Source organism: Scomber scombrus, chromosome 5 (genome assembly GCF_963691925.1).
Source record: "Scomber scombrus chromosome 5, fScoSco1.1, whole genome shotgun sequence".
NCBI lineage: Eukaryota > Metazoa > Chordata > Actinopteri > Scombriformes > Scombridae > Scomber > Scomber scombrus.
Window position 1 is genome coordinate 19899924 of NC_084974.1, and position 108228 is coordinate 20008151.

Consider the following 108228-nt stretch of genomic DNA (forward strand, 5'->3'; position numbering starts at 1 on the left):
CAGTCCAAGATTGAGTCCTGATCCTGAGCACTCACTGTTATCACAGATGTCCCAACCAGGGTGTCTTCTGTAACATTTACCAAATAGAGAGCAGAGGTGAACATGGGTGCCTCATTTGTGTCTATCACACTGATCTGAACCAGAGCCTCGTCTACATCCATGCCAGTAATAACACCAGAGTTCTTTGACAGAACTTTTAAAATGATATGACTGTTGCCATGTTTTCTCAAACTGCCTGCTGTGTATATTTCACCGGACAGTTTGTCGATTTCAAACCCCATATATTTGTTTTGGCCAAACATCAGGTAAAATACCTGACCTTCAGAGCCTTGGTCGTAATCTGTGGCTGTTACTTTTCCAATCCTTGTTCCCTTCGGCACATTTTTAAATACCGAAAAGTTAAACTCCTTCCTCTTGAATATAGGTGTGAACTCATTGACATCTAAGATTTTGATAACAACATGTGCCAAACTAAATAAAGGATGACCACCAGTGTTTGAAGCTTTAATTGTTATATCAAAGATCTGCTCTCGTTCATAATCAAAGATGTCCAAAGTGGTGAGTGTGCCATTTCTTGAGTCCACTGCAAACTTATCCACATGACCAGTAATTAGAGAGTAGGTTATTTGGGCATTTGCACCTGTGTCAGCATCAGCAGCCTTCACATTGAGGACATTTGCTCCAATTTCTGAGTTTTCAGGTACTGAGACAATATACTCTGAGGCTGAAAAGACTGGAGGATTGTCATTGACATCCATAACTATTACTGTAACATTCAACACACCACTTCTAGAGACCCAGCCTCCATCTGTGGCTTTGATTTTGAGATGATGAATATCTTCCTTTTCAAAGTCAAGTTCCCTTATCAGTGTTAGCAGACCAGATACTTTTCCTACAGAGAGTGGTAGATATTGACTTTCTGGGACAATGTTGTACATGATGGCACCATTGGGACCATAATCTTCATCCTCTGCCTTAATTTTCCCAATAACTGATCCTACAGGCAAATCCTCGGGGACAGAGAAAGTGACATCTGTCTCTTTAAAGCTTGGAGAAAATGTATTCTTTTCAGTAACTTTAAAAGTGATTTCAGTTTGCGATGATAAAGAGGGGGGACCCTGATCTTTTGCCATAACTAATAAAGTCAGAAACGAATTTACACTCTCTGTTAAACTCTGATTTAACGTCACTCTTCCATTATCCGCTTGGATCATAAAGAAATCAGATGCATTACCTCCAATCAAAACATACTGAATGCCAGCTATACTATTATTCACATCTGAATCTATTGCTGTAATCTGGACCACCTCAGTTCCCACATACATGTCATATGGGACAGGAATCAGAGGCTGTAAAGGCAAAAACATTGGTGGGTAGTAATTATATGGCTCTAATCTTACTGTGACAGTGGCGTTACTTTGCAGGGGATCACTGCCACAGTCAAATGCAATAACTGTAAATTTGTAGATTTCATAAGCTGAACTATGTAAAGTTAATGGCTGATTTGTATAGATATCCCCAGAGGAAGCATTCATCCAAAACTCCTCATTTGAAGGTTCAATAACATACAAAATCTCACTGTTTTGCCCCATGTCTGCATCTGTAGCAAGAACCTGCGTAACAAACACCTCTTTATCTTTGGTTTCAGGAATCACAACAGTATAGAAATGATCAGAAAATACTGGTCTATTATCATTGACGTCTGTGATGATTATGGTGACGTCAGTGCTTATGCTCCATGCAGAATCATTTGCATTTACTTTTACAATGTAATGATCCTGCATTTCCCTGTCCAGAAGTTGTTCAACAGTAATGTAACCGTTGGTGAAATCAATATTAAATAGGATATCATCATTTTGGTCAATTATGGAATAATTAATCAATGCATTGACACCAGTGTCATCATCAGTTGAGGTGACTCGTATGACTGTGTGTCCAACAGGGGAATCCTCAGGTACTTCTGTTAGAAAAATCTGAGAAAAACGAGGTGCATTGTCATTTCTGTCTAAAACAACAACAATAACAGTTGCTTTGTCTTTATGAAGAGGATTGTCTAACTCTGTAGCTTCAACTGTTAAATTGAATTCAGGGACATACTCTCTGTCTAAACTTCCTGTCGTGCTCAACATACCATTTTCAGGGTCTATTATAAAAGCAGTATTTGTGTTTCCTTCTGTTATGTTGTACTGCACAGTGCCGTATGTGCCAGAATCAGCATCAATGGCAATAACATCACAAACCCAGGAGGGCGGGGAATTCTCAAAAATCTCACACCTGTACTCAACTTGAGTGAACTGCGGGAAATTATCATTTAAATCACTGATGTTTATATGAATTTCTGCAAATGATGAGAAAGGAGGCGAGCCTGAGTCTCTGGCTTCTATCAACAAAGTAAACTCCTTTTTGCTTTCATAATCCAGAGGGCTCTCCACTGTCAGCGCTCCACCTAATTGCTCCACATGAAACATGCCATCAAAGTTTCCAGAGGACAGATAAAAAGAGATGGGCTCGACTCTGAGACTTGCTGCAGAGACCACAGCCACTAATGTTCCCACCGGCTCATTCTCAGGGAGAGAATAACTCAGCACATCCACCTTTATCTCTGGAAAGTCGGAGACATTCTGAAACCTGATACTAATGGTGCTGATGTCAAATTTAGGATTTTCCCCAGCATCTTCAACATGTACATTGACAATAATATCTTCTGTTCTCTTGAGAGCAGTTGAGGTAAACACAGTGCCACTATATGGATTGATGGAAAACACATCTGAACTGTGTCCATATAAGGAATACTGAAGCTCTGCATTCATCTCAGTGTCTCCATCTGTTGCCCTTACTGCACAAACAACTGAACCTGAAGGGAAAAAAACACAAATAATGAACAAACTAAAACTCAACTCTGAGTCCTGTTTTCCCCTTTTTCCAGGGTTATGTTATCCAGAATAAAAAATATAAATGTGAAATGGCAGTAAAAACTCACCTGGGGGCATTTCAGTAGGCACATAGGCCACATAAGGGCTGTTCAGAAACTGGGGCCAGTGGTCATTAATATCCCCAATGAGCACAGTAACAAGCACAGAGCTTGACAGAGGCTGAATGGGATGCTTATCACTGCCAATCACTGTCAACCTGTAAATGGCTGTCATCTCCCTGTCCAGAACATCGGTAGTAAACAGCTCTCCAGATGTTTCCTCAATGGAAAAAGGTATTTTGAGGTTCTCCATAAAATACCTAAAACAAAGCCAAAAAAATACTGTAACCTTAAACAGTGCTATCATTAAATAAATAAACATGATGTATAAGCATCCAAAAGTGTTTTCTAATTACTATTTTGCAGCACATTTTAGCATATTTACAAAAACGACATGCTACGTTACATGATATTAAAGTAGGCCACCTTACCTTATTTCCCCATTGACACCCTCATCGATGTCAGATGCCATTATCATGGCAAACACAGTGCCTTCAGGGCTGTCCTCAGATACTATTGTGTTATAGACTTCCTCAGTAAACTCTGGACGGTTATCATTAACATCATCCACAACAACATGTATGGTCAGAGTACCTGTTAGGGGTGGTAATCCTTAAAATGAGAAAGTAAAGAAAGAACTATTAAATCATTTGACGTCACCTTGATATTTGAAGGATTACAGAGCAATACATTATAAAGTTAGAATTAGAATTACCTGAATCGACAGCAATGACAGTTAGCATGTACAATGATTCCCTCTCCCTGTCCAGGCTGTGTGAAATTTGAAATGTGCCATTGGGAGACATGTAGAATAAACCATCTCCATTTCCTGTCTGAATGAAATAAGTCAGCTGACTGTTGACACCTAAATCTTTATCCAAAGCTGAGACCTAATAAAAAAACACAGAATAATAAAAATATTAACACCCAAATAAAATCTCTGCTATTAACATTCAGTGAAATCTTCAGCTTGTGAGGCACAGTAGTACCTGATGTGTTAGCTGAGAGGGGTCCTCTTCATTCTCCAGGACATGCAGGATCAGTGTTTCTGGAGAAAAGAGGGGTGCAAAGTCATTTATGTCCAATATTGTGACACTGATAGCAGCAGTGGTAGACCTTGGCATGTCCCCCTGATCTACAGCTGCTATGATTAAGGTGTAGTCTGAATATCTCTCTCTATCCAGTTTATCCATGACTGTGATGACACCTCGAAACGTGTCCACGACAAACGGACTCGCCTGGGTCAACAGGTAGTGCACTTGTCCATTTGTCCCAATGTCGTGATCATTAGCTTGAACCTGCAACAGGCTTGTTCCTCTCGTGACATCCTCTCTCACTGTCAGGCTGTAGAAGCTTTGTAAGAACTCTGGGTCATGGTCATTTACATCCTCGACTTTTATTGTGAGATTAATAGTGGTAGCCATCCTGGGTGAGCCTTTATCAGTAGCTGTTATTGTAATAGTCAGCCTATCTAACTGTTCTCTGTCTAATGCCTCCTCCAGGTATATTGTTCCATTTCCATTATCAATGCTGAAAATGCCACCAGAAGTGTTGTTTAAATAATATAAAACCTCTCCATTGGATCCAGAGTCTGCATCCTCTGCATGTACAGTCATTACAACAGAATGAAGTGCAGTGGCTTCTGATACACTGACACTTCTGGATGACACAAACCATGGCGCATTGTCATTGACATCCTCAACCACAACATTAACATATGTTGTGCTAGTGAACTGTGACAGTAAAGGCTGGGCACAGTCATTGGCTGTCACGGTCAGATTGTAGGAGGATTGTCTCTCCCTGTCTAACTCTGTATTCAGACATAAACTACCAGTGGGAGTTATGAAGAACACTTTCTCCTCATCGCCACTGACCACTCTCAGGTTCAAGTCTCCATTGTCACCTGGCAGAGAAGAAAAGATAATGCATTACTTTTTAAATTGTCTTAAGATAGAAGTCTGGTTTACAAAAATGTAGCACATCACCGATCCTGCCATGTGTATATCCTAATAATGCACCTGGCTTAAGCATTAAAGAGCAACTAACAAAAGAAGTCCAGTGTCAAACTTCACTACATAAATCAGAGTCATCTTGATGTTCCAAATGTGGCATATGTGACCAAAAAAGTTTTTTTTTCTTCACAGCTTAGGAGTACACAAGAACACGACTGGCAGATTGAACTCGTGTGTATAATTAAATCCACTTTCAAAATGAGTCCTGCTTTTGTAGTCGTGAGCAGTAAGTACATACATATATTTTCACCAGATAATTTTGTAGTATTGCATTACTGTTGGTCAGCCTTTTAGCCAGCAATCAAATAACTGAACATTAAAATACACTGAAAGGTTTTGATGCCTACTATGTATACTGGAGTGAATTATCTTAATAGTATATGTTTTGATCAATAGTGCAAAAATGCAATTGCTGCTTTGGGTTTTTAACAGGCCCAGTAAGTGTGCCCTTTGGGGGTAACAGTTTCCATACATGCATTATTTTTTTTTTTTTTCTTTTTGGAAGAAACTCTAGCATAACATCTGAACTACAATAGCTGTATTTCCCACAACTTTACCCAGCGGGCAAAACCCCATTTGATATATGCCCAATTTGATACATGCCCTGTATTTAAATGCTATAGAAGACATAAGAAGTGGGACATTTACTGAATGCCAGAAATGTACTTTGATCACTCACCATCATCTTTATCTGACACATTTAAGAAAAAGAAACATGTGCCAACCCGAGTATCTTCCAGCAATGATGCAGAAAAATTATCCTCACTAAAAACAGGGGGGTTGTCGTTCACATCCAACACATTGAAGTACACCCTGACACTGGATACCTGCAAATCCCCCTGTTGCACCACCACTGTGAGAATTAAGAATCTTTGTGTTTCGAAATCCAGGCTGCGGGATAATAGAAACTCCCCTGAGAGGGGGCTGAGAAGGAACAGGTTTTCTCCATCATCCTCCTGCACCGAGTATGTGATAGTCGTGAGACTCTCAAACATTGTTTCCACCTTTCCCACAACTGTTCCTGCCAACACATTGAATAATGAATTATTGTGTGATCTAAATGACTCTGGAGTGAAAAGAAGTATATTAAAAATAGAAGGAGCTGAAGAAAGTATTAATCTAAAATCACAGCTTAAATAAGATTTCATTAAAAAAAAAAACTATTTTTGTTTTCATTTTCTTGATGTCAACAAACATTATACATTATTGCTTAATTGACATGGAGCTGGCCTTACTTCACAGATGACTAACCTGGCACCGTGTCCTCTTTCACTTCAAATGAATAGACAATTTTGTAGAAAGCCATCTGTGTTCGCCATCTGTTTTCAGAGTGTAAGCTGACTGTGTCATGCTTGGGCACAGCATCAACAGATGTATAAAACCAGGAGGGGAGTGTATGCTGCCCTAATACTGTATCTGCAAACTGTCTCTTGCTGCTCACATTCACTGCAATTCCAGATGAAGGTTCATAGGAGCATACAGTCTGAGGAAACACAGAAAAGGGGTCAAACATTTCAATAAACTGTAACATTATAATTTCACAAATTATTAAAACCAGCTTACCAGAAAAAGAAACATTAAAATTGTATATCTTCTCCAGTGTCCAGCAGGGTCCATTATAAATGTTACTACCTAAATGCCTCGTACTTGGTCGCAATTGCAAGTAAGAAAATTAGATCCTGTGCAAAACAAAGCAGACATGGCGATAAAAGTAAAGTCCTGGAAACTGCACCACATTACCTCCACACAACCTGACAAATGGAAAACAATAAAAGCTGTATCCATAGTGATTACTCAATCTTCTCAGTTTGTAATCCTGACTGACACGCCCCTTTGAAATCACTCTATGCAAATCCTGCAGCAGAAAAAGTACTCTGGGGGTCCAAAATGCACAGATTGAAAGATTCAAAGTTTGTTATTTCTATAGTTATACGTAATTCATAAGAAAGGATGCCGAATAACCTTGAAATAAATCAGTCCTTGCACTCTTTAGAAGGAAAAAAGTAGGAATAATAATATAACCTACTATGTTTTGCTGAATCAGTCTGTTTTATATTCTCTCCATGGATTTTGCTATTGAGGTTCCTCAATGTAGAGATGAAATAGACCCTTTGAACAGTTCCAGATCCAGTAAGGTAGCCTAGAGGGAGCCTTTTTTTTGCTGCATGTCAGATGGGGAATTCTTTCAGAGTGCAAGGCATTCAATCAATGGGTGAAAGGGGAGAAAGGGGGAAAAAAACCCTGCCGCTCTGAATCACAGGTTTCCAAAGAGCTTAGACATGACACTGTAGCACAGAATGTTAACTGAATTTGGATTAACAGCTTGTTACCATGTGTACCAACATAACAGTCTCTTGGGGCACATGCAAATAATTAATTTGAATATATGGCTTAAATTGCAATAAGATTATAAATTAATGTTTCTATTGTTATTCACAATTAAAATGCTGTCTCTTAGGTGACTGCATTTATGGTTCACTGAATTACTGCTGGTATGGTATGGTATGGTACCTGTCCTCCGTGAACTTCACTGGCTTCCAATCAAACACAGAATCAACTTTAAAATCCTCCTCACCACCTACAAGGCCCTCAACAACTTAGCACCCCCCTACCTTGCTGACCTCCTTCATCACCATGCCCCCTCCCGATCCCTCAGGTCCGTCTCTGCCAACCTGCTACAAGTCCCCCGGACTAAGTGCCGGACCTGGGGTGATCGGGCCTTCTCTGTTGCTGCCCCCACCCTATGGTATTCACTCCCCCCTCACATCAAAATCTCCCCAACCCTCTCCTCTTTCAAATCTGCACTAAAAACACACCTTTTCATACTAGCCTACAACTCCTAGCTCCCACTGGACTCGTCATGTTTTAACCTTTGTTTTTGTCTTCTTTTGTTTGTTTGTTTTTTAACCTTTTATAACTTATAAACATTTGTTTCATAGTTTTAAATAGGGAAATAGGGAAATTGTAAAGCGTCTTTGAGCACCGCATAAAGCGCTATATAAGTTTGATTTATTATTATTATTATTATTATGGGAGCAGGACCACCAACTTTATAGTGTGTTAAATAAAAACCTTTTAACCCCCTATGGTAACTACATGGAGTAGTTTCTGTGATAGACCCCACTGCAAGAAGCCCAGTGTGGCCTCATTAATATTTGCAAACACTTCTGAGAGGACAGTTCTTTGTACGGCAAAGGGCAATGTGGCTTAGAAAAGTCTGATAAATGGACACGTGAACCTCCCTTTAGTGACTTTGAGGCCATTATGACTGTGACACTGTCTCAAATTACATGCAGAGGGAACTCGGTCCAAGCTAAAGATCACAAAAGGTCCCTGCTCTCACTTACTGGTGAATCATACACACAAATCACAAAAAGTACTTTTCTCTGGACACTGGGTTGATACCAAAATAGATGTTTGACTTTATGTTTTAAATAGGATCAATCAAACTTAGCCAACAGTTGGGACAAATCCTCCTTAGGCAACAAAAAACTGACAATACATTCTTATGACCATTAAGTATGTCAGTTAAAATAATTTAATACTTTTTCAATACTGAGAAATATACTTTAAGTATACTGTATAGTAAAGTTTGCCCTTTTAGCTGCTTTACATTTTAGTTCATACAGCGCCACCATCTGGATTCAGGTCCTTCAGACTTTAATGATCAACCAGGAATACCTCATTCACTTTTCAAGCCCCTTTAAGGGGGAAATAAAGTGTGTAATTGTGGTCCCAAAGCACAACATGGGATATAAACCATGTAGTGAGATAACACACTTACTCCCAGGTAAATTACTCATGCAGTGCACTGATTCATTATTTGTTGTTGGACCTAACTGAATCTGCAAAAGCTCATCAGTTAAGCTTTAAAAAGACTATTTTTGCTGTTCTACTAACTAAACACATCTCTGATTCAACTACATTTATTTGAGGCTGTCTCACTATACAAACATTTTTTTGTGTTATTTTCTCAATTAATCATCTGATATTTAAAAAGACAAAATGGTGAAAAAGTTCAGTGACTGTTTCCAAAATCCGATGCAACCCAAAATGTAATTGTGTGTCCTGACCAACAGCCCACAAACCAGATATACAGTTCACTGTTAAAGGACCAAAGAAACCATAAAAAAATCAGTTTAGAAGCTGGAACCAGAGAATTTTACCATTTCTTCTTCAAAAAATGACTCAATTATCAAAGTACTTAATTTCCTATCAAGCAACTTTTCATTAACGCTCTAATTATTTAGCAGCAGAAAGAATAGCTTTAATCTTATACTTAGTTATTGATCAGCTACACTTGTTTAATGAGAAGCACCAAACCCCTTTCAGTATTGTAATTATTCTTATATAAACCTTGGATGTGTGGTGACTGACGGGTGGTACAAGAGGCATCAATGGTTCAAATACAAGGAATAAATGAACAAGGCAACAAACAAAACCTCTTAAAAAAACGACCTTTATTGAAGACATTCTTGAATGTCGACAGCTGCATTTGATATTAGAGTGGTATTCAAAGAACGATAAAAAGACATTGGGACAGCACATAAAAAAATATTTCTCAAAAACAAAAAAAAAGTACACTACCAACTCAGAAATCTCATTTTTGAGTTTTAAACACCTAAAGACTAGTTACTCTGTTTGGGATACTTAGTCTTCCTAAATTGTTACATAATATGGCAGGGATTAAGAACTACCACTAGAAAATCTCAAACTCAGATATGTAGTGTTAACTTTACAAAAAAAAAGGGAGAATAACACTGTACATCTTAAAAACATTAAATATACACATGTTCTTGTTCAATTTGACTTCTGTTTCAAGATGGTGAATTGATTATATAAGAGTTATATGGCATAAACAAAACTTCAGGTCCCATCCCTGTGCAAACTACTCGTCATCATCATCATCGTCATCGTCTTCGTCGTCCTCTCCCTCATCTTCCTCCTCGTCATCGTCATCATCATCTGCTGCAGCAGCAGCTGATGCTGCTGTATCCACTTTGCCTTTCGTGCGGTAAGCGACGATATCCTGGGGGGAAAGCAAGTGTTTTAGTAAAAGAGAGACCTACCTTTTCCTGTATTTCAAAGTCAATAAACCCAATTTATCCAAGGCACAAAAACAAGTTGAGCTTCAATTAAACAAAAGCTGTTCACCTTGTCGTATTTCTCCTTCAGCTTGGCGGCCTTCTTCTCATATGGCTGCTTATTTTCTGCAGATGAGCTGTTCCACATCTCTCCCAACTTCTTTGCAGTGTCCCCAATGGTGAGCCCTGGATACTCACCTTTCACCTTTGAGCGAAAGTCTGCGCAAAATAGGAAGAATGCAGACCTGCAGAGGGAAAAATAATGTGTTAGTGTTCCATGTTATTGTAAAAAAAAAAATTTTTTAATGAGTTAGTCTGCAGCAACTTGATTATAGTGCATACGGTGGTCTCTTGGGGGCATTGGGGTCCTTAAAGCGCTTCTTCTTCTGCCCCAGGGGAGGAGTGTAATTCTTCATTTCCCTCTCATAACGCACCTTGTCTAGTTTGGCCATATCTTCAAACTTGCCTTTCTCTTTCGGTGACATAGTCTATGGGGAAACAAAAGCAGATTATTACATAATCTAGGCTTCAAAAATAATTGGATTAAGAGAAATATCGTAAAAAAAAATAAATACATTTTTTTTTATTAATCTCAGTGTAATTTATTCTACCTTCCACCGCTCAGAGCATTTCTTGGAGAACTCTGCAAAGTTGACACTGGCACCGGGATGCTTCTTCTTGTGCTCCTCTCGGCATGTTTGCACAAAATATGCGTATGAGGACATTTTGCCCCTCGGCTTCTTTGGATCCTTCCCCATCTTGGCTTACTAAATGAAAAGAGGAAAGGAAAAAAAATAAAGAACATTTTTAATTAAATATGGATCAGCAAAAGCAATATCTAAATATCTCCCTGCTCAATTGTCTGCCTCTTGCTTTGTTGGGTACATCTATTGTTTCAATCGTGGGCTGGGAAGAGGGTGACTGATGATCCATTGTATGTGGAGGTCAACATGCTGCCTCTTTAACTACTAAGATACTCCCAAATGCAACTTCATATACTGTTGCTGCTTTACTTTTACTACCCACTCACATTCATATTGTATATGGCTAGTAAATATCAGCAAATGTTACAGTATCTAGTAGCCTCTTGTGTATATACAGCGTGTGGCTAGCGAACTCTTTGATTGTGAGCTAGCTGTTAGCCAGTATGGCTCCGCTTTTTGCTTTGTGTCCTCATGCTGTGAAGCTAGGCTAGCTAGTTTTTTTCTTAACAAACAGGCTCGTCATCGTGCTCGTTTTCATGATTATTAAAATGGCTGATTAGCTCACCAACAAAGGTTAGCATACTGCTTTTAGGCCTCAAAATTTAAGCGCAAGAAGGCCTGCGTGCACAATGCAGATTATTGCATTTTAAGGTTTTAATCAAAAGTGGCGATGATCTCGGATAAAGATGCTCTGCCTGTATCACCGCTGTCGGGTTGCTTCAGCACCAGTCAGCGGCGTTAACTTACATTAGCCAACAGCGAGTAATACGAGTTAGCATGTCGCTGTTAGCTGGGAACACGTTAGCGGACATTACGCTAAGTTAACCCGAGAGTGGCCTTTACTTAGCCATTGGAGGACGGGGGAGATATTATTTAACGTGCGTATAATATATGACCACAGCGTATGTCAGTGTCACACTATAAACTATACGTCGCTATGATGGCAAGAATGATGTCTACCATCAGTGTGTTAGCATCCTATTCAGCTCAGTCATGCCACTAAAAATGTACAAAACCGATGTACTCGACGGAAAATACATTACAGCCCGCTGTTTCATTCATTACAGATGATGTTACATACTAGCTGCTTGGTTAAAAGGTGAACATATATGACGCTTACCCTAAAACGCTATATGTGGCCGGCTGTACGTCGTTACGTCTCAAACAATGGGACTATATCACTATCAGTGCGCAGTCCTCTGGCTGCGAGAGTCCCTCTGTGTTTATCCTATGTGTGAGGCTCCGGCTGTCGGACATTGGCTGCCGCCAACTCCGTGGAGCCTCTTATTGGACACTGGCTGTCTCAGCGCTGCTTGTTGTGCGGTTGGTTGTCCACAACACGACGGGGCGAGGCAACACGATGGCGCTAAACATGAACAACACACAGCATCTATTATCCAGGTAATAAGAGAAAGATGCATGGAAGTACAATGAAGTTAGGATGGTAAAGAACAGCAGAACAGTGAAGTGGAAGAAATTACGCGATAAGTAAAAGTGCACACAAAACCAAACTATTCTTAAAACAGTGTACAGAGCTACATTAAACACTCACTGGCCGCTTTATTATTACACTTTTGCAATCTATTTCAATCTAATCTAACGGCTCTGCTATAAATTCTACTTTTATTAAGTTTATGGGTCTAAGACGTTTGAGGTTTTCAAAGTAGCAAAACAATAAAACAGCAAAACAGTTTCCTAAAAGGCTTTTTTTTATGTCGATAGGAGTGTCACCTCTGCCCTTATGAATTCAATTTGTGGAAGTTTTTTAACAAACATTTACTACCTTGTACTGAAAAAAATGTTTAAAAATATCTTTTACTTCATCCTTAAGATTTGTTTTTGTCTCCATGAGTCAAAAAAGACAAGTTATTGTATTATATTACACTGTATGACAGTATTTCATTACACTGAAAGACACCCAAAAATGTTGGTTAAATGTGATTTATCAAGCAACAACAATAATGATCCTATGAGCAATTATCAGCAGCAGCACCAGTCTCTCTTTTTTTTCTTTTTAAAGTTAAAAACTGTAGGCTATAAAGAACAGGATACAATGTCTACAGTATACAGCAGAACAGTGAAGTGGAAGAAATTACGCCATAAGTAAAAGTGCACACAAAACCAAACTATTCTTACAGCATCAAAACAGTGTACAGAGCTACATTATACACTCACTGGCCTCTTTATTAGGTACACTTGTGCAGTCTTATTCAATCCAATTCAACAGCTCTGCTATAAATTCTACATTTATGAAGTTTATACATTTACATTTTTTGTTAACATTGTCAGGACGTTGGTAAGTCTACTTTATGTTTATTATTGAGGTGATAGGGGGTGATGGTTATGTACTAGGGTGAATTATGTTGAATGGTGTTTCTAAAATTTTGTTCACTCCATTAACAAAATATTAGGAACACCAGTCAATATAATGCACCCCAGCATGCCACCACCACTTAGTACAACCTCAGTAATAAACATAAAGTAGAATTAACACATTTTTTGACAATGTTAACAAAAACTGAAAATGTATAAACTTGAAAAAAGTAGAATTTATAGCAGACCTGTTGTATTGGATTAAATTAGATTGAACAGGTGTACCTAATGAAGTGGCCGGTGACTTGTGGCAGGAAGAATCAAACTGCTCAAATGTTCTCATTAATTAGGCTACATCAACCTATATAACATGTTTTAATTCAACAGATATGTTATATACAAAATATAAATATAAAACAATGATTAAGGAGATTTTAGGTCATAAGATATCTTGTATCGTATGTGCTTGTACCTAAAATGTTCCTGTTTTCATTAACAATACAGCTGTACCAGCATTTTCCCTGAAATATTAGGTCTTGAGGTGGGAAATTGGTGGTACAGATTACCCTGAATATCAATCCCTGCTCCCATTAACAAATTACCCCATGCAGAAAATGTTCCTGGCAAATTCAGGGATAGATGGGTATGTGAAAGAGGCTTTATTGAACACTGGCCTGCTTGTGCTGTCTAGCTGAATGTGAGTGAGTCTGTGAGTTAGAGTGAAAATAAGACATGAAATGTTTTGGAGGATTCCTCTCTCTGTTATATAAATGTACGTATTGTTGTTGTTGTTTTTTTTCTGGCATAAAAAGTAGAGAGACAGGAAATCACAGGAGAGAGGGAGGTGTGACATGCAGCAAAGGTCCTCCGGCCGGGATTCGAACTGGGGTCAGCTGCGTATGTGGCATGTGCTCTTATCCACTCGACCACCTGCACATCAATGTACGTATTCTTAAAATATTAACATAATAAAATGTAAAACATTGACTTTCCCTAAAATAAAAGAGCAGATGGGTGCTAGAATCTGAACTAATTGACACATCTAACTAAGACTAATTGTCTATCATTTTATAAGATGATCCCACGTTTTGTCAATCTAAATCTCCCAGCTATTTAGTATTCATATAATAGCATAGGAGTTTTATAGTAAAATATTTATTTCGTAAAATGTTATGGATTTGAAGATCAGTCAGAATAAAATGAAATTACACATGTAAAGTTACTTCCCACTAATGTCAGGGACAGAGATAAATAATGTATTTCTTGAATTTTTTATGCAACATCCCTCCTGCTGAGCAGCTCACAGCCATTCAAATGTTATAGGTCTCCATAACCACAGTGCCTAGAGACATGCTGGGATGCATAAAGATATATCTCTATTTATTATAGACAGTGGCTAGGCCTACATTTACCAGTTTCCCATTTCAGCAAGAAATCTATGAAGTGAACTTTCATCTGGAATGCAAATGAAAAGGTGTTCATTACACCGGAAACAACCGTAACACCTGGTACCAAGGCAGTGGTCACCAATGGCAACAAAAGGTAATGTGAAACCAACAAGATTTGAAGATAGAAAGAAAACAACCTGATAACAATTTAATCTAAATTTTGATTAGCGTTTGATTTATTTTGCACTGTTGCAGAGTTGCATGAATTAGTATCATTTTTATTATTATTATTGGGTAATGAGTATGAGTATAGCAGGGAAAGCTGGTTGTATTAACTGCCATGTTGGATGGTGAGAGTTTTTTTTTTTTAAACAGACTGTATGTCTGCTTATATCCACAGCCCAAAATGACAAGAATATGCTGTATATCAAGAATTCTGGGTTACATTTCTAATATTTATTTTGTTTTTGCAGAGGGGAAACGTTGGTGGGATCCCTATGAAACATCTCAGAGAAAGAGAATTCATCTTTCGGCCAAATTTAGCTGCAGAAATTCTGCCATAAGTTCTGCTTATGGATCTCTAGGCTTGTGACTAAGTTAGGTATGCAACCTTTGTGTGGTGTTGTTTTTTATGTATGTGCAACAGTGTGTTTGTCTAATATAGGCCCCGACGTCAAAATCATTTATAGACTCATTCACAGGATTTTTGTTGGAAGCCCGCCTGTAAACCTGAATGAATTCGCACAGGAACATCCTCGGGTAAGAGGAGAAACAACCCACATCCAAGTCAGGTTGGTATTTAGGCTGTGCTAGCCTCAGCTGAAGATTTAACATTTAACACTGAATGCCATGTCTGACCTCTCACAGTGTATGGTAACCTTTAAATCAAGCTTTTTTCTTCAAGTCTTTCATGATGTGGAGGCTGCCTAGGGATGCCACATGAAGCTCTGAGTATGCCAGGTTCCCTTGGAAATGTCCCCCATCTCAGGGGGAGATCTGTAGGCCTTGACAGCACAATACCATGTTATATGAAAGCATGCCAGAGCAGCTGAACAATCAAGCAGTCAGGCATGTCCAAATTAAACCGTCACTACACTTATAATATTTCTCTCTATGACTTCTTTTCATTTTGGTTTTGAACTTGTTTGACAGGATATGGTAACATTTATAAAGCAGAACAAATAGCTGCACCTCTGCACAGCAAGCGTCAGGCAGTGCTCTCTACTGACAGAGATGAGGGACAATTACAATACCTGGACTGCAGGGGAATTACTCCCACCATAACTGCAACAGAGATTATAGTGTGGCCTGCTGTGGTATAGGTACGGTAAACTTAAAAACACTGACCATGCATGTAAGCAATGTCAAACAACATGAGTCATTAAGCCTCGCACTTTATGTGTTACAGTACCAACTGCTGTGCAAAGACACATCCACACTCAGCAGAAAGGATTAGATTTGACAACCTACGAGAGGTTTTGTGGAAAGAGAGTTGATGTAACATCTGTGATAAAGTCACTACAGCCCCAGGAGCTGCAGCAGATATGCAGAGTTGTACCTGAGGAGGGTTAGCATCACTTTATTCATTTAAATGTTTGAGGATTTTGACAGACTGCTGACTGATTTTGACAGACAAGTAACTGATAATATATGTCTGTCTCTGGCTTTCCAGAAAAGGAGGCTGTAAAAATAGTTTTGAGTAAAGATGCTCATTCAGTTCATGGGGAGAAAGTGAGTGAACTTCCAGCTGTGGTGCTCAATTCCTGCTCACCAGAGCGGATATCAAGTTGGCCAGGACCTCTTTAAACCTAACTGCTTATGTTTATCTGTCTTACACATTTCATTTGCGAATTGTTTCACTTTAAATCTGTTGAGATAATTAAACATCCCGCCTGATGAAAATTGTCTGCCTTCATGTTTCATTGCCCCCATATTCTGCTATCTGACATTATGCAGTCAGCCTGCAGCTTGATAACAACAAGAAAGAGAATAAAAGCAATAATTTAATGGATTCTATCGGCACAGAAAATCACCAGCATAACAGCTTTTTGTGCGGTATTAATCATTCCTCTGTTTTGAGTTCTGAAATGTTTGGAAAGAATATAGTTAATCTTTACTCATAATTATCTTTTTCTCTAATTTATTTATTCCCTCAGAAGTTGCAATTAAAAAAAAAATCAACATGAAAGCTGGCTGCAAATTGCTACAATATTAAACTGATTAAATTGCAATCTAACGGCACAATATATACTACTAGTTTGAAGATATAATAAGATTATTAAGCTGTTTTTGTCCTTGAAAGTGCAGTGTCTTGTTCTTACTTTTGCAGTCTCAGTTGTCACTCTGGGTTTCTTAGTTACCACGGCCACCTGCCCTGCTCAGGTGTAATATTAGAGTGAGTGTCAGACAGACTAATGTGAGTCTGTCTGATTAAGTTCTCTTTAAGGTGTTTCTGAGGAAATGTGCTGAACCCAACTCTGCTTTTTACAACACATAAACCTTTAAGAGACAGGAATTTACAAGGATGCCATTGGGGAAAAAGGTTCGCTCTTCCTCCGCTTCAGGAAGATTAGAAACCTTACATGTGTCCAGGTAATCTGCTGTTTTTTTGTTCGTCTTCCACCACAACAAATCACATTGTTGTTGTTAAATGCCATTCCAATTTAAATCACATTTTCACACAAGGAGTTTTAATCTCTTGGGAAGGGATTTTAAGATGATTGGATAAGGTACTGCCTTGTTTATATGTCATGTATTCGTGTTTGTCCCGTTCAGAAAATGTTTACTGTTGTCATGGAGCTGGAGTTGCCATCTGTGGCAGCACTGAGCAGTTACCTTGTAATACAGGAGGTAACCTGGGATTCAGTGTCACATTTCTAAGATTAAATAGATGAAGTTGGAAGTGTTGGCTCCATCAAATCAAGTAAAGTTTATTGTCATAGATATATGCTTTTAATAACGGGTAAAACAATTACTTGCTGAAATTTACCCATAATGACAATAATGAGAAACATGCATGTACTTAAATCGGAATAACAGACACAGTTTAAATTCTCCCAGCATCCTTTCTGAATTGGGGAGTACAGGACAAAGAACGAGAAAGAGTGCTGGGTCGGGTTGTCCAGGTGAGAAAGTCTCAGATTACTCCTCATCATCAAGACGAGCGGGTGTCAGCGAGGACAGGAAAGAGCAGCCTGAATGGTTGGTGCGGGAGCTGCTGAAACAGAACAAACGAAGACACTCTGTCACACTTGGAGACAAGGCTCAAATCATGAGACAACACCACGACCAGTCTATTGATCCAATTCAGAGCCTGGAGGTAAATTTTTCAAAAACAATTCTGTGAATGTGAGCTCAGAGAAGTCCACAAGTTTAAATGTCAACCCATCCACCCAAAAAGTCTAGATTATTTAGTGTCATCATAGATGTTTTCACCTTTCCCCAATGAGTTGATTTTTCTCAAATTGCCAGGTTTAGCCTGAAGGTGTCACTAGAGTGTTGCATTGCCATACTTGTCAGTTTACATGCACTCTCAAAAGTACTTAAACTCAACTCCAGCAGAAGCATGTCTCACCAGCAGAATGAATGTAAGGTAATGCCAAAAATGCCATTTTAAATCAAGTTGATGATCAATTTACCTGCAGCCTGACAGCACATCGGGCAGTACAATCTATCCAGGTCCAAGGGATGCCATGTTTCAGGCCAAAGTAAAACAAACACAGTTGCTGAGACAACTACTTAAAAGGACCCCAGTAGATTCAAATTCAAGCTTTAAAGCTGGCAGGAATGATAGAATGACATAGAAGGTTGATACAAATGCACTGGCTGAAGTTTGTGGGTTTTGTTTGCAGATGTCAGTCACACTCTCCTGCTTAATGTAATGAGCAATGTGCCATAACAGATTAGGCAGTGCGGACTTAAGAGTTCAAAGTTATGCAGCTCTAATAAAGGGATTTGGAAAGCGGTCGAGGTAATATGAACACTTTCAGCACTTCCTTCACCCTGACTGATTAAACAATTATCTCCTCAATTCAGGAGATACCGTTGGGAACCCACGACTCTAGTTACATCCTTGAGGAATTAGGCTGTTTATCCCTGTTATTTATTAATGATAGATCAAAGAGTGTCATGGATCAAGGACCCGTTGCTAGGAAACCATGGCAAAGTGAAGAGATGCCATTCACACAGAGAGCATGGCTTGTCATGTGGCCTTGTGCAAGCATCTCAGAGACATGTCATACTGTAGCTGGTGGCTGCTTGTAGTTACCATGACAGGCAGTCATTAATAGTCAGAGGTGGAGGCCGCATCATGTGTGTTGATAATTATATGTAACATCTCCTATCCATCTCCATTAACATCTCTAACTATCTCTATCTCTAACCTTGATTTTTAGCACTCAGACTTTTTGAACTGTCTGGTGAGTGTTTTTAGTGGATGGAGCATTTTTGCCATGCCTTTAATACTCAGGTTTTTTTTTAGCATGGTTTTCAAGCTTATCTTTCTCCAGTTGTTGTTTTATAATATTCATAATCAACCTGTGTTAAAGTTATTGGCTCATATTGGCCTGTGCCATCATGTAATGACACATTTTTTTCCCTCTCTGTAATAAGATTGATGAGAAGATATCACTTGATAACCTCCATAAACTGAAACTAGCATTTGAGGTACTGTATGAACTTTAAAAAAACAAACAAAAAACAGACAGTCTGGTGTTTAATTTTGGGAAAATTTGACTGTGTTTTTCTTTATGAAGGAATTTGAAACAGGTTGCTTGAGAACCATTGATGCAAAGAATTTTGGACGTATAGTGAAGACGTGTTTGGGTTTTCCTCAAACAGTAAGACCATGTAACTTTTCTCTTTCTCAGCTTCTCTCATCTCTCTCTGTGGCTGAAATCTTTGCAATTAAGGACAAGACTTTGCAATTACATGATTAATTATGCAATTCTTTCACACTAAGTATCATATTTGTGTCATTGTTCTTTATTCTTTTGTTCTTTGAATTTCACAGAGCAATGCACAAATTCAAGGGTTATTTAAGAAGATTGATTATTCAGGCCAGGGAAGAATTTCATGGGTGAGCTGAAATTCATATTTGTTTCTAATGGAGCCTACAGTCATTTTATTCAGTGCAAGTGAAATTGCTATAGTTATAACATTATTCCATGCATGCCAACACCAGGACTCCTAATAAAAAGTTAGGCCACCATGAAATGGGAAACAGTGATTTGGGTTAAATCAGCTTTTCTAGTGCCAATTTGACCGTACACTAACACATTTATCTTGTGCTGAGTCCCAGGTGATGCTTTCTTAAATCATAGCCTTGACTGTGATTCTTGACTTTTAAAATAATCTCAGGGTTTTTTCTGCTTGAATAGATTATAAAGATGAAAAAATATTTCTTGTATTGCACACTTGTAATGAAGAGATTAAAATGTCTATATTTCTGTATTTCTGGTGTTCCACTGGAGTGTGATTTTTTTAACACTAATGTTATGCAGGGTGAGTTCTGCACACACATGCTGCAGGAGTACAAAGAAAAAGAGGAAACAGCAAGACGCAGTAAACAGGTGGCTTTCACTCTGCCAGCCACCATGAAGACGTTGTGTCACAGCATTCCCACCATCAACATCCACTCCACCCATGATGGCACCATCATAACTGTGCGAGAAGATGGGGCTGTTTGCTATTGGAGTCCTGAGCTTAAACCTCAGAAGACCAAACACATGTTTGTATGTTTGAACTTTTGTACAATTACCTTAAATTCAACATTTTTTCTTTTTGTTAAACTCATTTGTAGAAATAATTGTACAAGTAGGAGTACATTTTCCATTTGTTGAACACTATTTTCAACGGCAGATTAATACAGATTTGGTGTTCTGGTGAATATGTGGGGTTAACTCAAAATAGAGAGTGCCTGTGTTCATGGTAACAAAAGATCCTGTCACTCAGATGTGTGGCTCTGTAATGTGTTTTTAATGGTCTTTGAACAAAATTGAGGTCTATGACATTGAGAGAGCTGTATCGGGCTTTGGCTACACAGGAAACACGTCTAAGATTGATTCATTGCTGGTTTGAATTTTTTTGGTGATATCTATTGGTCCCCAGACTTAGCCTCTTATATTGTCCATATGCACTGTAAGGTGTTCATTTTATTTGTCACTCCTCTGCATGTAGCGACAAAATATCATGAACACCTTATGCAAACATTAAATAAGATATGACATCATTAAGCAAGGTAGAACCTCAGAAAATTAGTTAAAACATCACAAATGGACACAAATTAAGTATTTGTTGCAAATATAGTCTTGTTTTCACCTCCTGTAGTTATACATAAAACTTTGAGAAACCTAACAAATGGATTTGCTCATTAATCACAGAATGAAGGACCTGCAAACAGGAAGTCAAAGTGGGCAAGTGATTTTACTCTGATGACAGAGTACAACAAGCTGATGATTGGAACAGGGTAATATGAAAAAAGGTGTAATAAAATGACAAAAGACTAGATTATTAAAGGAGCACTGATTCCTCTTGTCACCAGTCTATAAGTTTGTTTATTGTGCCTGTCGTTGTTATCTTGCAGGGACAGAGAGATCCAACTTTATGAGCTTTCCACACTGGAGCCTTATTGCCAAATCAATACACTAGACACAGTCCCTTTGACATTAGACTACGGGTGAGCAACAAAAACAGCTTTTTACAATCAAATGTCCCTCCAAAACTAAGTATCAACGTGTGATGGTTTGTGTTTTTGCCCACAGCTGCACAGGCCTTGATAAATGTTGTATTCTGTATGGAGACACTGAGGTAAGTCTTTTTTGTTGAAATCAGATCCAATTATCAGACAAAAATCAGTCATTATGTCCCACTTGATTAATGCTGTGAGAGGTTATTTTTTTTCTACTTGTGATGCAGGGATGTGTGAATATCATTTTAGTGTCCTCTGTTGGAGATACCTTCAGGTAATCTGATTTTTTTAATCATCTACCGGACATATATTCACTTTCATTCTAGTTCAGTCAATCCTCCTTTGTGCTACATTGTGCTTTAGTTACATTTGAACAGGAGTAAGATGATGCAGGGTATCATAGTTAACAGTATACACAATTTTTATAGTATACAGCAGTATGAGGAAGTTTTAGCATCTTTTCCAGCAAATCCTCTGCCAACCACTTTGTCAGTGATTAAATTCAAATTTTCTACACAGCTGGGTGACCAAAGACAACCCAGTCTGAATGTGACATCAACCATTAACAACCAATCAGAAGTGTGCTGTCTTGTTTCCCTCCTAGATCATGTTTTTGGCTGATCAAAAGGAATTAGTTAGGGAAAAAGAACCAGGAATTTTTCCTATGAGGGAGCAACATTTACTGCATGTTTGGTGATTTCTGATTGAAATAACACTTGTGTTCTTGAGTAAAAGGTTTGGGAGCCTCTACAGAGTATATTAACATGACCAATGGCAGTCTTTGCATCAAGATTTTACAATTAGTAAAATCATACTCAGAATCAGAATGATTATTAGTAATAAGAATCATAGGTTTACCTGATTTGCCAAATAAGTAAAAGCAAATCTTGCATGCAAACAATAATAGAACTATTTAACTGAATAAGACAAATAATAAATATACAACACACAATGTCTTGTAAGAATTATGTTTTTTTTCATGACTTTTATATAACAATGTAATTAGTAGTACATGTACATGTACTGAGTTATTTTGTTCAGGTTATACTGGAACATATTGCATGGACTGTGAACTCTGGGAAAAAATAGCCACATTGAGAGTCACATTAGCACAGTCACTTCAAAGATATGGTGGAGCATTATTGCTTCCTATAGGGTCATCGCCTTTCAGAGAAATTATATGCAGCATATGGATGTGATGATCTGTCTTAGAAAATGTAAGCAGGCCTGACTGTGCATTTCAACTTTTATTTTTATAGATTATGGAATAAATTACCAAAGATTGAAAATATGCCCAACATAACAATTGACAATGCAGTGCTCTCTCCAAGTGTGACATTTGTGCGATGGAAGATTCATCAGGACTGGGTGACACAGGTGACATTTTACCTTTCACCGTGTCCCTGCATTTCACTTCTGTTCATTGTTTGAAGAAATAGACTCAAGTTTAGCCAAGTGACAATTAATAACATCTTCCAAAGCAGTATAACAATCAATATTGTTCCATAGTGTGGCATTTTACTTGTATGAAGAGCAGACCATTCTTAAACACTGAGCAACTAACTCTCCTCTCTGACTTTAGGTAAAATATTTGCCAAGTTTCCAAGCTGTTATCTCGTCGTCAAATGAAGAGGCTTCATCTGTTGTTATGGGTGATTTCTTGTTTTTTGGCAAATCTTCTGCACATGCCCAACAATAGCAGATAAATGCAAGGTTTTCATTATTGTCATATGTACCTTAACACATGCTTACTTCTCTATTGTTACACATGCAGATTCTCCTCATTATGAAAGACCAAAATAGAAAATTAGGTATACTGAAGTTGATGATAAAAATAGTATTGAATTTTATGACTTTGTATGAGCAGCAATTAAAATCTGGACTAATCATGAGGCAACCTTGTAGGAGAGCTGTAAGCGATGACTCATCTGTCACAAATTCTCCAATCAGTGCCAGTGTATGTGTGCATGATCGCCCATGTACGTGGGCTTGTCCACTTGCCAGCTTGGTCATTTATTCTGATAATGACTCACCCTTGCTCAAAAAAAATGTTTTGATCGATGGTTGTGCACATGAACTTGTAATAAAATGTTTTTTTTTCTTTTTCTTTTTTAAGGTTGTGTGCTGCCTTTAACGGACGCTGAGCAGCAATTGAGCGAGATCAGAGAAGCTTGTTATGAAAGTAAGACCAAGAAGGACCAACTGAGCTGGACTCCACAGCTCAGGGCTTCATATGACCAGACAGTCTTCACCATCTGCAAAGGTGTGAAGACCTTTGATCTTTGTCAGAAGCACAGCCTGCTGGTTACTGGAGGCATGGATAGACTCATACGCATGTGGAACCCACATTTTTCGGGGTGAGGGACCCTGTTTTAATTGGATCTCTTCCTAATAACCTTAAAAAAACAAATACATACATGTTTCTATTTTTCATTCCAGGAAACCAACCGGGATTTTGAAAGGCCATTCTGCTCCTGTCATGTACCTCTGCATTTCCTCGGAAGACAGTCAAATCTTCTCAGTCTCCATAGACTGCACTGTAAAAGTGGGGCATGACTTATTATGTTTCACTTGTGATATTGTCTCTCCTAAATGACCCAAAATGAACACTATATGCATATGACTGTAGATGCTTACCTACTGAGGACATTTCAACGGCTCTCATTTCAGATCTGGGATATTCAATATCAGTGTTGCCTGTTTACAGCAGATCCAAAAGCCACTGGAATTCATGGTGACATATCTGCATGCCTATATTCCCCTGCTATGAAATCCCTTTACACTGCAGCAGACTGTATGGCTGTGCTGTCCCTGAAGATAAGGTTGGTTGTCGTGCCTTTATGTTTAACATATCATAGACTCCAAAGGCCTAAAGATATTCTGAAAATGCCGTAATGAGCTAATTTTAGGATATGTCGGGCGTCGTACTTCTAAAATAAGACAGCTGATGATTTGGAAGATTTATTGTTAAGGGATTTACCCAAATGATACAGATTCACAGTTTTTGCTCTGTCCGGAGATGAATGCAGTGACTTAATATCCAACTCACTGTTTATTATCTTGTCCCTCTGTAAGGCCGCAGCTTCACAGCCGTCTAAATGTCTCCCATAATGAGCCTGTAATGTGCTGCGGCTACAGTGAGGAGTTTCGTCAAGTTGTCAGCTGCACTGAGGGATCTGTGAGTAAATTAGTACTTTACAACATCACAGCTTCACATTTCCAATTTTATATAATCAGATGTATATGAACTGTAAAAATCAATGAAAATGTTCTTGGCTTTAGGTGGTGAAAGTTTGGGATTTTGACACTGGACGTCAGGTTTTTGAGTTTGGTGGCACACATGACCTGTCTGCCATCACATGCGTAACTTTTGACCCCAAAGGGAGGAGGTACAGTTCAAGACTCACCTTGTCATAAAATATGTTTACCTATTACCACAGCACAGGGTTTTATTGTGTTTGCAGACTCATCACAGGGGGAAGAGACGGTTGTCTAAAGATCTGGAACTTTAACAATGGGCAGTGCCTAAAAACCCTAAAGAAGGGTACGAACTGTAAATGTTCATTACTTCTTCAAAACAAAATGTTAGAAGAAAAGATTTTCATCTCCAATAATTATGAAACTATGTTTTTCATCTTGCCTGTGTAGACAGTGAATGTCACGAGGTGTGCGACTGCATCTTTCTGAAAGTTCACAGGAATTCGTAAGTAATGATTTGGTATTTGGCAAGTGTTCCAGGCTCTGTATAAATATTAATCCATGTTGAGCTTGTGCAATTTATGTTTGAAGCTATGTGATGTCTGTCGGCCGAGACCGGAAGATTGACATTTACTCAGTGAGTACAAAAGAAACGAAAAAAAGATATATCTTCTATCTTCTTTGTCAGTTGTATTCCAGGAATCCCAGTCCAATTATTTCTCCAATTCCTCAATCCCTTCAACATATCACATCCCATTTGCATTTGTTTACATTGTCATTACCAGCTGAACTCCATTCTGCAACAGCAAAAGAATACTGATAGTTTGTGCCACGTACTGTATAACCTAATTTGAATTTCATTATAAAACCAGACAATAGCAAAAGAACTCATTGTCACTGTCTTCTTTATAAGGATGTTCTACAACCTGCTATTTTTGTGATCCAAACTTAACAACATGTATTAAGTTTTGAGATGTAAAATGTCTACTGTTTCCTGACTGTACTGCTGTATTTTGTCAGGACATACCCGAGGACCCTCACCATATCCAGAGGCCACAGCCTTCATGGCAGGATGATCAGGTGATTAATGAACAGAAAACAATTTTGACAATAACTAGGCTGTTCAGGCAGCCTAAAGTAATAAGTAGTTTGATTGGCTGCGACTGAGAGTTTGTATCCCCACAGTCACATTTATTTCTGGCAGTTTTTATTATTGTATTATTATATAATTTAGATTAAGCAACACAGTAGTGTATTAAGTAGTTTACATTGGCTCCACATTGCTCACATACACCTGTAACATGCTGTTTTAAACTTATTGCATAATAATATAATATAATATATATACACAACAATATAAGACTCTATTAATGAGCCATTCTGCATAATGAGGACGTTTCATACAGATACTGACATTTTGGAGATAATACTTGTGTACTTTTACCTGAGTACATTTTTCGAATGCTGGACCTTGTAATGGACTATTTTTGAAGTGTGGTGTTGCCACTTTGACTAAAGAAAAGGATGTGAATACTTTCACCACTGGTATTTTTAGATAAAGTCACATTTCAAATGCATTATAACCTGCACTTGGTCATGTGGATTTGCATTTACTTCATGTTTGTCTGTGTATGCAGAATGCTTTTTAAGCCTGTGCATTTGCTTCCCTGACTGGCTTAACATTTTACATTATATAGTACGGGCACTCAGTCAGTTCTGCTCATGCTCTGACTCAGTCACTGTTGCACCTGCAGGGCTGTGAAGATAAGGCTTTCCTGCTGGTTCTGTGTTCATATTACACAGACACATAGAGGACACTGTAGCCTTTGGTCCTAAGAATCGTTTTTTTGCTGACTTGCAGGAAAGCTCAGAGAGAGATGGATAACAAAGCCTCCTGATCTCTGCCCTACTGTGCAGCATCGCCTGCAGAAACGTTTTTAACTTGAGCAGCAGGTTACCCCATCCCCTCTGTCTCCCTTTTTCATTCTTCTCCTTTGTTCCATTTCTCTCAGTTTTGAGATTTTCAGCTATATAATTTGGAAAATTTTTCAGTTTTTTCTTTGCTGTCTGTTTATACATATATATATATATAAGTACTAATGCATGTATTTCTTGAATATATTACAATTGTTACTCATATTTATTACATTTTACTGTTAATAATTGTTGTCATCACATCACATAATATTCCTTTGAGTCAAAGTCCAAGTGCAGCCATGTTTTCACAGGTCAGTATACTGTAGTTTATGATTGCTCCAGAGTCTGAAAACACACACTGAAATTTTGGAGGGTTTCACAACTGACTTAATTCATATGTGTACCAAATTTACCTTTGCACCCCCACCACAATGTCTCATTGGGTTATTTCAGTTTTTTGTACACATTTTTGTTTTGCATATGAAATGATTTGAGTCAGACATTTGAGTCAGATCAAACATTTAAACCTATTTCAGAAAAAAAATCTGCGTTAGAAATGCAGATGATTCCACCTACCAAAATGTCACTGTTTTGTTATTCAAGGCATGCCAAATAGATGCTAAAACCAGTGCTAGTCTTTGGGGATTTCCTTTTCTCACTATTGATCATTTTGTCTGACTAGATTTGCATTTCGGTGGATGTCTCACTGTGAATGAAACTAGTCAGTTCATATAATTACCCAACCTTTAGACCATGTATCCTACAGCTAAATTCATAGGGTCACAGCACGTAACATTTAGGACTTTGAAATTGCAAATATTAGTTTGGTCTCCCGGCTTTCCTAAAACGGGGCTATCAGGCACAATGTAACATTATTAGCCAAGCTTGTGGAGTGGCTCCAAGGATGGGAATATCAGTCTGTGAGAAGTTGTAGCGGTTTGGTATAGACTGAACTATCCCAGTAATCTTAACAACTATTGGATGCATTCTCATGGAAATCTGTACAGACATTTATTATACCCAGAGGAAGAAGTTTAGATCTGAGATTTACGTTCAAATATGCACATCTACCTCAATTGTATTTTGTATTTAGTGCAAATTTGCAAATGTTATTACATTTACCAGCTAAGCCTTGACATTTAGCTCAAAGCAAAGCTGTGTCTAAGTACTGTAGTGCATGGCTAGAGTGGCAGTACACTCTTAGTCTTGTTTAAACAGCTACAACACCATCTTAATTAAAAATACATTCTGTACTTCTGATCCACATAAAGCTTTAAACAGGACTGTAAACTTTATTAGATCACTGCAGAAAGACAAAGTATACTGTTACACACCCTGCAGTGTAATACAAATTGAAATTATTTCATATAAATCAAAACCAGCATAAACTTCACTTCATTATCAGTTAAAAATCACCTGCTGTGTTTCATTCAGTGTTTTTTCTCAACATGAAGCACTCTTTCACAATCCCCAATAAAATCATACTATAGATTACAGTTCTTTTTATTTAATTTTACCTCTATAATTTGGTCATCTTACCTGTGACAGCAGGGCACTGTCCTCTCTACATGTGCTCTAGGAGAGAAAATTGATTCTCACTAACGTTGTATGATCCACTGGAGGATGTGACGCTCAGTCCCCTCTCATGTCTTTCATAATGGCTGGTGGTTACACTCACCCCAATGAGGCCCATTAACAGAGTTGAAAGATTGGATGACAGTGGCCAGTAAGAAAAGTGACCCCCTTGATCATCTACAGGGCCCTCTCTTGAAATTGTTTTCATTACTGGCCTGCAGGAAGAAGATCGAGCATATAATTTGTATATATACACACACACACACACACACACACACACACACACACACACACACACACACACACACACACACACACACACACACACACACACACACACACACACACACACACACTTATATATACATACATATATAATGAATATATGTTTCATTAAAATTTTAAATGACATGGCCCAGTTCAGCTTCTTCTTCACTTCAGCTTGGATATGATAGCACTCACTAATCTCTGTCAAAGTGAAAAATGCCATCTGCTTTTCCTGATTTGGTTCGTATTCGTGTTTCTTTCCAATGAAACATTCTTGTAAAGTTCAGTGAGAAATAAACACATGAAGTTAAGATGAATCATTGTGTATCACTGTGAAGTACAGTGGCAGCAGTAATGTCTGACTTGTCTGCTTGCTCAGGGGTTTGACATCAAGTCAGTTGCTGCTCCAAAATGTGTAACACACTTGGCGAAAATACTGTAAGCGAAATCTGGTCTTTTGTCATTGATATTCATACATGGGTTGAAACAAGATGTATTGAAACATTTTATTTTTTATTCAGGATTTCTCTCAGCTGTTTAATGAGACTCCCTAGCTCTTCAGAGAAACATGTCCTTCATGTACTTGGTTAATAGCTCTGTGACCTTTTAGTTTTTCATTTATTCTATGAGGTTTGCAAACTCATTAAACATGTCTAAACTGATAAATATTTTTTTAAATGTTTGACATTCTGGGAAATAGTCTTATTCTTATTATTACCCCAGAAGGCTGTGCCATCAGTGTGTGAGTGAGCATTAGAGACTTTCCCTGATGAGCAGGTTGGCACCTTGCATGGCTGCCTCTCCCATCAGTGTATGAGTGTGTGAATGTTAGCATGTAGTGTAAAGAACTTTGAGTAGTTGGAAGACTAGAAAAACACCATGTAACTGAAGTTATATGAAGTTAAATGAGAAGATTAAGACCACGGTCATACTTGAGCACTAATTATGAACCTACAGCCATCAGCCACTTAGCTTAGCTTAGCATAAAAATGGAGCAGACAGGGAAGCTAGCCTGACTCCAAATGTAAGCATCATTTTTATATGTTTTTGTTTTTTTCACTGACTGAACAAATGAGATATGATGTGTTCATTACTGTGCTGGTAGGCTGTTTTGTTCCCTTTGAACAGGGCCAGGCTACATGCTCCCCTTATTTTTTCTGAGCTGCTGGCTGTAGTTTCATGTTTATTATACAGACAGAAGAGTGATATTCTCATTGAACTCTTGGCAAGAAAGCAAATAAGCCTATTTCTCAGAATGCTCCAACAGACTAATGGCCTGTACCATTAGTAATACCACACCAGGCTTTATCTGTTTGAAAGTATTATTTGGTTTTGAAAGAAGAGAAGGCAAAAACTGTTGCCTATCTTCCCCAGTGTAAGAGATAAAAAGTGAAGCTTTAATAATTTTCCATAGTTGGTTAAACACATGCTGAAGTGATGGAACAGGAGATAATATATCTTTTCATGCTAAAATACTGATAGGAATCCTTCAAATGAACTATTAATTATCACTCATGACACAATGAAAATAAAATCATGCTGGCCTATTGCACTGCAAATAAATGTACACCCTGACATCATTTTCATTATCTCTCAGTTGTTTAAAGACACTCACACTTTGTCTTTTCCTCAGAAAAATGGCCATAAGGAAGACATCCTTTGTGTGACACATTGTCCCCCATCTCTTGTGGCCACCAGCAGCTATAATGGAGAGATTATAGTGTGGAATGTGATTTCTGGACGTATACAGACACGGTTTGTCAGCCCTCTGCCAGCTGAACGCCAAAATGTTGAAGGTGAATACGGAGCTTCAAAGTGAACGATGAACATAATCGATCAAATCTCCTTTGATCGTAAAACCTGCTATGATCACAACATTTCATTGTCTCGTATTTTTCTCTTACGCAGGCCTGGATACTAGTGTTCCGAGCATGATTTTCCTGAAGAACTCCAAGTTACAGCAATTTTCTTCGGCTACAGCTCTCCTGTCGTCTGGAGCCATGGGTCAGTGTTATGAACAGAACTAATTACTGAGCATGATTGCACTTTATAATCCATTACAATGTCTTGCAATACAGTGCCAATGATGTGCTTTCTTGTTTAAAGGTTGTGTAAATATCTGGAAAGTGCTCAATGGTGGGAAGTTTGTGAGGAGCTTCAAAGCTGTGAGAAAATTCACTCAACTAAATTCTTCTGTTTCACCTTTAGAGATCAAGGGATACAACTCTAATTTTTATTTTTTTTTACTTTTCTTTCTATTCTCTCTACTTCCAAAATTGCTGATCAAAGAATAAGACAATTCATACTGCACTGTTTCTTTGCTTTGCTCTAGTTTTTAAACAACTAGCAGGTACAGTACCTTCCTTGCAGCTACACAATGCAAAACAGAGCACTTTAATATTTGGGTGAGCATGGGGGTACCTGAGGCAGCTGTGTGTTCTGAAAGCTGAAATAAAACATGTATGAAATTATCCAAGTGAAACAGAAACTGCTTACATTTAAAACATTGTTTAAAAAAACCCTTAAAAACATCTCTTTTTTCGACTTTGCTATCATACAGTTACTTAGCAACATCGGCTCTTACAAATTTTCAGGTGCTGTTTTTTTCAGGCACTTACATTTTTCAGTGATTAGTTTCTACAATTTGTTGCCGGGCACATTTTGTATTTTTTATATCATATTATTTGAAGAGGGCTATTATCTTTTGGAATGTATTATCTATCTGCAAGGAAGGTAATATTTGGTTACCACACAGGGAGAGATAACTGTTAGGTGTTAATAATTGATTCTGTCTCTCTATTCAGCTAGTTTGAATGGAGTGAAGAGAGACATTGTAAAATAATGAATACAAAGACGTGATGCTTGGTGTAATGGTTGAAAAGTAGCCTACTCATGAGAATTTATTTTTCACTTGTGTTTTGCAGTCGAAGTTCCAACAAAAGATTACAAAACTGGCTAAAACAGACAAGGACACGTTGTACGCTGCTGACAGAATTGGTTACATCTACATTTATGACATGGAGACATTTGATCTTGATGCTGAGAGAAAGCCACCAAGAGGTTAGCGTCACTTATTTTTGCAACTGCCTCTGATAGACACTGAAAAAAGCCATGAATAAATAGACGTGAATTAATAACATAATATAAATGTTTCTTTCTTTCTTTTTCCTTCTTTTTTTTTACATTCATTCAGCTAAGAAATTCTGGCGTGCCCACACCAGCAGAGTTACTGGGTATGTGAAGTAAATTTGTGACTTTTTATAGTCACAAGTCCTTCTTCTAACTGCAGTTAAATGGCAAGTAGACTTGATATTTCCTTAACTTTTAGCTTGCTGTTTATTTAAAACTCCCGGTGGGTACATCCTTAGTGGAGCCAATCATTCTCAGTATACTGCTGCAATAGACAAAGTGTAGAAGGAACTATGTGTGGGAATGTCTTAGACAGACGATCAGTATAGGTGAGATGCTGCCTGCGGTGCATCTGCCATCAGACACACCAGCACACTGGAAGATTTAGATCGTTCTGCCAGAAATGCCTTCTCCCATTTCATCGCATCTCATTCATCTGTTTATTCTGGTCCAGCCTGCAGATCGTTGACAGTGATCTAGTGGTGCTTACCTCATCCATGGACTTCACAGTGCGCCTTTGGAGTGCACATGGAGAATTCATAGGTGGGTGTCATTATGCATCTGTCAATCCTCTCATTCTGGATATTATTAATGTTCATGCAAACAGCATTAATCTTGAGCATGGCACAGTGCTAGAGGTGAAAGTGCTGTTATGTACAGTATGTTCATTTAGCGTGACTATATACATGGACATTATGGGCACTGCTGCAAAAATGAGCTGCTGGGTCCCCAACCTCCCACTCTCTGTGCATTGTGTATGTGCTGTGTTACCTTCAAGTACAAATCAAGTACAGAGCATACTGCAAACTACATGGCAGCTTAATTATGTTTTGCCTAGAGAGCCAGTGAACAACCAGCACTCCTACACCAAAGTATGACTCTAGTGCTGTGTGTCAATTACTTTTAGTTAATAGCACAAATTACTTCAGGAAATGAACTATGTAAGCACAATATTACCAAAAACAAAAACAAAAAAACTCTCTCTGCATTTTGATGAATAAGATTAGGTGGCAAAAGAATTACCTCTTCAGTTCACATTATTTTGTGCATTTTTCCAAACAACAACAAAAAAAAGACATTCAATTAAACCACTGTTGCCTACCTTGATAGTCAAGACTTGACTCTCGCTCTCGCTGTTTGCAGTGTTTTTCTGAGTCTTTCTAAGCAGCAAAAGGAAGAGTGTAATCACTCTTTGGGCCAACCACTTACTGAAAATTGCCTACATAGCTTTCACAAGATAACTGGGCATAGAGTGTAATTATTTTAATGTATGTAACGTCATACAGTGGGAAGATTTACAGAAAGCAGACAGAAAAAAATGAGAGGAAAGTTCACATTTTTCTTAGCATTTTTGCACATTATTTTGAAAAATTGTTGGCATTTCAAGAAATGTCATTGAAAGTAGTATGGAGTATGTAAACACCTTTTTCTCTGGTGTTGTTAAAAGTGTGCTGCACGGTAGGGAACTGCTGCAGAGAATTCAGTTTTGGCTTTGTCATATTCTTTCAGTACCATACTGTGCAATTTCCCAAACCATTAATAACCTGAATAAAATAAACCATTAATAATTTCTAAAGGGGCATTTGGGCAATCTGAGAGCTGGAGTGTCCACATCTCCTCTTCCTGGATGCATCCTGCCGTCCCCTATGAGGTTTTGATTGATCCTCTGAGTATGCCAGATCATGAAATCCTGAGAGTAAGAACACGTCTCCCTGATGCCATCAATCCTGACAAGACAGAGGCTGACGTGAAGGAATTCAAGGTGACCTGCATTATTTCCCAATTAATTATCTGAGCAGTGCAAGGTATATTTCTCTGTCTCTTCCTCCCTCCAAATGCTGAAATTAACTGAACTTTGCCTGCTCCTCTTGTGGCATAATTACAGTCAGAGACACACCCTACGCTGACACTTCCTCCAACATCCATCAGTGACGGAGACATTGAGGAAGATTAAAGGCATGTTTCACCCACATGAACACAGGACTGGGTGAGTTATAACCATTACAACAGCAAAGACTACAGTAGACATGCAATCCAAGTCTTAAACCAGACTTAGTTGAAAATGTGACTCAAAATATTGGGTTTTGGTTTTTTTTTTCAGGGATATTGTCAAACCAGTGAGCTCTGAAAGGCTTGGATACTGTGAAGCTACCAAGTAACAGTGTAAGACCTAATCTCTCCCATGCTGGTATTGATCCTTTCGTATGCAACACTGAGGAACTGAAGTCAAATGAACAAGATGAAACTGTATTGATTACATTTGGGAAACTGGGTCATTGCAGCATCTACTACAATAGAGACAGAGTGATGAAAAATATAATATAATGAAATAATATTGAAAATTAGGGTTGAATATATTATATCAAACTGGGTTTTCAACAATAGACCATGTGAAGTGAAACCAAAGACGAATGGAAGTATGGAACCATGTGAAAATGTGACAATAAACTGTTCCCATTAATTCAACAAAGCCTGCATAGGGGGTCCCTCGCTTGAAGTTCAGGCTGCATCACTGAGATTTAAGTGCACAAATATGTGGAGGGATTTCCTACAAAAACACTAAAGGACCATTAAAGCAACAGCAAGACTTTTCTCATGGATATTATTTCTTATAGCATTGCTAATGTTTAAAACAGACAGCAGTCAAATATAATTATTTTGACAGATATTGAAACTTGGCCCTTCATCCTTAAAGTGGCAATAATCAATATTTTTTATATATTCACATTACTAGTATGTGAAATGGGTCACTAATAATTATCACTTGACTCTGCAGTTCCCCTCAGCTCTAAGGAGCCTTTCAGCAGATTTTAACTCATTGTTTTGGCCACTACTAGATTTGATGGAAACCAAAAACAAAGCTTGAATGTGAGTAAGTTATATAGTAGATATGCACATCCGGAATATAAAAGCAGGTGCTGAACCAAATAACTATCTGTAATGGCAGAAAAAAGTCTGTACTCTAACTCAGACCCAGACTCAGTCTAAGACAGTCTGAAGAAGAGCAGAACTTGAAATGTCACTTGTGATAACCCATTAACTTATACCTGCATTTGAAGCTACAATGCACAGACTTTTTTTCTGTCCTAGTAAATATTCGTCTGAAATTTAAAGTTTGCTTCACAAGGTGATAAAAATGTAAGTGTTGAGTTTCTGGTGCCCCTAAGTGGCCAAACAATCAGCTATTGCAGGTTCACATAAGGAAAAACATTAATTTATTCATTGTTTTTCTCTCTTTTAATTTGAAAAATTACTGTTGGGGATACAGATAACATTACTGATTCTAATAATATGATAACATTAGAAGAAAAATAAATCTCATCATTCCAGTATTAATGATTCTAGTTTGCATAATACATGTATTTATCTAAAGATATGATGTCTTATGTTCTAATGAATGTATTATCCACAAACTCGTGAACAGGCTCTGGCATACATTGTATTATTAATAAAAAACAGTATACTTGCTTTCAAATTTCAGTCTTATGTTTTACAAATAAATCATGTTAAACATTGATGTAAACCCAATGCAATGTAATCTGCCTCCTTTATAACTGTCATGGATTTGATACTGGTGTTTTCCACATTAAACACCACCTCTCTGGGGTATAATAAAGAGGGACAGAGACTCTCTATAGGCATATATTAGGCACAGTAATATTTAGAGCATGTGACACTGGAAAAGACAGGCTTTTCTAGCTGTGCATTTTAGATAAAGGATCCAGCCAGAATGGGGAAAGTGAGACATACTGTATGAGTGCATTCACAATCATGTTTGTGTAAGCAAAATAAAGGTGTATCGCAGTATGTGCATACAATTGCATGTTGTGCAGTCCATCTAGTTAATTGTCACTGTGGTATTTGTATTTTGTTGGGCCACTGTTCATAGAAATCATACCCACAGAGATCCTGAAAACCAGTCATTTATCATCCTATGTGCACATACTCACCTTAACACTGCCCCTCCTCCTCTGATTGCTAAAGTACAAGGGCGTGCAATTCAATGTTAACAAACATTAACTACACAAGTAACCTGGAGGGGTTTGTACACGCCACATTTATTTTTTGATTATAGCAACTATTAGTACATGATGGCCCTACCCTGTAAGATAATTACCGGCATTCATTCCAAGCAATGAGAGCTCTGAATTATTCAAAAAAGCTCAATGACTGTAATCACCTTTTAAAGCAGAGGATACAACAGAGATTTTGAATGTGGAAGCTGGAAAAATTCAGAGTGGGAAACAACTTAATCATAGGTCACAGCTTTCCACAGACATATTTTTCTGTTATACCCAGTCTGGGTGAAAACAGTCTGAAGTTAAAGGCATTGTATATTAGAATGGTATTTGTTATAGTTTTAGGCAGATTATCAATATTTAGGACATGAGCCATCCTCCAAAAAACTACATATGCAAGGCTTTCATCAGACAAAACACGTAGCTGCCTTCAGAGACAGTGAACTACAGACAATTTTCCTCTGTTGCCAGCAGTTATGAACCAAAAGTTCTGACTGTGTCTCTGTAAAATCAAGTAAGTATCACTGTCTACAAATTTGCTCTTTCATTTACTGTCACTTGAGAATAAAGACACTGTCTTGGTTTCCTTGTGTCTTGTGTCTAGCTCTGGGAGACACTTGTTCATGTAGTCACAAGTCTGGAACAGTCTTTCAAAGTGCATCTAAATAAATGCTGCCTTCATGAGATGTTGGGAATATTGCTGCTACAGTTGAACATGAGACAAACTAATGTAACAGCTGAGAAAGATAAACTTGTTGAGGTTGCTAAAATTAGATATATATTTTGTAATATAGAAGCCATGACAACAACTAGGGGTCAGATCTATCTATATTTTTTCAATAAATTACTGTAAGTAAGGCATATTTTGACATATTCTTCTACACGTAATAAAACGAGCACAAGAAACAGGCAGGGAGCAGGATTTCTGTTTTTTAAAATCATGTCAGTGGTCATGGGTTAGATATTTCTCTCATTTCTACAGGATCAGTAAGCTCTCAACTTAATGGTATATATTTTAACTGTACTGAGAAAATGTGTAAAAGAAAGAACATTTTACTTTTATCCTGAATTTTTTCCTGCACAACTCTTGTAGCAGAAAAGGTACAGGTGTAAAAAACAATAGCTTGCTCAAAAAATGCCCACTATGATGAAAATCTACACAATGATAACACATGTAATGTATTTCATAATACAGTGGCATGTGGTAATATACAGCTATTGTTTTGGGATCACAATATGACACAAGTCAAAAATGACCATACTCTCAGTCTCCAGACAACAAAGTATTACATTTATGCAACTTGAAGTGAGTATAGTCTTGCATGCACCCATACATATGTTTTCAATTATTGTAGCTAATTAGTACAAATTTGGCAGAGCTATGTTGAGAGTTCCATGATGTCAGCAAACTGTATACATTGATATGAATGATGAAAGGTGTAAAAGTTCAACAAGACTGTATGGAAAGTGAAAAAAATGTCAGTCTGAGGCACTTTAACGTGTGTGTGTGTGTGTGTGTGTGTGTGTGTGTGTGTGTGTGTGTGTGTGTGTGTGTGTGTGTGTGTGTGTGTGTGTGTGTGTGTGTGTGTGTGTGTGTGTGAACCACGAGTGTGTAAGAGTATTCTTAAATTATATATGTGAACAATGTAAATACCGGTCATAAAAACTGGTCACATTTTTTTTCACAATAACTGAGACTGCTGGTCTTAAAATCAATAAAATATAAGTGTTGATGAGGAAGTTATTGTAAATCATACCCTCCTTGTTAGTCTGGCTTACTGACATGGCTGACTGGGACCATGAATTCTGATGGTCACCTCCCTCCATAGATCATGAGTTCTCTATCGTGTCAAGACTATCTGTCCTCCCTACATATTCAATATGTATGGGGGCTGACCCCCAAAGGAGAAGCTAACGTGCATTACTCTTGATGACATATAACCTGTTGTGACCATGCACTGATTAGAGATCCATGGTTGTATAGGCACCATATATAGGTTACATTGGCAAGCAGTCAGACGTGTGTGTATCTTGAGAGCATTTGAGTTGTGCATGTTTAAGCATGTGCGTTTTTACATCAGTGTTGTCTGCTTACTTAGTGAGTAGGAGAGCTGGTGTATGGGCCCCTTTCTAGATCACTGTGTTGTCTTTCTTTCACAGGCTGGTGAAAGTGTAGCAGCTTGCGGCATTGGCTTTGCCAGTCTGCATGCATAGCCACTGTCTCCTTTGAAATCCGACCTCGTCGGAGGAAGTGGCGGGCATGCTTCCCAGCTGATTGCTACACCACCATGGCCAAGTGTGGCTTGTGTGTTTCAGCGGCAGTACCATTTGACACACACAGCCATAGTCCCTTGTGAAATTCGACCTAGTTGGAGGATGCAAACAAGCGTATATTAGCCGTGGGTTATTCCAGAGTTATTGTTTGCAGTTACTGCACCCACCCCCACTGGCAAGGTCAGCCCCATTTTCAATGTGGGCATACTCTCAGTGCAGGGGGGTTCTGGCTGAAGATCTACATTCTCCTGGCAAAGAAGGCCATCAGGGAGGTGAAGCAGAATGATCAGCAGGCTGGGGTTTATTCACATGACTACCTAATTCCCAAAAAGATGGGAGACTCAGATTGATTTTGGATTTGAGAGGGCTCATCAAGTTTTTGAGACCCATATGATACGAGATGTTGACAATACCGAAGGTTTGACAGGCCATCCTCCAATGCAACTGCTTTGTCAGTGTTGCATTGCCAGGCGGTGTCATTTGATGATTCTTTGTTAGGCTGGAGAGCCCTCTATTAGGGCAAAGGCATCAGCTGCCAGTGGCACAGACCCTGGTTAGCACAGCATATCGGTTTTCTGGGATTGCAGGCTATCTATAAACTCTTCTGCACTTCCTGTCAGAGCTAGGGAACAGGTGAGAACAGACAGTACAGTAGCAACAGCATATGTCAGCAGGCAGGAGTGCCTGGGCTCCCTTCGCCTTTGCAGATTGGCTGAGATAATATGGGAGTGAGCTCATCCAAAGTTCAAGTCCCTGAGGGTGATGCAAGTTCCGGGTCAGGTGAACCTTGCAGTGGATCAGCTCTCCAGGGGAGGACTCCACCTGGGAGAATGGAGGTTGCATCCAGTGGTTGCAAACGACATGTGGGACTGCTTTGGTACAGCTGTAGCTGATATCCTCGCCTCCAGGGAGACAGCTCACTATCCCTTCTTTTTTTCCATAGAGAGAGAAGTTCCTCCCTTGGGCATCATCCTCCTGCAGCCACTCCTACAGAGAGTCCAGTTGGAAGAAGTGAGCCTCATCCTGACACCCCCCAATTGGCCCCAGGTGATGTGGTTCTCAGCAATTGCATCCCTCCTTCGAGGACTCTCTTGGGTGCTCCCTATTCAGTTGGACCTCCTGTTCCCAGCCCACAGGACTCTTTTCAATAATTTCCCCCAGTGGCTCAGGCTTTAGGTCTGGCCCCTGAGGACGCTAGCCATAGAGTTCTCCTAATCTGTAGTTAGAACTCTGCAATTCGAGACTCAAGGTGAATCCCCTCTCCTGCATGGCACCATTACATCCTCCAGTTCCTCCCAGAAATGTTAGAGGTGCGCCAAGTCTCCCTCAACTTTTATGGGAATGGTGGCCTGTGTTGGGCCTCAGAAACTGACAGGTAGTTGTTGTGACCTTTCTGCTTGGTTTCTTAAAGGTGTTTGTAGGGTTACTCCCTACCACAGAAAACCAGCCATGGGATTTGCAGGTGTCAGCCTTGCAGAATTTGATCCAGTGGAAACAGTTGGGCTGAAATGGCTTTCTCTTAAGTCAGTGTTCTTATTGGCATTTGTGTCAGTTCAAAGAATGGGTGGGATTCATGCCCTTTTGATGCATGGGGAATGCTGTTGCTTCTGGCCAGCTGATGCAGGGGTAGTGCTGCGCCAGAACCTTGCATTCCACTCTAATGTCTGGTCAAAGTCCTGCAACAACCAGTCTGTTGAGCTGCACCCTTCCCACCCATCTCAGGATGATGAAGCAGGGTTGAGTGGGCAGTCTCTGTTGTGCCCTGAAGGGGCCTCAATGGTGTAACGTCATCAGACACAAGCCCACAGGACAACAAACCAGTTCTTTGAGAGACTTGAAGACTAATTCATGTCAGCTTCTGTACGGTCAGTCCCTGTAAATATGTAATATAGCCTATAGGTTGGAGAAATAGTCTCCCCACTCAGAAAACTAGGGTTACAATGTAACCTTCTGTTATTAGATGCACTTGTGTATTTCCTGCAAACACAAGTTAAAATGTCTGTGATATTTTTTAAATTAACATTCAAGGCCTTAAATAATGTCCTCTTGTTCTCAATTTTTTTGTGCAAAATTAAATAAACTACACAAATAAATGAATAAATAACACAATTAATTACGGTGGCATATTCTGGTATTTTTATATATTATGTATTATATTTTATATTATATTATTATTATACATAAATGAAGTATCTTAAATGTAGCTTATTTTAGCAGTGTAGCAATGTGAAGAAACAGCATTCAGATTTAAGCATATTGATCAATTTGCTAAATAAGTAAATGAGATGTAAAAAACTTAAAATAATCTGGAAAATTAATTTTCTTTTTTGGGCGGCTGGTTAAAAAAATATTTGGGAATTTGGACTCCTTTCTTCAGCAGGCTTTTTCTAAAATCCTTGCTACAGCCCTGTTATTTTCTCTGTTTTGAACTAACTCTAGAAGGCTGATTTCTATAATGATACTTTTGTTATGCTGCATATTCTCCATTATTTTCTTCAAAAACAAGATCATACGCAGTATTCAGAAGCAGGAGTCTTATCAGTAGCACATGAAGGCAGTAGCAGTAGTGTTGTTGTCCATCTGGTCAGGCTGTCTGTCTGTCAGTGAGTCAGTGAACTCATCCCGCCAGCAGAGCGCGTCCCTGCGCCTTGTACAGAAAGTGGGGATGCCTCCTACCAGAGCTCAACACACTCCCCGTTCTCTATGAAACTGTGAAAAGGAAAAGCCCTGTTGTGTTTCTTTTTCTAACACTGTCAGAAAGCCCATGCACTGCGAGCTCTCTCCACCACCTACACTGCAAACAGGACTATTTGGAGATGCTGTCGAACAATCCTCACGTCGGGCACAAAGTGGCAGGATGTTTGCTTTTCCTCTCCTTCTGTAAGTACTCACTTTACTTTCTAATCCCCATGTCAGGAGAGGCTCGGACTAGACAGACAGCTGTGAGGGACATAATGACACCCTGAACGGTAAACAGGTTATCATGTTTGAAAAGGGTGAAGCTTGTGTTTGGAAAAAGGAGTCAGTGTGATCTGGATTCAGTGTTTCCAGCGACAAGAAGAGACGAGCTGCGAGTGTATTTCCACAACTGTTTCAAAGTGCGGAGCCATGATTCGCCTCAACTTCCTGAGGAGTTGAAAGGCGATTTAGACGTAGCCTATCGGTTTCCATGTGGCAAGACTGTAAGTTTACATTTAGAGTTAGTGACAGTGAAAGGTTTCTTATTTGGAGTCATGGTTTTCTAAACCATATTTTCCGCTCTAATCAGTTCCCGACAAGCGTCAGGCATTATGTAGCTTCCTACTGACACACAGACGTAGCTGTAGTGGGAGTCAAGCCTGAGGATGAATGCACCTCGGGCTACAGCTACTGTAAGCTTTACTAAGTCAGTCTGCATGTGCACAGGGAGGATTGCAACAAAAGTATGAGAGTTATGTGATCCATACAGTCATTTATTTATCTGTCTGTTGCTGTAAGGGGGAATAAAATGAGAGTGGCATTGTACTTTTAATTCAAATAGTTACATTTCTTGCTGAAGTATGTTAAAGTATTGAAAAATTACTTGTGCTTCCTTCTATTGACTTAATTGCTTAATTGGACAAATGTCTTTCTTAAAAGACAAATGTTTTAGGTGAAATAAAGCAGACGTCTTTAGCCAATATGATCTATCTACATACAGCATGTCCTTGCACGTGTTCTGTACATGCAAAATATATTCAGTGATGTGTCCATTGGGTGGGGTGCAGCACATAATGTGTGGCTGCAGCTGGGAGAGACCAATATTGCAGCCCAGTGCATCATGTGGATGTTCTCCTGAATAGAATGAGATAAATGCTGAGCGCAGGAGAGTCTGCCTGCCTTGCAAGGATAGTAAATTGTAATAATGAAATGAAAAAGCCGGGAATACACAAGAGTCTGCAAATATTTTAGAAGGGCAAGAAAGGGCAACATCTTGTCTGGGTAAATCATGCAGGAAATAATGACATTTATGTCATGTATAACACGATGTAAAGACCACAGATAGGTACAATTTCAATACAGGCTGACTGTAAATATCTAGAAATCTAAATGCAGCAAGAAAATGCTACTGATGACACACATGTATTATTCATTTGATACAAACTTGGATTAATATTTTGTAACCTACACTCTTCTCTTGTTCTTCTCCTGACATTATTGTGCATTGAGCAAAAACATGCTGCAGAACAACAATTCAAGCTTGTTGACATGTCAAAAATTTCGATACAGTCTGGGCAGTATGGGGTGCCAGGGTCACTGCTCCAAGCTGCTGTTACCCTGTGCTCGAGCGAGAGCTGTGTTTGTGTATTTGGCACTGAGTCAAGCACGTTTAGTTGGGCATCAGACTCTGACAAGGCTGCTTGTCTGCTCCCCCTGTATGTAATATTCATGAACCTAACATCAAGAAGTAGCCAAGGTCTGGAGAGTGTCCATTTGGGTGACATTAGGGTGCCATCTCTGCTGTTTTTCAATGATGTTATCCACGAGGCTTCAACAGACTGTCATTTCTGATGTGCACTGGAGCAGTTTGCAGCTGAGTGTGACGCAGTCAGGATGATTAGAAGCACCTCCAAGTTTGAGGATCCAACACTCTCTCTGAGTCCACATGGGCCGCATTTCAACTGCAGCACGTGTGTCGGCATCTACAAAGTCTGCGTTAGAGTGTGGATATTTGGATACTAACATGATGTGCAGTGGCAAAATGGTGCTATACTGAATTGTGGATTTGATTAATAAAGCTAAAATCATCTGTAATAAATAAATAAATATCTAATTCTTTAGGGCTGCAACTGACAATTATTTTCATTACTGATTAATCAGTCAATTCTTTTGTAGATTTAGTAATTAATTCCATAAATTATCGATAAAATGCTAGAAGTCAATAAATGCTGTAAGAGACCTAAAACAGATTCAATCAGACTATGATCACATGATACAACAAAAAGCAGCAAATAACTACATTTGAGAGGCAGAAACTGGGACATGTTTGGCATTTATGCTAGAAAAAAGCGACTTAAAGGATTAATTAAGTAGCACGTCGTTAGTGATTAATTCTCTGTCTATTGACTCATTGTTTCAACTGTCCTGTTATTGAATGTGAGTGTGAAACACTACAATTAGTGTGTCGTTCTTCATACTCTGGCAGTAAGAAATGTTCATTGCACCTGTTGGATTGGCAATGCAACTAACTGAGTTGGTATGCAATGACATTTTCATTGCATACCAACGAGCAACTTCTCAAAGGTTATAACTCATCTGAATTCAAGTTTGAACATGCAGAAATTAACACTTTGAGTTTTAACTGAAAAAAAAGTAGTTTTCTAGTTTGAAGTGGCTGAATTCAGAGTTTGCTTGGAGGTTTTAGTAAGAAGTGACAGTAAAAAGGATTGTGAGAATGATGTGGCTGATGGTGGTGAGGAGAGAACGGAGCCACAGAGAAAAGCTCTTAAATAACTTTGTTCTGACTGTCAGCTGTGGTCAAAAGTTTTGGATAGTGGCTGGAAGAATGAAATTGAGGACACAAGCAGCCACATTGAATTTCCTCTGTAGGCTGGATGGCTTCTCTGCTGTGTGACAGTGTGAGAAGGTTTGGGAATTAAGTGGACTTCAGTGGTATATCTGCTCTGTGGTTCATCGATTTCCTCCAAAGACATCCCACCCTCTCACCTCCAAGATATGATGTATACTGTATGTCTAACTGGTCTGGGGGTGCTGTCTAACTGATCTGGGGGACAAGCTGAAATAATCTGCTGGAGGAAGGACTCTTCTGTCTCCACTGAATGAGCAGGTGTTGGCTGAGTGTTGGATGGATGGATGTCTAACTTGTATTAAAAAGATAAATCATTTAAAAATCATTTTAACACATTAATGTCACCTTAGTTACCTTAAAATGTAGGGATACTAGGAGATGGCAATATGATACATCAAGAGATGATATGAATCTGTCCACTGTTGTTGTAAATCAGTGAGTCAGGACTGAGAGTAACAATCATTTCCATTATTGACTAATCTGCAATGTTCTTGATTAATCGGTCAGTTTTAGTCCGTCAAATGTCAGAAAACCGTGAAAAATGCCTTTATAGTCTTTACTGTTTCGTTTGTCCAACAAACAATCCCAAACCCAAAGAGGTTCAGTTAACTATCATTATTAGAAAAAAGCAGCAGCATTTCTGCATATTACAGAAAATAGAGGCCGCTTTCTTTTGGCATTTTTGATAAAACATTATACACTTTTTGTAGTGTGGCGACATTGAATGTTTTTTTTTTTCAATTGGGAAGTAAGCCAGTTAACATCAGCATATGTGGGATATATTCTAAATAAGTAGGCTAAACTAATATCTTATGGTATGTATGACAAATTGTTTTTGTTTTTTTTTGTTCAGTTATTTTGTTGATATCTTATAATGGCCATATAGTAACAGTGGTAGTGAGGGTGCTGCACACTAAGCAGTAGTCAAAAAAGCACTAAAAATAATGTAACTAATGTTAAACGATATTGAATCAAGAGAGTGCTCCAGCTAGTCATTTTAAACTGGGTTAGCAGTTGTCTTTATGGATCCTCGATGGCTGCTGGCGTTGCTCGAGTTTGAATAAAAAGTTTAAATTTAACACAACACCAGATGAAGCCCGCGCCTTCTGCATGCTAACAGTTTGCAGAGCAGTTTTCAAAAATACAAATCAGATGCATTATTACAACTGTATGAGCAGCGCAAACAGCATACCATCTGTGCCAGTCCTTTGAGGAGCTGCTTTTATTATAATAGCTTTTCTTGCCTCTGTCCTGACAAAGAGTCATAATTACTCCATGAAAGGAAGAAACACAGACATCTTTTAATTAACCTGACAGTTTTTTCAACAACAATAAAGAAAAACAGGTTAAAGCTGGATGAAGTCATTTTTGATCTCCATTAACCAGAAAAGTCCAAATCTCACAGTAACAAACCTTGATAAATCAGTTCATTATCTTCTTAAATGTTTTCAGACAGAACAGAAAGCAGATTTTCTGTGCAACTGCACTCCTCGAATGCACAGAGAGAAGGATAAAGCTGAGAGTGTTCATAAAAACAAATGACTGGAGTTTTTGATCACTTTTGAGATCAGTTCTCTGTGCTTTCACACATTCACAGGCACCAGCCCCAACACCTGATACTGCAAACCCCATAACCTGTTTTTTTGGTTGCATTGTACAATTTCTACAATATATGCACTTAGCTACTAGGTATGGCTAAAGTTAGTGGAAGACTTTGATTATGGTTAAAATAAAAAAGCAAACATCTGTGCTGTGATGTGAACACCTATCTCTAAGTGAATGTTGGACTCGCTACAAGCCTGTTCACCACCCTGACCTCCACACTCTTAGTGTCTGCCTCACTACATAAAGGCCACAATACTTTCAGTGCAGAATCATCCAATATGGACAATAATGGGCTAGAGTGCTAGTTAGCTAACTTGTTATAGTGTTGGCACCTTGGCTGATTAATACAGACTGCCCCTAGTTTGCATGAAAAAAGCGAGGTGAAAATTCCTCTTAAAGACAGACAGACATGAGAATCCCATTTGAGTCTCCTTTTTCACCACCTGTGGAATGAAAACCCAATATTCACATTTCTTTCTGGTTTATTCTTCCAACTTCTGAGGAAACTATCTGAGTCTCTTTTATTAGTAAATGTTTAACTTTCTTCACCGGTCACACTCTCCCATTTTATGCTTGTGTGATGGCATTCTTGTTTGAGCTTGAGTGCTGGGAGCTGCTGTCTGTAGTTTTAAAAAGGTGGTTGGGGTGAGCCGAATCCAGCTTTAATGGCCCTCAGCTTGAGTTTGTTTGTGCACTGGTCTCAGAAGTGGTTTCTGGATGGCAACCATAAATATCAGCATTGTGATGAAACTCACTTTTTAAAATTTTTTTTTTTTTTTAGATATTATTCTCTTTTGCCTGATAAAACAACTTGTTTTTTTGGGGCCCGTGTACCTGCAGTTTGGACTCTTCAAAAATCAGCCTCTTTGGAAACCTTAAGTGGTCCCACGTTGCTTTAAACAGTCACACATGGATGTGGCGATTATCAGAGGCCAGCTTTGAAGCGAAAACAGACTGCTAATTAGCATTCAGATTAATATAATACACCTGCACTGCTGCCTCTGTTAATCTAATTTATTTAGCTCAAAAGCACTTTCATGTAATGTCTGTATTTTTTTCTGCTCTCTCTGTTGCCATTCAATCCTGGATGAAGTAGAAAGTTAAGTCAGACGCCAACTGTCAAACAAGCAAATCATTACTACATTGCCATATTAATCTGGCTTAGATTAAAACCCTTTATTTTAAGCACTAAAGAATTGTAATTTTGAAAAGTAGATATAGGGTTGGGCGATATGGACAAAATCAAATATCACAATATTTTAGACCAAATACCTCAATTTCGATATTTCAACAATATTATAGAGATGGCTGTTGATGCTTTAACAAAATATTACACTATGAAATGTTTGATAAATAATCATCAGTAATGTGGATATAATGACAAAGTGGGTAAAAAGTACATAAAAGCACAGCTACAACAATCTGTTAAGTTCAGAAAATAATATATTTTACTGTAATGCAGCTTTAAAACCAGGAAAAAACAACTCTGATGATATATTGCGATATTACGATATCCAAAATCTAAGACGATATCTAGTCTCATATCACGGTATCGATATAATTTCAATATATTGCCCAGCCCTAGTAGATACCTAATTTTACATATACCAACCTGATTTTTCTTTACCAGATTTTAAAAATGTGTGCTCGATATATCAACCTGATTCCCTCCCATTGTTATGAGAGTAATGTCTCTCAGTTACTTGCATTGGACATCTGCTTTTATCACAATGACAGTGTAAATTGAGTGGCCTGTTGAAAAGCATTCAGCTTAACCATTCAGAGCCTTCATCATGTAGAGTGATTTTTCAGGGTTTCTAAAATCAAAGCAAGCAAGTTCCCTCCAGTGCGGCTAAATTGAAAACAAGGTTGAAACAACAGGCTTGATTGTGCAGTATGCGGAGGCGATGAGATGGAGGTGTTCCCATCAGCACTCCTGACATTATGTAGGGAGTTACTTCCCCTTTCCCTCTGCCTCGCTCTGCCTCCTCCTCTCCAGGGTGAGCCATGAAAAGATGGGAGGTTTGAGCAGATGCAGCAGAATGTATTGTGAGCTCCAATGTATTCCTTTAGGAAGCTTCGTTTCACGCCAAATGTTGCATTTTTAATACCAACAGAAGCTGGGATGCCAGATGACAATGTAGTCATTCTGCTTGCTCCACAGAGCTCATGATTTGCTGGATCAGATTTTAACATCACTTGGTAATAGCATTAATGGACACAAGATGATAATGTGTTTATTTGGCTTTTTATTGCAGATTTAAAAACAGAGGCAGTATATTGGCCAAACAACTAGCAAATTGTTATCATCTTTTTCCCATTCAACAATTTAGCTGCCTCTTTTTTTCAGCAAGCTGCCACATACTTTTTTATTAGGTGCAATATGTTCTGAGAGATAAAGCACGAAACATGAATGAATGAATGTTTACATAGAGCTTGACAGATCATTCTTGACCTTGGAGACAGCTGTTGACACAACAGTATTCAGCTCAGCTCAGGTATACTTATTTACTTGTTCTGGAGCTTTTAACCATAGAACATGACTTTCATCAGCAGTTAAAATTTGCTCACTTTCCATTATTCTGAGTACCTCTCATCAATATTGGCTTAAAAGTTGCTTAAAACATGTTGCAAGCCATGATTTAGTCAGCAAACATTTTCAGCTATCTTGCATTCATCGGGGTGGTGTCCACAGATATTCCATACTTGCAATTCACTGATCAATCACAACAGATACCTAGCTTACAAAACAACATCATCATCATAATCATCTTTTTCTTAAAATACAAAAACAATTCACAAAAATCATCAGTTCAGATCAATGATTCACAATGAGACAGGATGCAACTTCCATTGGATGTCTGCTTTTACAATCCCAATCCCAAGAATTGAACCTGGGCTTTCACACCAAAGCAACACATACAGGCACATTTTACCATTTCCATAGCAACAATGCAGTGGCGTACCCTACTACGTCTGCGCTGATAAATTGTATTAAATGGATGAAGTGAGTTTCAGGTGGTTCTTTGATAGCCTACAAGCTACATCACTATCTATGAACAGGTTACCACTGTTTGACTGGTGACCGTTGTTTTGTTTGTTAACGTTAGCTTACTTAACTCACAACATTAGCTTAACATAAATGAAAAAGAACAAGAAATAACTCACTGAACGCTTACAATAGAACAAAAAGCTTGGCTAAAGAGAATTAGCTACATGTTTGCAGGTCTTTTGAGACTCCAGGCATTGAACCACTTCACACTGCTGTATCTGCATCTCATTTTGAATCATTGACTTGAACTTTAGTTGTTACAAGAACTCATCAATCTTAAGATGAATTGTATATCTGCACCTCACTGTTTGAGTGTTCTCAAAGTTAGAAATGAAAAGTTAAGCCCAGAACAGTGGTTTTTTTGAGCATTAGCCAACCGCTGAAAATGTACAGGAGTTATAGGATTTCCTGGATAAGCAGCTCTTTGGTGTTTTCTTCCCATTTGTCTAATTACTATCTCTTGTTGGAAGAACATCCTGAGGTGTCCCAAAACTGCAGGGTCTTATTGGAGCAGCAAATAAGATGTATTGTTGTGAGGAAACATACAATTGTGTGTTGAAATCAGATCTTCTCCTTTTAAAAGGTCTGTGGTAAAGACCTTAGATGTGATCCCCACTTTAGTAAGCATTATCTGCTCTTTTAAACCTGTATTTTTGAAAGAAACATATTGTTATGACTTGGCTGTAAATTTTGGTGCATTCATGACTAAAATAATTAGGTTCATTATGTTCGTTTGTTCTGAACTGGTGGCTCCACTCCAGGCTTCACACATAGAAGTGTTTTGAAGTTAACTCAGCTCTTTGAATAATTAAAGAAGAGGGCTTCCTTGCAATGGATGGAATTAATATCTGACCAAATTACTGCATATTGGGTCATAAAAGCCAGCCACAAAGATTGTACCTCTGTTATTAAATGTGTACATTTATATTGGTATTTTTTAAATTGCAAAACTGTATATCTGTGTAGTGCTTTTAACTATACAAGAAACATCAGCTGGCTTGTTCCTAGAAAACATATCTGCTGCTTTTAGGCTTTAATCAACACTCTCAGTTGCCCGTTGCAGCATGTCAGGAGCAGGAATTTAACTCTTTCTCAGCTGTATTCACCTAATTGAGGTCAGATTTAAAGCCGACTGATGTTGGAGTGCAGAGAACCTGATTTAATATAAACTGGTGTATAAATTCATTCTTGATGTATTGATTCCTGGGAATCTTTTCTGCAAAGACTTTCTTGTCTCAGACTCAATGGCAGTGTAATTGGATAGAAGCTCATAGGGGTCTAATTACAAACTTGGATAGATGAATGGTGCACTGCACTCCCAGAGATCCAACACACTCAGAACGAAGGACTTAGTCTCTGAGTGACCTTTTTCATTTTTCTTTTCCAAAATAATCACAGGAAGCAGGATGTTTTCTCTTTTCTCTGAAACTCGCTTTTGTAAGGCAGCTTCTACTCAGAAAAGTGAACCATCTGGAAGACAAATAGAGACAAATCACAGTTCAGTTCAAGGGATTCATTACTGTTTGTGCCTTTTCTTAAAATTATATCATTTTTCTCTTTGCTTTCTTACAGTTCACATTGACTTTGCTGCTGGCAGCTCAGGAAAAGGCTCACAGGTAGGAACTGCCTTGGACACAGTACTGTTTGTTTATGCTATGTACAAACTGGCCCAGAAACGTGTGCTTGATAATTACTGTCAATTATTCATTTCCTTTTTCCTCACCTCTATTAAAACTTTAATTACCTGACCAACTGGAATAAAAAAACATGCTTTTTCTTTTTAATGGATTAACTATCGCCCAACTGGATTAGAAGTTGTCTGCAATACAAATCCATTCACTCCTTCCTCACGTGCAAGATGATTTTCATGCTGTTGCATTTTCTTAGTCTGCACTTGCTGCTCGATAAATAATTAACATGTTCAGTTGCTCTACTTCTTATTGGTGTGAGAAGATGTTGACAGTAAACCTTCTGGCAGAGGTGCTTAGCATCGCAGAAATGGGAAATTACTCTTGCTTCTTATTGATGTCAACTGTTTTTCTCCACACTAAGGAAGTTTTGCCCTTTTGCTTGTCACTATTTCATTTCACATTGCTCTATGTTAAACAGAAAATAAAACAACATGAATTCGTTCTCTTGTTAGAATGCATTTATGAGAAACCCAAACAGATATTTTCCTCTCATTTGAACAAAAAAAGAGTTTTACCCTTAAATCAGTTGCTTAAATCAGTTTTTTTTTTTAAATAATTGTGTCACATTTCCAGTGGACCTTTTTAAAAGATGAAACATACTGAATCAAAGCCTGATCTCATAACAAAAGTATAAAGGACCGATTAGGGACAGCTGCCTGTCAAAGGGATGAAAGCAAAGATTTAAATGACATCCATTCAGGAGAAGAAACCCATTATAGTAATGAAAAGAGCAGTGTTTTTGCAACAATGGAAACATAATCAGGAATAAAAGTCATGTGTAGTATGTCTAATGTGCTGGGGGAAAAAAGCAAATAAAAGTTGAGAAGCTGCTTTATGGTGCACTTGTTTGTCTTAACTGTTTCAATAGATCTATTCTTAGATTAAGTTTACTCTATGTTGTACGTGCTCCATCTTCTAATGGGCTTCGCTATTGGTTTACCCTGTGAGGCACCTGAAAGGATCTTTGTGTTCACCACCTGATCAGGAAGTAGCTATCGTGCCCCCGCCCCCCCCCCCCCCCCCCCCCCCCCCCCCCCCCCCTCATAAAGCCCCAGCGCGCTCTCTGCTCATCTTTCATTTAGTTACACCATCTGGTGTCACAGAAGGTATCTACATGTCTGCTAACAAGTCTGGCATCTCGCGGTAGCTACCACCAGATTGGACGTGGAGTCCAAGATCTTCTCAGGTGCTGAGGTGGAGCCTGGTAGGGTAAACCAATAGCGAAGCACATTAGAGGCTACGCATGTACTCATAGAACTGGAGTTACATCAAGGTAACAACTATGGGGGGGGAACTAGTTGCCTAGTTACTACTGGACTGTGGCAGTAGCTCATCTTCTTTACTCTTTCAACCTACCATGTTTTTTTTGTTTGTTTTTAACATTTGAATATTCTCCAATCTCACTTAATTTTGAGAGGTGTATCCCAGACAATAGAGGCCAACATTATTTTACACTTTTTTATGAGTGGTTTGTTGAATTCAGTAATGTTTGTACTGTTCTGCTACACACAAAGTCCAACTGCAAAGTAGGCAACCAGGTTGTTTCCTACTTTTTAGGTCTTCTGAGCGGAAGAACAACATTAATTAGAAAGGAATACAGATTTGTAGGTCATGGAAGCGCTCCAGTTTAGTTATGGAAAGTCGTGGAATTTACATCAGGGTCATGGCGAGAGGCCTTGTAGTCATTTACATACACAACATTTTTGCAACACGCTTATAAATTAGTGGACTACAAAGTAAACACACTTGATATATTATTTCAAGAATAAACCAGTCCCTGAATAACACAGTTAATTATTGCTCATTACACAGAGGATTATTGACTTTCTAGCAAAGTGGCTTTATATTGTATGAGGGACATCTTTATAAATGTTACTTCAAACTGAACTAAAAGCTCTTTTACCATTCAATCCTAAAGAAATAAAAATTTTATACAGCAGAATACAATACAGATCTAAGTTTCTGGATCAAAAAAATATAATTCATGTGGTCTGAGCAATCCAAATGTAAAATAATTTAGAATTCTCTCTCCCACAGAAAAAAACCAAAAACAATATTTTCAAATTTTTTGGTGCCAAGTGTTTCTTAGATGTGGTTCTAAACCATAACTTATGGTGCTTTTCCACTACACAGTTCCAGCACGACTCGCCTCGACTCGGCTCGCCTCGCCTCGGCTCGCCTCGCCTCTGTTTTTTTGCGTTTCCACTAGGGAAAGTACCTGGTACCTCTGGTGAGCTCTGGTGAGGTTCCAAGCGAGCCAAGCCGATACTAAATGTGATGTCACCAGACTGCCGGCCACTGATTGGTCAGAAGAGTTGTCGCTGGAAGAGTCATGAGCCGTCCCACATAAGAATCAAACCCGGCATTTTTAAATTTAGAGCCATAACTCATTTCTTTAACACATCAGACATGATTAATGTTTCTCATAAGTATATAATGTTGTTCAGAGGGATTGCAGCAAGGACAAGATTGCTTGAAGACATGGGGTCTTCTGCATGTTTTTCAGTCTAATTTAAAAGTCTGCATTGTTGTTTCTGCATTCATCACATTATAGTACTTCAACCTATTTTTTAGCCACTGATTTTGGAATGAAAACCAACTCGCAGGAACTTGACAGTCTCACCATGATCTCAAAGAGCTTTTGTGATTCTAACAGCCTAAGATTATTGGCTTGGCAGTGATTTTGTTGAAAAACGACATTGGGATTTGCAGCCTTCTTGTGTTGTGCACTAAATGGCGGTAATATCGCAAGTCAATGTGGAAAATGATTGTTTAAAGAACCTATTTATTATCATGATTGCAGTATGTAACTGATCAACCAGGTGACTCCCCAGTTAGGTATAAGAATGTGTTAATGCAATTGGTGTAGGCTTTGCATTTAATGGACTGAAACCAGCATTGTGGTTTGAAACCACTGTTTTAGCAAAGCTTATTTCAGCAGATTGTAGGGCCAAATGGTCAGCAGACATGATCTGGCACTGCATAAGAGAGGATTCCCCATCTGACTTCAAACAGCTGGGCTCATCCCATTGTGATTAAAATCTTCCTAAATCTGTAGTGGCTCCTGTAGCATGTAATATGAGTGTGTGATCACAGGGGCAACAGTGTCACAACCACAACAATTTTACACAAGTGTAGAAAACTGGTAAGTTAGTGTGTTAGTGTGATTGCAAGGCCCATGCATGGCAGAAAAGGAAACTATACATTGATATTCTCTTTCAATTTTTAGACAAGAGTTGTTAAGTTACAGATTTGGCTTTGATCAGCATTGTTGCTACATTGCTACAAATGTAATAAAGTGTAATAGAGGAAATATACTGTAGCTGCAGCAGTAAACAGTGTAATATCATTTTCAGTAGTTGTCTTTGAACCCAGTCTGTGGCTTGCATATGGAAGTTTTTTTAGCATCTCCCCCTCCTTTGAAGACGGCCTCAAGCCTCTGATGAATGGCATCTGTTTGAACATAGAACGACTTGAAGAAATTGGCAAAGGCAAGCACAGGTACCTTGATTATCTGCTGCTCCAGGGCTTCATGAACCGCCTAAACAAGTATATAACAAGTTTGCTAATGTAAGCAGAAGTGCCTTGATCTCCTGCACTCAGAGGACTGTGAGAGAATGCATGTGGACTACACAGTGTGTGAAATTATTTACAAACTTCCTGTTGAGGGTGCAAGGCCAGCGAATGACTTAAACTTAATAGCTACTTTTACGCTACCTTTTTAAAGCTAGAATGATGAACTGTTATTCTGCCTCGCTATTCTGTATAAAAGATACAAACGCTGACGCTGTTGTGTTGCACGTCATGCCTCTGATTCTGAAACACTGTCCTACCCTAAAATCACTTATGGGGCTAATTTTTATGTTGCCTTGCTAACATTGGGACCTCCTAAGATCCAGGACATTCAAAAGAAATTGCTAGGCCTAAATAGGGATGAAACAGATACCAGTTTCACAATGAACCACTTTAAAATTCCTAATGGTTAGGATTACCGTTTGAAATTTTGATTATCATTAAAACCGTTTTTGATTAGTGCGCTTTGAAAAACTAACAGTAAATATTGTCCAGCATCAGCTGAACGGTTAGGGTTAGAGTCTCCGGAGCGCTCCGGAGATTTTACAGCCTTCTAAGAGAAATAATTTATGCTTTCTGCGTTCCACATCCAGAGGAAGCTGTGGTCTTTCAGATGTGAATGTGGCTCCATTCAAACTTTTTTTGGAGGTCCACGGACACAAACACATTCCACATGTGCCCACTAGAAAACTGTGGAGTAACATTAATAGTAATAAAGTATTTCATTAATTGTACAATAAAATAGGAATTAATAAACTGATTTACAAATTAATTAATTAATCAGTAATTCATTATTTTTAATGGGCAATAAAAAGTGGAATTTTAAAAAGAGTTTACAAGAATTAACAATAGTTTAACTTTAAATTGTTCAAATAAAAAAAAACAAAAAAACAGCACAAATCAGTCAATAAGTACATCATTTACCAATACATTACAGAATTCCTAAATAAATAATAATAATAAAATAATGGAATTTAAAAATCATTTTTAAAAGCAGCACGGTGGTGCAACAGTTATTACCATCACAGCAAGAGGGTTTTGGGTTCAAACCCACCAGCCAGATGGGCCCCCTTCTGTGTAGAGTGGCCATGCTGTGTGGGTTCTCTGCAGGTATTCCAGCTTCCTCCCACTGACCAAAAACATTTAGGTTAGGTTAATTGGTTACTATAAATTTCCCATAAGTGTGAATGGTTGTCTGTCTCTATATATATGTTAGCTGTGATTGATTTGCAACCTGTCCACGGTGTATCTGCTGTTCGCCCAACGTCAGCTGAGATTGGCTCGAGCTCCCCCGCAACCCTTTAGAGGATAAGTGGTAAAGAAAGTGGGGGAATTTGAAGATACAGTTGTAAAAAGAAAAATAACTGAACTCACAAACTGAATTAAGAATACAGCTTTTAATCTGGCATTTAAAAGGACAATTCCCTTTCCAATTATCATTTCCATTTCCTGGCTGCTTTTCCTTTACCTATTAGCTATTCCATTTGCTGAGTCATTTAGCTTCTCCTTTTAGCCCCTGCATTTATTTTAGCCTTTCCATGACACTGTGGTCCCTGTGCTGCTAAAACAATGCAAATGAGTCTCCCAGTGAAGGCCCCCTCCTGTGAGTGGGTCCTGGTTTTCATAAGAAAACCTCTGTTGTGTCTCGTCAGTACAGGTTGTCACATTTTATCTGTCGTTTGATTTTTAGTAGTGATACAAACAATTAATATCAGGTTTTATTCTAACAAATGTGGGCTACTCATGTTGTATAAATAACATACATCTAATTGATGCTTATAGCCAATCACTACACTCAGTATTACAAACAACTGTGCAGTGTTTCTCTCATCAAACTCAAAAATGCAATAATCTTTTACTCCAACCAGACTTTCTGGATCATATGTCATTGTCTCACCAGCACCTTGAACAGCACGCCCACACCAACACAGCCTGTTGTATTGTTTTCAGGCTGCATGCAGCTGAGGAATCCCTGTACGTTGCTGAAAAACAAGAAAAAGTTGAGAAAAGGAAAGCAACAACTTGATAAGAAAAAGAACACAGTATTTGCACTCATGTTTGCTGCAGTGCAAAGTGCAATCACCTCTTATGGCCACATGGTGCCATCATAAATGTTAATGCACATTTGATATGGTTTTTATATGCTTACATAAGATATTTGCCATGTTATTATTTTAATGTTTATGCAAACAAAAAGTGCATAATGTTAGCGCTGCTAATTTTATTTGTAGTTTTCAGTTTGTGTATCAGTACTTTTTGAATATTTTAGCGCATTTTTAACAAGCAATAATACTGATAACTGTGATCATTTTGGTCATATCGTTTCATCTCTAGGCCCAAACAGGACGCTTTACTCTTACCCTGAGGTGATGTTTCTAGATGCCAGGGAAAAAGCAACACTCAGACTTATGACAGACACAAGAACACAATCAGTACAGCAGAAGTAATTGAAAATGCTGATCTTTGTGAGTCATTTAATATGTTTTAGAGGCCGAGTGGTGTTTTTATCATTTAAACAATTTTTCTGTTAATCTTCACGTGGTGTAGGGTAAGACTTTTTACTTCCAAATTATACAAAGTAGCGTCCTTATAAACTTCTAACCCAAACAGGATCCATATGTTCTTTCTGCCACCATCACCAGGATAAGCATTGCTTAGTTCTTTTGTCCTTTTGAGTCTTCATCTTTTTGTAGACTACACTCATTCTTAAGTGCCATTCTGTTGTTGACATAATGACCGGTCTTAAAGAAAAGGGGCTATAGCATTCTCTACTGACACTCAGTTCAAGTCGTCTTGTCTAATTGGACAGTGGCATCTTCTCTGTTGTCTGGCAGCTTTCTTACAAACATCATTTTGCAGTGTTTTGTTTTTAAACTTATCTGGACAGCCTGTGTGTATATAATGACAGAGTGCCACCACATACAAAAATAGCTTCTCTTATTCTACACATTCCTTTCACCTTTGGCAGTTGTAAAGAAATCTGATGCCTGAATCATTGCCTCAGCTCCCCTGCAGTGACCTTATCTCAGCAGAAAAGACAGAGTCGTTTTCTGAGATTGTGCACATTTATGAAGGCTGCCAATGTTGACCTGATGGTCCTGCTGATGACAGACAAAAACTCATTCATTAATCCCTACATCATCTTCTCCCGGAATCTGTACCTTAAGTAAAGAAACATAATTTATTTGAACTGCAATCCTACTTTTAGGATTTTCCATAATGTAGACCTGGTAATAATGGTAGTAGGTATCTGATATGGTTTGAGACATTCGAGTGGCTGAAATATTCATGTGCAGATTATATAGTAAATCATATCCAAGCCCTTCATACCTCCTCCATTTTTCTCTTTTTTAAACAATGTGTAGCCCTTTTTTGTGTAGCCCAAAAAATGCATGGAAACAGTCCATGTTTTTAGAAGTTCTTTGATGGAGAAGAATCTGGGCTCAGCCCCTGATGGGTAACAGTCCAGCCAACGCCCATGGTGCGTGCTAATTTGTTTCATTTGAGTAAGGCTCATAACCCACATTTACAGCAGAGTCCCATTAATGAGAAACTGGGATGAGGAATCCTCAGCACTGCAATATTATCCAGAACAATGAAGCATTAGAGCTTGAATGATGTTTTTTGTGTGTGACCAATCTCTTTTTGTTAAGTGTTTCGGTGAAAATCTGGTCAAACCACCTATCAGCCAACTCATGTAGAGGCTAGGGAGCATACTGTGACCCTAAATAACTTACACAGCAGGGCTTGACAGTAATGGTTGTCCTGTTGCCCCAGGCAACCAGATTTGGACCACTGTCAACAATTTTGTGCAGTCTGGGTTCCTCTGTTGGCAACTGTTCTGTGCTTAGAAAAACTAAGCTGAATCCCTCGATGTACAGTCTTTTAACTAAGTGAAAGAGTTCCCCTCCTGACCTGTTTTAGTCTGTGGTGAATTATTGAAGAAAAATGTTCAATGATAACTCGTCAAGTTTAAGGAATTCACTGATACCAAACAAAATACACCTCCATCAGCAAACATCTCCCAAAAAAAACTGTTTCCGCATTCAGGGAGCAACAGGAGCCACAGGGCTGATGAACAATAGAGAGCAGCTAAAAATGAGGAGGATAGCAGTGCAGCAGGTTCACCTTCAGAGGAATTAACCAAAACTGTACTTAGAAATATGAGCTCAGCAAACCAGGCTCTGGGCAAAACCAATTACTATATTCAAGACGACAAAGAAGCTTTTTCAGACTTGCCTTGAGTCTCTAGATCTAAAACTGCTCTGATACAACAGAACTGTCAAGCTGCAGATTAGACTAGGCTGGCAGGAGTTAAATATTCGACCTATTGTAATTTATCCTGCTAATTATGTTACCTTGCAAATGTGAAATTTAAATGCAATGACATTCGTCTTTCATTCTCACTTTTATTTTCGGATTGTTAATGACGCGTGTATGTGTGCATACGCATTTTTGTTATCTCATTGGGACCTTTTTGTGTGTAAACACCGACCTGTGAATGTGTGGATTCAACCTAAGTTAGGGTTAGGGTTAGGGTTAGGCATGAATTGATTATGATTAAGGTTAGGGTCAAGGTTTGATTTAGGCTTTCCAAAATGAATGGAAGTCAATGCAATGTCCTAACAAAGATGTGTGTGTGTGTGTGTGTGTGTGTGTGTGTGTGTGTGTGTGTGTGTGTGTGTGTGTGTGTGTGTGTGTGTGTGTGTGTGTGTGTGTGTGTGTGTGTGTGTGTGTGTGTGTGTAGTTCAAACAAGTTCAAAAGACAAAATTAGGTAATTTAAAATAGTTAAAATGGACTCATAATAACATAATTCAGACAGGTCATTGTACCCTACTTCAGTGCTCACTACCACCCACTGTACTTCACTGGGGACATGATGATGCTTGTTGCTATGGATACCGTCCAATGCTGTAACAACCATGTCTTATGCCAGTTAATTACATATTTAAGTTACCTTGACAGGATACGTATAATTACTCAGTGTCATTTGTTTTTGTCAACTGCATAATGAAATGAGTTTCAGTAGTATACAGTGATGCATGTAGCAAATGTTAGCCTGCTCTGTACATGGTTTCCCAGGAGGCACAGGGACTTTGATGTGCAAAATGAATCCACATCAAGCAAATGTGTCACAGAGGTCTCCATTGTTTGATTTCTTCCTCTTTTTATAAAAACACAGAGGGAGAGTGCTGCTATGAATGAAGACGGCCTCAAGTTCAACTTGTTAGGTTGATTATTTAAATAGGATTTGTAATTGACCATTCACGGAATGCATCCTCTGATCATCAGTTGTCCAATCATCGCTTAGCAACCGTAACGAGGCACAGTAGACCTGTCATGCTTTATATTTCTCCACATGCAGAAGTGGCGTGCACTTCTGCATGGTTGTTCATAAGAGCAAAACTTAGCATTTAAATAGTTAGAAGCAGGGTGTTTTTGTTTTTTTGTCTTTGCCTTTCCAAAATCAAAAATACACACATGGAAGGAATGGATCAAACAGTGTGTTTATCTGCTCTAACATAAGCTGCAAACATCAGCGCGTCCAGAGAAGTAGTTACTTCTAGTAGTACTGGCCACAATAGTGAGCGAGTGTTACCCCCAAGGCCAAAAAGCATTCATTAACTAACTGTATTAGTTTGTAGGGTTACATGTTGCTACTGTAATCTTTTTAAAATGCATATAAGACCCAGGAGAATGGAAAGTGTGAAAGGCATGCCAACATTCACTAAAGTGGTGCGGGGGCTTAACAAACTGTCAATTACAGAGGCCGATTACTACTTCAAATGTAAACTAAATCCAAAAGATGATGATTAATAGTTTAAGTTGTCAGTTGGTGCTTTACTCCTTCGCTACAGACTGTTTTTTTCAATTTTCAGTTGAAGTCAACAAAATGACATTCACAGGCAGCAGACGTTTGAAGTCAATAAGTCATTACACATTAAGAGCTTTTGCTTGTGTAAGAAAAATGATTTTTGAATGAGATTTTAATCTGTCAGTTGTTTTGGCACTGTGACACAAAGGGGTGGGGTGGGCGGGGTGTAAAGTAATGGTAAATGGTAAATGGACTGTACTTAAATAGCGCCTTTTTAGTCTTTTCGACCACTCAAAGCGCTTTACACTACAACTCATTCACCCCATTCACACACATTCATACACTGATGGCAGGCAGCTACCACGCAGGGTGCCAACCTGCACATCAGGATGAAGCTAACCATTCACTCGCATTTATACACCGTTGGCACAGCAACGGGAGCAACTACGTGTCTTGCCCAAGGACACATCGACATGTAGACTGGAGGAGCCGGGAATCGAACCGCCAATATTCCAAGTGGAGGACGACCGCTCTACCTCCTGAGCCACAGCCGTCCCCAAAAATGGCAAGTTTAAGAAACACCGTTTAAGACTTAAACCGTTCGATAGATCTGAAAGCATCCTCAATTTGTGTCGTAACATCAGTCATTTTATCCCTTAGTTAATATAAATATAGATTGGAAACATTGGTAATAGTGTTTCAACGCCAAAGGTACTTCAGGTGTTTAAAGTCCACCTTGACAACATGCTTCTGTAAATATCACACATGTTCCACTCATGTCACAATTCAGGAAATACTGCAACCTTGACTCTCTCTTGCCATCATTGAACAGAAAGCTAATGAGACCTGACAGGTCACTCACATCAGTGGAGCGTCTGTGCCCTCAGGGACTGAGAAATGTGGCAGGAGCTTTGACATGAATGTATGAAGAGTGTGTGAAGAGCTTCCAAGTCAAAGGCAGGGATCAAAGGGTTGTCTTTGCAGGTGTCTTTGATTCCATAACAATCATATTAAGCAGGATGAGCATCATTCTCGAGGAGTTTACACATGTACACCTCAGCTAGCAAAATTTCACTGTGGTGCTGGCGTTGTTCTGAGGTTAAAGTACATAAGGCACAATCTTTCTGTCTGTCTGCATCAGTGCTATGGTGCCTCGGATCAAACGCGCTGAGAGCCTGCTGTCAGATGGGATTAAGGAGAGCGTCACCTGTGCGCAGAAGCATAGTAGGCCAAAAAGAGCTAAATTCTCTGAGCTGAGATTACAAATGGATGTCTAACAGTGTAAGAATATATACAGTTCAGCTAGAAATCCATATTTCTCATTAAAACATGCCATAGGTTCAACTCTGGGTCACATAAAATCCTGTAGTCAACTCACATGCAAACATAATAAACATAGTTCACATAATTGCATAGACGCAATCAATTTAATTGGTAACATTTCACAGAGCAGTTCATTTGTCACACTGTAGGTCTTGATATATTTTGTTTGGCAGTGACAGTGCAGTGATTTACTGTTTCCTCTCTGACAGTTGAGTCGTGCTGGAAGAGACGGAGCGAAATAAAATTGCACCTGTCATTCTTCCATCACTACTGCCATCTTCATCCACACAAACTCCTACACTTCTTATTTTGTTTTCTCATTGTTCGCCTCCCCTTTTTCAAAATGTCACTCCCTCTATGTTAACCGGTTACTCTATTTTTTTTTTTTTCTTCAAGTTGGAAAGATTTCATATGCGTAATTATGTGATAACGAGTCAAATTCTCCTGGCTTAAGAGATGCATTTTTTTTCCTTGAGCTGCCCTCTCTCTTCAGCTAAGGAAATGATTTCAGAGGAGTAGTGTGTGATAAGATGAGACAGAAAACCTTGTGGGCATGACTAATGCTACTGAGGCCAATTAAGCTGATGTCTTGTATCCACTGAATGAAATCACCCTGATATGATCTTTTCTGCCTGTGCATATATTTGCTTCTAACTCTGATCACCTGAAAAAATAAGAGGAGACAGAGAGCTTCACTCATGCTCAAATCTTAGCCGTGCACATATTTATAGTTTGTCTACTAGAAAATTGGCTGTATTTATAGGTTGCTCTCGGTTATGAAAATTGGTAGCCATCTAAATGTGCTGAAATAGCAGGTTACATACAGGCTGATTCAGACAACTGCCACCAAACTACTGTGATTGTCTGTAACCACTACGCCACACCTGCTGAGAGTCAATTTATGACTTAGTTAAGCTCTCTGAAGGCTGCAACAACTCGCCAGTGAATGATTGTTAGTCTAGAGGAAGTCATAAATCAAAACAGGCCTCAGTTTGTCATTATCTATTAATACCGAGCTGCTCTCGCTCTAGAGCTCTGGAAACAGCCAGAACTCACATGATCTCTCCTTCTCCCAAGACTGAAAAGATTTCCTCTGAAAGATGGAGGCATAAGACAGCCCTTCAAAGTTTGCTCGGCTTGTGATTGATTTACTCATCCCTTCATGGTCTGCCTGGTGTGCTGACAGCTCTGGAGGTGGAACAGTGTTGAATGCCTTAATTGAGCCGAATGCTCAGAGCTTTAATGCTGCAGGCACAAAACCCACACAATTATTAAGGACTAATGACATGGGGTATCGCCCATTATTTTTCCAAATAGCCCATAGGGTTTTCCATATTTAGTGTCCCTAAGTCTTAATTAGTTATTAGGAAGAGAAAATTCTGTATTTACCCCAAATCTTCTCACAGGCCATTTTTGACAGTTAGTTTTGACAGTCGAAGTCTTTAGTTGAAACAAAAATGTGGATGTATGTAGGTCGGTATTTGAAGATGTGTTTGAACAGATATTTCTTTTCGTTGCTGTAATTATTAAAAAGTCTCTCTGTCTTTTCAGAGTCAAGATGATATGTACGTCATCCACAACAGTCAACTGGGTAAGTCCGTTTTTTTCCTAATTTGTAGCGAAAGTAAGTAAAAGTAAGTCAACGAAAAAAAGCAAGAAGAAAAAAAAAAAATTGCTTCAGATTACAGCCTGAAAATTACAACATACTATCAAATAAAAACCAATAAGTACAAGAAAATATAAGGTTACGGCTGTATCATATTATGGTTTGTTGGTGTGTCTTTTTTTCTCAGTTTTCCAGTACCTGTGTTTTTTGCATGGTGGTAGAACTAGAAAATTCCTTTGCATTTGACTTTTAAGGGGACAAAAGCATATTTCCACGTCTATCTTTTTAATCTGTTGCTCTCCTGGAATATTTTTTGCATGATTTACAGATCAAAACTCCTTGTTTTTCTTATACTGACCCTTTGCACAGCCCCTCAGCTCACCCTCTGTCTGAAACAGACTGTTTTAGCTCCTGTCACTTTCAGGCCCTCCTCCCAAAGTGCCCATCCTGTTCTGATTGGTTAGTTTCTTGAAGCTGTGTCACAGTCGACTTCTCGTCACTTGGGAGGCTACATCAACAAACCATAGAACACACTAAAGTAGTAGGATTTTACTACTTTCTCTGGTTCTTTACTCAAAATGTCAACTTCTCCCATATATGAGCTGACACATTAGAGTGGACAACGCAAAAAACACATGGAAAAACCTTAGCAATAACCCTGGCCAAGGCCATGCAACAGGTGGCTGTTTATGGACTTATACTAGAAGCTGACGCTCATTGGCCAGGTAAAAAGCAAATGAATCGTGGGAGCAGGTTGAAGCCCTGTTTTTTGACTTGCAAGCAGTATTTCTAAACATGTTAACCTCAAGTTTTGGAACTTCAACCATACATACAAGGTATATAAATAGTAGAAAACCACCATAGGCCTGATATGTTCCCTTTAAACGAAATATGTCCCATTTATAGAAAACAAAAGACAAAAGACAAAAGAAGGGAGCATCTAGAAATAAATTATATTGTTGGTACTTTTTAAATATAAAAACTAGCATAAAAACTGTGTAGCTCTAAATTGTAATTTGCAGGGTGTAATTTAAAGCATGGCCAAAAACTGTTATATATCAATCTCATTGCTGTTGTCTTCCTGTGTTCAAAACTGCTGTTAATAGAATGGAGTCTTTATTATGTTTGATATTTGTTTTATTATATTTATCAGCCTGCATGAGTGGAACTCTTTTGTAATCTTGGATGACATTCAAAGTGAAAAACTATTACGAGTATTTTTCAATTTAAAGAGAACAGTATCCTCAAAGGATTCAAATAGATTGTCACTTGATATGATCAGGAACGGTATATATTGACGTGAAAAATGTTGGATTGAATGAAATTCTTTGTTTGAGTGTTTTTGTGTGATGCCTGCCTTTTAAAATGTAATCTTCAGAGTTCCTCAGACTTTTTCGTAAATATAGTCCCATCTCTTTATCGATTTGACAGCAACCAGGAATTTCATAAGTCGAGTAAATAAAAAAGATCTCATGTGTGCCTTTCATGCTTCAGGGGGCTCATACAATCACCATCTGAGAGTGATTTTGGGAGCATGTAGAGGAGTTTGGAGCCAGTTTTTCTGGACCTCAGCCTGTTTTTCATTCAACTGGGTCACTGCAGACGCAAAAGTACACAAAAGCAAGTTCATAATGCTCTCATTTGGCACCTCAGCACAGAGAGAAAAATACAAACAGACAGTTATCTGAAAAATGGAGCTACACTATCTGGCACCGCCAAAGTAATTCCCTTTGTCACAGCAGAAAAGCTACGTTGGCCTGCAGAGTATATTGTTTGCAGGCAGGAATTCAAAAGATGAAGACAGGAAAGCAGAACTCACTACGTATTGTTTTAACAGTATAGCAAACATCAAAAGGTACAATAACTTGTTTATTTTAAAGGAGCTGGTGACCTTTTTCGAAGGTATTTGAAGTAATCACTCAAACAATGTTTCTTTAGAGCGAATACCTAAATGAAATTTGAAATAGAAAGCGAAATAGGGCATTATATACAGTATGTGCATGCTGATATGTCCGCTTCATTACACACCTTTTAAAGCAAACAAAAAAGCAAGGTAATTCCTCTGGCTGCTTCGTGCTGCATGAAGTGTTTTTAAAAATGCAACAAGCTACATCACAGAGATAGCTGAAGCCTCTGAGATCATCGCCTACCAAAAAGCCTGAGGAAAAGAAATATGTACATTTTCCAACAGTGCCCAGGGCTTCTAGTCCTCACTGGATATAATAAAACCCTTCTACATCACAATAAACACGTGGAATCTGAAAAGGTGAGTTTTTTTCTTCACATATTGAATGAGCTTTCATTGTAGTTTCATGGTGCTCCTCTTCAGTTGCCTGTCAGATTTAGTCAATGAATGCAGAACAGCATCTATTCATTTTATTTCTCTTAATCAGTTTATAATGAATTATATCAAATCATTTTCTCCACCATCTCAGTAAACATCAATAATAATATCATGTACTTTAAGGCCTTTGGCAGTCTAGGCTTATCATCAACTCAATCAATTCGCTTCTTTTCCAGAATCGTTGTCCACAAAATATTAAATAGATAAATGTGTGTTTTATATGCATAGTAGAGGAGTCACAGTAATTAAAAAAAAGTATGAATATAACTTAACTTTCAATTAAACCAACTTTTTGAGTGTAAATGATGGTTTCAGTGCTCTAATGTGGTCCAGGTATAGGGCACACCTACAGTACACCTTTCCATTCTCTTGAAAAGTGTATTTAAAGAATGTGTATTCAATTTTTTGGACTGGTACTGTAGATAGCCTATGTGTACAGTATATACAGTAAATGCAAAACAGAATAACTGTTAATGACAAGGCAAGTTTGTTTGAATAGCACATTTTAGCAGCAAGGCAGTTCAAAGTGCTTTACATGAAATATAAAATGCATCCAGGCAATATGTATAAGCAACACAAGGCAATGTAAAAATACATTTCAATACAAAAAAAAGTGTTAAATTAATTGGAAATAAAAAAATGTGCTAAAATAGAAAAAAACAGGTATAAAATACAAGAATAAAAGTTACAGTGCAGTGTAAGAAATAAATAATTATTTTGCTTAAAAAAAAAAAAAAGTCTTCAGCTGTGACTTAAAAGAAGTGAGATTTTTCAGCAGTAGTCTGCCGAAGATAATTAAATTAAAAAGTTTAACCTGAACATTTTTTTCATTTCTTGCTTGCCATGCTCAGCTTTTAAAGTCAATTCAAGGAAATAATGTTCTTATCTCTTATGTGATGATTGGATGAGGCAGTTTTGACTAGAATCTAGTCGGCTATTGATTGGGACCAGAGAGTCAGTAATGTATTACTTTCTTTACTATTAGACACATTTATACTCTGCATACCTTTGAATTGAGGGAGGTAATTAATTTCAGATTTCATTGACAGTTTATATTACAGTTTTCTTTATACATTTGGAGTCCTTTTCTATCAAGATAATATTGCAACAAGTGGAGCGTGCTGGTGGTCGAGTGGTTAGAGCGCATGCCACGTACCCAGCCGACCCCGGTTCGAATCTGGTAATGAAATCACATCCTTCTTCATAAAGTCCTGATACACTTGAGTGCTGTTTTAAATGCAAAGCATGGTCACACATAGTATTACTACATTCAGTTTTTTCTTCCAGTTTTTTTTTCTATAAACTTGAAGTTAATTGATAAATAACAACTATTCATGGCATCCTTTTTAAAAGCACCCTCACTGTACTCTTAGGAACTAAACTTTTGCACACTAGCCTACTGAATTTCATGATCCCCAAGATGAGATGAACATGTTTTCACCTGTTTTAGACTTTATGTCTGTTGAAGGAATCCATTGGTATGAGAGAGATACATGGAGAAGGATTTTGTTTATAGTCAATAATTAAGTGACTTGATCTCTTAATTTAACAAGGCTAACATGTTCGGAATGACAAAGCTAACCTGCTGATGTTTATGATATACCATGTTTACAACGTTCATCTTCAGTTTAGCATCGTTACATGCTAACATTTACTAATTAGCACTAAGCATTATTATTGTTGCATCATTAGTGTTGTAGATTTTTAGCCATTAACCAAAATATTTGACAAAAAATATTTTTGACCTGTAAATTTGCACCAAAGTCATAAAAATGAATCATGAATGTCTGTACAAATTCATGAAAATCCAACCAAATGTCAAGAAATTTCATTAAGAAACATAAAAGTCAATCTCAAGGTGGCACTATAAAGTCAAGGGATCACCAAAGTTATTAGGATGCATAATCTGAGTCTAATCCATTTAATGTTTGTACATTGTGTAGAGCGATCAACATTACGGTCTCTAAATGCACACTGCTTGCACCGTCCTGTCTTTTCATCCTAGTTTTCTGGGTCATGGCCATTGACTGTGTAGAACTTGTGTAGAACTGTTTCAAAACTGTAAATGTAGAAAGAATCCTTTGCTTTATGGCTTTAAAGGAAATGCCACCAAAAGCAGATGTTTACATTCAATGTTGTAGAAAAATAGATTACCTACAGGTTTTATTCTTTATCTGGGGGAGAAAGAAAAATGTTCCAGCAAACAGCAGATGCAAGGTACATTGCCATTTTTTAAACTGTGGATTTTCATTTATTTATTTGATATTTGAGGGGATAGAGCAACACTGCACCACAAACAGTGAATGGAACTTCTTCATAGCAAAGAAAGTGTACCAGAATTTAAATCAGATTATCACTATAACAATAATTAAGCCTGCTACTGCCCCCTCTGCAGTTATATTATATTTATGCTGTGGCTTCGAGCCAGCCTCTTCAGGCTAGGGGGATATGCATTGTATCTTCAAGAATGTACAGGAAGAATGTCCATTGTCTTTGCTTTATTATTCTGAACACGGCTGATCATTTTATCTTACAAATTAATACAACAACCACACGTTCCTACTGAAGAAGGTCACAAACAGTACCAGCATATATGGCTCTTTGGGCTATGAAACCATGCATCATCCGAAATGTTAATTCACCCTTATTTCCAAGTGTGTCCCATCCATGAAAATACTATTATGGGTAATGAATGGGTTTCATAAGCAAAACCTGGAATCTGTTAAGTGTTAATTGCCTTAGGTTCCTGAATTATTGATGCTAAGTGAGGTTTAGGAGTTGAGTTCAGCACTCATTAGTCTTCAGCAGAGTTGTCCATGGAATCGTGAACTCTAGAGAACCTCTAATGAGTGTGATAATCACAGGTGGGAGATCTTTTTTCCCCCCAACCTTTACATGTTGCTGCGTGATTGTTTTGCACGTGTGTTTTTGCGTTACAGCTCTGAGATAATTGTAATGAGCTGAGATATTTACAGGAGAGTGACTTTTCACTTTTATGGCTCTCCCTTCGTGCACACACAGACACATGTGTGCACACACACAGACACTGGCTCTATTTTTTCACAGTCCCGTTGCATCTCCCTGGATCTCTTGGTTTGCCCACTCATTTGCTTCCCTTTCTGTCTACCCCCTCGCTGCTATTTTCCCCTCTCTGTTCTACTGAGAGATATTTATGACACTGACCTTTCCAGCGGTAAACTGAAAGTTAAATACACCATGCTCTCTATTGATCTTTTGCAAGGCAATTAAAAGTCTGTATTAATATGAGAAGAAAGCTGATAGGAAATCGTTTCACTTGCTGCATGACACATAGCCCTGTGCCACACTAGATGATTGCCTGTAGGGAAGGTAAATTATTTTTATATTGCTAAATCAAACTCTCAATAGCGTAAAAGTTAGCTATATTGAATCTGGGCTTCCAGATTGAATATCACCAGATGTCTGTGGATTGGCTATTAAATTCTGGTGCTGTCTGGTGTGACGGTCATGGTTAGTTTGGCCAGGCAACTGCAACCAATTCTCTTCGGTGCACTCTGTCTCTCAGATGCACCGTTTTGGACGTGAGGAAAGGAGCGATGGAGGGGAATTTTCCAGAGAAGGATGATTCTGGGCCATCTTGTCTCAGGGAGTCCAATGATGTGAATCATTGGAGTGTAGCAGGTTTTACACCAGCACAATCAGCCGCTGGATGAGAAGTCATGCCTGCCAACTATGGAAATGAGCTATTGACATCTTCTGTCATCTCTGAATATGTGCTTGCAATGAAGAGCTCTGGATCTACCATGACAGTTTCATTGTTCTCACAACAGCCTAATGGCCCTATTGCAGAATCTTATCCCTTTAGACTTTAGCAGATGTTTGTCATTGAAATTGCCCTATCGATCTGCTTTCCATCCTTCTGCCTTCTCCTTTTTCTGTAAGAATTTTTAAATCCTGCTCTCCCCTACTTATTCACACATTCACTTGTGCATGTTCACTGTCAGTTGCCTTTCAATGGACGTTTGTTTATTTAACTGTAGGGATGGAGATACTGTAGGCTGAAATGAAACGTTCCTGTGACAGTTCTGGTGACTACACACACCTGCTCTGTGACACTGATGGAAATGACAGAGCTGCAGGAGAGCCTAGAGGTCAGTGTGCTCTCAGCTCCTCTGCCAGTTGGCAACGTCTACCATCCTGCTCTAAGGAAGTGTCACTATTGATTTGTGTCAATGAGGTGACAACACTGCAGGGCCAGCCAGTATGAGAGCACACAATCTACATTCAAGTGCAGATATTTACACCCTCCTGTATGCGTACACACACACACACACAAACACACCGGGAAATCTAAACACATTTTAGTTTATCTGACATGATTCTTTAATGAGTCTGATTCTATCCCCACTTATATGCAGCGATGGCGAGGCAGTGAGAATACACAACTCTCAAAGCCTTAACTCAGAGTTTGCCATAGACCACATGGACATAGCCTTAAAAGAGTAACATCATGCATTGAGAAAAAAAGCATCAGATCAGAGAGGGAAGGAGGCAGAATTCTCCCGTGTCTCATTTCATCCAATATATTTCAAGGCCGATACAGTCTTTTTTTCTGTGGAGTAGCCTCTGTGGAATACTGAATGAGTGCAGGGAGAAAAACGAACACTAGACTCAGGCACTCTAGTTCCATTGGCCTGGCAAAATAAAATCATCTGTACAGAGGTGACCGGGGCTTTGGTTTCATCTCCCCAGAAACCTTGAGTCGCTTTCATTTGATGTGCATTATTTTCAGCTAAGAGGCATCCCTGGATAATTTAATTTAACCACTGAAAAAAGCTTTGTAACATATTTTGCACAAGGGTGTTGCTTCACATCTTTTCCTTATTATTGAAGAGATGAATTGATGACATACTTTCACCTCTGACTATATAGCTATTAATACAACTAGTGCCACTACTGCTAGTGGGAGTAGCAATACAGTATTATCTGTGACAACTAGACAACACCATAGCAAACACCTAGCAACATCTGACCATAAGATTTTAGCTGGGGTTAGCTTTTCAAAGAAATAGTTACCAAGTGCTTTAAAGGAGGAGGAAAGGAGATAAAGGGGAAAAGCACAGAGATGACATATTAACACAATTAAAGTTAACACACCTTGAAATATGAAGTTAAAAACAAAGCTATAATGTATTTGCTCTGGTCCAAATCTGTGGATGAAATGTGTTCTCACTTTGGTTTAGTTTCTTTTCACACAGAGAAAAATCCAAGTGAACCAGAATGCATCACTGCAAGCGACTTGAGAATGTTCACTCCACTCATTGGTTAGATGTGTCATGGGCGGAAGGAGGAACTTGAACAAAAGAAGATTCTGTGTCATATTTAAAATGCAATGTACTTTGTTGCAGTAGTCCAGGTTGGATCTTAATTCACGCTCTAGCTAGCTTCTAGCAACAGTTCATTTAATTCATCCCCTTACCAGCTATCTAACTACGGGAGCCATTTAACTCAAACTTGTATAGAAAGCCTTGCAGTTGGGTTGGATTAAAATTGGATCACATTTTCACTGCAAACAAATCGCTTCAAAGTTTGTTTCGGCTCAGACCGAGACCACATCCAGGCCTCAGTACAGTTGTTTTGGTCTGCACCTGACTAAGATTGCTGTGTTCAGATCTGCTCAGACAAATCACACAGAGGGGAAAATGAAATTCAACCAGCTTAAATGATTCAACTGGACTAAACAGCACTGGTCTGAAAAAACACCTTTAAATTTCCTCCCACTGCTCAGATGGCACAAAAACAAAGACTAGGCAACCACCTCCAATAGCTACACCCCAGCACAACTCAATTTACTAGTAACTGTATAGCAATCACTTAACAACTACTCACAACATCCAAGCAACCGTCTATCAACACCTATCCACACCTCCAACCTTTTTATAACACCATAGTAATGCAACTGCGTGTAAGCTGTGTTTAGACCAAGTAACTCTTTTGACTTGTTTGCACACTATTCTTGGCTCAGGAACATCCTTGGATATTTTCGCCTGTGGAAAAAATGTTTTATGGCATCTCTGGGACCAAAGCTGTTGTTTTAAATCTTTGGCTTATAATTAAATACAAGTAGATTTAGTGATTGCACATTTGCAATCTGGGATGGCCTGGCATGAGAGACAAAAGAGTGCACAATGGTGGTTTCTTACCAGAAGGGAGAAGGACACAGGAATGATGGAAATGAAGGAAGAAGGGCACTACAACAGGATATTTCCGTTTCCCCTTTTCTCCCTGTTGTTTGATGATTAATCGAAACCCATTAGTGTGGAGCCGAGGCCAGTGAATTCAGTCTTAATTAGTTTCTTTTTTTAACCATCGTTCTCCTTTGCTTTGACATCGGGTACGTATTATCTACACAATGAAGGATTGGCAAACTGCTTATCTGATTTTGCTGTTAGTCTCATGCAGCTGGTATTATTGCTGTACTGTGCAGTATCAGGAGAACGCGGGTATCTCACCTGGGGCTTTAAAATGCACTGCTTTATGTGAAACCAAATGCACACACACGTACACACAAATCGTCATTCATTTAGCAAACTCAGTAGAAGGACATTTAGAGGTGGTGTAGTGGTGTTCGCTCCCTTAGCTTAGCTCTCGGCGGAGGTTAGATCTGTTGGGAGATGGACATGCTGAGATTTAACAAGTAAACCCCCCCACCCCCCCACCCCCCCCTTGCCAGGGCTCGAGGATCAATGGGATCTTTGTTATGAGAGGCGCCAAGGAGCAACACACCCACCAACACTTAATTAAAAAGATCTGACACAGATACTGTACTGTGACATAGTGTCTTGTCCTGACCCCACTGCTAATATCTGAACCCAGGGAGGGAATAGGTTCAGGTAGTGTAATTGAAGAGGAGGCAATCCATCTAATCCTGCCATTGTCAGCAGTTGCACTTCCCCTTTTTTTCTTGTATTGCTTTTGCACAACTATTCCGAAGGGAAGATTATAGACCTGTCAGCAGTGGCTGTTACTTAGTTATGTTTTGAAACACCAGAATACACAGACGCAGCAAATTTTCAAAAGCTTCACAGGAAAGCCCCTTCTGGTACTGTAATCATAATTTATGACATAGCATACCGTTTATGACTGTATTCTGTGCAAACACTTAAATAGCTAATTAAAATGTCGAAAGCAAGTGAGAATTATTTGGCACAGAGCCCATTATGGTTTTTTGAGTTCAGATTAAGTGGCATTAATATGTTGCACCCATGAATCACATCGGACTCAGCATGAAGATTTCTTGTCTTAGAAATAAATGAACATGAATGAAGTATTTCTTTCCTATGTCTATTAACTAAAATGATGACGTGTGTGCTAAAAACCATGTATTGTAGTAATTACATTAGCCCATAGTGAATATATTGGTCAGTGACAAATAAGGGTTGGCAAGATGAACAAATCAACAATATGTTAAAACTAGTTTTAAAAGCAGCATCAGGTTTGTTAAAATGTACATTTAGTATTTTTGTTGGTTTTACATCATTTGAAATGACATTTGCACCATTTTTTACCAAAAGTAAGACTGAATGCTCCTGAAAATGTCAAATGGTGTAAAAACAAAAATACAAATAATGACTTCATTTAAAAAATGTAACTGGTTCCAGATTGACATGTAATATTTATATCTATTGTATCCATTTCCTTTATTTAATATAAAAAGTTATAATGTAAGATCATTCCAAACTTGTTAATATGGTGTTTTATTGAGAAGTTTGCATTTTTAAGCAAGTTTAATTATTTAGTACGTTTTTATGGTTATACCACATTTTTGCCATAATCCTCTGATATATTCTCTCAAAATTGATTAAATACAGTAATTTGATGCTGGCTCCACAAAACAATATGTGCAAGGTATTCATACGTTTAATTTCCAAAAAACCACATGGACACAAAAAATGTCATAGACCCATATACTGTTGCTAAGGCAACAAGTGCCAACTGACATTAACATATGTAAGCTAGTTTAACTTGATCAGCCCAACAACAATAACCAATAAAATTACCAAACCATTTTTTTTTAAAGTTCTGCAAAGTATGCAGCTACCTAATAAAAGTTTCCTCAAACATCGTAATGAAGCAAGATATAGACAAATTAACTAGTGTACACTAAAATATAGCAGCCAATAACGTAATAACAGCCAATAACATAATCATTTTGACAGTTTTAAATGTAATCAAGCCAATAAAATAATAACTTGCCAATAATGTAATAACATTCTTAATAATAACTTCTGCCATCAAGTTACATTTTTATTTACATAGCCAATAACGTAATAACTTATTTTATTATTTGCAAAACATTATTGGTTCAGAAATGTTATCACATTATCGGCTATATTAAATTACAAAACAGGCGAAATGATTACGTTATCGGCCATTATTACATTATCGGTCATAATTACGTCATTGGCTGCTACAAGGTGCTTAAGTGAAATTTACCCACTTGAGAGAATAAATGAAAACAAACAGTATTGCTTTACCGATATTCTCTGCATGTAGCTAACTAGCAATCGAAGAACACAGTGCAATCCCACATCTTACGAACAGTTGTTCATGTGCAGCTTATTCGAGTCAGAAATGCTTAAATTGAATTGGAGGTATCTGTAAAGTTAGAATATAAAGTGCATATACAGTAAATAAAATAATACACAGCTGAAAGTGAGTGGGCAAATACATATAAATAGCCTGTATGCCATATATACACAAAATGTCCTGCACATCTCATTACTGGTACGTTTTTGAGCTGCCTGTCATTGCAGGAAAACTCTGACACCTCTTCGGCTTTCTTCTTACTTCACACCTGGGTATTGGCTCCCACCTCTTAGCTCTAAATCCTCGAAAAGCCTTTTTGTTGTCACAGCCATTCCAGCCAGGTGCCGCCGACTTCATTTTGATGTGAGGGACAGCTTACAGGATTTAAGAGTTGTCAAATGTAATTGTACAGAGCCAAAGACAAAATGACAGATTTTTCCTTTTTTTTGTTTTAATAACCCCCCACCCTCCCTCCTTTGGTCTAATTTTGATTGTACTGGCCATGATAGCCATAGGGTTTATGTGGACTTGTTTGTGCAGCCAATGTCATTCTTCGCTGAGCTGTGTCACTATTACTACCCTGAAAATGGATTTCACATGAAGAGGAACAGCAGAGAGCTGGGTCAGTGACAAAGATGGTATCCAAACATGTCATGAGCCTTGAAGGAGCCTGTATTAGCAGTTTTTGAGGGTAACTGAGGGTATTGAGCTAATGGCTCCTTGTTAACCTCGGCCTTAACATGCAGTATCAATACATTTTACTGATAATGCGCTTGTGTCGCTCAGCCAGTAGTGGACAGATGGACTATGCCAGTCTTTTGGGTGTTACGGCACCTCAGAGAAAAACTCTTCTGACTGCTAATCTTTTATTAAGTAACACAGCCTGGGCTGTGACATTTACATACTATCTCCCCAAGCCAATTAAGCTCTTGATGTGCTGGTTATTATCAGCAGGCCAATAATGGCGATTAGCAAAAGTCACCTCAGTTATTCAGACCGTGACTCTTATCTTGTCTTGCTCTCGGAAGGTCATCGATTGCCGTGGTCCTTTTTCACAGTATGTGAGCAGTCTCACATCTGTCCTTTGTGTTCCTCCAGACCTGCGGGAGATAGTGTTCGTCATCCAGAGTCAAAGCAACTCCTTCCATGTGAGGCAAGCAGAGAGACGGAAAGCAGATTTACTAAGGCAAGCACACAGTCTCACAGAGGTAAGATTCAAGCTACCTTTCACTCACATGCACACATGTTCTGATTTTGGCATATGAAGACCATATCAAAGCTCACATGCTAGAAACGCTCAGTAAAATATGTCACTATCAGCCAAAGTCAGATCTGAATATTAGTTGTAGGACTTATTTTTAAAATTAGTTCAAATACTTAATTTGGTTTTAATTAAAAATCCATCTGGGAGTAGGGAAGTACACATGACATCGTTTCATGTTTGCCATGTGTGATAATTTACTATTATTCAATAGTTATAATTTTAAATATTGAATGGTGTTATGAAGAATTATTAATTAGCATCCAGATAAAACCTCTACAGTGCATCAAAGTCCAAAATATTCAAGTGTAGTTTGAAATATGCAACATTCTTGGTTCCTTGCGGCATCAAATCTTGTGCTTGCTTATAATTTTACGTATTTAGGAAATCTAAACATTTATGTAGCTTTGAAGTTCAGATATGCATCACTCTGCTCAACATTTCTGCCTGTACTGGCCATTTTTACATACATTTTTAATGAGAAGTGATGATCATCCAGTGGCTAGGAGAAGACATGTTATGTATGTAATTTCTGTTTTTTATGAAAAAAAAAGTACAGGGGCAATGACTTAATATTTCAGGTAATTTGTAAAATTTCAGTGGGCAGATCAGCATTGTGTCTTTAGAAGACAGAGAACACATTTGCAGGTCAAAATGTCCTCCATTTCTGTTCATTAAATCCCCTCAGAGCCAGATGAAATGTAGCGTAATATATGAGTTATATTCTGTTTGGTTAAATAGTGAATGCACCATCACTAATGACAATATTACACTAAACTAGATGGAGGAACTGCTCGCTGTGTTTCCTGTATCAAGAGACCAATTTAGATCTCTCATGTGGGTTCATATTTCTGCGATCGTGGATTTGTTTCTGACTTTGAAATGTTGAGTTGTCTCAGTCTCAGTCATTATTTCTCCTTCTAATTCTATTATAATGGCTTGAAAGTAATCACAAAATATCCAGTCTATCATACCATTTGCCCTGAAAGCCTACAAGTCCAAAATTAGAATTGATGCAGCAGGTGACCTTACTTCATTACTATTGAAATCTGATTTTGATTCCTGGTTGCCCACAATTTGGAAATATAGTTTCATGTTTCCTGTAATGAATAGTGGCATCAATTTCTGCATGTAGATACGATTTGTCATGAAAAGATTTGGTTACATTAATGGACATCAAATGTTATGAGATAAGACAACTTCATGAATACCCCATCATGTTGTGTTTGCATTTATGATCTCAAAGATGTCTGGCATTTAAGTATCTGTTGCATGCAATTACACAAACTCCATGAGTCCTTGGAGAATTTTAAATCAGCAAAAGTGACAGCTTTTCAAAGACACATAAAACCCTAGGCTCATGCTCAAATCATGATTCACTGAATCATAGTTAAAATAACTTTTGTTTTAAGGTATTCTTCACTCTCAAATATGCAGAAAGTGCATTCTGTACCCTCACCAAAGCTACACTCTTCTAAATGAGTTATTCATTTGTTATTAAATATGTTATGTAATAACAGACAAGTTTATTTTCCCATATCCTTCAAAATATACAGTACTTAGTGATAATAGATATTGCCAAAAACTGCAGTCGTGTGTATGAAAATACCAAAAATATTGAAATCCTTTTGAAAAAATCATGCACACAAAAAAAGTAAATAAACTCCTTCCAGAATTACAATTACTCCTTTTCTCTCATTAAAACTCCCAGCTTCTAAAAATATGCAAATATTATTCATTTCAAAGTTGACCTTCTGGACACAAGATGTCTCCTACTTCACTGTTTATGTGCACTGGAAGCATCAAGTTTCCACATCACACTGGTGTAAGTTGAATATTGGACGAGGATTGGCTTCCAAATTATATGTGATATTACAAATCATGAATGTAGGTCCATCCCTTAAAATTGAATTTTCAATAAGCACAGAGAAACTTTCCACTTTCAGTAGCTGAATGTTAAAAAAACGCCCTGTAGTGTCAAACTCTGCACATATATCATTCTGCACAGTGAAGCTGTAGGAGAAGGAGCAAGAAGAAAAACATAAACCATTCTTTTGACTGGAGAGGGACTTTAAGTTCTTTAGATATCATGCCAAATAACAAGCAAGCAGGACTGAAACTGCTTAGGCTACTTTTAGGGACACATTTCAAACTTAGGACCAGATCATTTGGGAAGGCTTGTGCAATTGGGGACAAAAGCTGTGTCCCCAGTTGGAAAAACGTTGTTGTCTCTAGTCTCCAGAAAATTAATGTAAGTTTAAGTTAGGTCCCCAAAAGTGACCCTGATCTGATGTGTGTTTGCATGTATGTCAGATCAGAATTCATCAAAAAAGTCCAAGACTTTATTCCCCTCCAGTCTTTCCTTTTTTTGCTCTCATCTCTGTACGTTTATGAAGCAGATTCATAATCACAACATTTTCGCTCAAGATGAAACATTTTCAACATTCCATTAAAGCTTTATGCGACTGCGCCACCTCTAAATTTTGCCTCATTTTCCATCTGAACACCAGCACTTTCCAGTCATTGTGAAAATCAGAATCGAAATTTGCAGAACATAAAATCTGCTTACATGGCTACATTTGAGTATATAGATAAAATTTTAAGTCTCCCATTTATCTTGTTCACCACCGCCCCCACCTTCTAAAGCCAAACATGAGTTACAACCAGCCATCCACCACTTCACTCCCACCTCTAAGGCCCAACACAGAAGCCTATAATTCTGTATTTAACAGTGTTAACGGGAGTTTCTGGGATACTGAAGTAAAAAGATCAAAGCCAAATGATATTAGAGATTTGCTTAGTTTGTAGCTGTTAAACATGTTTGATGTACTGTATTTTGTGGTTCTGAAAGATTTGCAAAAAGCCCTTAAGTGCCTTTTAAAATATCTTGAAACCAGTTTTGAGATACACAGAAAGACGGTGGAGACATTAAAGAACTGAAATTACATATATGTATATAATTTTTTTAATTTTTTTAAATTATTATTATTATTTTTATTTATTTATTTTTTTGTCATGCTCATGAAATACGCTTCATTTTTTGGATGAACTGTTGTTATCAACCCGTAGGGAAAGGAAGAAAAAGAGATCATTACTGTATTCTAGCCAGGTGGCAACAACAAAAAGATTATGAAATGTACAATATTTGATTCTTAAATGATTTAGGCAGACTTGGTATCACTCATGATGTGATGTGTTAGGCCATTTATAATAAGTTATAGATTTATGGCCTCATCACTGCATCTCAGAGATTGGAAAGTCATGTACCATCAAGTATTTCTGTCACTTCTCTGTCTTTTCTGTCTACCTGTTTCACTCACAGCAGATATTTCTTTTATCCTTGTCTGTCTGAGAAAGGTTTTTGTGATATCCACAGATTTACACAGACAGGAACTTGTGTATTCTGCATGGCAGCTCACAGCCCATGTTCCCACAGTCTGACATTCTGCCTTCTTGGAGGAATTCACATTACATTTATACAGTATTTTTGTTTAGCCGATGCTCATATCCACAGAGGTATACAACAGAGAAAGATTAAACTCTAAAACCTCTTACAGCAGTAGTGGGATACACCATGTTTTTTAAAAGGATTCTCATCGGTATTACTTGTATTATCTTAACACTTGGAGCATTTACAGAGAAACTGTGATGAAAATCCTTTAAATCTGCTGTGCCGAACTTTTACATATAAATTAACCTCTGTTACATTCAAGGCCTTGCGAAGCAAGTTCCCACAATGCTTTTTTAGCCTGTCACCAACAGATAAATCTCTCTGTATTTTACAGTATACCTCATTTTTAAATCAAGTGTCGGGTTTGACATTCCCACACTGGCTGCATGAATGCATACTGCACATGCTTTATGGGCAACTTCCAGTTAGCCCTCTGCTAATTTGAATTGGGATGAAATAATTTAGATGTGCAGCTTTTCTAAGCTTTCCAAATGTTATTGGAATGAATAGATTAAATTATGATAGTGAAACAAGTCATTTTGTGAAGGGTTGTGTGCACTCAAAATAATTTATCCATCGTCCAGCCACAACAGTAACAATGGAGTAGGCTATGATGGAGCCTATGACCTAAGCACATGTCAACATGGTGTTTGTGTAATTACTCTTACTGCCAGAAGGGGAAGACAAGAGCCCCACAACCCAGCTTTAACATAGAATCCCAATTGATGAGGTGGCCTTTACTGGCTTGGCTTAATCGGCCATCAGACAGTGTTATTTGTGACTGTAACTCATCACAGAAGCAGTTTTGAGGTGGCTGCTGTATCTTCCTTCCAGCCCCTCCAGCATAGCTTCCTGTCCCTCTATTTCATCCAGGCCTCAGTGACCCCTATCTTCTCCCAAGTCACCAAGCAATCAGTGTTCTAGTCGTTGCAAACGTGTCCATATGAGGAATGACTCTTATCTGTTGATTGAGAGTCTGCAGCTTGCAGACAATCGCCATGAAAGAATCAGCCTCTCCTACTAAAATACATTTATCACAGGAATGTCAATAACTCTTTGAAGCAAAAGCTCTGTTTTTAAAAAATGCATTGTTATCAGAGCACTACACCTCTTCTCTGTTTAAGTCTTAACTAAAGTTTTTCATCTTATGTAACACTGGTGGTGTGAACATTAAGTGGAGAGCGGTTTAATAAAACATTTTAGGTGTCATTATGCCATTAGCTTTAAGATAAAGCTCATATTAGATGAGTGCTAACAAACCCCAACTGACTAATAGACTTTAATAAGTGTAAACAGTGTCAGACTCATTGCCTAAATCAAACAGGATGCTGTTAGACAGAGTGGCTCAGAGGAGAATGTTCCCCCTGCCCTCCTGCATGATGAGTGGACCGTGCAGTAATGAACCACAGGGTCTTACGCTCTGCTGCTTTGTTTTCTTCACAGTGTGAAACATCAGCTCTCTCAGACAATCCTCACACACCTTTTATACACCATTATCACTAGAAAAGAAAATTTAGCCGAAACCGATTGTCCTTGTTTGGAAGTGATTGTGTGGGATTGTTTTCTGTGATATTTTTGGTTTATTACAGATATTGCTTATTATTTAGTGTAAGGACAGTCAGAAGCCTGCAGGCAATATAGATTTAAAGAACCAGACAGTGTAGTGTATTTGCTAGTTGTTTTTTTCTTGTATGGTGTGTCACAGTGAAAGACAACTGATGCCACATCTGTGACACCTCATGACGAACCAACTAAAAGACAAACATTTTGGTTGATCTTGTCTAGTTGAACAGCTTCTACAAAGAGTTTTGTGATGTTGACTCATAGGGAAAATGAAAAATGAATGTTGTTTTTTTTCATTTCAGCAAACCTGGAACCATTTGACTGTCAAACTCTAGTCAGTAGCATTATACCAAATTAATCACACCTGTGAATGTGACATCACACTTAGCACAAATATATAAATTATGTGTGTAAAGTGTGATTTGAGAAGAAAAAAGCACAATTCACTGCAGACATATGATGAGTGGTTACAGGTTCACCGTCATTCATAAAACTGTGTTTAAGTACGTAAACATGTTGTTCTTACTGTCAGATGGAATATTGACATCGTCCTCTAGGACCTCTCCAAGCACCAACAACACATGACAAGCTATGATTGGTCGGTGTCCAATTTATCGTATACTGTGTCTTTCAGGCGAATCATGGCAGAGATTTTTTAACTCTGTGATAACCTTGTCTAACACAGTGACCACCTGAAAAATATCATGCAGTCTGACTCAAGGATTACTCTGTCTCTTGGTATTTGTGGCAGTTTTATTAAAAACGGCTTACAAATATCTAGTGACTTAGTAGAGAGATTCTTTCAAGACTGATCCAGAACTAGCTCATTATCAAACCACTGACCTTCCACTTAAAGGACAGTCCCTGTATACACCAGGCCACCCTTGGGTCCTTCACTGCAAAAAAGCTGCTCTAATTGTCTTTACCTTTGTGTAGCTATTGTACAGTTAAAATGATCTGTGGTGTTTCTTTCAGAAACCACCGGTGGTTTTGCTTCTTCACAGTTTATCAGATAATGAGGGAGACTGGAGTATCCTTCCTCTGCTGCCTTAGTAAGTATCCCTGGGCTCATGAGCTAGATTAACCAAAGATTTGAGGGTTCAAAATGTGGACTAAATTCCAGAAACACAAAGGCCTCCTACAGTAGAGATTATGGTTTGATTTTGAGGGTGTAGTTTACCACGTTTTACACAAATTGCTTCAAAAACATAATAACATAATAACTGTGGTTGATTGCTTCACATTATAATGAATCCCTTTCTAATGTGCCTATATATGTGACAATAAGCCATTTTCCGCTGTTATCCAGTGGTCTGAACAGCATGATAATTACATTAGCTACAGTAGTCTACATGTTTGGGCCTTCTCAAAAATTAATTTTGGGTTCAATAATGGTTTTGGGGAGATGTGAAATGACATCTGAATCTTTTTTTGCCCCTCCTTCACAAAGATTTAGCACCCAGATCTTCAAAAGCACCCTAAATCATTACCGCCCTCCCTGAAAGTCTGTGTGCTTGTGATGTTATTTTTTCTTTCTGCCCTCCGGGAAAACTTTTTGGCTGCCTTACTCTGACTGGGTTAGGAGCCTCAGTTACAGCTCCTCAGACTGGACTGAAATGAAAAGACACATTTTTGTCGAGTTTGTCTGTGCATGGAAATGTTGCAATCACTCATGTTTTATTATTTAACTAGTTTTGTTTATACTTAATACTTTTCTGTGTCCTCAGCTTGTCTTACTCCTTTGGGAAAAATTCATCCTGGCTTGTGTTTCTTGAGGAGGAAACTAATGTAAAGATGAATAAGCTTGTAGAAGTCCTTGCAAAGTTTGACAAGAATAAAGTAAGTATACAATATTCTCTCCAAAACTGTATCTTCCTCTCTGTCTTCCTGTATTGATCTGTGTCTCTGTCAAATGTATCGATTACATCCCCATTTTGAACTCCAGCTTAAGTTGATCATCAGTTCAATTAAGAGATACAATATCAGGTTGGTTTCAGCTCCTCTGCAGCTGCTGAACTGCATCGAGCTCCACCAGCTCACAGTGTAACCTGTCAGACATGTCACTCCAGTCTCTCCTGTAGACCCAATTCAAGCCCTGTCTCTCCACTCATAGAATAGGTTTTTTGTATATGGGTTCGTAGGGTCGATCAAATATAAATACATATATTATTTTATTTTCTTCAAGCAGAGCTAAATAGTTTTCTCCATTAATAATTCGTTCGTTTATGAATTTTTTAAGATATCCAAATAATTTGTGGATTTTTGTGGTTTGATCTGTAGATTTAGCAGTGTTTGTCTCTTTTTTTGTGCTAATTTACCATGTTGACAACACTTCACAACACACTCACAAGTTTGAGCTGGCTCTCAAGTGAAACAGAGCTAAAAATGACGTTAATTACACTTTGATGTGAAGCCTGCAGGAAAAAATGATTTTGCTTTAGTCTGTCTCAGAAAAACTCATCAATTAACGGACAATTAATGGAATTTTTTTTATTGTCGTTGAGAGCAGTTTATTCTCTGCAAGGGTATTTCAGTTCCAAGTCAGGGATGGACCTCATTACTGTATGACTATACATAACCTTATCTCGGGGAGAAATACACAATGGATACAACACCTCATGATTTGATTCATTACAACAAGCCCTAAAGGAAAGACTTCTTTCTCAGGTGTTACAGTTCAGTGTGGTCACTATCGTATAGTGATAAGCAAACTCATTTAGTTTTTCCTCTGCAGAATATTTTCAGGAGTGAAGGTTCCTTACAGATATGAGCTGCCACTTTTAAATTAGCTCTCTCTAATTAGAAACTGAGATGCTTTAAAATGACAGTCATATGTGTCCATGTTCATATGAAATTATTAAGAAGCAAAGTAATTCTTTTCAAAACCAGTTTTACAAAGTGATTTCACACAGTCTAAATGAAAACATTTAATGACAAAAGCTGATAAATAAATCAATTAAAAACAAAAGAAAATCATACAAAAAATATTACTCTTAAATTAATAGTTTGACATTCTTATAAATACACATTGACTTTCTTTCTGAGAGGAGATGGATAACACTGTCTGTGTGCTAAATGTGATGCTAACACCAGTAGCCAGGGGGAGATACAAGCTGTCGTTTTTACACTTCTCTGTTGAACACAGGAGATGCTAATTATTGACCTTTAGTTGCCCGCAAACTAGGAGCGGAGCAATCTTTGGGGCCCAGTCGTGATCAAATGTTTCAGCACCACGAACAGCACACAATGCTCTATTTATTGCATCTAATGACGAGCGGTTCAACACAGACACAGTTAGACAGTGAAAGGCCAGGTTTCCTGTCTCAGCACAATGCCTTTCTTACACGTGAATTACATGAACATAAAATAGACACAGCGGTTGACATCATTACAAGGCCTATTCAAAGACAAACTAGACGGTCTTCAACACCACAGGCAGTAACACAGACAGGGTGTCCAAAACTCACCAATTGTTGTCCCTGCTGACCCTCAAGTTTAGTGTAGTCCATTGGTGTTTTCCATCATCCTTCATAGAACAAAAATATTCCAAACAGATTAACGATTTCTGAACATATCCCATCCCTTTTTAAAAACTTCCTCCTCCTCTCCTTCATTGTGGCACATAGTGTTTAGCTCAACTGACCACAAATTGAGGTTGGATAGTTTGGCTGCCACTGTCAGGCTAGTAGTGCTAGCAGTAACATTAGCTTGATTATCCACTTTTCTTGCTCGCTCCTTGCTTTATAATGCACCCAGTTTGTACTTTCTCTCCCTTTTACCTCTTAGCTAGATTGAAAATACACATCACCTTGATTATCAACTTGATAGTGAACAACAACATGACGTATTCACAGATACACAGGCTGCTAGCTTTTAAAACTACCAGCAGCCAAATAGAGTGGTGGGTAGGGATGGTCGGATCAATACTGTGGGATCAATACTTACATACTCAGAAGCTACTCATTTGGCACCAATATAAATATATATATATATATATATATATATATATATATATATATATATATATATATATATATATATATATATATATATTATGTAACTTCATTATATATATATATACATATATATATATATATATATATATTTTATGTAACTTCATTATATATATATATATATATATATATATATATATATATATATATATATATGTATATAATGAAGTTACATAAATACAAAATATCGGTGGCTACATCACTTCCAAACGTTCTCAGTACTTTTGTATAACATTTGTGGTGTCAATAAACTGACATATTTAGCATGACTTTTATATTTTTATTTTGAGTTTAGTTATTAAAGGAGAAAAATCTGAAAAATTATATAACTATATTATGACAATTAGAATTCAGCTTTCCTTTTGTAATGGGAAAACCTTAATCCTTTTCAGATTATTCCCAGATAGCCAGAGACATCACAAGTAGCCGAGTCAAGATGATTGTTACAAAAAAAGCAGGTTTCCGTCATTTTATGAAGGCGGTTGGTCCCTGATACAAACCCCCTTTTAGGAAATCCTTAATGTCTAGTGAAAGTCCAAAGCTATATAAGTAGGTCCATGCTATTATTACAGACAATCCAGCTAATATGGTTTCAGCTTTGTGGACAACTCACTGGAAACACATTCTGTGTTGTTCATACATCCTCAACTTATTATGAAGGTCTTCATTAAGGCTGACACAAGTTTGGAGTCAATCCTGGAGAAATGTGGTGCTATTTTTCAGTTCTTTCACCATAGCACCAAAGCATCTGACAAGCTAAAACAAATACAAATTAATTTGCAATTCCCAGAGCACAGTCTAATCCAAGCTGTAGAGATGCGATGAAATTCAGTATTGTACACGCTGGAGACTGTATGAACAATGACAAGCAGTTATAACAGCACTTTGTCTTGTTAGGAGAAACATCTTGTGCTTGAATGAGGGAGAATAGAGCCAGATCAGCCAAGCTACTGAGGCCCTTAGCAGTACATAACTATTTCTAACATGATACCTCTGGTCTTTCTTCTCCAAAGAGCAACTATGTGTGCTGGGCAGAAGTGTAACATTGAGCACGACTATACTATTGCCACCAGCACCTTTATGGACACTAGGTTCAAAAACATTGTCTTTTGTGATACTGGAAATGTAGAAACCATTAAATTGCAGCTCATCAGTAAGAATAAAGCCCTGGCAGTTGTGATGGACAGGCAACAACCAGTGAACCCTCTGTGACTGCATCAAGCATCATCCTCTATGGGAACGGCCTTGTCAATGCCACAAGGGTCACCCGCTGCAAACACTGAAAAGAATGGTTTAGACCTTCAACATTAAAAGGAGGGGGAGGAGGATTATGGCAGGTGTTTGACATATGTGTAATGGCTTTCAAAGGAATTGCACAGCAGACACAGATGAATATATTGAATTGTGAAGATACATGGAAGAAAAAGTGAACCCAAGGAGCAAGGTCCCTTTGCTTTGGTGTTTTCTAAAGTAGAAGATACAATTAGCCGGGGACAAAATCCACTTACAGCTAAACATGTTAACATGTTACTTTTCCTGAGACCCAATCTAAATCTTGTGTAAAAATGCCAAGATATATCTCTTGAGAGCACAAAATAAATGTGAGAATTTGTCACTCCCTCCCCCCCAAACGCTGCTTTTAGCAAGTGTTAAATAATCTTTACAACATGAACTGTAACTCATTATGAAAAAGAAAACTTTTTCATGTGGGTTTAAGAAGATGAGGAAATCATTTTGAACTATCAAAATGAAGTATATTAAAATGACAAGCCAATTCTAAAATGTCGGAGTGCAAGAAAATTCATGAGTTTTTATTTTTTGCTTTTTTGTCCTGAAAGTTTGTGTAAGGAAGCCTAAATAATCCAATATGTAGAGAGTGGAAGTTGCTCTGGAAAAATCATGGCCTGTTAACACTAAGAAATCTTTAAGAAATTGCAGATGTGCACATGTTTTATGCTAGTGGTATCTTAATTTTTTTCTAATTTTCTATTTGTTTCATTATTATTTAATCATAGTATTTCTGTTAAATACTGAACTTTATTTTTATTTATTTTTTTACTTTTTAGCACAAACGTAGCACTTATTAGCCAGTATGTGTTATGTTGCCTGTAAGTGTAATTATCTTTTTTATAAACATAAATATAACATATAATAAAATCATATATTCTTTTAAGAAATGATTAGTATCAGTATTTGGTATCGGTATTGTTAAAATATTGGTACCATAGTGAATTAAAAAAGTTAATCATTACAATAACATTACAATCATTAAAAACCTTCTCATAAATATGAGCACTTAGACATCACCATGATAAGACCTACCTAAAATAACAAAAAACATCTTTGTTTCAAGTCTTTTTGCTAAGCTAAGCTAACCTGCTGCTAGCTGAGCTTAGCATTCAAACATGAAAGTGGTATTGATATTTTTTAATCTAAGTCTCAGCAAGAAAGCCAAAATGCCCTAAAATGTTTTTTTTTACAGGAGAGAAATGGAAGAGAAATCTAAATTCTGTCATATTTTTGCATTAAGGATGAATAGCAGTACACAATCTGGGACACTACATTGAAATATATGTGATTTAAATTATTATATGATGAGTATGTGAGCTCTCATAACCTCACTGCACAGATATTTTAACTTCATATTAACTGTGGGAGGCTTCGGTTAAATATAAGATTTTTTTTTTTTTACTCACGATGTGTCAGGAATTATGATGAGAGCCTTTGTGGCTACAATATCTGACACCTTTGAATTTTTTTCCATCAAGAAATCTCATTATTTTCCCAGCCAGTAACAAACTTACTCACTGGAAAGAATTTTCAAAGTATTTCTGGCAAGTGCAGTGTGAAAACTCCTAAATTGGGCAGAAACTAAAATGTGTCATTTTATATTAAAGTTCACAGTAATATGATAATGAAAAACAACTCAAAGAGAACTAACCTGCACTGGTGCGGACATGCTGTCATTTATTTCTCATTTATCAGGAGTGGTTTCTTGGTAAGCCCCTCTATGATGTGGAGTCTACTATCATCCATCACTACGCCTTTGCAGAGAATCCCTCCGTCTTTAAATATCCAGACTTTGCTGCTGCTTGGGCCTTAAGCATCCCCCTTGTAGTCCGGTGAGTATGTTCAATACACAAGCTTGTATGTATTTCCTTCAGTAGAAAAGGTTAGATTTACTGTTTTTTGCATATTTCAACTTGAAATCTGTGATTTTCTATTTTAGGCTTGCAAACAAAGTGACAGATGAGCCACATAAATCTGACTTCACTATTGACCTGAAACATGAGGTAAGATAACATGAAAGTCAAACTGTCAAACTTTTTTCTGGAAAGTGATGATGAGGCTCCTGGTTTTCAGACATTTTCTAACAATTTTCTTGTTTCTCAAGCCAGTGCCGACCCACTATAATTTATTTGCACAAGAAGAGTGAGGCATGAAATCCATCTAACCTTGAAGTAAAATCTCATTACTTTGGAGAATTGTCATGGTGCAGCATTGAGGTTCTTATTTTTATCATAAAAATTCAGTCAAGAAGGCATCTAGGGATTTTGTTGAGTAAACACAGCATCAGATTTATCAGGCTCAGTCTGGAAAAGGTGGTTCAGTTAGAGATGGCATGAGTTCAGTCCTTCAGATTCAGTAAGAATACAGTATTTTGTGTAGAAAAAAGCAAAAACAGGGGGGTCGAATGGTGTTTTTCTGATGAGAAAATTCCAAGTATTTAGGGAAAAAAAGTTTAATTTATCATCATTTAAATACACATACAACCTCATGTATGTCAAAATAAAGATTATTTTATACAGAAAAGTACAGACAGACATTGCATGAATCCAGAGTGTCAATCCAGTTCATTGTCAGTAGATTAGCTCCAGGCTATAAATCAGCAAAACGGCACAGCTAACAGTTTTTGTAGTTTCTGATTCTTTGAGAGAGTCTTCAATATTCAGATGGCACTGATTGTGCCATCCTCATCATCTATTCTTTTGCTGTAACATCTGTATCTTCCCCTATAGAATATTTAAACTAAGTCCTAGATTTTATCACCTCTACAGAAAGAGATATAATATCACTCACCAATGTTTCTCCCTCTCCGTCATCCACTTTGTCTCTTTTGTGAGTCATCTTGAAAACTAAATACGCTTAACAAGGATAAGTAATGTGAATGCAAAAAAAGAAAAATCCCACTTCACATGTGTTTAGTTTATAATAAAACAGCATTGTCTGAAAGATTGTATCTTGTCTTTAGCTTATAAACTTAACAAGATCAATTTGTGTTGTTGCAGGTTGCCTTGTACATCTGGGACAATGGGAAGGGTCCACATCTGATTGCTGTTCCTGAGCTGTGCACTGAGCCGGAGGACTCTCCTCAGGCCCAGCACTGTGCTACCACTCTGAGCAGAGAGCCCCTGCTGTGTGTGAGTAACTACTCCGTATGCAGATCTGTTTGATTGTCCTTAATTTTCAGGAAAAGGAAAGGGAATGAGATTAAACAATATAAAACGGGGGTGCTTCACTGTGAGAAATTGGCAATTGTGTGAATGATGTACGGTATTCAGCCATCAGCGATCATCCTCACAGCCGCAGCATCAAAACAGCACCAGCATTTCACCGTGCAGTACGACCTGGAATATTATTGCTTTTATATATCTTAAGTTATACAAGTTTTAGCTTTGTTTGCCAAATTTAATTTAGTCATCCATCAAAGAAAGACATGCATCCTCTCAGCGACCAGAGATGCATCTGTCCGTTTTTTGACATTCATCAACATTTCTTTGAGTTTATCTCCAACTCTAACACTTTTGGGTGTCGACTATTAATAACATTAAAGTAGTTTTAACAGGCCTATCCTTCCCTCTTACCATTTTTCATCCTCTTCTCTTAGATTTATCCTTTTGTCATATCTGGACCAAGGAATTCGCAATTCACATGCAAATCCATGTTGTCCACAGCCAGTAACTTACCAGCTTTCATCTTCTCTTTTTCCTTTATTCCCTTTATCTCTTTTGTTCGACTGTTATCTTACACACGACCACCTTTTTGTATGAGAACGATTGTAGTATTTATTATGAAAACATAAATCATCCCACATATTGTGTGATGAATATAAAATAAAGCATACATATCTGAAGGATATTTGTACCATGAAAATAAGCTGCCTTGTTTATTTTGCTGAAGCAACAGAAAATGTGTAGCAAGCACAAATGTTGAGAATTTGACTTGTTAAATGCAAACTAAGCAGCACACCAGTGAAGTCAGGAACTGGTGTACACTGCAATTATAAGAATTCAGTTAATGTCTCTCTTTTTGTAATCAAGGCTTTATTACAAAAGTACAGTTCATCAACTGTTGAACAATGAATAATAGAGCTCATATTTCCTCTTTAGCAAATAATAGAAAAGGAGTTAGATTTAGTTTAGTGTGTAAGGGAGACTTAAGAGTGTATCTGAGTGGTAGTTTTTTGTACACCTCTGTGAGTGGGTGTGGCTGAGGACAAAACATAATGACCAGGTCATTTTTTTGACCATATCAGTATGTTAGATTGCCAGCATGTTTGCAGCATAATACTTGATGTATATCTTAGTATTATGTTTGATCTAGTGAGTGTGAAGTGTAAAGAAGGGTTAGCTACCATTAACCATGATTCTGCTGATCCCACATGCACCCTAAAAAGATCAGCAATGATGGAAGAAGTGACTGTGTTGCATGGATGTGTATGTGACTGTAGCTGTATTAAAAGTGGAGGAAGTGAGTTGAATTTTCAATGCCAGAACAGTAACTGAAAGCGTCCCAATTCTGATATTTTTTTTCCTCCTTCCTATTTTTGACATAATAAAAAAAAAATCTAGTCTGATTTTGTGATTTGTGATTCAGGTCACATACTGCATATGCATATGTGATCTTGAGTCTGATACATGTTTGTTGCAGCCTGATCTGTCTTGTATGTTTTTTACCTCCCTCTCCATGGAAATCTCAGTCCTCATAAAACTGCATTAATTTGACCAAAAAACAGGACAATTCAAGGCAGCCAGTGAAGAAACATGAAGGTCACAGGTTTAATAAGTATTCAGGGAGAAGTTCCCATTCACATAAAACAAGAGGGTGCATATCGTAGTCGGCCAGTGTTTGAAACAGTAGCAAGACAAATTATCAAGTGAGGCCACAACAGCTTTTGGCTGAGTCTCGAGAGGCAGATTCAAGGAGGTGAACAACAATAAACAAAGTGGCCGTGACAGCATAACGTGTCCTTTTTATTTGAGGCAGTACAGATATTGGTGGTATTTCTCTGTGTAACCCAGACATTTCAGGATAGAGGCTTGTTCAAAATTATATCAAAGGTGAGGTTTGAGGTTTGGGTGTCGTAGATCAACAATGCATCTCTGCTAACACACTCAAAACACTGCTGCTTTTCTGTCTGACAGTCATGAAGATGAAGATCAGTACATCCTGATGGTCTTCAAGGCTCCTTTTCATGGGCTGTATTAGTGCAGTAACAATCAGTCAATTAATATATTTGTCGATTAACAAAAAATTAAGAAACAACTATTTTAATAAAGTATAATACTAATTGTTAAAGTTATTTAGAAAGTTAAAAGCCAAACATATGCTGGTTCCATCACTGTAAATTGAATAGTTTTTGGTTTTGGACTTTTGGGTGGACAATATGAAGACATCACTTTGGCATTTGTCACTATTTTCTGACATTTAATACACCATCTGTGCAATCAGTGAATCAAAGAAATAATCAACACAGTGATCAATAATTAAAATAACAATTTGTTGCAACCCTAGTTCATACAATATTGTTTCAGGCTCTATCATGTCTGAAGAGATTGTTACCGTTTATCACATACTGCACATTATATAGGTTGTTTGAAAAAGTAATAGCTTACACAAACACTGGTGACATTTTATTGCATTCTGTCTGTTGTTGATGTAGTAAATCTTTCTTTGTGTGATTGTTCCAGCCTTTTCCATTTTGGACCGTAGGTGGTAACAAGGACAGAGAGATGCACACAGAGATGTTCCATTTTCACTTTTATTCTCTTTCCTTTAATTTATTATCCTTCACAGTCTTATGTGTTGCTTGCCTTTTTAACTTCAAGGCTTTTATATGCCCCAAATGTTCATCTAATTCTGCATTAAGCCCTGACATTCCTCCACATGCTGCAGTGTTATCGGCTAGTGTATGTCTTTAGTTTCAGAAGGAGAGCCAAAGACAACTAGGGCCAAATAACTTCAGATCATTTACAGACATTTCCCTTTGAACTCCCACTGATCTCTTTGACACGTAATATATCCCGAAAAACTCAATTTCAGCCATTTTGTTGCTTGCAATATAGATTCTCTTTTAATTACACTTGATGTATGGGGTGTGTTTATGTGAGCATTTATTTGATTCATGTCTCTTATTTTCATCAAAGGGGGAGCCTGTGAATATAGAAGATATATTTGTTGCTGTGAAAACCTGTCAGAAATTTCACAGTGAAAGAGGTGAGTCACACTCACACTCAGAGGATCTGCTAAGGATGCACAATTTCCCTTTAAATACTGCACAATTGTGTGCTTTGTGTTCATGTATTGGGTTTGTTTTACCTTTGACATGTGTGACCGTATAAGAGCTTTTTCTCATTATCATGATAAAGTCTTTCATTCAATTTTCCACAGTTGGTCTGAAAGGATTAAATAGAAATGGTGTTGAAGCTAAAAATAAAAAATACCTATGAGTACATAATTACATGCCTCCCTTTATTTTTGAATTATGTGATCATCCAACAATCATGCAGATGTTAAAAAATCACTTAATGACGTTTGGCCATTTATTGGCAAGCTTCGTTTGACATTAAGCTATCTTCTGTAAATGTGCTTCTCTTTTAACGTGATGAAAATGTAACAGGCTCAGTCAATAGATCGCATTGATATATTGCAGATTAATTTTAGAGAGATGAGACAAATTGGGCTCTAAATTCAAAGAGTGTTTCTCAAAAGAAATTGCAATAATTACCTTAATTACCATATGTTCTGCCAAGCTGCCGCTATCAGTTTCAAATGTGGTCGGGATGTAAATGAATATTAGATTTACTGTATGTATCAAAGGTTAGCTTAGATCAGTAAGCAATACAGATGAAAGAGCCTCACAACTAATTTACTTTTATGTCACTAAGTCCTTTTAATGTTCACTATCTGTTGTTTAATGTGAACCACAAAAAACGATGAACTGACCTTCGAAATGCACATTCAACCATAAAAAGGGGTGAATAGTCACATGTGGTTGCTGTATTTTTCTGGCCCGTTTGCCAATTGGAAATACAGAAGAGAAAATCTTAAACTTGTAGTTCCTTTTTGAAAAAGTCTCTGTTCCATTTTGTGACCCAAGTCTGAACATAATTACAGTTTCTATCATATTTGATTTGCAAAAGCTACAGCTTTCCACACAAAGTTTCACGTGTAGGTTGTGTTTTGTGCAGTAAAGCAGACAATCAACTTCTAAACTGCGTGATGAATTTTTAATGTTTAGTTTATTCTGATCATTTGAATATGGTGATTTAAAATAGCAGTGCAATAGCTAGAACTTAATTTGAACTTCATCAGTTCAGTTGGCAATTTGAAACTGCACAGAAAGTCAGCCAACTCAACCTTTAGCTTTTTAGTTCATTCCTTCAGTGTTAAATATGCCACCCTGATATACTTTTATTGATTTATGAGAGTTGTACACAGCCTTGAGCTGCTGTAGATGTTGTGTTTTTCATCACTCATACAGTCATGCTTAGACGACTCAGAAACTCATCACAAAACCTACAGATCAGTCCAGTCAGATACTAATCTGCGCCATCTATGATTCCTATGATGCCAGGATTTGGATCAGTGACAGATGAGCATTTTGTGTGCGACAGGCTCAGCTGACTAGAGCGAGGAAACACATCCAGATATAGTTATGAAATCACAGCTCTGCTTTTTTTCAACAGAGGGCAAAAAGTCAAAAGGCTGCAGGTTTGAGTACTATAGGTTAAAGGACATTGAGAAAAAGTTGTTACAAAATGACATATGATAGAAGACAAAGGATTCATAGCACTTTGTACAGTAACATCAAATTTAAATCTTTTCTGATTTCATCCAGTGTTATCATTAATAAGTTGAAACAAATGGTAAAAGAAGAGGCAAGGATTCAAACTGGATTTAAAAAAAAATGTTTACACACTCAAAATGATATGTGCCATATAGTACAATACTGCACAATACTACCTCATTCTGATATTTTCTGGCAAATCATGTTGAACATTCATTGAGTTTTATTTCATCTAAACCCACTTGTCTCTGCTGAAAATGTATTGCCTTATAAACTTTATCAATTGTCTAGAATATTTGAGCAAAAACAGACAAATCAGAGAAGCATCGTATAATATGAGATACAGTAATCACTTGCTCAGGGAACAAGTCTACACTGCATAGAATCAAAGGTCTACTTGTTGTTAAACTACTTATGACTATATTGTTTTTCCCCCTTTGCTCTAGTTCCAGTGATAAAGAAGACTTGGGAGAAAGATGCCTTATTTTTAGAGTACTACAGTGACCATGCTGATCCTTCAATACCAACCATAAATTTAGGAGTACCAAATACTGAAAGAGGTAAGTGTTCCTTTTGCTTTAACCTCTAGCTTTAGTTGCACCAAAAATACCGTTAGACCTTTGGTATTGTTGTAGGGTCAGCTACATACACAGAAACATGAAAAAGCTGACATGTCTATACTAGGCAAGAGGTATGAAAATAAAACCTGTAGGAGTCTGTCAGCAGAAAATGTAAATAGTAGGGACAAACATAACTTAATAATGTTACTTTTTTTCTTTTCTTTTCTTTTCTTTTTACTATCACATGCTTTCTTTTATGTTTTCCATTAAATAATGTTGAGGTGATATATGCCCTTTTGCCTTCTCTTTATTTTTTAATATGAAGAGCTTTTGTCTGACTGAAAGCTATAAACTGCATATTTGCTCACCAGAAGCTGTGCCAATATCCCCCACTGATTTCCACAGAGGATGGTTGGTATTTAATAACTGATTTGTTTGCTCCAGATATTTGTTGGTTCAAGAGCCGGTGATTAAGCCATTAGATCATTTCATTACTTTTCATAGTTTATTTTTAACCTGAAGGAAAACACATCCCCCAACTACCCTGAGAGCTTGGTGATCCCTCAGGAGAAGCTTTTTAACCCAACAACATCCTCCAGCTTTTCCCTCAGGAGAGGCTGGAGGATATTGTTGGGTTACAGGAGCCTTGGATGGCTTTCCACTGATGCTGTGAATCAGATAAGGAACAGATGGACGGATGGATATGCATATTGTGGCTCAACCATACTCCTAGCTGAAATGTAATTTATTGTGCCCAGAAGTGATTGCACTGCAGTGATTTCAACACAGTGCCGATTTTTCACAGTTTACTATAGCTCCTGTCGTTTTGGAATGAACTCATCACAAAGGATCATTTTTCAGGGATTGTACATCTTTAATGTTTGGAAAATGTGTAATTTTAACTGTTATGTGTTCAAGATTAGATTAGATTTCAATATACTCCCAGATCTGGCATTTCATCCACACAATCACAAAGTTAACCGAAAATCTTTTGAATATTTCAAGTTAAGCATATTTGTTTGTTGTCTCCTGGCGTCTCACACCAGACGCAGAACAGAGCTAGATTGACCAAAATTAAACGTTCTGCTCCGCGTCTGGAGGATGAACAAATACTCTCAGAATGTGCAAGCATCCTTTGACCTTTTTGCATGCATGCACATTGAAGGTAATGAGCTAACTATTGTACCTGCTCATAAGCTACTAGAGAGCAAGTGGATTTTATTATCGCTGTATCAACATGCCAGGCTGCCACTTTAATGACAGCCTGGCTAATGAAAAATATTTAAAAAATGGCTTCGGACAGGAAGCACAAAGGAAGGTATGCTGCACAACTTGTGCAAATGAGATCCACCTGTATACAAGGGGGAAGTTGGCACTTAACAGCCATTCAAGAGGCAAGAGTTAAACTTACTAAAACGTGTTAATGACAGCCAAGTAAAAATGCATCATGTTCATATATGCATAGCGTATGGTGTGTTTTTAACACTTTATACTGTAATTCATGCCACGTGTCAATATCCCAACCTAACTAAAACCTCACACGGTCTGCCCTCTTGGGGCAAGAAACATGAATACCTCTCAAAGCTCAGGTCAGGTTGCACTTTGGGATCTCGTTTCCACCCAACATCTGAAACACTTTGCAGTGAAACCTCAACATCAGCTTGTGAAACTACAGCTACCTTTGCAGCAGGCAACAGTGCAAACCCAGTGAAACCTTTTGTTTTATTTAAAATCTAGCACTGTTTGCAGAAATTTGTCAGGCAGCAAAAGTGATTAAAGATTATTACTCCTACAAGTTGTGTGAGTACTTTGGAGCTGTTTTCCAAGCCATGTTTCCTGACCGTGACATTGCAAAGCAGTTAACCTGCGGGGAGAAGAAAGCAGCATATCTTGGAACATTTGGCATAGCACCCCATTTCTTGTCACTAATGAAGGAGAGAGTAAAGAACGAATCAGGATATGTGCTTTTGTTTGATGAAAGTTTGAACCGTGAAATGAGAAGGTGCCAGCTTGACATCAATGGATAGCCCTATTATAAACTGAAAGCCTTTCTCACTCCTGCAAAAAAAACTAAACAACAACATACAAACCCAAAATAGGCAAGAAGATAGTGGAGGTTAGGAGCTACGGTCTGCACATTCTGCACAATTCCTTCAGGGAGCATTGTGCAGCCACCAATTGGGAGCTAGCAAGCTCCCTCTCAAGCCTGAAATGGCTTTTTAAGGATGTTCCAACTCAGGGAGGACTGTTCATCGGTGACTGGGTCGTCGAGTTTCTCCGTTGATTCCTGTCGTCACTGATGACTGTAGAATATATGGAGGTGGTGGAGTGAGCTTTTCAGATCCTGCCCTTCTTGAAGATCTACATAACTGCTGCAAAACAAGGAAAAGTGACAACACCATCAAACAACTTGTATAAAGCTGCTGAGAATTATTATTGGAAATGATCTCTTTCCAGCAAAATGTAACTTTTTTCACATGGTGGCAAAGGAAATCTCTCCTTTCATAAAAAGGTACCAGAGTGATGAACCCATGCTCCCATTTATGTATTATGTAGGATATTTCCGGTTTGTTGCCAGATTTACTGGAGAAGTTCATAAAGTCAGCTGTCATGCAGAATGTCATTGCCACACTGAAACTGCTACAGGTAGAATATAATGATGCAGAGAACCATGTTGATGTCAGAAAGCTGAATTCATTACAGCAAGAGTACTTGAGGACCACAGAAAGAAACATTCAAACACTCAAAGGCTGAGGCTTGAGTTCAGACAGAGCTGTAAATTGTTTTTGATGAAGACGGTCTCAAAGTTATTGACAAGGCTCCAATCAATTATCCCTTTGAAAGACATCTATCAGTGCTGGACCCAAGAGTGCTCATCAGTAGCAAAGAGACACGAGTAAAGAAACTCACCAGTGTTCTTCATATCCTTGTGGAGTTTGGCCGCATCCATGAGAGATCCTGTGATTAAGTCCTGAAGCCAGTTCAGCCAGTTCTATGATCACAGCCTCAAGACTGACTCTTTCAGGAGTTTCAACCCAGAGAGCAACAGATTAGATAAATGCTACCACAAGCAATTGTCCACCAAGGTAGAGTGGTGCCACCTGTGGGAGACTGTGAAACAACTCATGATCTTGGCATGGCCAAGCCTCTGTAGAAGGAGGCTTTTCAGTCAACAAAGAAGTGATGGTGGAGAATATGCATGAGCGCTCACTGGTGGCACAGTGTATCATCATTGAGCATGTGAAGAGTGTTGGGGGAGTGTTGAACATTTCCTATGCCAAAGAGCTTCTGCTTGCAGCATCTTCTGCAAGACAGAAGTACAAACAATTCCTGGAAAGCTGAAAATTAGATGGAAGATAAGAAAAAGGTGGAAAAAAGAAATGGAGTGATTGATGAGATAAGAGGGTTAAATGAGCAGAAAAGAGGGATGGTAGAGGACATTCAGGTGATCGTAATGCAGAGAGATCAGAAGAACTTGGTAAATTCAGTTTGATTTCCAAAGCAAACATACTTTGACAGGCCACAAAAGAAACGGTAGTCCACCTTTAGATGGTGGAGCATCAGATAAATGAGAAAGTAAAAGAACTGAATCAGTTGCTACGAACACTAAACTTTTTTAATGTAACCTGAATAAACATGTATATATATGTTTAAGTAATATATTAAATCACTCAACAGAATAAAAATACAAACCATTGTAATTCATTATTGTATGTATGATCTGGCTGCAATGCAAATAGTTTTGTTGCTGTAATGATTTTCGTTAACTAATCATTTTGCTCATTGATCATTTTTATTGTTTGAACAGAAGCAGATGTCATTATACTCGCTGCTATATGCAAACTTGTAAACTGTTTAAAAGTAGATCAACATTAATATGAACAGCTGGTAAAACAAAGTGACTGTATACATTGATTTCTGTGCATATACATGAATTCTGTAAATTGGAATTGTTTGTTTTAGGTACCTTGAAAGTGCTTTTAAAAGTGCTTATATTTTTTTTAAATGAAAAGCTGTATGAACCATGATTTTTGCAGAGTCATTGCTGTCAAGATATTCTGACAAGATATTGAACTAATTGCATTTATGGTCCCAGAAATATATAGGATACTACTGTGTCATTTATTGACAACATCATCTTATTGCAACAGTAAATAGTGCAATGATGGGACCCTGAACAAACAAGGCCAGATGTAAAATACATACAGAAAACTATAATAAAGGAATAATGAAAATGCAAAATGCATAAAAATCTGAAACAAGTACAAGAACCTGTACATGGATCACAATTCTGATAGCAAGCCCTTGTAGTTTGTGAAGACAGCACAAGCTCTCTGCATCGGTACCCTCCTGGTTGCCTGAGGCAGGGGCCATTTGGGTGTGAACTATTTTACAGTCTGATGGCTGTCGGCACAAAGTGCCACCTAAGACCTCTCATGTTGCACCTTAATGGGATGATGCATTGGCTGTTGCCACTTTCAGCCCACTGTAGAGGGGGCGAGGGTTGTTGTTAAAAAGTGTCTGGTATAGTCTCCCTTCAGTTGCTGTCTCCAGGCTACTCAGTCCTTTAACAAGGACCTTTTTTTTTATCCTGCCTTGATGCAGTGGAAGCAGACTGCCATCGGCTACTAGAACATGTGGACTTGTCTGTTGCAGAACCGGTTGAGAATAAAAGTCAACCTTTGCTTGTAAAGTTGTTCTGGTATCAGTCCAGTTTTGTTGTTGATATGCAACCCCCGTACTTCAACAGCCGCCTCGTCTCCACCTCCTCGTTGCGGATAGTGACAGGACAGGTCCCAGCAGCTTTTTGCTCTGTAACAAATCAACGACAAGCTTCTTTGACTTACTGACACTAAAACACAGATAGTTGTTCTTGCACCAGCTGGCAGTGCTCCCAGATTATGGACATATCCACATTGAAATAATTTTTTCCCTTACTTTTGTTTTAGGTGGTATGATTTTTGGAGATATGCCTCTTTCAGATTTGGCTGCTCAAAATGGTTTCAAAACTCCTTTTGTCAGTTGCACTGGGGAACAAGATTATAACATCACAGGAGGTCTAGGTAATCATCTAAACATGGACTCAGTAGGAAACTGATGGAGATGCTCCATACTGCAATTACATATTTTTGCTCTGTGAAAGAATGAAAGGCTACATCTCTATTCTTCATCTTATCTGCTGCTTGTTATGTTTCTTCTTGGAAAAAGGCTCCAATAAAGGTAAATACGTGAGCAATTTATATAATTACAACAACAACCAGTTTGTACCTGACCCCACTTATGCATCCCGCAATAGTGGAGTTAAAACTGGAAGACTTTTTGAGACGGCATATGCAGCAAAGAGTTGGAGTCTTTGTGAAGATTAGAAAGGAAATTGACAGTACAGTCACACACAGGTAATGTGTAAATGTTTGGAGTCGGGTCACGTTTGACTGAAAGCAGCTTGCTTTAAATTCTTTTAAAAAGCTAAAAACTGTTTTAACATTCAAATCCATGAGAAATTAGTTAACCTGTTGCAACCCAATTGTACTAAAATTATCATATTTTGCAGGAATAGTTTTAAAAGCCTTGTTGACTTTATGCCTGATAGCTGCATTGTGTAAATAAGTCATTAAAATCTTGGTGTTATTTACATAACTTTTTCTCTCATTATATTTGCAATCAGTAAGTCAATTTGATAGTTTCAATTAAAATGCTATTATCATATTGACTGACTGATTAATTCCATTAGTTGAGGTTGTACTGGGTTGCATTATGCTGAAGATGACTGGTGTTTCTTCTTCACCTGCATTTACATAGATGACAGGCATAGGATATTATATAACATAATGCATTGCAGTACAACATCTGCAGCAGACGTGGCCATAGAGTAGAATCAACTGTGTCAGGAAAAGCTAACTTTACAACCTTGATAAAGACTGCACAGCTGCTCAAGTGGATTGCATTTGATTACAGGTAATTAGATAAAATAGCAGGACTGCAACTAAAAATGATTTTCATTATCAATTAATTGATGTTGGTCTTATTTGTTTTACTGTCTTAATGGGTTTTAACTCACATCTATTATGTGTTTGTTTTAATTCCGTTTTGCCATTTTGCCATGTTTCATCAATGTTTTAACTTGTATGCCATCCACATAGTTTTTGTGGCTGCATCCATGGTAGCTCATGCTTTGTGAAGCACATTGTGCCTCCATCTGGAATGAATGTGCTATATAAAGTCTTGCTTGCTTGCTTGCTTGTTCTGCAAAATGTCAGAAAAGAATAGAAAAAAATCCTGTTTGGGGATTTTTTTCCCCCCACAGCAAAAGCAGATATTTAACTTGTTTATTTTACTTGAGTAACTGTCCAAAACCCAACGAAGTTTAACATGATATACGGCTAAGAAAAGTATCAAATCCTCACATATCCAAAATGCAGCTAGCATAAGTATGGCATTTTTGCTTGAAAGATGACTACAAGAGGTTATTATCAAAATAGTTACTGATTTCTTGATTGATTAATTGTTGCAACTCCACTATGTATGTAAAAACGTACATAAACTGGTAGCTAATGGTCATGACAATGTGTAACAACAGTTGCTTAGTATAGTGGACCTTTTCTGACCTAAAAGGTGTTTCCTAAGGATTTGTTATATAGTTGTCTGTTTGAATCATTGCCACTAAGCAGAACAATCCTGGTATTTCAGATTTGTATATGTGGAATATATGTGACATGATGTTTTCACCATAAAACAATACTGGGGTCAGGTCAAGCACTGATGTCTGCTTCCATTCACAGTTTGCATACTGCAGAGCTGACAGGTTGGCAGCTGGTTATGCCATGACAAAAAATTCAAGCGGAAGATGTCTGACTTCTCAAACCTGCTCATTTACATAACTTGACACGATACCTAACCTGGGGCACAGAGTGTTCGTGTGACTTACCTCTGAGTTTGACATCTCACTCTGGAAAAAGTCATGACTCTGCGCCTCTCAACCAATCAATTTTATATAAATAAATATATTTTTGAAGCCAGTGTTGCCAACATCTTTTTCATGGATCATTTTAGGAGAGAGTGGCTCCATCCCTTTAATTTTGTCTTACACTGCATGCCAGTTTTTTTTTTTGTTTTTTTTTTACTTTTGGGAGACAACAATAGAGTGTTGGGACATTGGCAGCAATCCACAGTCCATCATCAGGGCAGCGGGATCTTCTCTAGTTGGTAAGGGGCCAGATACTGGAGCTACTGTCAGTTCAGTAACTATGCATGCTGTCACTCAGGCAGAGCACCATTTACATCCTGAAGTAATATACAGTAAATTAGGTTTCTGCAGTGGTTTCAGTAGAATGTCTGACCAAAACTGACCTCAGTTAAACAATACCATAACAACAGAAAATTAAATTCTTGTTGCACTGCAATGTAGCCAATTACTGAGAGACATAGAGCTACTGCCCACTGTTAATAAGATATGGTGAAATAATATCTTATGTATTGAAGAATGAGCAGTTTATCTTTCCCTCAGTGCTGAATATCCACGTACTGAATCAGTAATTGAACAAAAATTCAGTTAAAGTCATGACTTACGTAATATCTTCCTGTCCATTTCTTTTCAAAGGTCTCATGGTTTATGCTAATGATTGCTGCAAGCAGACTTGCAGTTCATCAACAGTCAACAGGCATCAATATGTCAGGAATCTGTAGTCCCCACCATTATTCATTATTGTTTTCACCTTGTTAACTCTATTGATTCCGTTGATTTGACTATGCTTGTAGAGCCACATCCAACAAATATGTCATTAATGTATCTACGAGTGAAGTACAAAAATACAATATTTGTGTAGATTTGAAGAGATTGAAAGAGATCAGAATTTCAAGGCAATAAAGATTTAGCAGGTAAGTGGATGGATGGAAGGATGAATGGATGGATATAATCCATTAAGAAATAATTGGTTCTGAAAACTGTAAGGGAAATATAAAGAAAACATAGACTGTTGAAAACACAGAAACCTTACATGAATATATTCTTAAAATGGAAAAATAAATTCAAGTCTAAGGTTACATTTTTAGATGGACTAAGCAAGTGAAGAGATGAGTGTTACACAACCTTGAAAAGGGAACATGGTGCAGGAATAAGTAAATACTGCTCTAAGTATTCCTGGTCAAATGTGTTGCACATGTGCTCACCTCCAGTGTGTCGGAGAACAAAGACCTCAGGGTAGAAGCCACTGAGGCTGTAGGTGATGTTGCTGCTGTATTATGTTGGTGTAACCATCCAAAGCAGTGATAGTGCACACTTTCATGTTGACATTTTAATGGCAGATACTGCACGAGTCATGAACATGGAAGCTACCGCATCTTTCTTTCCAAGCCCCTGAATGTCACTCAACAACCTCCTCCAACTAGAAATAAGATTACCAGGCTTGTCTGGAGGCCTACCTCTAAAAGTGTGTTTTTGGATTTTATTCCTGTCAGCAGTTCAAGGTGTCCTTTCTTGTTCTATATTCAGATACTAGGGAAAAAACACCTTGGGTGCCTTATAAATAAAACAGTAAGGCCTCAGTATTCTTTGTGATGTTTGCCACCAGGGATTTCCATGTCTCAGCTCCCAGTCTCGGTGGTGTGCAGATATTTGAATTGTGATGGGTATATTTCTTCAGGTTCCTTGTAGTTGTTGTGTACTACCACACCACTGTTGTTTTCAAGAGTTGGCAGAACATTTTGTTTCGTCTGGCGGTCATGTCAAGCATGCCTGAGTAAAAGTTTGATCATCCCAGCCCATCATGCCAAACATACCTTATTTCTTTGAGATGTCAGGAAATAGACATCTGCTTTCTCTCCGCTCTAGAAGACAGAAGAGATATCCTCCCACTGAAAGTAGGATTTTCTTTAATGCTGTACAGTACAATACAAATCTTTAAAAGGTGGCAAAGGCTTTATAACAGACAGCCCTTTAAACATGTGATCAACTGTTTGAACGCTGCAGTAGCTGACATGTCCGCCTATAGCCACCTGTGCTTTTGAGGTACTCTTAATCAGAATGCAGATCCTCTACTTGTTCAGGCTTTGTAACCTTTAGTACATGAGACTGTAAAATAAATGATGAAATAAATAATGCACCCTTGTTAGTTTTAGGGTTAATTAGTCATTTATTTTATCACCCATTTATTTTTATTGTCTCCTCAAAAGCTCCTGTCATGACAATGAAAGTCTAATTAAGTTGTTTTCTGCAATCATATTATTTAGATAAAACACTATTGACTGTGTTTAATGATTTTTTATCTTATCCTTTAGAGCAGTAAAGCACATAAACGCTGCTCAGGTTGGATTCCCACCGGAGCCTTTGATGCTAAAAAATAAATTCACTCATAGTATTGAATGGAGCTGTAGTATTTGACTTATTGCTTTAAAACTGAAGACTTAAAGTAGTGTCCTCTCCTTGGTGATATGTTGCTGTTTTTGCTGTTACTCAATGTGACTGTTGGTTAGCCTGCCGCCTCTCAGATCCTTTGGAATTAACATACTTTATGACTGCAGTTTTTTTTCCTTTTTGGCAAAGCTGTTTTCCCATATCTGTGTCTGTGTTTATGCAGGCGTGTGTGTGCATGTAAATACCTACTTATGCCAAGTGTGTTTTTTCATTCAGTAACAGGGTCATTCATCTTTGTAAACCCTGAATACAGCACATGGTCAATATGTGATTAAGTCATACAGGCCCTATATTGATGGCATGTCTCTACTTTCAGGCCACTGCGGGAAAACATTTGCAATTCTTAAAAGATTTGTAAGCAGTGCTGTCCCAAAGACCAAGTGGCTCCTTGTTGTGGACGATGACACACTTATCAGGTATCTTTTCATGATCTGGAATTGGTTTCTCACATTTTCAACTGTGAGAAAATGTGATTTATTCATTGCCTCATTCTTTAAATGCCATATTTTCATTTTTCTCTAACCTTGACTGACATTTATTCATAAATTTTCGAACAGTTTCTGTCTCAGAGCGATGAAAGGGGTTTGCACAGCTTGGAATGATGTCATTTTGGGAAAATGAGTTACAGAGATATTACCATCCTGTTGGACATCTAAAAAGCTCAGTTCATAAATTCAAGTCCAGCTGGCTTCACTTTATATCTGTCAGGATGCCCCTTCATGTGGAAGCCTCTGGATGTGTAATAGTGCCTGAGGGAGAGCAGTTATTTCAGCCTCTAAATGGCCAGTTTCATTTATGTGTGTATATGTCCGTGCACCTGTATGTGTGCGCAGACATGTATCTAAGACGATGATGAGTGTGTGATGAGTTTGATCTGTGCTTTCTGCAGCCTCCCCAGACTGCAAGTCTTGCTGAGCTGTTATGACCCTTCTGAACCAGTGTGTCTCGGGGAGAGGTATGGCTACGGACTGAGCCAAGGCGGCTACAGCTACATCACAGGAGGTGGAGGGTGAGTTTCACAGCTCAGATGCTCAGGGAATAATGATGAAATATACAGACGCAGCACTGGGACTATAAAATGTACAAGAAAAACCAGTAATCTGTTATCTACTGATAAACCCTTTCAATTCAGTTTAAAATTATGTTGCTCCCCAAATGGAAATTTGGTTCTCAGGCTGTATTGCAATAAAAATATGGAATAAATAACCACAGTGTGCAGTAAAACAGACACTCATCAGTTGATAAGGCAAAATGGAGAGTCGATTCATAGTAATACATAAAAACTGCTATTGCAAGAAAGTACAAAAATAATTGCAGTTCCATAAGAGCCACATTTTACAACACTCTTTATGTCATGTAAGTGGTTTTCAAACTGGACAATAAGCACAAATTATATGTCAGCAGCCAGTGCTAGAGGAAAGCTCTACCGTAGATAATTCTTGAGCTGTGTGTGAGAAACTCTATTTAGAGATACTTCAGTTATTGTGAAACTGCAACTGCCAGTTTTCTGAAAAGTGATATCTCCTGAAAACTGATTTGAGTGGCAATGGGGGATTTTTCTGGCAGCTGAAGATTTTTTTTCTGCTTCATGTATAATTGCTTCTCTTTAAAAGGAAATATCACATCATTGTTGCACAGTGATGATTCACAAAAAAACACACCTCCCCCTCAGCTTGATTTGCAGTTTCATTCCCTACTTTGTCACCCTCTCACTGAATGAATAAAGTAAGCATGATGAACCTCAAGATGGAGCAGAAATGTACTGGACTTCTGTATTTAAGACTCTTTCAGAGGTCCTTGAACTGTCTATAGGCCCCTGCCCTTTTACAGCTCTTTTTGCATTACTCTCTGATATCTACTCTTTGAAAAAAGCTCCAGTGTGACTTCTTAGCATTCTGGACGTTGCCTGCTCGTCATCTAATCCTGCTGAAATGGAAAGACGAAATTCCTCCATTTCATACGCAGCGGTTCAGGAATATCTCACATTATATGAGGTTAGAAAAATTAAGCACACACTGCAAGGTTCATCTGGCATATTCTGCAAGATTTGATTACCTTTTCTGACAGAAGTAGAACCTTTACTGAAAATGTGATTTTAGGATAATGGTATTGGTAAAATATCCAGCTCTGATAGACCCTGAGAATGAGGATAGTCTCTCCTGAATCTAATTTCCTTTTTTTTTAATATTGTGAACTCACGTTATTATTTCAGTATTATTGATCATACTGAAGTTGTTATCAGTACACTGAAATTGGGTATGTAAATTTGTACTACTTGAGTATGCTGTCTTCAGTCTTTCCTTGCTGTATTTTAATTTGATCATTTTTATTTATTAATCTACTTATTTCAAGGGAAGGCATGTTTTTTATGTGTGTTTTAGATGTTTATCAATTAAAAAAGCATTGAACAAAGTTTTAAAAGAAAAGGAGTTGAAAGACACTTTCTTTTCTGTTGTTTTTCCAACATTTGATTCTAAAATTATCATTTATAGTGCAGCTAAATCCGCTGTGTTTTGTGTCTATTTTTACATTTCTGTTGTCTGTCTGTGTCGCTGCAGTATGGTGTTCAGTAGAGAGGCTGTGGCTCAACTTCTGAACAGCGGCTGCAAGTGCTACAGCGATGACGCACCTGATGACATGGTGCTGGGAATGTGCCTCAACGCTCTTGACCTTCCTGCCACACACAGCCCTCTCTTCCACCAGGTTATACATACACTGTTCACTACATTGTGTCTCTGTGTGTATTTTCATGCCAAAATATATTGAGAATTGAACTTTTAGCATGTTAAGGGATATAATCATTTAAAATACAGTATAATCTCTCCAGCACCTGTTCAGTTAAAGTGTGAAATTTTGCTGTGATGCCTTTGAACGAATAAACTGTGTAGAGCAATTCATATTTCATCGCAGGGTTTGCAGACTCATTAGCCAAACACAGAAAGGAACCACTGTCTCATTGATAGTCAACAGCTCCACTGGCCGATATCTGATATTTACAGGCCCTGCACACCCATATACATGTTTTTAGTTGTTCTGGCTGATTAGCCCTCTGTTTATGCCACGTTCAAGTTGTATTGTATAGACCATAATTATGTGCCACCAAGTGGGACGAACCATTCACATTAGTCTTTGTACTTGTAATTCAGAGTCTGAGATATTGGGAATTTATAGTGGAAAAAATAAACACTAAACTGGCAGTTACATCTTAAATGAACTGCATTTGATTTGGTTAATTAAAAATGTGCTGACTGTAAAATGTTCAGTTTATATCTCGCATTAACAAACTTTTTTTAAATGTATGAGATGGTAAAAAAAACAATCCATATCGATTACAACTATGTTTTATTGCCTTTTAAAAGCTGGATTTGCCCTAGCTGATGTGTCAATACTTTTTTGACTTTTCAGGCCCTTCCTTATTAATTATTAAGTCAGTTATATTGAAGCTTTCAGAGAAATCAAAGTCTCCCAGGCATAAATAGAACTTGGGTGTTGATGTGAACAGTAATTACAAATCGGAAACCAGTAATTATTGTAACTCTGATGTGATATGAATGCAACATTAGGTTGAGAGTAAGCAGGGCTTTTCTGGAAATGATGTGAAAGCACCAAACTCAGTGTTCCAATAACAGTAACCTTTTTCTTTTTTTACAGCAGAGTTTTTAAATCATCACACAAAGAAATGCACAGGTGTTACCAATAACATTAACAATGGCTCTTTTCTGTTGACGCGTCTCAATAAGTCATGACAGTGTGAAAGCAAATCAGCATGAACAATACCAGGACCCTGAAACTACAGCAGCTAGATGGAATTCAGACATCATTCATTTTATTATTTCCACCTATGCTTTTCCTACTGTGACATGTCAAAATGTAATCTGTGAAAATGACATTTGATAAAGGTGTAATTTGTTCCACTCTAACAAAACAACAGGAGACTAAACAAGGTGTCAAAACGGTCCAGATTCACCCACGTAGCCCTGAAAAAAGGGCTAATTAGCAGAAATAAATGAAATAACCTGTACGAGTGCAACATGAGTGTGCTGGGCCTTTAATAAGAGCCCAGAGATCTAATGTTTTGACAAAACATTATCTGTTATTTTTTATCTGTTAAATGCAAAGTGTAGGCGTGCATGGGTCAAAGAATTGCTAATTAAAATAAAGAAAAAAATACCACTGACTATTTCAAAAAATGTTTAAAGCAATTTCTCTAAACATATAAGTATCCAGTTGCCCAGTTTTTTAGTATGCAGTAACTGTTTGAACATAATCACTGTAGCTCCTGTTTGCAGTCTCTTGTGACTGCTTCCAAATCTAAATTACTGTACTTAATCTTACCTTACAGGCACGCCCAGAGGACTACGCCAGAGACTTCTTAGCCCACCAGGTGCCCATCTCTTTCCATAAACACTGGAACATCGACCCCATTGCTGTTTTCAACAAATGGCTTAAGGATGATTTGAGGGCAAAAGCTTCAGATGGACTTAATAAGAGTGCGAAAACTGAGTTATAACAATTTCAAGCACACAACTGGCCTGTATGATTATGTATGTATGTACAATGTGTGAGTGTATTTGGTGCAGCTAAAAGGCAGCATTAAAGCTCTGAAAAGCTCTTGGCATGCTGAAGGTTTGTACTTACTCCTAAAATGTACCCAACATGTAGTGAATATCAGTAACCAACTGATGCTCTGGAAGGTTAGCATCTCACATTTACTCACCTCAACACCCTCATTATATTTTTGGCCCAAATCAGCTGTTTCTCATGGCTCATTTTGACCCTTTTTAACAGAGTCACCGGTACAAAAAAAACCTGAGCATAATTTCATGGACATAGTTACTTGTGAAACATTAGCGTATACCCCAAGGTGTGTTGTAGAAATAGATCAAACCAATTTTTCATTTTCACTGTCTTTTCCTCACAAAATTAACTGTCAGAGATAATTAATTGGCAGACCCAATGATTTGCTGACCATTATTAAAGGTCTTTCAAAGACCTTGAGCCCTGGTTGAAGAATTAAACCTTTCTTGCGTTTGCCCTCTTAAAATATTAATTTGCAGTTTTAATGCTTCTTTCTAAAAAAAAAAAAAAAAAAAAGGAAGCTGCACTGCTGCCTCATAATAATCACAAAAGCTTTTGAAAACCAAAGGATTGTGAGAGACGTATTAATTACACAGAACTAATGTGAATTTGAAATGTTCATTTGGTGATAGAAATCACTGTCAGTCTGTGAAACACACAGTGTAATACAAAAGATGTTACTCTACAGTACTTTTTGTCAGCATTGTGGTGCTAAATTTACACTGTCCTAATAGCACAGTGGGCCGACTCCAGTTCATGAAAAGTCTATTAGCCTCAGGCACTTGAAGCAGTGCAATAAGTCAAGTAGACATTTCCTAACACACATATGAATTGTAACCTATTTGCAGGAAACAAGTTAAGTTCCTAGCGGGACTCACCCACACATGGAGTGATGAGTGGTGGTAAGACAGCGCTTTGCAGTGAGGGAAATCCTCTGTGTAATTCAAAGCACAGTAGGTTCACACAACATGCTTGCTCTGCTAGTATTTGTAGTCTGTCAGCAGCAACATCCCAGTCAGGTCAGATTTTAGTGTTCGGTTTTTCTCTATAATCCTTATCCAAAACCGTAAAGGAGGAGGATGAGTGCATCACTGCATTTCCTCCAAAACATCCACCATGTCCTGTTCAGCTAAGAGTCTGAGTTGTAGCAATTGATTTAGATATAATGAGATCATTAGTTGGCCCTGTGAAACCACTGACCTTCAGAAAATTCAGCCATACATTGGAATAATTATGTTTTTTTGTTTGTTTGTTTTTACATTTTTTGTTATTCAACGAACTGCTAGATTATGTTTTCTGAAGATTGTATTTCCCTACCTGAAGGTTTAAATGTTATTTCAAAGTCAACACCATCTGGTATAAAAGTCTGGAGGGGAATTACTGGATTCTTATTATCTTATTATTTTTATGTTACTTTGATTACCTAAAGACATGGAGTCATGCTTTAAAAGCCATCTCACTGTAAACTCCACTACAGATAAATCCCCTTATTCCCAGAATAAAACAAAGGATATGACCTCAGTGTCCTCAGTGGTGTGAGTGATGGTCTCCTGGACAAGACCTCATTTAAACCAGTAACTATGAAGCCATGAAAGTAGCTTTGATGATCATTTAAGTCACTAAAGAGATCATGTGCTTGAAAACACAACAGATGCCTA

The 108228-nt window shown here is 38.0% G+C and overlaps 3 protein-coding genes and 1 pseudogene across 3 annotated transcripts; 3 read left to right on the forward strand and 1 right to left on the reverse strand.

The window, feature by feature from the left end:
• Window positions 1-9423: 9423 nt before the first annotated feature.
• Window positions 9424-12018, reverse strand: hmgb1b (high mobility group box 1b). The gene is made up of 5 exons (XM_062419762.1): window positions 11892-12018; window positions 10679-10834; window positions 10410-10555; window positions 10138-10312; window positions 9424-10012 (listed from the first exon to the last, which is right to left on the reverse strand). The coding sequence occupies exons 2-5, from the start codon at window positions 10823-10825 to the stop codon at window positions 9872-9874; spliced, it is 609 nt and encodes a 202-aa protein (XP_062275746.1). The 5' UTR covers window positions 10826-10834; window positions 11892-12018; the 3' UTR covers window positions 9424-9871.
• A 2794-nt stretch (window positions 12019-14812) lies between these two features.
• LOC133981000 (testis-expressed protein 26-like) lies at window positions 14813-16278 on the forward strand (annotated as a pseudogene).
• Window positions 16279-16996: 718 nt separating this feature from the next.
• On the forward strand, window positions 16997-33405 carry wdr95 (WD40 repeat domain 95). Its single transcript, XM_062419885.1, is given in 29 exon segments — window positions 16997-17064; window positions 17533-17771; window positions 19058-19137; window positions 19227-19310; window positions 19484-19549; window positions 19974-20204; window positions 20853-20938; window positions 21056-21148; window positions 21234-21279; window positions 21388-21434; window positions 22420-22537; window positions 22743-22812; window positions 23277-23517; window positions 23600-23705; window positions 23831-23982; window positions 24236-24338; window positions 24443-24549; window positions 24625-24704; window positions 24809-24863; window positions 24950-24995; window positions 25379-25438; window positions 29751-29913; window positions 30026-30121; window positions 30224-30282; window positions 31042-31177; window positions 31701-31784; window positions 32824-32942; window positions 33046-33233; window positions 33348-33405. Coding segments are annotated over 29 exon segments (3081 nt in total).
• Window positions 33406-40264: 6859 nt separating this feature from the next.
• Window positions 40265-106603, forward strand: b3glcta (beta 3-glucosyltransferase a). The gene is made up of 15 exons (XM_062419751.1): window positions 40265-40419; window positions 49317-49360; window positions 61699-61738; window positions 73764-73873; window positions 79916-79992; window positions 80668-80779; window positions 85939-86075; window positions 86183-86246; window positions 87243-87374; window positions 90381-90450; window positions 92470-92583; window positions 102309-102408; window positions 102882-103001; window positions 104551-104695; window positions 106335-106603. The coding sequence occupies exons 1-15, from the start codon at window positions 40356-40358 to the stop codon at window positions 106500-106502; spliced, it is 1497 nt and encodes a 498-aa protein (XP_062275735.1). The 5' UTR covers window positions 40265-40355; the 3' UTR covers window positions 106503-106603.
• The last annotated feature ends 1625 nt before the right edge of the window (window positions 106604-108228 follow it).

Coding starts and splice junctions, on each gene's coding strand:
- b3glcta (XM_062419751.1), top strand. CDS start 40,356: ATGCTGTCGAACAATCCTCACGTCGGGCACAAAGTGGCAGGATGTTTG. Junction 87,375..90,380: donor GCAGAGAGCCCCTGCTGTGT/GTGAGTAACTAC, acceptor TTTTCATCAAAG/GGGGAGCCTGTGAATATAGA. Junction 102,409..102,881: donor GACGATGACACACTTATCAG/GTATCTTTTCAT, acceptor TGCTTTCTGCAG/CCTCCCCAGACTGCAAGTCT.
- hmgb1b (XM_062419762.1), bottom strand. CDS start 10,825: ATGGGGAAGGATCCAAAGAAGCCGAGGGGCAAAATGTCCTCATACGCA. Junction 10,556..10,678: donor AATGCTCTGAGCGGTGGAAG/GTAGAATAAATT, acceptor GTTTCCCCATAG/ACTATGTCACCGAAAGAGAA. Junction 10,013..10,137: donor TGAAGGAGAAATACGACAAG/GTGAACAGCTTT, acceptor CTTTCCCCCCAG/GATATCGTCGCTTACCGCAC.